Source organism: Chiloscyllium plagiosum, unplaced genomic scaffold, assembly GCF_037043375.1.
Source record: "Chiloscyllium plagiosum isolate Xiang-an unplaced genomic scaffold, Cpla_swu_hap1 HiC_scaffold_36, whole genome shotgun sequence".
Classification (NCBI taxonomy): domain Eukaryota; kingdom Metazoa; phylum Chordata; class Chondrichthyes; order Orectolobiformes; family Hemiscylliidae; genus Chiloscyllium; species Chiloscyllium plagiosum.
In genome coordinates, this window is record NW_028270174.1 from 26826258 (window position 1) to 26963006 (window position 136749).

At 40.5% G+C, this 136749-nt stretch overlaps 1 protein-coding gene across 2 annotated transcripts; it reads right to left on the reverse strand.

The window, feature by feature from the left end:
• Nucleotides 1-57170: 57170 nt before the first annotated feature.
• pcdh10a (protocadherin 10a) lies at nt 57171-115295 on the reverse strand. Of its 2 annotated transcripts, none has more exons than XM_043674089.2 (5): nt 110792-115295; nt 109992-110050; nt 109790-109896; nt 88370-88669; nt 57171-58841 (listed from the first exon to the last, which is right to left on the reverse strand). In XM_043674089.2, exons 1-5 carry the CDS (start codon nt 113261-113263, stop codon nt 58822-58824), a joined length of 2958 nt encoding a protein of 985 aa, XP_043530024.1. In that variant the 5' UTR covers nt 113264-115295; the 3' UTR covers nt 57171-58821. The 2 variants fall into 2 exon arrangements, with proteins under 2 accessions (XP_043530024.1, XP_043530025.1); XM_043674090.2 differs by lacking the exon at nt 57171-58841 and adding an exon at nt 97468-97592 and having other exon boundaries at nt 88532-88669.
• Between the last annotated feature and the right edge of the window lie 21454 nt (nt 115296-136749).

Consider the following 136749-nt stretch of genomic DNA (forward strand, 5'->3'; position numbering starts at 1 on the left):
TAACAAAGAGGATTGATGAGGGCAGAGCGGTAGATGTGAGCTACATGGACGTCAGTAAGGCGTTCGACAAAGTTCCCATTGGGAGACTGGTTAGCAAGGCTAGATCTCACGGAATACATGGAGAACTAGCCATTTGGATACAGAACTGGCTCAAAGGTAGAAGACAGAGGGTGGTGGTCGAGGGTTGTTTTTCAGACTGGAGGCCTGTGACTAGTGGAGTGCCACAAGGATCGGATCTACTTTATGACATTGACATAAATGATTTGGATGTGAGCATAAGAGGTATAGTTAGTAAGTTTGCAGGTGACACCAAAATTGGAGGTGTAGTGGACAGCGAAGAGGGTTTCCTCAGATTACAACAGGATCTTGACCAGATGGGCCAATGGGCTGAGAAGTGGCAGATGGAGTTTAATTCAGAGAAATACGAGGTGCTGCATTTTGAGAAAGCAAATCTTAGCAGGACTTATACACTTAATGGTAAGGTCCTAGGGAGTGTTACTGAACAAAGAGACCTTGGAGTGCTGGTTCACAGCTCCTTGAAAGTGGAGTCGCAGGTGGATAGGATAGTGAAGAAGGCATTTGGTATGCTTTCCTTTATTGGTCAGAGTATTGAGTACAAGAGTTGGGAGGTCATGTTGCGGCTGTACAGGACATTGGTTAGGCCACTGTTGGAATATTGCATGCAATTCTGGTCTCCTTCCCATCGGAAAGATGTTGTGAAACTTGAATGAATTCAGAAAAGATCTACAAGGATGTTGCCAGGGTTGGAGGATTTGAGCTGTAGGGAGAGGCTGAACAGGCTGGGGCTGTTTTCCCTGGAGTGTCAGAGGCTGAGGGATGAACTTATAGAGGTTTACAAAATCATGAGGGGCATGGATAGGATAAATAGGCAAAGTCTTTTCCCTTGGGCGGGGGAGTCCAGAACTAAAGGGCATAGGTTTAGGGTGAGAGGGGAAAGATATAAAAGAGACCTAAGGGGCAACTTTTTCACACAGAGGGTGGTGCGTGTATGGAATGAACTGCCAGAGGAAGTGGTGGAGGCTAGTACAATTGCAACATTTAAGAGGCATTTGGATGGGTATATGAATATGAAGGGTTTAGAGGAATATGGGCCAGGTGCTGACAGGTGGGACTATATTGGGTTGGGATATCTGGTCGACATGGACGTGTTGGACAGAAGGGTCTGCTTCCATGCTGTACATCTCTATGACTCTATGACTTGTGTTTCATGATCATCTATAATCCCAACACATCAAAACTAGCATCTGATATTGTGGTATTTTTATTTAACTAGTTCAATTGAACAATCAATCTTCACTGTTTCTTCTTTAGATATGACATCATCCTGCTTGAATAACAAAACCTGTTTAACCTGACTGGGAGCAACACTCTCTAAATAGGATTGCTTATTTAAAATTTAGATCTAGTTTACCAAATATCCAAAACAATATATTTAAGAACCACACAAACCTGATTCCCAATGAACATTTTATACTAATCTTGTTGACATGTTTCTCAAGTCCAGCAGTAACATCCCATTAGAAATCATCAGCATGCATCATGCAGATGCCTGCTCATTTTTTCTATGATAACAATAACAAAATGTGGATCTGATCTTAATTGACTGCAGCTTACTTTCAACAGAATACAACCAATTCAACCCTGTCCCTCTAGCTCAAATCCTCCAATCCTGGCAACATCCTTGTAGATCTTTTCTGAACTCTTTCAAGTTTCGCAACATCCTTCCAGTAGGAAGGAGACCAGAATTGCAAGCAACATTCCAAAAGTGGTCTAACCAATGTCCTGTACAGCTGCAACATGACCTCCCAACTCCTACACTCAATACTCTGACCAATAAAGGAAAGCATACCAAACACCTTCTTCACTATCCTATCTACCTGTGACTCAACTTTCAATTAACTACGAACTCCCGAGGATCTTACCATTAAGCATATTAGTCCTGCTAAGATTTGCTTTCCCAAAATGCAGCATCGTGCATCCGCAAAGGCATTTTCAGGCTGCTTGACTGTCACCTTGCATGTCAGAAAAAACTCTTTTGAACGATTTAACTCCTCTTGTTTTCTGTCATTCAATTACCCATAATTTTATTGACAACTATCACACTTCACAATCCTGAGTTTCTCTGCTTCTAATTCTATTGCAGTTCTGTTCTGTGCCTTTATTTCATAGTCTAAAGTTTTCTCCCACTTTTATTTTGACCTGGACTATTACTGTAAGATTGCGCTCTTGTAGTGTCAAAGACCACTTAGTTGCATTTTTTTTCCTACTTACTACACTTCCACATCATTCTGTCAGTTTTTAATCAGGCATTGATTCTCACAATTTAGTGAATCAAAACTAATATTTTTAACCACTCTATCCACATACTACAGAAGTATAAGCACAACTAGTGCTGTACAGTTAGTCCAAAATATTAAGCACAAAACTAAATCTTCTTGTGACCAGTATAATTTGTTTGGATTCATCATTATCTTCATGCTTTTGCTCAGAGTACTTTTCATCATGTGTCATTTTGAAAACACTGACTTTTCATTTAGGCAGTTCACCACATAATGAAACTTCAAATCACATCTGAAATTAATAACTGTTCCTTGGGCACTACCGGGATTGAATAACTCATTATTTTTATTCCAGTTTTGTCTTTTGCTGTAATAACCAGGTCTGCTAAAGGTGCCTTTGTCCAGTCACTCTGCCTGTCTATATTCTTTCCATTGCTTTGCAACCTGCATTGCATATCTGAGGTATGCCTCATTTGCTCCATGAAAACTGAAGGAACTTATTGTTTTCCCAGGATTTTATTTAAATACTGCACACATCTAATTCAACAGGGTCTCCATGTCCAGTAACTGAATAGCAATTGAAGTCAATTACCAATCCATCTGAGAAACCTTAACAGAATCCAACAATTTTAAAATTAGTATCAATCCAAGGAGTCCCAAAATTAATTTTGTAAATGTGTAATATGATCTGTTAAAGTTCATAGTATATTCTTCCATGTTTTTCAAAATCTATCAAATTCTAACCATGCCTCATGAATATTTAACAGGTCATCTCTCTTACAAGTTTCATCCAACAACTCAAGTAGAAGATTCAAGACTTCATCAATATTCATGATAGTTAAACCATCTCGTAAAGTATTTCAGATTCTTCTCAGAGAAAGCAACAATGCCTGGTTTGTTCTTTGGTATGAACATAACCTCTGTTCACATATTCACACCATATTGGATTGTAGTTTAATATAATTTTAATTCAATATTCTTTTCATATCATATCATTCACTTCATTGTCAACCTCTGACTGATGTGGAGCAGCCACATAATGCAGAGTTTCCAGCAAAAGGTACTCTTCTGCTGCAAATAATGTGCAGGAGCCTCACAATCTTTCATCTTCGTTGGAATGTTTTCCAGATGAACAAGGTGCATGATGAATGAAGATGCCCTGACATCCATTGCAAAACTATGTTAGCTGCTGCACTATTTTAGAAATAGGGTTCTTTTGGCCATACAGAGATAGTGGTGAGAGCATCATATCATGAGGTACAGTTAATATACAATGCAATAATAGCTTTCCAAGGACCATTGAAGGCTGAAGTCAAAAGTCACACAACACCAGGTTATAGTCCAACAGGTTTATTTAAAATCACAAGTTTTCAGACCACTGCTCTTTCGTGAAGTAAGGGGAGGCACACAGGAACAGAATATACAGGTGGAGAGACAATGGCAAGATAATTCAAGGTAATTAAGGGTGTCAACAAATAAGTACAAACAGTGTAAGTTTGGTGTTGACAGGCTGAATAACAACTCTTTGCAGGTCATCAAGTCATCAAGTGTCACCAGATTAATACAAACAATGTGAATAAAGAGTTGACAGCTAAGTAACAAGTGAACAGTAACAAGTGAAGAGATGACCTATGGATCTCTTAATTAAGGGAGAGAAATAGCTACCAATATTCAAAAGTAAGGTGGAACTAGAGACGGTTCTGACATGCAACAGTGAAAAACCACAATGACCTCCTCAAAAGACAGACTTGAGGCAAGACCAAAAGACTACCTTCATTGTCCAGTATTTCTCTGGACCGGAGAAACTACATTATGTTCTTTGCAGCCTTCAGCATGTTATCGAGGATGATGAACATCTCACCAAGGCCATCCCTACACCTCCACTACTTGCTTTCAAACAGCCGCCTAACCTCAAACAGGCCATTGCTCATAGCAAACCACCCGCCTTCAAGAGAATAGTGAACACAGCACCATACAACCCTGCCATGGCAAACTCTGCAAGACATGTCAGATCATCAACGTGGATACTACCATCACACTTGAGAACACCATCCATCAAGTACACAAATGTACTCATGTGACTTGGCCAATATTGTCTAACTCATATGCTGCGGGAAAGTATGCAGGTTCTTGTTAAGCAGATGTTAATTGATCATACTACTGATGTCCAGTTCCATCACCTTACTGATGATCAAGAGTAGACTGATTGGATGGTAACTGACTTGTGAGATTTGTCCTTTTTGTCTTCAGATATACGTGGGCAATTTTCCACATTGTCACATAGATGTTTGTGTTGCAGTTGTACTTGAATAGCTTGACTATGAATGCAGCAGATTTTGGAGCACAAGCCTTATACAATTGCCAATATTTTGTCAGGGGTCATAGCTTTTGTGGTATCCTGGATCTGTAGTTGTTTTTTGAAATCACGGTGGAGTGAATCTATTTGGCTGAAGACTGGCAGTTGTGATATTGGTGACCTCTGAAAGAGGATCATCCACTCAGCACTTGTACCTGAAGATTTTTGAAAACAGCCAAATTTTGAGAAAATTCAACCCTTAGTTTATGACTGTCACCTTTAGCCAACAAACCTCTGCTGCCAAATACTATTCTAATAAGCCTGGTGGTGAACGATAGAGCTGGAGACAATCTTTACATGCTTTTATAATCATTACTTATAGATATAGGTTACATCTCCTGACACAATGAGCATATTTTCTGACTGCTCCTATTTACAGGGACACATGTGAATAACCAGTTAATGACCACTACTTGCATACAATTAAATGCAATTGATACATTATCAATAATTGAATATCATAATTAATCTGAGAATTGCATTAAAATAATTAGAACACTGCATTTTAATGAGTTAATTATCAATTAGATTTCATTTTATGAATGTGCATATGATACCATGGGCTGAGTGATTGGAAAATAGGTTTAGAATAGTTAGTGAGGTAAAAGCAATGACTGCAGATGCTGGAAACCAGATTCTGGATCAGTGGTGCTGGAAGAGCACAGCAATTCAGGCAGCATCCGAGGACAGGCAAAATCGACGTTTCGGGCAAAAGCCCTCCCCTGATGAAGGGCTTTTGCCCGAAACGTCGATTTTGCCTGTCCTCGGATGCTGCCTGAATTGCTGTGCTCTTCCAGCACCACTGATCCAGAATTAGAATAGTTAGTGATTGTTTTTGACCAGTGCAGATGTGATGCTTCACAGGGTCTTTATCTGTACTGTAGATCTCCTTGACTCTATATCTCTATGATATCCTTGCAGGTTCTAGTTTGAAATTTCTGTCTATATTGAAAGTGTACAAAATACCCATTTCGACTCTCAATCTCAGTTTATGTTCTCTGTGCTTCTAAACAACATAAAAATCAAACATACAGTGTGATACCTGCCAAATAAATGCGATGCCTGTACAATATCAAGTACCTGTGCTAGCCAGCAGAGTAAAACACCCAATGTCATTTTGCTCTTATTTTGGCTAACTTGCACATAAAATAAAAACAGAATTAATCTCAATTAGCAATGATTTAATTCAATCCCTGAAATTAGCCTGCAGTATTACTTTTGATAGTTAATTTTTAAATTTTTGAATCAGTTTTCCAGTCAAAACAAGAACTGCTAATGATTTTCTTCAGCTTTTCTCCCTGAAACTATTACAGTGCAGTTAGTTTTAAATACTTTCATTTCCTTTATTATACTTCAGCTAAAATCTTGAGTCTTGTTTCACAAGAGGACTTACAATAAATGGATTAAGCTGAATGGAAACACAGTATAGGACAAAAAGAATATATTGTCATTAATAATTCTTTGAGAAGGAAAGACATACAGAGTTAGTAGTTATCCTCTATGGATGCCTTCAGAACTGAAAACAGTCTGATTAGATACTATTCACTGTTGTAATCTGGTTCACATAAAGTATGTGCACTTTTAGTCAATTAAAACAAAGATTTGCATTTAATTGAAGTTGTTACATAGATTTCACTCATGCAATAGAGGGAACATATAACAATCATCAAGGTTAACACTCTCCCCCTGTTATATACTGGAAAATGAATTCCTACCACATAGAGAATAAAAAAAAGAACATCAGATTAACAGCGATTCACCTTTCACACCTATTCCTTTTCTCCTTGATGATAATATCTGATATCTTCTTGACACCCATTCTAGATGATGTCTTTTCAAGTAAGTGTATTGTATATAAAATGTGGATATGGGCATTCAATTCATAACTCTATCAATCAATAAGTGTACAATGAGTGTTCTTCAAGCAAGATACAACAAGTTAGGCAGAACACTGCTTTAACCAATCAACTAATCTTAAGATGCAGAAATTCTGCCCCAGAGTCATCAAGCAGGTCTCACTTTCTACAGTATGCAAATAATAAGAGTATCAAGAGCCGTATATCAGATAGATGCCTCTTTCACCCTGTGAATTATTTGGTTTCCTCCAATAGAAGAACCTATTGCTGTACTTGCTTTAAGCACATGAAAAGTAGTAACATAAAATTGAGACAGGGAATCATAGAATTCCTACAGTGTGAAGCAGGCCATTCAGCACACATCATTCCTCCAAAGAGCATCCTACCAACTCTATCCCATTGACCCTGAATTTATCACGCCTAATCTACACAGCCCGCACATCCTTGGACACTATGGGCAATTTAGCATAGCCAATCCATCCAACCTGCACACCTTTGGATTGTGGGACAGAACTTGAGCACCCAAAGCAAGCCCTACAAACACAGGGAGAATAGGCAAACTCCACACAGGCAGTCACCCAAGAGTAGAATTGAACCCAGCATCATGAGGTAGCAGCACTAACCACTGAGCCACCATGCCATCCACCATGAGGTGGGGGCATTCTTCAACACTGTCCTGTAATTTAAGGGAACCACAACTTATGGGAACCAAAACTAACAGGCACAAGGCCATGAAGACAAATGATTTGAAGAGTCCTTGTAGCTGGAAAAGAAAACCAAAAAGGGTAGGTAGATATTTAGTGTTCTGAATCTTTGGAATTGGTTTCCTTACATTGTGGTCTCTCACAAAACCAGGAAGGTTTCAAACATGATAGCTAATTCCATGGCTGCAGCTTGAAATTTACAAACATGTATGAGTTCCTGTCCATTTCTTCCAGCTTAAGGTTCTTCCAAGATGTAGGCTTGCATCAGAAGTGAGATTTAAATACATGAATGCCCAGGTCCACCAATTTTTGAACTTTTGATGCTTGTAAAGGGGAAGTATACTGCAAATTACATATGAAGCCCCAAACAAATATAAGGAAAGAATATTGGGGTACCGAGTTAAGTTTCAGTTTCATTTTATAAAGAACATAATGCCAAGAATGCATACGTTTCATTGTGTTATCAATAGGGTGCATCATACCTAATTAGTTAAATGAGATGTCAATGAAATTAACACCGGATCTGTTAAGCTGCTCACTCCTTCCCTGGGTCAATATTTTTCTTGTTCACCTACTTTGACACTGTATATTTAATGGTAGATGTTTGTCTAGGAAGGAAAGGCAATTAAAACTTTAATATTTAATATCAGTATCCATAGGAAAAGTACAATATATTAGTGATACAAAGCCAATCATTCATGCTTGTACTTGGCAACATCCATGTTGCAGCATAAGCACTTTTTTGTCTGGCTGCATGTGTGCCAAACAGGGAAGGCTTTTCTTGCAGTCTGCTTCAATTGTTCTCAGGTTATTACTTAAATGCTGTAATGTAAGTCTATTAGTGTCCATACTGCAAATGGTGATGTGAATTCTTAAAGTCTCTTGTCGATATACGATATTGCATAAAATCATAAAAGCAAACTAAATTACTGAACATTCTTTATATGCAACTTATAAAACAAAGTTAAATGAAAATGGAGTCTCTTATGTGATTATATACTGTTGAATTCTAATGCCTATGCAATTTCGATTAGTACTGTTATGTAAATTTATATCTACTCTGCCTTCCTGTTAATGAACAGTTTAGCTGAATAGGCCTGCTCAAAGGACTTCTTAGCCAGTTTAAATGAAAAGAACAAAGATTATATTTATAGCTAGGTTTTTGTTCTGTGCGATTAAAATAATTGGTGGAATACACAATGACAAGATTACATCAATTTGTACCATAAATTACTCATAACCTCATTTGAATACTCTAAAAAATAAGCATAAAAAAGGATAATTTTGGAAATTTACAATTTTGTTCATCCTGAATAAAAGAAGAATCAAAACCTCTGAAATGATTGATCAAAAGTTTTCTTATCAAGTCAACTGAAAATAGGTCTTGCCTTTTAAATTGACAGGTTATTTCTGAGAAAGTATTTCAAACAGCATTTAAAAATCTTACACAAGTAAATAGTGCTGCAAAATGTATTCGTAATCTCAAACAAGTGGCAAAAGTAAAACTCAATAGCAACATGCACCACTAACAAAAGATGTCGGGGGTGGCTGAAACATTCTGAGCCTTTGGTGGCAGATTGGGATATGGGAAGGCTGACAAATTGGTGTAGAATGGCATTGGGAAGCATTGCTGACAATCTTATCATTTTACCAGAGAGAGGAGAGCTGGAAATCAGCATCCTGGCAGGAGGCCAGTTAAGCCAGTAAAAGCCACTTCCCACTTGCTATGATACATTGCATATGTCAGGGAGCCTAGCCTTATGAAGAAAACAACTCAGTTACATCTGATATGCCCTCCCAACAGTCTCAAAAGGGACCTTCATTTTCAGATATTCTGTGACCCAGCGAGGGGCCCACTGCAGCAATGGCTTCTCCAAGTGACAGCATCACCAGCATTAATTGAGATCATCCCTGCCATATATTGGTACATTCTTCCCAATTCAAATTGTAATGCCATATCCACCATCTGACTATTCACTGCCATTTAAACAACCCATTCTATTGTATCCTTGATTGGCCTTACTAACACATCAGACATATCTTACAGCGCTTCTACATGAGATAGCAGACACAAACACTCATATACCTGCCAATGTATTCATACAAAATCATCTGTCTTACTCTTCCAGGGCAAGATAGCACAGTGGGAGCTCTCTGGGGAGAAGATGCATGATGGCGTGATATCACTCCCATTAAGGAAACATTGCTGACCATAATCAGGAGCGGAGTGGAAGATGGAAATTGCCCATGGAAGTATGGTATTCTAGCCTTCCTAACAATATTACAACTGTTCCTGACCTTCAGTCACCCAAATTGATGCTCATTGTCAAGCCTCCAATGTTCTTATCACACAAACCCTTTCACAGTGACCACAAGCACTATGTTCTAAGTCTTCTTGTTGTATCAAAGTAGGGTTATCAGCAATAAGAACCACTTCACCTGTGGGTGAAATAGAAGAGGAGGGAGAGACAACATAAATACCAGCAAGAGATAAGTAGGAGGATAATGAAGAGACTCCAACACTGTGCCAGGTACTAGCTTAGAAATATTCACTGTATTTAGAAGAAAGATTCTAATAGTGGGGTGTACAAACCATTAGTAGGCACTACCTATACCAGATGGAACTTTCTTTCATTCATTCACAGGATGAGGCCATCACTTGTGAAGCTAGCATTTATTGTCCATTCCTAATTGATCAGAGAACAGTCAAGAGTAAACCAAAGTTTTGAGTGTACTAGTGTCACATGTAGGCCAGACCAGGTATGGATGGCATTTGCCTTCCCTAAAGGGCAATAGATTCATGGATATCAATAGACTTTTATTGTATTCACAATCTCACCATCTGCTGTAGTGGGATTCAAACACATGTCCCCAGAATATTAGCTGGTTCTCTGCATGAACAGTCCAATGATAATACCATGAGGCCAACACTTCCAACCAACACCATAGATACTCCCTTGCCAGAGGACATAGTTGTATAGTAGTTCTGCTAGTCAGGTGATGACATTCCAGGGCCAAGCTTAAGAAGAAGGCTGATGAATTTGGCAAACACAGTTTTCCTGCAGTGAACAGCCTGCCTGAAAGATTGTGGATCATGGCTAGGGGAATGGACAATTCTGCATATTGCTCAAACAAAAACTTGTTACAGGATTCGCCCTTTCCTGTGTGGAGATGCTGATCACTTCTAGCCAATGACCGATAGAGTAGGCAAACAGGAGGCTGGAGAAACAAAAGCCAGATGGCATCAGGAAGTGAAAAAGTCAACATTTTGGATATAACTCTTCAGTCCTGAAGAAGGGTCACAACTGAAATGTTGACTTCTCCACCTCCTGATGCTAGCTGGCTACTGTGCTCTTCCAGCCTCCTTTGGATTCCAGCAGGTTTTTTTGTCGTTGGTCTATGGAGACCAACATTATGCAACACCTGATCACTAAGGTAAACTTTCCTCTGAAGCTTCCTAACAATAATTTCCATGCGAAAATAAAAAAAAGCCTTCTCTGCTGTTTTGTCCACACATATCTCCAACTCTAAAGACAATAGGAAAACTGAACGAGGCCTAGGAATAAGGTTTATCCAACTAAATGGGGAATGAACATATTTATTGAAGCCAACACTACTTCAGAATAGAGAAGTATCACTTTAAGATAATATATCGAGTCGCAGTCACAGAGATTTATAGCAGAGAAACAGACCCTTTGGTCCAACTCATCCATGATGACCTAATCTAGTCCCATTTGCCAGCACTTGGCCCTTATCCCTCCATATCCTTCCTATTCATGTATCCATCCAGATGCCTTTTAAATGTTGCAGTTGTACCAGCCTTCACCACTTCCTCTGGCAGCTCATTCCATACACACACCATCCTCTGTGTGAAAAAGATGCCCCTTAGGTCCCTTTTATATCTTCTCCCTCTCACCCTAAACCTATGCCCTCTAGTTCTGGACTCCCCCACCACAGGGAAAAGACTTTGTCTATTTATCCTATCCATGTCCCTCATGATTTTATAGACCTCTATGAGGTCGCCCGTGTCTGTCAACTCACCAAAAATCCCATTCCCAAGAAGGAATGCAGTAAGAATGCGTTACATTCAATCACTCTCCCACCCACACACCCACCCACACACCCTCCCACCCACCTTCCCACCCATCCTCCCACCCACCCTCCCACCCATCCTCCCACCCATCCTCCCACCCACCCTCCCACCCTCCCACCCACCCTCCCACCCATCCTCCCACCCATCCTCCCACCCTCCCACCCATCCTCCCACCCATCCTCCCATCCTCCCACCCATCCTCCCACCCATCCTCCCACCCATCCTCCCATCCTCCCACCCTTGCTCCCATCCTCCCACCCACCCTCCCACCCACCCTCCCACCCATCCTCCCACCCATCCTCCCATCCACTGACACATCCTCCCATCCTCCCACCCACCCTCCCATTCTCCCACCCACCCTCCCACCCACCCTCCCACCCATCCTCCCACCCATCCTCCCACCCATCCTCCCATCCACCGACACATCCTCCCATCCTCCCACCCACCCTCCCACCCTCCCATCCACCCACCCACCCTCCCATCCTCCCACCCACCCACCCACCCATCCTCCCACCCATCCTCCCACCCACTCTCCCATCTAAAACGTCTGAGATAAAAAAAAACAACAGGGAATATCACTGCATTTACAATCCCTAAAAGCATGTGATTGTTGGTTCTACCTGCTGAAGAATAAATAAAATTGGAAACTGATACAGTTGTCACTGTCAATCACAAGTAGGTGATTCCTCCCTTGTAGTGAAGTGCAATACATTTCCCAGAAAAATAAATGTCAAACAACATCAATCAGAATGGCTGACGTACAGACCAACCAGCCTGGAGTCATTTCCTGACAACTTTGGCACTTAAAAGCCTAGTCCACCCAAAATGAAAGTAAGATGAAGCCATCCTCAAACAAGTTAATAAGTTATCTACCATTCTGCTTCATTTAATGATTCATGACTTTCACATACAGGGACAATCTTTTCTAGCTGCAAGTTCCACAACATAGACTTTGCTGATAGGTATATGAAGTATTGATGAGGTAAGATCTTGTCCAAGTATGATCTAAGGACTTATTTCTTTTCTCATTGTCAGCTGTAGCCTGTGAGATATTCTACACAGACACCTTGACCAATTTATTCCTCATTTGAGGTGGCTCATTGGTTAGATTTGCTGCCTTACAGCCCCAGGGACCTGGTTCAATTCCCACCTTGGGCGACTGTCTGTTTGGCATTTGCACATTCTCCTCACATCTGTGTGGATTACCTCCGGGTGCTCTGGTTTCCTCCCACAGTCCAAAGTTGTGCAGGCCAGGTGAATTGGCCATGCTAAATTGCCCATAGTGTTAGGTGTATTGGGTAGGGGAATGACTCTGGGTGGATTACTCTTCGGAGGGTTGGTGTGAACTTGTTGGGTCAAATAGCCTGTTTCCATACGGTGGGTATTTTAATCTAAAACACACTTACCAGGTGTTGTTACCGCATGAGACAAGCAAAGGCTTGCAGTTCAAACATATTTTTGTTGAAAAACTCACAAGTAAAAGAAACAACTCTTACACACCAAATTAAATTAATTTTTCAGCTGACTGCCTGAAAAACACATATAATACCCACTCTGATGAATTTGATTGAGCTGCTGGATTAAATTCACTGAGGTCCATTGATGGGTGCATTCAAGGTCTTTTTGATACAAACATCAATCTCACATGGAGTCATCACTGGCCAAGTCTTCACTGAGGGAATGGCCAGCTGGTATCCCTTCTTACTCCCCTTTCTAAGCTGTTCTGGGATGTTATCTGACTTCAGCCAATGGTGCCCAATGGTTACTCCATGGGACCAAGTGGCCAAAACTGGGAAATACATAAACAAAAGGTCTCTTGAATTATAGTTCTGGCTGAATGAATTTCAGGTCATAATGACTCCCATTGTTCAATGTTCACGACATGTCTGACCTGGTCTGGCTTTTGAATTGTGGCAAACATGTCTCTTTGTATTCCATTTACCCTTGCTTTCAGAAATTGTTTAGCTGATTTTATGGTGGACCTAGTTGTTTAAACCATTGATAACTTGACCATGCAGCAATCGAACATAAACAAAATCTCCTTCAGCTTCTGATCCCCAGACTGATCTGTTACATATTATTCACCACAGATGACATAGCTGATCATAATGCTGAGAAATGAAAGAATTTGCCCAGTGCCAAGTGTACTGCATTGGTTCAGTTCTTACTCCATTAATTCTTCCAAATATAATTCTATCTAACTGCTGGAAATGAAAATTGTTGTAATATTTTATGCCCAAATATGTTTTACAACAAAACCCAAAATACTCAAGCTTAAAGCCAACCAGATTCCAGTATGATCATTTTCAATTTTAAGTTTTAATCTTCCCTTGTAGTGATATTGATAGTCTTACCGAAGCACATTTTTGACTCTCATTGTAGTACCGGAAAACAGCATTTTGGCTACCTTTTGTCTACTGAAAATTCAGAAAGCAAGATGACTGAAAGCACTTTCCACTAAGAAATGCATGTTCCTGTTACTCTATGTTAACTCAAAGCTATTACAGTGTAGCAAATTGTCCTGGTGGCTTTTCTCAGCTTGATTAATGCTTTGTAACTATAAAGTTGATAAAGTATTTTTCATTAAGAAAATCCATGACGTGATGTGGGATCGTGTTAAAGTAATGACTGAAATTGATGAGTGGCAAAAATAGGATCCAGAAATACAGTTCTTACAAGAGCCCCTTTATACACAGTTCTTACATGTATTAAAATTCCTTTACTATTATGTTACTTTTTTATCTACAGTACACAAAGGTTTGAGGGGCTTTTGTCCTGAGAGACAGGAGATGGGTTAAAACACATGCTTAGTCCTGGCTGCTACTCTTGATAGGATTAGGAGTGTCTGTCTGGTCTGTGGCATAATTAAGAGGTGTTAGTCCTTTTGTCTTTTAAGTTAGCAAGTGTTAGTAAAAATACGAGGTCTATATGCACTAAATAAGTTAGAAATCATAGCTGCACTGAATGAAAGCATAAAGGATACCAAACAGATATCAAACAGCAGCTGGATTGTGAGACCTGTTTAATATTTGTCAGTGTGAGTTCCACTCATTCATACAATTTCACATAAGCACTGTTTTGACAATTAGTTTCTTAAAGGAATAATGGCCCAGTTAAAAGATATTTAACCAGTACATACTGATTGGGAAAACTGTTTGGTGTTCTGTAATTGCACCTGAATTGGAAGGGGACTAATATACTCGCAAGGAGATTTGCTAGAGCTGCTTAGGAGGATTTAAGCTGGTAAGGGTTCTCCATGGGATTCTAGTTAGCAAGGTTAGATCTCATGGAATACAAGGAGAACTAGCCATTTGGATACAGAACTAGGTCAAAGTTAGAAGATAGAGGGTGCAGGAGGGTTCTTTTTCAGACTGGAGACCTGTGATCAGTGGAGTGTCATAAGGATCAGTGCTGGGTCCACTACTTTTCATCATTTAAATGATTTGGATATGAGCATAAGAGGTATAGTTAGTAAGTTTGCAGATGACACCAAAATTGAAGGTGCAGTGGAAAGTGAAGAAGGTTACCTCGGATTACGATGGGATCTTGATCAGATGGGCCAATGGGCTGAGAGTGGCAGATGGAGTTTAATTTAGATAAATGCAAGGTACTGCATTTTGGGAAAGCAAACCTTAGCAGGACTTATACACTTAATGGTAAAGTCCTTGGGATTGTTGCTGAACAAAGAGATCTTGGAGTGCAGGTTCACAGCTCCTTGAAAGTAGAGTCACAGGTAGATAGGATAGTGAAGAAGGCAGTTGGTATGCTTTCCTTTATTGGTCAGAGTATTGAGTACAGGAGTTGGGACATCATGTTGCGGCTATACAGGACATTGGTTAGGCCACTGTTGGAGTATTGCATGCAGTTCTGGTCTCCTTCCTTTTGGAAGGATGTTGTGAAACTTGAAAGGGTTCAGAAAAGATTGACATGGATATTGCCAGGATTGGAGGATTTGAGCTACAAGGAGAGGCTGAATAGGCTGGGGCTGTTTTCCCTGCAGCGTCAGAGGCTGAGGGGTGACTTGACAGAGGTTTGTAAAATCATCAGCGGCATGGACAGGATAAGGAAACAATGTCTCTTTCCTGGGGTAGGGAGTCCAGAACTAGAGGGCATAGGTTTAGGTGAGAGGAGAAAGATATAAAAGAAACTTAAGGGGCAACTTTTTCACACAGAGGGTGGTACGTGTAAGGAATGAGCTGCCAGAGGAAGTAATGAAGGCTGGTACAATTGCACATTTAAAAGGCATCTGGATGGGTCTATGAATAGAAAGGATTTGGAGAGATATGGGCCGGGTGCTGGCAGGTGGGAGTAGATTGGATTGGGATATCTGGTCAGCATGGACGAGTTGGACCAAAGGATCTATTTCCGTGCTGTACATCTCTATGACTCTCTGACTCTAGCTATTCAGGTCCAGGAGACCGTTCGTAAGGGTTGATTCCATAGTTTCAGGTAGGTCATGGAGACATGATGGCAGGGGTGGTATTGTTCTGAATAAATTAGTAGTCTTTGATCTTCATTCAGAGGTAAATGGGTCTAAACATTGCTGTAGAAAAGGCTGATAAGAATTGAAGATGTGAAAAAGCAGTAATGGTTGAAAGAGTTAAGTTAGTCTATCTTATGACAGTAAAACTATAGAACCATGGTTTTATGAATGAATGTGTGATAGGAAATAACAGTTTAGTAAAGGGTTTTGAATTGATGAACAGGAACCTGGTATTGATGAATGGTGAGCTGGTGAATGAGTTAGTAAAGATAACAAATAACACAATATCTCACACAAGACTTCAGGCCAATCCATGTCCAACAAGCTCTGCAGCAGTTAGTAATATTGAGTAAATTTTGGTCTAGCCGGCAACATCTACGTCCCATCAATGAAAACAAAGAAACTGCTGTAAAAGCTCTGATCACTTTTTTGACAGCTGTGGAAAATTGCACTATAGCAGCAGAGATGATCTAAAACAAGCAATACTCTAGTTAAAACAACCCACAGCATTTTTAAAAAAAATCCATCTCCCAAAGATTTCAAAACCCAGATCTAGAACTTTAAATTTGTTGAAGGCTAACTCGTCTTCTTTGAACCAAAGCTTAAATATCAAGTTTCAGAAAATCTATCTATTAAATTTTGACATAAATTGTTCATTGGCAAACAGACATGTAGAAAGAATGTTGACATATTGTTATGGCACGGGGATAGCAAGTCAAATCAAATCAGCCTTACTATCACTGGATTCATAACATCATGACCCCCAAATTGCTCCTAACTTGACTTTACAATTAATAGATTTTAGATACCAAGTATATAACTTAAATAAAAATTAACTTTTTATCATTAATACTATAAATTTAGAAGGGCAAAGCTAAACAATGTCAATCTAACCAATATCTATGATTTCAACCCAATCTTCTTTGATCCTCTTCCCCCAATCACACACCAACAGACAGACTGGCTGATTGTGGTTAAGGGATAAATTCAGAAAGAAAAGCATAATAATTTATTTTTTCAATTAAAGCGCTTTAAGTGATTGATGATCTGTAGTTGACCTTGGATAATGAGCTGTTCACAGGCATGAATAATTCCAAACTATTTCCTTACCTCTTACAGACTGGGATTCTTTGCCCAGAACATTCAACAATTCTTTAATTGAATAAAAAACAAGAGAGTATAAAACATAGTCCTGAAACTTCCAAAATCACTCTGCATCTGCCAAAAACTATCTTCTTTTTAAAAACTTTTTAAATCAATAATCTCCGTGGTGGGTTGGCTAGCATTGATTCACAAACTCAATACCTAACTAGCTGCCACACCAGAGCATGACAACACTCGCTGTCAAATCATTTACAATGTTCTTTGGATCACCAATTAATTTACACCTTCTTCAAGCTAGTCACCAGTAGCAAACGCCTACATTTGTTTTCTTTTCTTTTAAAACATACAGCTGTTCAAAGTTCAACTCACCCTAATCTCAATGCACAGTTCCACCAAAAAGGGAGAAAAATGAAACAAAAATAGAAAAATAATATCTTCTGTCAGCCTCATATGGCAGACATAATATATAATTGTTTTGATAGCTTAGCTGTATTTTTTGTAATTTAAGCAAAATTTTATATTTCTCCATCTTTTTAAAAATTGTCATATTTTTGTCAACTGATACAAACATAGTTGGACCACGAAGACCATAGTAAGGTGATTTACTCTTCCATTTCATCATATTGCCTAAATCGTTTATTTATGGGACAGATTTCCCAAGGAAATTCATGATGTCACAGCTGATGCTATTATTGTGGTTGCTTAGCTTTTACACCTTGTCTATAATAGTGTGGCTTACCATATAAATATTAATGACTCAAGGGATTATTCCAAATCCATTAATCATTTATCTGCGGTCTAACGACTTCTAATCATTTGAAATTAGGTTTAGCCATTATCTGTGACTACAAAACAGAAAGTGACATCACTTAGCTCCGTTGAGGTTCTTCATGTGATAAAATTCTTCAATTTGCAGCTTAACAGTAGCAATGGAGATTGGAGTTATTGCCAAGTGATGAAACTATTTTGCGCAGCAAATGGAAAACATTGCCAATGGAACTTTGAATACAGTTTTTATCAATGATCGTCCTCACAATGAAGTAAACTATGACCTTCCTCATTGTTTCATACCATGCTATATTATATACATGGCAAGATTTCCACCCCATTTTAGGGATGAGAATGAGGGCGTAAGGAAGTGAAACATTGTGCCTTTAGCCAAACTGTCAACCTGATCCAGCTTCCAAACTATTTTGCAAAAGTTGAGATTAGGCAAGGAAGTTTAGATAACCAACTGAGGTTAAAAAGCCAATTCAACTAATTGAGAGAACTACTTGGAAAGTTTCTATTGTCCTATGGAGGTATGAGGGTTCAGGAATTCAACAAATACCTGCAGGTGACCTTGCAATGGCAGACTATTGGTCCAGCAATCTCGAGATTCTTGGAGGCTCTCATTGCCTGCCAAGCCACTGTTTTAACTGAAGGCTGCCAATGCAGAGGAATTCTCCATGCAAAAGCAGTTGTAGCTTTTTGATGAATTCAAGTTGTTTAGAAGACTGAAATGGCTGACTGTTGTTCTTTTCGAATGTCCTGACCGAACAACTTCACAAGCCAGCCCGCTGCCCTTAACTAAATGGCCAACCTGCTTTTTTGCTACTAATTGGCTAATTCATGGGATTGTTCCCGTACAATGTAGGGTTATGACCCCTTATTTGAGAACGACATCAGAGTGTCTACCCAAAATCCTGGCCTTAGGCTAGAACCATTAGTGTAATACTGTAAAACAGGTGATAATGAAGGAGCAAATTATTTCTCCGTTATTAAAAATCCATGGAAATCATCAGATTTAATCTTGATTCGAATACAAGTGATGTACATACATTGTAGCAAGAGTCACTGCACAGCAATGATGCTACAGGAAGGGTAAGAATGGTGTTCTCTGAGTGCTGAATGAGATTAGGGGCTGGTGGAACTAGTACTGGATTCTTAATCCAGAAACTCAGGTAATATTCTGAGGTCTGGGTTATAATCCCACCATAGTGGATGTGGAATATTAATTCAATAATGAATATGGAATTAAGAGTCTAATGATGACCATGAAGCCACTGTCAATTATTGGAAAAACCCATCAGGTTCACTAATGCCTTTCAAGGACGGAAATCTGCCATCCTTACCTGGTCTGGCTGATGTGTGCCTCCAGACCCACAGCAATGTGGTTGACTCTTAACTGTCCTTTGGGCACTTAGGGATGGGCAATAAATGCTGGCATAGCCAGAGACACCCACCCTGTGAACGAATAAGAAAACATCTTCACTGTTGCTTTACTTAAGATCTGATCTGGAACCTTCTGTGTCTGCATGATTCAGTATCATTGTAGTCTGTGCATTTATTGGCAAGTTACTTTGCACTCCCTGGTTCATGTTCATGTTGCACTGCTCCTGAGTGTCTTAACTGAAGCCATAACTATATCAGAAACCGGTACATAAATAGACCAGGGCCCTCAATCCAGCTTCATATTCCATCTGATGATGAAATATGATACCAGAAGTAGGGCAAGCAGCCTCCTTGAGACTTTTCCATCATACTAGATCATGTCTTTTCAAATCCCCGATTATCATTGTCCCACATAATGAGGTAAGTTCTAGAGCTGACCAGCAAGAAACTCATAATAGATCTGGTACTGTGCATCACAATAGGATTATTAATGATCTCATAAGAAGCCACCACTGGAAAGATGACCATAATATGACTGAATTTTACATCCAGTTTCATGGAGAAACGACAAGGGAAATTACAAGATCTTGAAAACAGAGCTGGCCAAAGTGAATTGGCAAGTTAGGTTAAATGGTTAGATCAAAAGGTATGCAGTGGCAGACAGTTAATGCGATGTTTCAGAATACACACAATAGATATTGTGCAGTGTAAAAAGAATTCCAAAGGATAAAACTCACCATCTGTAAATAACTACAAAGATTACAGAAAGTGTCAAACCTAAATAAAACGCACTTAATTGTGCAAAGACAGGTTACAGGTTAGAACATTAGACAGAATATATTTTCAAAAATAAGGAAGAAAAATATAGTGGATGAGGGAAAGTTTGTCTGAAATTTAAAAGCAGATAGTGAATTGTTGCTGGGAACTCAACTGTTTCCAATTTCGATAAATTTATTTGATGAAGAGATGGAGTATATAGTGGTCAAATATTCCATGACACAATGATGGATCGGAAAGTTAGTTGTGAAGTGGATATAAAGAGGTACAAAAATATATAGATAGGTTCAGTTCACGGGCAAAAATGTGGAAAATGGAGTATAATGTGGGAAAATATGAATTTGTCAATTTTCACAAGATGATTAGAAAAGGAAGCATATTATTTCAATGTTGAGAGATTGCAGAGCCAAGAGACACAAAGGGATTAGATTACTTACAGTGTGGAAACAGGCCCTTCGGCCGAACAAGTCCACACCAATCCCAGACCCATTCCCCTACATTTTACCCAACACTACAGGCAATTTAGCATGGCGAATTCACCTAACCTGCACATTTTTGGATTGTGGGAGGAGACCGGAGCACCCGGAGGAAACCCACGCAGACACGGGGAGAATGTGCAAACTCCGCACAGAGAGTCGCCTGAGGTGGGAAATGAACCCGCGTCTCTGGCGCTATGAGGCAGCAGTGCTAACCATTGTGCCAGCATGCCACCCATTGCACCCCATACTGCGGATCTTTGTGCATTAATCACGAAAGTTTAATATGCAGTTATTGCAAGTAGTTAGGAAAGACAGTAGGATGTAATTATTTATTTACTGCAAAGAGAATTGAATATACAAATAGTGAGGTTATGCTTCAATTGTTGTTGTGGTTCTGTTTGCCGAGCTGGGAATTTGTGTTGCAAACGTTTCGTCCCCTGTCTAGGTGACATCCTCAGTGCTTGGGAGCCTCCTGTGAAGCGCTTCAATTATACAGGGCATTGGTAAGATCACATCTAGACTACTATGTGCAGTATTGGTCACTTTATTTAAGGAAGGATCTAAATTCACTGTAGCAGTTCTGAGATTTATCTTACTAATACCTAGTAGGTAGGTTATCTTATGCAAAAAGGTTGGGCAGGTTAGGTTTTCAATTATTCTAGCATAGAAGATTAAGAGGAAACTTGATTGAAATATATATGATACAGAGAGATATTGACAGGTTAGATGTGGAAAGGGTGTTTTCTCTTACTGAAGAATTAACAACGAGGGGTCATTATTTACCACAAAAAGGCCACCCATTTAAAACAGAGATGGAGTGATTGTTTTGTTTTTAGAGAGTTGAGAGTCTTTGCAATTGTCTTTCTGAAAAGATAGTGGACACAGTGTCCTTGAATATTGTTAAATCAAAGGTGGGTAGATTTTTGGTAAGCAAGGAGGTGAAACCATGTTACTGGTGGTGGGAACATGGAGTTGAAACTACAATCAGATCAGTTTTGATCTTAATACATGATAGATCAGACTTGAGGAGCCAAATGGTTTACTCCTGCTCCTTGTTCATGTGTTCATACATCCATTTGTCATTTACTATCCTATTATCTGATTGTGCCTTTAACTCCATTTATCCTGCCTGCCCCCATAGTCCTTAATCTTGTAGATCAAAAGTCTCAGTAACTCAGTTGTGAATATATTCAGTAGCCCAGCCTCCACTACCCTCCATGGAAGAAATTTTTCATTTCAGTTTTACATGGGAGTCAGTTTTTTTAAACTGTTACTCTAGTTCTAAATACTCCAAGGAGGTGAAAGATTGTCTCAGCATGTAGCCCCTTGAGCCCCCAAGAATTTACAAGTTTCAATAAAATCACCTCCCTTTCTTCTCAACACTCCAGTAAAGTAAATATAGGTCCAACATGTTCAACCTTTCCCATTCAGACAACTCTTTCATCCCACAAATCAGCCTCATGAAAATGCCCGACAATGCTTCCAATGCAAGTATATAAAGGTTTGTATCTGCCTATGAACAGACTCAAGAACAACTTCTTTTCTACTGTTATGCTGTTTCTGAATGGAAAGTTCAAACTTTAAATTTAACATCGATCTCGCTCTCTGTGCACCATCTTTGCAGCCATAACAATGTATTCTTCATTCTGTTCTATTATCCCTATACACTTTGTATTGTAAGATCTGCCTGCACTGTATGCAAAACAAAACTTGTCACTCTACCTGGGTGTATGTGATACAGGTAGACAGCCCTTTATCTGAAATCCCGAAATCCGAAAAGCTCGAACGTCCAAAGGTTTTTTTGTGAAACTTTTTTTCTCTTTAACAAGGTTGTTTGGCGTGCAAACAGCTAACCCAAGTCGACACCCACTTGATGTGTGTCACTCAGATGTGACATGGTGGGGGGGGAGGGCGCGGTGGCCCAGCACTGGCAGGCCTCAATTCTGTTTCAGGGCCTGTTTTACTCAGTGAGTCTGCTCCTCTGGTAAGACTTTTTAAAAAATTCACCAATAACTGTTACTTATTCTGAAATTTGAAAAATTCTGAATTTCAAAAACAAGCTGGTCCTGAGCATTTCAGATAAAGGATTGTGCACCTGTAATAATAAATCAAATTAAATCAACCTTAACCTTGTGGCACAGTGGTGGTGTCCATTTGAGCTGGGAGGACTGGGTTTAAATCACACCTGCTCTGGACAGCTTGATTCAAAAATATATATCCTGTCTTAAGTAAGGGGACCTAAACGGTATACAGTTCCCTTGGTGTGGTCTCACCAACACCTGGTACGTTTGGAGCAAGGCTGCCCTACTCTTATATCCCACCTCCCTTCTTAAAGGCTGGAACTCCACTTATATTCCTAATCATTTGCTGTACCTGCATTTGGATGGCATGATGGCTCAGTGGTTATCATTGCTGCCTCACAGTGCCAGGAACTCAGGTTTGATTCCAGCCTTGGGGGACTGTCTACTTAGAGTTTGCACATTCGCCCAATATCTGTGTGAGTTTCTGCTGGGTGCACTGGTTTCTTCCAACCATCCAAAGATGTACAGGTTAGGTGGATTGGCCATGGCAAATGCAGTGTTAAAGGACTAAGATGAGGAGGCTAGGGCTGGGACTGGATGGGATGCCCTTCAGAGGGTCTGTGTAGACTCAATGGGCCAAGTGGCCTCTTTCCGCACTGTTCAGGGATGTGCAGGTTAAGTGGATTAGCCATGGCAAATGCAGTGTTAAAGGACTAAGATGAGGAGGCTAGGGCTGGGACTGGATGGGATGCCCTTCAGAGGGTCTGTGTAGACTCAATGGGCCAAGTGGCCTCTTTCCGCACTGTTCAGGGATGTGCAGGTTAAGTGGATTAGCCATGGCAAATGCAGTGTTAAAGGACTAAGATGAGGAGGCTAGGGCTGGGACTGGATGGGATGCCCTTCAGAGGGTCTGTGTAGACTCGATGGGGCAAGTGGCCTCTTTCCGCACTGTTCGAATTCTAACTCTTTGTGATTCATGTTTGATGACACACAAATCCCTCTGCAGTCTCTTTCCTTTTAAATAGCAGTCTGTTTTTCAATTCTTCCTTTCAAAGTGAGCAACCTCACATTTTTGCACATTAAACTCTAGCTGCTAAAACTTGGTCAGTCACTTAACATATCTGTATCATTTTGCAGACTCTTTGAATTCTTCTCACAATTTGCTTTTCTATCTATGTCATATTGTCAGCAAATCTGGCTACAATATAATTGGTATAGTTGTGTTATGGAGGCCACTGATTCCTGTGGCATTACTCTATTGCAGTTTGTCACATTGAAAGGAACCCATTCATCACAACTCTCTATTGTCTGTTAGTTAACCATCTTTTATTTATATTATCATATCATCACTCTTTAATTTGTGCAGTAACTAGTGGCACGTCATCAAGTGCCTTTTGGAAATCCAAACACGCTACATCTACTGGCTCTCCCAATTCCCCTTTATCGATCCTCCTTGTTATATTCAGAAAGAACTATAATTTTTAACACAATTTCCCTTTTCTTGTCTCTATCTAACTCTCTATTAATGGATTCCACCTGACACAGGTTTAAGGTGAGAAGGGAAAATTTTGAAAGGGAGCTGAGGAACAACTTTTTCTCATAGTGGGTGGTGTATATCAGAGGAGGTAGTAGAGGCAGGTACAAGAAGCTACCTCTCATTTAATGGATTCCAGCATTTTCTCAATGACCCTTGTTAATATCTTGTCTAGCTGTAACGTGACATCCCAACTCCTGTACTGAATACTCTGACTGATGAAGGCAAGTGTGCCAAGTGCCTTCTTCACCACCCAGCCTACCTGTGATGCTACTTTCAAGGAACTATGTACCTGTGCCCTAGGTTTTACTGTTTGACAACATTGCCCAAGGCCCTGGCATTAGCTGTATATGTCCTACCCTGGTTTGTCTTACCAAAATGAAACACCTCACCTTTGTCTGAACTAAAGTCCGTCTGCTGTTCCTCAGACCACTGGCCCAGTTGATCAAGATCCCACTGTAGTCTTAGGCAACCTTTTTCACTGTTCACTTTACCACAATGTTTCTAAAATATAAATGATGAACAACAATAAACCCAATGCCGATCCTTATGATACACTGTTGATCACAGGCCTCCAATCTGAACAAAAACCCGTTAGCAAAACCCTCTGTCTGTGACTGACAATTCAATTTTGTATCCATTTGGCTTGCTCCCCCTATTTCCCAGGAGATCTTACTTTACCAACCAGTCCACCATGTGGAACCTTCTCAAAGGCCTTTCTAAAGTCCATGTAGACAGCTTTCCTGATATCGGAAGGACGTTACTAAATTAGAAAGGGTGCAAAAAGATTTATAAAGATGGTTAAGAAAAATGGTGTTTTTGAGCTGTAAGGAGAGGCTGGATAGACTGGGACTATTTTCCCTGGACAGTAGGAGGCTGAGGGATGACCTTATCAAGTTTTATAAAATTATGAAAGGCATAGATAAGATGAATAGTAAAGGTCTTTTCCTCAGGGTAGGACAATCCAAAACTCGACGACACAGGTTTAAGGTGAGAAGGGAATAACTTTAGGAGCAACTTTTTCTTATAGTAGGTGGTGCATATATGAAACGAGCTACCAGAGGAGGTAGTAGAGACAATTATAATTTTTAAAATTTGGACAGGTGCCTGGATAGGAAAGGTTTAGAGGGATGTGTGCCAAACACATGCAGATGGGACTAGTTCAGTTTTGGAAATCTCGTCAGCATGAACAAGTTGGGTTGAAGGCACTGTTCCATGCCATATAACTCTATGACTCTATGACAAATACTAAGACAGTTGGCCCATAGTTCTGCCTTTGTCTCTGTCTTTCCTTGATTAGAGGTGTTACCTTGTTGTACTTTCAATACCCTGAACATTTGTTAGCATCCATATCAGTGAAAGGGTGCCCATAGTGTGCATCACATAGGACACACAAGTAGTTTTCCACAAGCCTGCTTTCCTCTGTGGAGCTAACAGGCTGCAAAGGGCCATTTCATGTAGAGCCACACAAACAGATTTCTCTTCCAGTGTTCTCATTTTTACCCTTGATAATATTGACACAATAAAACATGTGAGAATCATGAATGGGGAATCGTGTTAAGACCCCAAGACACTTATGTCTTTGAATGTATTATATGTAGATATGATAACATGTAAAAGAAGGCTCATGTAGAGCATGAGCCAGCTAAGAATGAATAGAAAAGTGCAGACAGTGCAATCTACCATTTTAAGATATCCATTGGATTTGGGCATATATCTGCTGCTAACATATCCTGAGAAGGTTAACCCATGGTCCAATTGGAATGTTTCTGGGATAGAGTTTATTCAGTATTTTACATTAAATGATGAAACAATTACTCCTCTTAGCAAAACTGCATTTTTTACCCAAATGAACAGGAACTATATGCACCCTCTTTCTCCCCGTCGTGCTATTATTTTGTGTGTGAAAGTCTGACAGTATAACATCAGAGGTTTACCTGCATATTACAGCTTGTTCTGGAAGCATGCCTAATTGGCATGGAATAAAACATATACATGAATAGAGTGGAGATTCATTTAAATGCAGCTGAAATACTTCACTTGCTATAAAAGTGTAAACATAGAAAGAATTGTGGGCAAAAGCATTATGCAGACTTAACATGAAATATCACATTTCATCCCTCTGCTATTTTAAAAAGAAATACGTTGACAACTCTTGCCAAATTTACAGGTGAGAAATCTGAGATTTTGAGATCCAAAATTAATAGGAGAACCTAAGAAATAAAAGTAGGAGGAAACTGTACCATTCTTTTTGGCTACAATTGAGGATGTTTTCCACTTCTTTTAATGTTAACAATGAAAGAAGTGGAGATTAAATCTGTTGAGAAAGAGAGAAAAGCTGAATGCAAAATCAAATTGCAGAAGCTGGCGATCTTAAGTAAAAAAGAGGAAGTGCTGATCTGTCAGCAACTGTGGAGAGAGAAACTGAGTTAACTTGTTTCTTTCTGAGAAATGTGGAACATTCCATTTTCCAGACATGTATGGCCCACTCCCACAATTTTTTCTTCAGTGCATTGATGACTGTATCAGTGCTTTTTTACTGCTGTCATGAAGAATAGGAAAATGTCATCCATCTTGCTTATAATTCCCATTCTCCTCTCACCTTCATCTGGTCCATCTCTGATTCTTGCCTTTACTTCCTTAACTTCTCTACTTCTACTCCTGAGAATAGGTTGTTCACTGATAACTATTTTAAAAAATCCATTAGCAGCTACCTTAACTGCACTTCCTTGCACCTTGCTTCTGGTAAGGACAACATTCCAGTCCTCTAACTCTGTTGCGGGGGGTGCTTCTGATATATCTTGCTTTTCCCTCAATTAATATTTATCTTCAACTGTGATTGATAGGACCAAAGCCCTGTTCAACCCATTCCTCCATTGCTGATCTCACCCCTTCCCTCTTTCCCAGGGTTCATCTTGTCCTGTTTCCATCCCATCAGTTTCTGCATTCAAAGGATTATCCTTTATTATTTTTGCTATGTCCAGCAGAATGCTACCACCAAACATGTTTTCTACTCCCCTCCACTCTCAGCGACCGGTCGGGGCCATCTTCAATGCAACACCATGAACGTCCTCTTTTAAATGTCTTCTGTACAATCATTTGCAATCCTTTTACCTTTTGCTCTGAGGTAGCATTACATCAGTTCCACTTGCTCCTGCACTCCCCTTTCTCCACAACACAACAATCCGTCACTTATCCAGCACTATTCAATTCGAAAGAAGTTTTATTGGACTTGAAATATTAACTCTGTTTCTCTCGCCACAGGTGCTGCCAGATCAGCCAGCTTTCTCAAGCATTTTCAATTTTTATTAAAGAAGAAAGGTGAAATTGGACTGATGAATCTATTAAAAAGTGAAATTGGTAATGGTTATTGATCTGAGAGATCATTCCTTTTGTTGGATAAGGCAAATAACAAAGGAATTTTGAGAGGAACAAAGGGAATTTTGTACACAAATACAACAATCAATAAAAAATGCAAATAGCAGTAGCTATTTAAAATTTAAAATGCAAATTAAGTATCCACCATTATTGATAAAAAGGTAGCACATAAATAGGGAAGTTTTGCTATGCTTGTATTAAAGTTTGGTGGTCCCTACTTCAGATCAGTGCATAATTTTTGGTTGAATATGAGAAAGGTGATATGGACTTACTGGTGTGCAGACAGGCCACATTTACGAAAATTATATATGAAAAGCAATGGGTGTACTTATACATTAGGAAAGGATCGACTTGATGGTTCCCTGATGGTGAATAAACTTACAGAGGTATTTTATTTATGAAAGTGCAAAGTGTGCATACAGAGAGAAAGATCCCTCTTGTGTGAAAGATTATGTGCTGTCAGTATAAGATGGTTACTGTGACGGCCTTTAACCTAGAGACAGTACAATAAGGAAAATAATTAATCTATTTTAAATGTCAATTGGAAGCTCAATTATTTGCAAAAATGTCTGAAAGTGACTTTTAAAGTTTTCATTGATTATAAAAGGATGAATTCTGATTCTCTTGTAGAGCAAGAAATACTGGACCATATGACTTGGAAACTCTTTGCCTCGAGGCAACACCAGAAAGGAGTTAAAACAAGATGCAGTGGGTGACACAAGGGAGAGATGCAAACCCAAAGGAGTGTTGAGACAGAAGATGACCAGCTGCAGGGCCAGATATGAGAAAGGTACCATAACAGGTCAATGTTTCATAGTTTCATTTTCTTTAGGAACAAAGAGATCATTTGGTTGTTTGGCAGAAAGGAGAAAAGTAGAATTTCAGAAGTTCTTGGGAAGTGATGTTTGAGAAAGCTAAACAAGATTGTGTCTTAAAATTGGTGTGAATAGCTCAACAGCATGAAAGAGCTGAGATTTTGCACCAGAATATCAGATTGCAAACTACATAAACTGGTTGATTATTTGGAAAGGAGCTCTGAAAATTTATTCCAACAAGATTGATGTGGGCTGAGTGAGAAGGGTGAAGAAATTCAGTTCCATTTCTCCTTGAAATGGTTCTTGGAGCCTGAAATTCTGAAAAAAAAATGTATATGGCAACAGGGTTTCGCTCAAACTTAGAAATTTTTTTATTAAATTTAAAAAGTACCACAAAAGAACCACAGTACAAACCCCTTTATGGTTTGACTGAAACTTACGCTCATCTATGTGGATGGTAATTAATAATTTTAATTGTGGGCTGGCATTGGAGAGGACCATCCTCTTGTTTTGACTGCAGAGACCATGCTACAATGTCATCCCTTTTATTCTTGTAGTGTCCACATCACACTATCACATACTTGGGCCTCAGATATAGATTCTGTAGGAATTTCCATTCCATGGTTGTTTGCAAAGTTTAACCACACCATCTTCATTGTCCTGGCTATGTGTGATAAACATCTGAACTAACAGCAGATATAGACCATTCATCTCTTCAAGTATGCTCCCCCATTCAATTAGATTATAGAGTCGTAGAGATGTACAGCATGGAAACAGACCCTTCGGTCCAACCCGTCCATGCCGACCAGATATCCCAACCCAATCTAGTCCCATCTGCCAGCACCTGGCTCATATCCCTCCAAACCCTTCCTATTCATATACCCATCCAAATGCCTTTTAAATGTTGCAATTATACTAGTCTCCACCACATCCTCTGGCAGCTCATTCCATACACGTACCACTCTCTGCGTGAAAAAGTTGCCCCTTAGGTCTCTTTTATATCTTTCCCCTCTCACCCTAAACCTATGCTCTCTAGTTCTGGACTCCCTTACTCCATGAATAAGACTTTGTCTATTTATTCTACCCATGCCCCTCGTAATTTTGTAAACTTCTATAAGGTCACCCCTCAGCCTCCGATGCTCCAGGGAAAACTGCCCCAGCGTGATTAGCCTCTCCCTATAACTCAAATCCTCCAACCATGGCAACATCCTTGTAAATCTTTTCTGAAACCTTTCAAGTCTCACAACATCTTTCCAATAGGAAGGAGACCAAAATTGCACACAATAATTATGTCTGATCTTTTTGTGTTCTACATTACACAGTCCCATCCATCCTTGATAACTTTGATCCTCTTGCATAAAAGTAACATATCAGCCTCCGCCCTAAAAATATTTAATGACCCTGCTGTCTGGGGTAGAGAGTTCTGAAGTCGCACAAGCCTCTGAGAGAAAATAAGATCCCCTCCTCTCCATCCTAAAAGACATCCTCCATCCTGGACTCACGCACAGCAGTAAATATCCTTTTCATGTCCACCATGCTAAGACTATTCAAGACTTCAATGAAATCATTCTTTGCTCTTCTGCAACCCAGTGAAACCAAAATCACTCTGTCCTATCAATTTAGGAAATCTCCTTTGAACCACTCCAATGCATCGACATTCTTGCTTAAATAAGGAGACCAAACTGTATAAGTATTCAAGATGTGGTCAAACCAAGGCCCTGATCACCTGCTGTTGAGACAATGATGTGATTTAATGTCTGGGTGACAGAGATCAGCTTGAAGGAAGGTCATCAGGCATTTAAACTTCATTGTTCACAACTATTACTCAACCTAACAGCATTCACCTTGAAATAAATTAAATAAGTAAACAATAAACTGTTTGACAATCCAAGCGCAGTGTTTGAAAGTACACTTTGTCTTTTCTGGTGACAAATCAAAAAGGTCAAGACTTAAATGTGTAAATAAATGTAACAACATTAAAAGGTTTCTGAAAAGTTTCACTCCCTCCCTTAGCATTCCATGGCCATTACTTCACTCCTTAAATTTTTTCCTGGTCTTTTGTTTGTGCATTTCGAGCCACAGTCATATGGATTAGCACAAATCCTGCCAATGGGAGGAAATGTGACCATTGTTGCTGCTCACAACTCAATTGTCCAATTGGAATGCAATCTCCTTCAATCCGTAAATTAACTGTATGCACACAGGGCAGAGTTTTCCTGCCAAATCTGGAATTGGAGGTGGGCAGAGAGGTGGTGGCCATTGATATTTAAATATTTGTTAAGGTCCCTGCAATCCTGACTGGAACCACTGAACTTAGTATTGTTTTACCAGTGTGAGAAGCCCTTTGGTCACAGAAGCAGGCATTTTGAAGGAACTTCTGCATGGTTTCCTCCGGGAGCTCCGGTTTTCTCCCATAATCCAAAAATGTGCAGCTTTGGTAAATTACCCATGCTAAACCGTCCATAGTGATCAGGGATGTGTAAGTTAGGTGCATTAGTCAAAGATAAATGTAGAGTAATAGGGTAGGGGAATGGGTCTGGGTGGGTTACTTTTTGGAGGGTCGGAGTGGATTTGTTGGGCCAAAGGGCCTATTTCCGCACTGTTAGGGATTTCTAAAAAAAAAATGAGCAACTTGTAGTTAGGATGAAAGAAAGAGCTCAGGTTTTTTCACTCTTCAGCAGATTCTGTTGCAGGCTAATTGGGCAAGATGGTCTCCTAAAACAAATGACACTCTTCCACAAGTCACAGGGACATGATCTAACTGAAGGTTGTCGAGGAGATCAGCAGTAATGAGATCACCTGGTGATCCTGGTTGCACTGTTGTAAGCTGAAAATGTGTTGCTGGAAAAGCGCAGCAAGTCAGGCAGCATCCAAGGAGCAGGAGAATCGACGTTTCGGGCATGAGCCCTTCCTCAGGAATCACTGTTGTAAGCACTGTTGTAAGCACAGCCATTATTTGTCTTACTGAAGGAAGTACTCCAAATCTCAATTCCTCAAATTGTTTACAAATGGCAACACTTGTGAATGCTCAGTCACTCTTGAATGGGAAATCCCATGCAGTCATTGGTAGTGGGGTACACGCGACGAGAAAAAGAATGAATCCAACTTAGTGAACAAGTGGCAATCTGTCAGTGGTGACTCTTGAACAGTCATGACACAGTAGTAACAGAGAAGTGAGGAACGTGAGGCTACCAGCTGCTCAGGCATTGTGTCTAACTTTGTGAAATGACTAACATTATCTTTCTTTGTTCCTGTCAGAAAGGTGAGCACATAGTTCCAAGGAATATGCACAAACTTGCGACAGAGTCCCACCTCTCAACATCCTCATTACATGAAAGAAAGAGCTCAGGAATTGGTGGGAGAGCATGGTGGCCACTTCCTTGCAAAGAGTGAGACAACAGTAGGGGCACAAGGAGGTGAATAGCCTCAAGATGGATCACAAAGTAATCTTGGTAGAGCCTGAGGTATGGTGCCTCCAAATGCTCTTCTTTGAACACAGCTCAACCTACACACCACCTGCTTTTGGAGGCTCATGTCTGTAAGTACAAAAGCCCTTGTATAATCAGTTTTCTCATACAGGTCAGCCACAAGAACACCTCCAGGCAACATTTTCCATCCTATACACAGGAGGATGAGAGGTTGGAGAGTGCAAATTACATCCATCCACCAAACTGTCCAGCCTATCACAAGGTATGCATTCATGCTTAGATTCAGTTTCATAATTCTGCCAGAACATCACAGGCAGCCTCAAGCAGTAGTGCAGGGAGAAAGTGAGGACTGCAGATCAGAGTCAGAAAATGTGACACTAGAAAAGCCACAGCCAGTCAGGCAGCTTCCGAGGAGCGGGAGAGTTGACGTTTCAGACATAAGCTCTTCATCAGGAACGTGGAGGGGGCCAACCTATCACCATCACCCACCACCTTCATCTACCTATCACCTTCCAAGCTACATTCCAGCCAGCCCCACCCCCTCCCCTCTCATTTATCTCTCAGCACCTTTGCCCCCATCTCCCATATCCCTGATGAAGGGCTTATGTCTGAAAGGTCGACTCTCCTGCTCCTCAGATGATGCCTGACCGGCTGCGCTTTTGCAGTGCCACACTTTTTGACTCAAGCAGTGGTGCAGCCTGTGCAATCTGAGATCACTGATAATTCGAGGAGTAGGGAAGCTGGCAGATGTTCAGCCTCAGGCTGATGATATACCTCTGGAAACATCAATAAGACAGAAGATGCTAGACATGTCTTGTGAACTACACAAGGTCCTGGCTGAGATGCCAGAGCATAAGTGTACTCTGGCTCAGCCAGTTAGGCCACAACTGCTGCTATTTCCCACTTGTCTGTGTGTACAGACTCCACATCCAGAGAATGACAACTCTCCAGGAGAACCACATTCCAACAGTGCTTGCCAAATGGTTTGTGCAGAGCTGATTCATAACCTTTTTGCAACAATGGAAAGGGGAGAGTGGGAGTGACACACTTGTGGCCTCCATCAGTTCCTTTCAATGCTCTGATGTATAAGGAGTTACAAATATGTCAAGTCATTGACTCAAACAGCATGGAAACCAGTCCAGTCATAACATCATCCAAATTAAACTAGTCCTATCTGCCCTTTCCTGATCCATAGACCTCCGTGCCCTTATATATCTTGAAGGCTGAGGTAGATAGATTCTTGCTCATTAGGGGAATTGTGGGTTGCTGGGGTTGCATGAGGGATGGACCGAGTTGGGGATGGCAGATATCCTTCCCTGAAGGACAAGGGTGAACCAGCTGCATTTTTACAACAGTCAATGCTGGTTTCACGTTGACCTCTGGGCTAGCTTTTTGTTCCAGAGTTTTTAATTGATCTCAAATTTCACTGTTGGCCATGATGGGATGTGAACCACAAGAACATAAGAAATAGGAAAAGGAGTAGGTTGTTTGGCCCTTAAGCCTGCTAGCAATGATGAAAGAGGAGTAGCCATCAATGTGACCCCCTCTCAAGATGCTCCCATTGCAGATCGCATCTCTCCAGCTCTCTGCCAGTGACACCAACATAGAGTCATAGAGTCATAGAGATGTACAGCACATAAACAGACTGTTTGGTCCAACTCATATCATAAATTAATCTAGTCCCATTTGCCAGCACTTGGACCATATCCCTTTAAACCCTTCCTACTCATATACACATCCAGATGCCTTTTAAATGTTGTAATTGTACCAGCCTCCACCACTTCCTCTGACATCTCATTCCATACATACACCACCCTTTGTGTGAAAATTGCCCCTTAAGTCCCTTTTAAATCTTTCCCGTCTGAGCCTAAACATATGCCCTCTAGTTCTGGACTCACCCACCCTAATTCACCTGTTTCGGGAGGTGATAGCCTAATGATATTCTCACTAGACTATTTATCTGAAACCCAGGTAATATTCTGGGTACACAGGTTTGAATCCTCCCATGGCAGATGAAGGAATTTGAATTCAATAAAAAGCTGGAATTGTTGACCAATGACTGTGAAACCACTGCTAATTGTTGAAAAAAGCACTTCTCGTTCACCAATGCCTTTCAGAGAAGGAAATCTGCCATCCTCACCCAATCTGACCTACATGTGATTCTAGATCCACAGCAAGATGGTTGACCCTTAACTGCCTTTAATTAGGGAGAGGCAAGAATGCTGGCATAGGCAGTGATGCCTAAATCCTGTGAATGAATAATGAAAAAAAAAACAGCCTGCTCACAGTCCTGTCTGCCGTCTTCTGCTTCCCATTGTACAGCTACTTCCCAGGCAGCTATTGGTTGCTGCTGCCTGACTTCCTCTGACTGCACTTCCCTCTTCTCTGATGTTTCCCCTCACTAAACAGTCTGCCTCTGAGTGCATGATGCCCATGGCAGGTATGCACTCTCTGTCGCAAGGGGCTCTCTTCCACAGGCTTCCACCAATAACCCCACTCCAGTCCCTCTCACTTCCCCCTCAATTCTCCACGTGCCAGTAACTTTGGTGAAACGGCCACAAAGCCCCGTCACCAGAATGCTCCTGCTTTCAACAAAATTGAATGACTGCTCTGTCCTAGCCTTCCTGTCAATGCACACTGTCTCAATAGCTGCTGAATTTAGTACTGAATTGACCTATCAACTCTCTGCTGCCTTCACGTACCTGCCAGGGTTCCATGTATTATTAGTTTAAGCACTCAAATTACTTTAATTTTGGATCTGCATACCCGTTCATCTCATCATGCCAACTGTCCTTTATATAATCTGTAACAGACATGATAGCATCAGGAGTTGAGAGTTTAATGCTGGAAAAGCACAACTGGTCAGGCAGCATCTGAGGAGCATGAGCAGGAGCAGGTGGGGGGGGTGTTAAGGTGTTTGGCTGTGGGCGGTGGGGTTGTTTCATGCATGTCCAAGAGATGTTCTCTGAAGGGTTCCACAAGTAGGCGCCCTGTCTCCCCAGTGTAGTGGAGATCACATCAGCAGCAATGGATACTGTAAATGATGTGTGTGGAAGTGCAGGTAAATCTCTGAAGGATGTGGAAGGTTCCTTTGGGGCCTTTGATGGAGGTAAGGGGGGAGGCTTTGCAATTCTTGCAGTGACAGTGGAAGGTTCTGGGCCAGGAGGGTGGGCTGGTTGGGAGCATGGACCCGACAAGAGAATCGTGGCGGGAATAGTCTTTACAGAACGCGGATAGGGGTGGGAAAGGAAATCTATCTCTGGTGGTGGGGTCTGTTTGTAATGGAGAAAATGGTGGAGAATGATGCGATGTCCCATTCTACATGACTTTAAGCTTCTCCACTCCCCACTTTCTGTCATCTCAAAGGAGCTAAAAAAATCCCAGCCTTTGTCTCTACCACCAGGACGTGTCTATTTACTGATGTCTACAAAAGGGAACTTCTTTCCACTTTGCCTTCTTGTAAAGCCTCGATTTCTTTCTCCCAGTTAATCTGGCACTGAATACCAGAGTTCTAAATATAATTTTTTTTGCTCTTTGTAATAGATTCCAGTCCACTGTTGTCAATTAAACTTTTGGTCAATCTCCAATGCAAAATCCTCCTGGAAGTTTTCTCTTGTGGCCAACAATTGCGGGAATTCCAAAGATGTTGCTGATGCTAAAAACCCAATTTTTGAATAATCCCTTTCTGCTCCCAAAACATTGCATCTGAGCATATCTGATCTCTAGTTCCTGACATTTAAGGTTTCTGAAAAAAACAAAGGCAATTTCAAAAAGTTTCTAAAGTCCATGATTAATGGAAATATGCACAATCAGTCTCATTTTTCATACGAAAAGTGTTTTAGAACCAAGGACATAAGAAATCATAATGGGGGAATATTTATAGAGAAAGGAAGTCAAGTTGTATATTCAAAAAATGATACTGACTGAGGATTTTGACCACAATACAAAAGTGAAATAAAATATTGAAATATCACGAAGATCATAAAGAACATTTAAGTAGGCTTTAAAAAAAAGAACAACAATGGCAATCTAGCTGAGAAATTCTAATATGTTGCCAGGGGAGCTTAAACTAATGGAGAAGCTGAATAGGCTGAGATTATTTTTTCTAGGGAATTGGGGACTGAGGGGTGACCATATAGAGGTTTATAAAATCATGAGGGTCATGAATAGGATAAATAGACAAGGTCTTTTTCCCAGGGTAGGGGAGTCCAATATTAGAGGGCATAGATTTAAAGTGAGAGGGGAAAGGTTTAAAAGGGATCTATGGCACAACCTCTACACACAGAGGGTGGTGCATGTACAGAATGAGCTGCCAGATGAAGTGGTGGAGGCTGGTGCAATCACAACATTTAAAAGGCATCTGGGTGTGTATATGAATAGGAAGGTTTTAGAGAGTTATGGGCCAAATGCTGGCAAATGGGATGAGATTAGTATAGGATAGATTGGTGGCATGGACGAGTTGGACCAAAGGGTCTGTTTTCGTGCTGTACATCTCTATGACTATGATGCTACATGATCAATCAGACTTTTAATTAGATAAATTTGGCACAGAAAGTCTGACAATAAGATTTCAACAGGAAGCCACATGATGAAATCAGTAAATTAGTTATCTCTGATATCCTCAAAGATCAATCCTGAGTCCCATTCTTTTTCTCATCTACATGCAGCATTGATAATATAATTGATACCCAGCTCTACCTAGTTACCAAGTCTATTGACTCCTCTGCCATTGCTAAACTAACAGACTGCCTAACTGACACCCAGCACTGAATGAGCAGAAATTTCCACCAATTCAATTTTGAGAAGACTGAAGCTAATCAAACTCACTCCAAACTCTGCTCCTCAGCTACTAACTCCATCTCCCTCCTTAGTACCATTCTGAAGCAAGCTTTTTGCAACTTTGATATCACATTTGATTCCCAGTAAACTTCCAGCTTCATATTCATGTCATCACTAAGACCACTTCCTCCTCGCTAATGGTACTCAATTTCACCCCAGTCTCAGTCCATCCATTGCTAATATCTGAATTCACTCCTTTGTTACCCCTGGATTCACTCAATCAAATCACTTCTGGCTGGATTCCCACAATCTTCTCTGTGTAAACTTGAGGTTACAATTCTTTTTAAAAATTCACTCATAAGCTGTTGATCACTGAATCCCTACAGTATGGAAACAGGGCATTCAGCCCATTGAGTCCACACTGACCCTCCAAAGAGCAGCCCCATACTCTATCCCTGTAGCCTTGCACTTCCCATTAGCTAATCCACCTGGCCTGCGTATTCCTGGACATTATGGACATTTTAGCATGGACAATCCACTTAAACTACATATATTTGGACTGTAGTAGGAAACCAGAGCATCCAGAGGAAATCCACACAAACATGGGGAGAATGTGCAAACTCCACACAGTCGTTTAAGAGTGGAATTGAACCTAGCTCCCTGACAGTGTGCCACCCATATGAATCCATGATTCATGGGTTGTGGGTATTGCTGACTAAGCATGTTATTACTGTCCATCATTAATTACTGAGGAGAAGGTGATGATGTGTTGCCTTCTTGAACCTCTGAACTCCTTGGGGGAGTAGAGAAATCCACAGTGTGGTTAGGGAAGAAATTCTGTGATTTTGACTCTGCAAATATTGTTCCAAGTCTGGATTTTGTGTGGCTTGGAGGGGAACTCCAATGATGGTATCATCATCATGCATCCTCTACTCTTCTACTTCAAGACGGTAGAGGTTATGCTCTTGTAAGATGCTGTATGCGGAGCCCTGGTGAGTTATTGCAGTGCATTTTGTTGATGGCATGCACTGCTGCCTGTATAGTTCTGGTATTTGCATGAATGTATTCTTGCATTTGAAATCCATCAAGTTTATACACCTTGCTTTTGGATATTCCTGATGCTGCTACTGGCATGCCCTTCTGCACTCTTTATTGAACAAAGTTTGGTCACCCAACTCAATGTGAATAGTAAGTAGGGGTTATAACTCATGAAGTTACTGATTATGGTGGAATACAGTTCTAATGCTGCTAATAGCCCACAGTACCTCGTGGATGGCCACTTTTGAGTTGCTAAATCTGTTCAAAGACTGACCCATTGTGCGCAGTGGTGGCACATAGTACAATTGTGGGTATCCTCAATACAAAGATGGGACAACTTATTGACAAGGACTAGACGGTAGTCACTCCTATCAATACTGTGATACGGAGCTGCTCATGTTGATCTGGAATGGACAAAGTCAGAAGTTACACAACCCCAGGTTACTATCCAACAGGTTTATTTGAAGACACAAGCTGTCAGAGTGCTGCTCCTTTGTCAGCCAATTTATAACTCTACAACTTAAACTCTGTCCTTTCTTAATTTCTGCCTTCCACAAACACAAGAGACAGAAAGGACATGGATATTAAGAGTTGCAAAAGAAAAATTTCAGGCAAACACAGTTTCTGGAGCAAAGGATTTGATGGGTCGCTTTATTTCTCTTCCTTTCAATTTATTTTAATTTCTTTGCTAATGAGATGAGGATGACTGCATCCTGGTGCTATCTGTAATTTGCTGTTTGAATGCTCGCTATTTCACTGTCTTTAAAGGATTTTTATTTCTCCTTCAACAGGAAATTTACAGAAAAAAGTATCAGTAGAGGCACTTAACTTTTGCTGTCGACATTTTGGTATTTTGACACAGGAGAGGAGGAGGAGAGAGAGAGGGAGACTGGGACAGAGCGAGAGAGAGCGAGAGAGAGAGAGAGAAACATGAACAATGTTTTCTGTGCTTTCTCCTTTCAGGCTGAGTGGCACTTTTCCATCTGGCCTAAATGTGACTCCAGATCTACAGCAATGTGGTTGGCTCAAATGCCCTCTGGGCAATTAGGGGTGGGCAATAAATGCTGGGCTAGGCAGCAATGACCATATCTCACAAATGAAAAAAAACCAAACCAGAATGAAATAACTGCACAGAGGCCAGATCCTGTTACCAAGTCACTCTTTATTTACTAGTGTACAGTACACTGGCTGTGACCAGTCAGCTTGGAGCCAGTCCTCAACTGAGGAAATTCTAATCTGGTTATACCCTTTTTCACTCTGATCCTCTGACATGTCCACATAAACCAGTTCACTTATAATTGTAAGCATTGTATGGATATACTTTTTGTAGTATGTTTGTAGTGCACTTTGGATATATCCCATTATTAGAACTGCCTTGGATTGTTGATATCCAAATTTTAAATGAACGTACAGAGGCCATTATCCCCTTCATTCACTACTAGGTCAGCACACTGGCTGTAGCCAGCCAGCTCAGAGTCCGTTCTTAACTGAAGGGATTCTAATCTGCTGCTTATGTTGATCAGCCACAGCTTTCCTGAATGGCCCAGGTTTACAAACCCAATTAAGAACATCAAAGTTATCAAGGTCCATTTGGTCCCAATCACTACGTCGGATCGGTTGGAGCCAATCAGAATATTGTTGTCAACCAGTTTTCCTTTAGTTCAGAATCCACCAGCTCTGTCCTATCTGCTTCTGCTCTCATGGTTCTATTAAAATGCAAAATTGTAGACAACTCAACACGCAATCATAATGCAATGTGCTGTAAACTAGCTTTTTTTAAAAAAAAAGCCGCAACTATCTCCTTATACAGTCTGAATCAAAAACAGAAATTGCTGGAGGAACTCAGTAGTTCTGTTAGATCCGTGGAGAGAAAGCATACTCAACGTTTTATTCCATTCCTGAACAAGGGTCACTGGACCTGAAACATAATCTCTGTTTTGGCAGCACAGCTGCTGCCAGACCTGTTGAGATTCTCTGGCAAATTCTGATTTCCAGCATTCACAGTTTGTTTCTTTTTCCTTATACTGTCTCCTTGGAGTAAAGAAGTATTTTCCTTTTCTTTAGTTCATACACAAAAGGAAATAAGAGGGCATCATCTTCACAATCGACGAATTGTTATAATGACAAAGTTCTCATGAGAACTTTCGACATAACTGCAAGCTACTATTCTCACCAAAAACTTGTGTGAGGTGCAAAAGAAGTAAGCAAATACCAGGAAACGTCATGAAGTTTTAAAATACTCTATATCTGCCTACACTCCTTTAATATAGGCAACAAGTTGTGGATAACAAATTAAGTGATGATTCAATAAAAAATTGTAGGTCGGGCTTGCCCAACTAGCCTCCAGACTGTGGCCTAGAGAGGAGTCTTATCTGGTCCATGTTTCAAATCCTGTTAAGTACACATGGAAGCTCCTCTTCCAAAAGGAGGCCATTATCTCCTGCTTTGTTGCTGATAGGCAACAAATTTGGGACCTGGCCACTGGGAATAGTGCTAAGACTGCAATTGTTTGGCGGAGACTGTAAATGTGAGGATACCTGCCCAATGAGGCTGGGAGTCAGTATGTAGATTGGCAGACCGGTTCTGAATGGGCTGAGAGAGGAGATTCCCAAATTGAACAGTGCATCGTTGGTTGGCAGGTGTGAAGATTCATTCCTTCGCATTTGAGCACAGGCCCTTTGCAGTCAAAGTTATGGAATGGGCCTTAAGCCAGGCAGCATGTGTGTGAGGAAATGAGTGATTGAAGGAAGTTTGTGCAAGGGGACTGAGTAAATAGAGAGTATTGGGGGTCGGGTGGAGAATAGTCAGACAATCTTCTTCAAACCCCACAATCATATGGATTCTTTGAGGCTATCTTGGAGTACTTGGGGATGGCACAGTGCTCAGTGGTTAGCACTACTGCCTCACAATGCCAGGAATTTGGGTTCAATTCCAGCCTTGGCAACTGTCGGTGTGGAGTTTACAAATTCTCCCTGTCTCTGCATGAGTTTCCTCCAAGTGCACTGGTTTCCTCCCATGGTTCAGAGATGTGCAGATTAGGTGAATTGGCCATGCTAAATTGCTCATAGTGTTCAGGGATGTGTAAGCAAAGTATATTAGTCAGGGGAAATGTAGAGTAGTAGGTGCAGGGGAATGGGTCTAGTTGGGAGGGTGGATGTAGACTTGTTGGGCCAAATGACCTGTTTCCACACTGTAGGGATTCTAATTCTAATTCTACTCATCACCAGAGGTCAAAATGGTTGGTTTACAATCTATTGTCAATGGTCAGAAAAACCTATCTGTGTAGGAAGGAAATCTACCATCCTTATCTGGTCTGGTCTACATGCGGCTCCAGACCGACAGCAATATGGTTCACTCTTAACTACTTTCTGTGCATTTAGGAATGGGCAGTAAATGCTGAATTAGCCAGCAAAGCCCTGGTTCCATGAACGAATAAAAAACACTTGACCCCAAATCTGTGTAGCCCTTCCATTTCCATCCCTTCCTTGGTGACCAGGACTCCTGACCTGTTCTGTCCCTTTCTCTCGCTCTCTCTCTCTCTCTCTACCTCTGCTTCTTAAATGAAAAGACAAACAATGTTTCATTAGTTAAAAATCACACAACACCAGGTCATAGTCCAACAGGTTTAATTGGAAGCACACGAGCTTTCGGAGCGACGTTCCTTCATCAGGTTTCATTAGTTAGCTCTGCTGCTTGGTACTTTACAATTGTTATTTTAATTAATTAGTCATTTATTAAAAGTATCAATTGATTTTTTTGGAATCTCTTTCTTTAATTCATGTGTACTGTTGTGCCAACCTCACCTTTTTACAACTTGCTCAGACCATTCCCTCACTTCTGAGTGAGGAATAAACTGAAATATGCCTTCTCCCGCCCATGCAAAAAGCTCTGCTGTAGATGAACACCCTTAACCTAGAATCATAAATCTTATTCTGTAATCACAAATACCACATAGTCATGAACCTCCTGTGGCAAGGGAATAAACACGATCCCAGATTAGTAATTGGAGTTTACTTTTGATCCCTACCACTCTCTAAACAACAGGAGATGCCAGCATGACAACATGACATCACTGCCATCTGCCTTTCACACCTGGTTTCTAAACAACAAAAACTCTATTTGCATAAAACCTATAGAATTACTCTGTGATTCCCATGGGTGATAACAGAAGAGAATCCATCTGGAAAGAAGCACAAATAGAGCTTGCGACCAATTTGCATTCTTGGCAGTACAGCAAGACAGTAATTGTTCTTAACCCTCATCTGAATTAACAGCAGTACAACTTGCTCTTGCCACTTCTTAGGAACGCATGAATTAGGAGCAGGAGTAGATCTTTCAGCCCCATCATGCCTTCTCTATTATCCAATAATATTAGAGCTGATATGACTACCCCTTGTCCCAAATAACATTTCATCCTCATACTTATCAAGATCTTTGCCTTAAAAATGATTCAAAGATCCTGCTTCATCCACCTTTTGAGGAACAGTTCTAAACCATTCTGTGAGCAAATACTCTCCTCAACTCTATCCTAAGTTGGTGACCCCTCATATTAAACAGTAACCGCTGTCATATTAGGCATTTGTTATCAACCACTAGCAATTAATTGGTGGGCTAGTCCACTAGATTCTACTACAAGACAAAACTTCCTTTTCAGAAACACTCCATCAAGATCCCTCAAGATCTTATATGATTCAATCAAGTCAGCTTTTATCCTCCTAAATTCCAGTACTTAAAAGCTGAGCTTCTTCAAACTTTTTTCATGAAATAAGCTGCCCATTTCAATGATTAGTCTAGTAAACCTCTTCTTAACTGCTTCCAAAGCATTTACATATTTTAAAATTAGGAGATAAATACCGTGCACATTATTTAAGATTTAGTTTCAGCAATGCCCTGTGTTACTGGAGCAGAAGAATCGAGAGTGCAGTGCTGGAAAAGCACAGCAGGTCAGGCAACATCCAAGGAGCAAGAGAATCAATGTTTAGGGCAAAAGCCCTTCATCAGGAAGCAATGTCCTATACAGCTGCAACATGACCTCCCAACTCCTGTACTCAATACCCTGACCAATAAAGGAAAGCATGCCACATACCTTCTTCACTATCCTATCTACCTGCGACTCCACTTTCAAGGAGCTATGAATGTGCACTCCAAGGTCTCTTTGTTTAGCAACACTCCCAAGGACCTTACCATTGAGCGTATAAGTTCTGCTAAGATTTGCTTTCGCAAAGTGCAGCACCTCACATTTATCTGAATTAAAGTCCATCTGCCACTTCTCAGCCCATTGGCCCATCTCATCAAGATCCCGTTGTGATCTTGAGATAACCTTCTTTGCTGTCCACTACACCTCCAATTTTGGTTTCATCTGCAAACTTACTAACTGTACCTCTTATGCTCACATCCAAATCACTTACAGAAGTGACGGAAAATAGTGGACCTAGTACCGATCCTTGTGGCACTCCGCTGGTCAAGGCCTTCAGTCTGAAAAATAATCCTCCATTATCTTCTATCTTCTAACTTAGAGCTAATTCTGTATCCATATGGCTAGTTCTTCCTGTATTCTGTGAGATCTAACCTTGCTAACCAGTCTCCCATGGGGAACCTTGTCAAACGCCTTACTGAAGTCCATATAGATTACATCTACCGCTCTGCCCTCATCAGTCAGCTTTGTTACTTCCTCAGAAAAACTCAATATGTTGCATTATTCATTTAATTGCCATACCTGTGTGTTCTGATTGCCATGTTCCAGATTCCAACTGCTGACTTGTGGCCTTTTCTCCTCCCTGACATCAAAGTTGTGGTCTCTCTTCACTTACCATCTCTGAGTTTTGACTTGCTTCTCCTCACTGACCTCTGAGTTGCAGCCTCTTTCCTATTTCCAGACTTGAGTTGTGGCCTCTTCCCATTGTGACCTGCATGTTGGTTGCCTTTCCCAACTCTCTTAGTTACTCTCATGCCAATTCCCATTCCTGGACGAGCGTATCTATTCAAGATTCAGATTCACTCCAAAGCTGAGTGTCTGACGTGGTGTAAGTGTGAGTTCCAACGGTTCAGAACTGCAAGCTTCCTTTTCTTCCAAATGACTTTTAAAGCCATTCCTTTCTCATTAATCCCACCCAAGGACACATTCACACCAAGGGTTCAGCAGACGTAAGCAGCAAGTGGGATCACTGATAAAGCCTCACCAGTTCTGAACCCAGAAACACTTGCATTTCTATAGCATCAGAACAAAAATGTGTGGTACTCTAAAAGCACAGCCAGACAGGCAGCATCCAAGGATCAGGAGACTCGATGTTTCGAGCATGAGCTCTTCATCAAGAATGCTCAGATGCTGCCTCACAGGCTGTGCTTTTCCAGCATCACATTTTTTCACTCTGATCTCCAGCATCTGCAGTCCTCACTTTCTCCATAGCATCAGAACTCCAGCTTGAGAGTTTCATAGAATTCCTACTGTGCGGAAGAAGGCCATTTGGTCTATCAAGTCTGCACAAACCCTCCAAAGAGCATCCGACCCATCACCTCCCCATCCTTATTCCCGGTAATTCTGCATTTCCCATAAATAATCAACCTAACCTACACATTCCTGGGCACTATGGACAATTTAGTATGGCCAACCCATCCGACGTGCTCATCTTTGGACTGTGGAAGAGAACTGGAACACCCGGAGGAAACCCATGGCGACAAGAATTTGCAAACTCGACACAGGCAGTCACCCGAGGGATGGAATGTAACTTGGTTCCCTGGCGCTGTGAGGCAGCAGTGCTAACCACTGAAGCATCATGCCATCCTGAAGCTTTGAAGTGAATCAAAATCTTAAATGGATATGCAAGTGCAAGAAAAGGGAATAAAATGACAGCAGGATGGGGACTTTTGGGAAACCACAACTCAGAAGTCTGGGAATGGAAAAGAAGCTGTAACTTGGGAGTTGGTTAGCTACATTGTGGCTGGTTTTTAAAGTAGAATAATGCCATTAGCACAATGTTCAATTCCTATGTCAACAGCACAATTTCAATTCCTGCACCAATTAAGATTACCACAAAAGACACTCATTTTAACTTTATCCTCTTGTCTGGGGTGTGATGACCATTTTAGTTTAAACCCTCACCAGTCATCTCTCTCTAGTGAGAGAGGAAGGCTAATGAAAAAGGGTAGAACTGTGGTGACTTTATCTTTTATTACCCTGACATATTATTGTGAATTTCATTCCACTCAGTTAGAATGTTATTTGTATTAATACAATGTTAGAAGAATTGAGAGCTTTCATACATACATCCTGCTGAATGGACTCTATGGTATCATATAAAGAAACCTTCAGATAGGTAATACTTCACATAGAAGGCTATGAGATGAATTCACTTCTGTGAAATCAGAGTAGATCTAAGAATGAATAAGATGTCCGTTGAATGGTACAAAGCTCACGTTAACTGTTAGATGAGATAAAGGTGGCTCAGTTGATTGAGGATGTTGGGCAGTACTGAATAGGGTGGCCCAGACATTGTTTTGGGATCGTGGCCATTTCTAATTTGTAGAAATGTATTGCATTCAAAATCTCAAGGCAACTGTATGAAATTTTTCAGCTACTATAAACTTGAAAAGATTGTTGGAAAAGGTTATAAGAGATAGCATTTATAATCATCTGGAAAGGAATAAATTGATTAGGGATAGTCAACACAGTTTTGTAAGGGATAGGTTGTGCCTTACTAACTTTATTGAGTTCTTCGAGAAGGTGACAAAACAAAAAAGGCGGATGAAGGTAAAGTGGTTGAGGTGGTGTATATGGACGTCAGTAAGGCATTTGATAAGGTTCCACACGGTGGACTATTGCACAAAATACAGAGTTTCAGGATTGAAGATGATTTAGCAATTTGGATCAGAAATTGGCTAGCTGAAAGAAGACCAAGGGTGATGGTTGTTGGGAAATGTTGATCCTGGAGCTCAGTTACCAGTGATGTGCTGCAAGGATCTGTTTTGGGGTCACTGCTGTTTGTCATTTTTTATAAATGATCTGGATGTGGGCGTAGAAGGATGGGTTAGTAAATTTGCCAAAAACACTAAGGTGTAGGCAGAGTTGTGGATAATTCAGTATAATGCTGTGGGTTACAGAGGGACATAGATAAGATGCAGATCTGGGTGGAGAAGTGGCAAATGGAGTTTAATGCGGAAAAGTGTGAGGTAGTTCACTGCAGAAGAAATAACAGGAATGCAGAGTACTGGGCTAATACTAAAATTCTTGGCAGTGTAGATGAACAGAGAGATCTCGGAGGCCCAGTGCATAAATCCCTGAAAGTTGCCACCCAGGTTGATAGGGTTGTTAAGAAGGCATATGGTGTGTTGGCATTTATTGGTAGGGGGATTGAGTTTTAGAGCCACAAGGTCATGCTTCAACCATACAAAACACTGGTAAGGCCGCATCTGGAATATTGATTACAGTTCTGGTCACCGCATTATGGGAAGGATGTGGAAGCTTTGGAAAGGATTCAGAAGCGATTTACTAGGATGTTGCCTGGTATGGAAGGAAGGTCTTACAAGGAAAGGCTGAGGGAACTGAGGCTGTTTTCATTGGAGAGAAGAAAGTTGGGAGGTGACTTAATCGAGATATATAAGATAATCAGAGGGTTAGATAGGGTGGACAGTGAAAGCCTTTTTATTGGATGGTGAAGGCTAACACGATGGGTATACCTTTAAATTGAGGGGTGATAGATTTAGGACAGATATCAGGGGTAGTTTCTTTACTCAGAGAGTAGCCAGGGCCTGGAACAGCCTGCCTGTAACAGTAGTAGACTTGCCAACGTCAAGAGCATTTTAATGGGACATAAATATGGATAATAATGGAACGGTGTAGGTTGGATGGGCATCAGATTAATTTCATAGGTCAGCACAATATCAAGGGTTAAAGGGCCTGTACTGTGCCATGACATTTTATGTTCTATGTCAACTTGAATAGGGTAGCACAGAAGATGGGTGAGAATAACAAATCAAAAAATGTCAACTGACATTTAATGCAGATGTTGGTAGAAAAAAGCAGGATGAGATATTGAAATGGATACAATAAGCAAGGATTAAGTTACATAACACAGATGTCTTTTAAATTTGATGTTCAGCACATTCTATCAATGCAGGTCAACACAGATACCAAGTAAAAGCAGTGGAGTACAAGTTAGGCGATGTTACAATAAAACAATATAATGCTCTGGTCAGAACAAACATTGAACTCAAGGCACACACAAAAGAATCACTTAAGTCCTGAAAAAAATGAAAAGGAAACTCCAGATTTTTGGATCATCAGCCAAGATAGGAGAAACTTACACGTTTAAGTCTTGAAAAAGCATACTTGTGAAATGAGTTTACTGTGTGAGATAAGGTCATTAATAATACTTCTATAATTCCTGTGGGAGTCCATAAATCAGAAGAAATACATTTACTAAACAGTCCAAAATTAAAAGATTATGAAACAATATTTCATTTACAAAAAAATGTTTACTTAAGCCCAAATCAGAATTAACATAGAATTAACATTGCAAACTATAGCTTTCACATCGAATATCAGATGCAAAGCATGAAGGTCTCATAAATCACATATGGCAGTCCACTCCAACTGCACAGCTCTGATGGCAGTTATATAATTCTTCCATATTCAGGTACCTCTCAGGCAGAATTCTAATTCCTTACCTTCAAGGAATTAGCTGATTCCCCACAGGCAGCAGCTTCTATATAAACAGGGTTCCACTGATTCAATCTTTCACACAATAGTCGACGTCTTTCCAGAATCTTTGCAAGTCTCAGCTCTATTTATTCTTGGCAACATAGATTTACCAAAACCACAGTCATAATCTTTGCATGAGATAGCCCATACTATCCCCTTTAGTTTTTAAATGTATCAGTTGCAAAGAGAGTTATTATAATTTTAGGATAATAAGAAATACTGGCTGATATGACCTGTTAACAGGGCCACAGGAAGAAAGTAAAATAATGGAGGCATAGACAATTAATGAAAGAGAGAGCTGGATTCATCAAGGATGAGAAAATACACTCAGGATTTGGAGTCATACAAACAGGCCGTTCGGTCAAATCACCCATGCTGACACATCCTCCATGAAAATGTTACCCCTCAGGTCCTTTTTAAATCTTTCCCTTCTCACCTTAAACGTATCTACTCCCACACTAGGAAAAAGACCTTGGCTATTCACCCAAACATGCCCCTCATGATTTCATAAAGCTCTTTTCTTCCACTATTTCTTCCACTGCCAATGTCCAGAATTGGTCATACTGTATGAAGATGATGACAGTAAGATCCACACCACCACAACCAACTGGAACTGAAAAATTTCCAGGAGGAAATACAACATTGTGCATTCATGTGGGAGCTCCTGCCTGTGGAATAGTAGATTAATTCCATGAAGGAAAGGGACTGCAATTCTGCTTGAGGAAGATCCAAGACCTTTGACTAAAATCAAATCATGCAGGTACAACGGACTGCCTAATGCCTCTGCCATATACGTTTTATTGGATCTGCTATTCTCATTGGAATTTACAGTTTGGGCCAATAATGGTCCTGATGATAACTTCTATCTAATTTACGATGATTCTGATTTGTGTCAAAATAAAAGTTGCAGAAGGTGAAACCTTGTTTGTTGTTTTCTTCATTTTGGTGAGGGTGGGGTCATTTGGTTTATGGATTCTCATGGGGATTGTAACATTACTTCTGGTCCTGATGTAATAAACCACAAGAAAGCAGACTCCAAGGCTATCTACAGGTGGAGGTAATATGCCTATTAATACAATTGGTAGCACCTTGGGGAATACAGCCATTTAGGCTGCACTGGCTGACGATCCTCAGGATTGCCAATAATGATGGGGTACCTTGTGAAATATTGTATAGATGCTTTAGAAGAATAATCCAGTACAATGTGATAACAAGGTGTTACACTTTTCTATTTAATGTCAGAAAAATACTACGATGTTAACATAACTTAATTCGTTGAGTATGCTATGCTACAAGATAAGTTTTAAAAAAAACATACAACAGTATGCTTAAGCGACCTAAACAGCAATTTTCAAAATAGCTGAACATCTGCACAATTTCACCTTTCAATTGCAAGCCACCAGAATGCTGTTTTGCTGTCTGGAAATGGTTCTTCTGGAAATCTGCTTAAGTGAGTGCAAATGGTTCATCCCTTGCACCCCTTACAGACACTCACATCATTTGTTTGTTCAAGTGGATGTGGACTTAGCTCTATCACTTTTGTCAAAGAACCCAGTTGATGGGAGGCTTTCAATTATCACGTAATCGCTGTAAACAATGAACTAGAAATAAGAATTCTCAGTTTGCTATGACAATATTTGATAACTGGCTGTCTGGCTTATTTGTGATTAGATTTAATGTGATAAGAAACTGATCTTTTACATTAGCAACAAAAATGTTTTTTCAGTTCAGACACAAAAAGACGTTTTCTTTTCAAATGCTGCCAGACCTGCTGAGGTTTGCCTGCGATTTTCTATTTTAATTATTGCTTTTCCAGAGTCAGAGTCAGAGTCAGACACTGTTGGGTAGGTAAGAGGAGGGAAAGCACTCAGGATTTATCTCTCGTTTTCACTCCAACCATTTCTGAGTATATGCCCTGACCAGCATACAGTCTCTTCAATATAAAACAAGCAGCTACTAACATTAGAAGAAAAGACAGAGATCATCTATCAAGACTTTAAATTGACTCTGCACTGAATCTGGGAAATATCACTGAACATAGCCTGAAATTATCAAATGCATCAACAATAGGATCTGTTTTTGATTGGTTCGTTTGAACATTCTGAAACAATTAAATTTGCTCTCCCTTCTTGTCATCTACTGAAAATGTTTTGCTGGAAAAGCGCAGCAGGTCAGGCAGCATCCAAGGAGCAGGAGAATTGATGTTTCGGGCATGAGCCCTTCTTCAGGAATGAGGAAAGTGTGCCAAGCAGGCTAAGATAAAAGGTAGGGAGGAGGGACTTGGGGGAGGGGCGTTGGAAATGCGATAGGTGGAAGGAGGTTAAGGTGAGGGTGATAGGCCAGAGTGGGGTTGGGGGCAGAGAGGTCAGGAAGAAGATTGCAGGTTCGAAAGGTGGTGCTGAGTTCGAGGGTTGGGACTGAGACAAGGTGGGGGGAGGGGAAATGAGGAAACTGGAGAAATCTGAGTTCATCCCTTGTGGTTGGAGGGTTCCTAGGTGGAAGATGAGGCGCTCTTCCTCCAGCCGTCATGTTGCTATGGTCTGGCGATGGAGGAGTCCAAGGACCTGCATGTCCTTGGTGGAGTGGGAGGGGGAGTTGAAGTGTTGAGCCACGGGGTGGTTGAGTTGGTTGGTCCAGGTGTCCCAGAGGTGTTCTCTGAAACGCTCCGCAAGTAGGCGGCCTGTCTCCCCAATATAGAGGAGGCCACATCGGGTGCATCGGAAACCAATGCATGGTTTCAATGATGATATAAACCGTTGAAAATGTTATGGAATGTTGAAAGGGGTGTACCTGAATTTAAACCAGTGTACAGTAAAATTACTATTCAACAGCTTTTCTGACTCTGTAAACTAATTTTATAACTCTGAAGTGTCATTCCTTCCATTCCATAATTTTTTAAAAATCTGCACATTTGAAATAAAGTAATTTATCTTTATCTAAATAATCCTGCAGATTCTATTTCAATTCCACTGGTAAATCCCAATATTTATCAAGCTGTTTTTAAAATGGCTATAAAATGAAAGATTATCAGTGCTTTTAACTTTCTTCATTGCTCTCGATGGGAATTCATCAATCTAATTAGCAGCTCGGAATTCACAGTTGCTTCTCTATTCCTTCCCTATAGCTGTCACTAAAATGAAATCAGTATTTATAATAGAGGAAAATGTTGCCAGAGAACTCAGTAGATTTGTGCATGGAACTGTCTTCGTGGTAAATGGCATGCTGACTGTAAAATTAAGACCATGAATTTGCGTTTGGTACTGGAGCTGAAAATAACCGAAATCTGGCTCTTCTCAGAAAATGAGAATGGAAAACAGGGCAATGTCCAGGACAACAAGTTGCCAGCATATTTCCTTGCTGTTGGTAAATAACTCTCAAACTGAATGGTTGTTGGCAAAATCTTCTTTTAGACCAAAGTTTATTTCCAGCAATAGTCAAATTAATGTAACAATGGAGCAAAATGTTGCAGGACAGTTTTCAGAATAATAAGACAACAAATAATGATTAACAACTGAAAGGAATGGCTACAATCAATGATTGTAGGTAGATTTAAGAAGTAAGCTCATAACATTCTGACTAAGATAAATGAAGAATCTGGAGAAAGGTGTAAATCGGATTTCTATTTCTCTGGAGACAAGAAAGCAATCCTCAAGTTCTTACGGGAGAAATCTATGAACATTGATGTATGTCGATTTATGAACATGAAATGGGCCTACATTGATATATGCTTTTAAGAGTTACCTCTTAGTCTCAGTAATTAAAGGAAGTAAAAAGAAGTATGAATAAACTAAACCCTTGTATGTTAGGATTTAACATTTTGAAAATGCAAATTGCTTTGTTGCTTGTGGAATCCTATTTTGTACAGCATGCTGAGAGAAATAAAATGCTTATAAATCAAATTTGTGCATATCAGAAATAAAACTAAACCAGTACTAAACTTGCCAGGAGCAAACTGGGACTTAAATGGTTTCAACAATACATGTGGAGAAGAATTATTGTACAGGGAAAAAGATATTTCACTAGAATACATTCACTGCCTGCTGATTCTACTATAACTTCATGGCAATGCTGGAATTTTGCAACTCCCATTCTCTCCCATCATGTGATCCAAATCACCATGACAAGTGTGACACTCTAAGTTGTAGTAGCAATTCCAAAAAGCAAAACAAAACAAAAGTTGTAAATTTTAAATGCAAAAGATGAAAGACTGCACAATTTTACAATTGAAGTTTAAATAATTTCAAAGGCACTTTAACCTCGAGTACATAGATCACTTGTGTTTGGGCACTTAATTCATGCCAATCTGAAGGAGTAGTGTAAAATTGTAAACCAGAATTGGGATTAACATTTCATGAGGTCTAATAACTGAGTGAACACAATCAAATTAGATGACATGAAGTTGTAAGTCACAGTTATGGAATGTAAAGGACAATTTTAATGTAATAGCAGTGTTTCAATCAATGATCAATTATTATGGAAATTCTAGACTACTTTCAAACTGAGCACTGTTTTGAGAAACTCTGTTGAACTTTCACAGAATACATATAACAAAGTTACATAAAAAAGTGTGCATAACCAAACTGCTTCGACCTATCACAATGGCACTTAACTCAATCATTGTTTACTACCAAGCTGGTATGTCCACATTCTCATTGGTTCTTATAAGATCATAAGAAATAGGAACAGGAGTAAGCCATTTGGCCCCTCGAGCTTGCTCTGTCATTTAATAGGATCATGATTGTTCAAATTCCTTACATCCAAGTTCCTGTCCTTTCCCAATAGTCCTCAATTCCTCTACTATCAAGAAGGTATCTATTTCAGCCTTAACTTTACATGAGGAATCTGACACACAGCTCCCTGTACCAAGAAGTTCCAAAGTCTCACAGTCCTCCAAGAGAAGAAATATCCTCTTCATCTCTGTCTTAAATTAGCACCCCTTTATTCTGAGACTATGCCCTCCATTTCAAGAATCTCCGATGATTGGAAACATCCTCTCCTCTGCCAAGCTCCTTAAGAATCATTCTTTGTTTCAACGATTCCATGAGGTCACCTTTCATTGCACACTGAGAATCAAATGTCCTTCTGAAAGTGACATAATTTAGATAATACCTAATGAATTCCTAGATTTCAATGTTCACAGGAAGGCAGGTGAATAAGAGTGGGGAATTCAATGTAAAAAATGGAACAGCAAGAAAGAATTAAAAATAGAGAAAGAATTTTAAAAAGTAAAAAGGCTCATGAAGAAAAATTAAGAAAACTTTTTTAAAAAATGCTACAGTTATAAAATCTCGTAGAACCATTCAAAATATGAAAAAATGAGATCTTACACTTATAATTGTACATTTTCTGGGAGATATTGATGACAGTTATTTACAATTATCAAATAAAAGCAAAACACTGCAGATGCTGGAAGTCTTAAACACACACAGGGAATGCTAGAGAAACTCAACAGGTCTGGCAGCTTCTATGAAACAAGGACAAAGAACTGGAGGAGATTCTGAAGAAATCATACCAGATACAAAGCTTTAACTGTTTTTCTCTCTCCACAGATGTTGCCAGACCTGCTGAAGTTCCCCAGGATTCTCTATGTTTGATTAAGAATTGTCATATTATTAAAATGGTGCCCTATTAATTCACCCAAAGGATGTGGGCATCATTGGCTGGCCAGCATTTGTTGCCTCTCTCTAGTTGCCTTTGAGAAAGTACTTGTGAGCTGTCTTCTTGAACCTGTAGTCCATATGTCCTAGGTAGACCCACAAAGCTGTTAGGGAGGGAATTCCAGGTTCTTGCCCTAGCAACAGTGAAGGAACAACAATATATTTCCAAGTTGGAATGTTGAGTGGACTGGAGGGGAACTTGCAGATGGTGGTATTCCCAAGTATCTGCTACCCTTGTCCTTCTGGATAGAAGTGGTTGTGGCTTTGGGAGGTCATAAAATCTTCAATGAATTTCTGCAGTGCATCCTGTAGATAATGTACACTGATGCTACTGAGCACCAGTAGTGAAGTGACTGTGGATATGCTGTCAATTAAACTTTGTCCTGGATGGTGTCAAGTTTCAAGCATTGTTGGAGTTGCACTCAAACAGGCAAGTTGAGAGTTTTCCATAACACTCCTGACTTGTGCCTTGCAGATGGTGGACAAGTGAGTTATTCGCTGCAATATTCCTAGCCTCTAACTTGCTCTTATAGTTATTGATTTTATATGGTGAGTCCAGTTGAATTTCTCTTCATGGTAACCCCCAGGATGTTGATAATTAGGTATTCAGTGATGGTAACATGTTACAAGAAGCAGGGGCTAGATTGTATTTTATTGGAGGTGCTCATTGCCTTGCATTTGTCTGCCACAAACATTACTTGTCATTTTTTCTGCCAAAGCTTGGATATTATTCAAGTATGTTTGGATTTGAACATGGACATCTTCAGTGTCTGAGAAACTACATTGTGCAAACATTGGTGCGTAATCTCACTTCTGACCTTATGGTGGCGAGAATTCATTCATGAAGCAGCTGCAAAAGAGACACTTAGGACACTTCCCTGAGAACCTCCTGCTGAGACATTTCGGATCTGTGATGAACTGACCTCCAAAAACCATGTTCTTATATACCAGATATAACTCCAATCAGTGGGGTGTTTTCCCCATTCCCATTGAATCCAATTTTGCTAGAGTTCCTTGAAGCCACACTCGATCAATTGCAAGGTGTCAAGGACTGTGACTCCCACCTCACTAATGGAATTCAGCTGTATCCTCCATGTTTGAACCAAGGCCTTTAATGAGGTAAGGAACCGAGTAGCCTTGGGGGGGATTGGAACTGGGCATCAGTGAACAGGTTATTGTTGAGTACATGCTCCTAGATAGCACGGTTGAAGACAACTTCCATCACTTTATTAATAAGCTTAATAATCAAGAATAGACTAATGGGATAATAATTTTTGGATTGGATTTGTCCTGATTTTTGTGTACAGAATGTACCTGGCCAGTTTTCCACATCGTTGGGTAAATGCCCATGTTGAAGCTGTACTAAAACAGCTTTGTTTACCATAATAAGAACTAGAGTTAGTTTTCTATATATCTTTAATAAACTTGTTCAAATATGACACACCTCCAGATCAGCTGGGACTTCTTTTTTATTCATTCGTGGGATATAAGTAATCTGGCTAGACCAGTATTTATTGCCCAACCCAAATTGCCCGGAAAGCAGTTTAGAGTCAATCTCATTGCTGTGGGTATGAATTCACATGTGGGCCAGTCCAGTAAGGATGGTAGATGCTCTTCGCTCAGGGACATTAGTGAACCATGTAAATATTTACAACAATCAACAGTGGTTAGATGGTCACCATTCGACTAGCTTTTTATTGAATTCAAATTTCACCATCTGCCACAGTAGGATTCAAACTGATGTTCCCAGATCATGAGTCTGAAGTGGATTACTAGCCGAGTGACATTAGCACAATGCCACCATCTCCCCAAGCCCAGGTCTTGTGGTCCCACTATGCTACAAGACTCCCAATAGATTTAACTTTTCGTTGTGAGTATAATGAGTAATTCATGTATGATTTTAGCAATCTCATGAAAATCACAGGCCGCTTAAGAACAAGATACAAATTTCGCAAAGGTAACAGTGAAGTCGTGAGGGCCTTGTGGTGCAGTGGTAGTGTTTCCATCTCTGGGTCAGAAGACCACAAGTCCCACCTTCCCCAGACATGTGACCTTAACATGCCTGAGCAGATTGATTAAAAACATCAACAACAAAGCAGTACAATTGACCAGTGACTTGCAATTCACAAGAAAATTCTTGCTCCAGGTTATTGGCCTCTTTGCACTTAATTATAGGTTTAGATGCAATTCTCTTTTAAGGAGAATCCAACAGAAATATTACTGGAGCTATGCAGTGGTATGGGTGAGAATGGAAACTCGTAAGATTATTTCCAATCAGTAAAAAAGATTGTAAAACCCTGGTTTGTGCCAGATGCAATCTGTGCTTGAAGTTTTGCACCAGTTTGATCAATTAGCATTCAATTCTCTGTAAAAATCTCTGCAATCTAATTGACATTTTAGGCTTTTTGTTTAATTGCCAAATATTAATCTCTTAAATAGAAGATTTGATTCACTTAAGTTTGATCATCAAATGTCAAAGACTGTAGCTGAAAGAAAAATTTTAGAAGAATCAATAATTATTTTCTTCACCATGAAAGTTTCTAGCAGTAACGTTAGAGTAAAAAACTCAAAACATGTAATGGCTTTAAACTAAAATGATCAAAGGTGAGAGAAAACCTGAAAGAATTTAGGAAGATAAACTTTATTCTTTCAGAATTTCAATGATGGTAATCCCAGCTGGAATTTTCAAAGGGTTGGCAACAGGTATGGCAGAGCTTTGAAGTTCAGTCACAGAGATCCAGTCAGATCCTAATGCCTCTGAAACAGCCTAGACATTTCAATGGGCTGTTGTGTGTGGGCAGAAGTGGGTATTGCAGATGCTGGAGATTAGAATCAAAATTAGAGTGGTGCTGGAAAAGCACAGCAGGTCAGGCAGCATCCAAGAAGCAGGAAAATTAATGCTTTGGGCAAAGGCCCTTCATCAGGAATGTTGTGTGTGGGAGCAGGCAGTGGGGAAGACACTCGCTTCTACTTAATAGCCCCTTAATTTGCTGTCATCAACAGAATGATTTGAGAAGAAGTTTCCAAGTGAGCCCAATTTATTCTATCCACATGAATGCACAGTTGCTGAGTTCACCAAATAGATCATATTACTTATGACACAAACTTTTAAATGTAATCTGTGTGACCATTATGAACACTATACCTACCTGTCTCAACATTGGTCACAAACAATTGTGTTCCACTTCTGGGGAACTTTGTAATCTTCTTTGCAAAGCAGCACAATCCGAACATAGCTGTTATCTGCCTTTGTCGCTAATGCCTGGCAGGCAGCTCCCATCTACTGGAGGTACTTGGTGCCTCTAACTGAATGCTGACATAGTCTTCTGCCCAATTAGTCTACTTGCATTTGAAAATCAATTTGCAAACATGCCTCGGTTCAGTTGCATATCTGGACCCGAAACTTATGTGGGTGTTAAGTTTCTGATTCCACATTAGAAACTGTGCTCCTCAATATTAAAATCCTTAGCAATTGTTCTAAATACTTCAACTTCTTGCAATACTTTATGCAGCACATCTTCATTATGTAATGCTAGTCATATAGCACAAATAATTTGTAACCCAGTCATTCCGGCATCATGCAAACTTAAACATAGTTATCCCAAAATCATCTAGTCTTGAATACAGCAGCATCATCCAGAGTACAACTTCATCTAATCTTTAGCCATTAATCGTACACATTGTACAATCTTCACATAACCATTAAAACATCTTCATGTAGTCACTCCAAAATTATATATTCTTAATAGCTAGATCAATATTATATAATCCTTAACATAGTCCCACCAATAATTACAGAAACATAAGATATGATTACATAGACTGTATGTTGTATTCCTGACAAAGGAATGTAACCCACCCCCCCCCATATATTCTTCTTTTTTTATTAGATTACATTACATTACAGTGTGGAAACAGGCCCTTCGGCGCAACAAGTCCACGCCATCCCGCCAAAGCGCAACCCACCTATACCCCTACATTTACCCCTTACCTAACACTACAGGCAATTTAGCATGGCCAATTCACCTTACCTGCACATCTTTGGATTGTGGGAGGAAACCAGAGCACCCGGAGGAAACCCACACAGACACGGGGAGAACGTGCAAACTCCACACAGTCAGTCACCTGAGGCGCTGTGAGGCAGCAGTGCTAACCACTGTGCCACCGTGCCGCCCACTATCTTCTCTTGCATCCTTTTCAGAATCATTTTTTCTAATGATGTTGTATTCCTTTTGATGCCCTAAAGGTAAGAGAGTAAACACCTACAATCTGAAACTGATTCGTTCTTTACCAGAAGCTACAAACCAATGACAAATCTTTAGTCCTCACTTTTATGGTAATGATTTCAGTTCTTCGAATACCAGTTTGTTGAAACAATGAACTTCAGCCGATGAAGGAAACAATATATCTCTATGGTTGGCAACACAAAGTTGCAAAGACATTAATAGTCATTTCAACAGCAAACTATACTTAACGCAAAGACTGCAGCATTAGACTAACATTATTACAGAGACATAAAAGGTGTTCACAGAACTTTTAATGAATAGCACTTTAAATCCATGATTGTAAACAATTGCATCATTATTCTGTACTGCTTGTTGAATTAACCCAAATGACTGCTGTGTAGCATTATATTTATTTCATGTTTCAAAGTTTTGCTGACTATTTTAAGCACGTATAAACTACTACAGTGTGGATAGAATAATGTATTACAGTTTTTATTGACAATAAACTGTTTCAACAATGTGAGAAAAATACAACATCCATTTGTTCATAATATCTTATCTTTAAAAAAGTCAAGTTTCCCCAAATTTTCAGCTTAATCTGATGTTTCTTTTAATCTAAAAAAGTTAAATTTGGTAGCTTAAAATAAGGGTCGGTTTAAATAGTTTATCTGACCAAAAACCAAAAGAAAAAGTGATCCTGTATATTATAAAAGAGTGGACTAACAGAAGAATCTCCATTCAAAGATGTGAAATGCTCTTGGGGTTCAAATGGTGTGATTAACCTTGGGAACATAGTTCTATAGTTTGCTGAATACCTAAGAGATCATATCAATATGTTATGGCTCTTAAATATACTCCTACTTCTCACTCATTGTATTTCAGACATACCAGGAAGTTCTAAAAACTTATATCATATTTACAGGAAGTGGGTTTGCTGGGGGTAACTTTATTCCTAAAAGGATTCTTCTCCTTGAGTGAAAGTGAAAAAAGACATCACAAGAGAAAGATCCATAGATTATACGCATGAAATAAAGGAAAGTGATCTTTTCTGCTGTCTACCAATGGAATTGTTGGTTCCTTGTGGAACCTAGAACAATTACTCATGAGAAAGTACCCAAAAAAGTAGTTCAAAATGATTTGTCGTCTAGCAAAGAGAAAAATCTTTTGTGTTTAAATTTACTTTTAACTTTAAGTGTTATCATGGATCAGCTTTCTAAATTTCTCTTTTGGTGTGGCTTTAATCAGTTGTGGAAATGAAGGATGGGATTATTGATAAATAGAATTATTGATATTGAGAGTTGCTAAATTGTCCCCTTACCGAATACCATCACTTCATAAAAAAAGCAGTACACCTTTTTATTTAGAATTTCTGAAAGAGTACAGTAAACACATTTGCAAATAACACTGTGTATAAACTACAGAACGTTGTTGAACTGAGGAGCTCTGATAATTGTGGATCATCACTAAAAAGACCTAGGAGTGTGTGTGAAGGACACAGTCACAGTCTTGAAAACTTGTCGCTATTTGGGAACACTCGTCACAAAAAAAAATAGAAAAAACAGTCACATCTAAAACAGTGATATTGCATTTGTAATGCACATCTGATTGGTTTCTGTACAGTTGGCTTCTTTTGGTGCCGATCTGTGGCGGTCAGTAATTAAAGAAAGAGTTAGGAGCTCAGTAAAAGTTTTTGAGTGCTGTAAACAGGCACACACTGGTCATGAAAGTGACCAGACCAGTCACATCCAAAGAGTCTCCAAATCGCATCATTCTCAGACCTGCTGAGAGCATTTGATTCCACTATTAGCACGATTGTCTCCAATAACATAGGAATCGACTACATTATGCACAACTCAATGGCCAGGATGACGGACTGGAAAGCTGTTTCTTTTTCTTTTAAGTCGTTGGCTTGTGCAAAATCATGCTGCAACAACAGAAGGGACTAGCAAATTCTCTTCCGTGCTGTGGAGAGAAACAGACAGATAGCAACAGGTTAGTGATACAGCTGATAAATATCAACATTTCATTTCTGTCACTGCCAAAGTGTATATCACCCTTAATGATTTAATGTCTTACTGTTTCCCCTCAGTCACTGCAGCATTTCTAATCTGTGCTTTCGCCTTCTCAGAGTCTCTTCATTTCAAACTTGCCTAAGCTTCAGCTAAGGTAACATTAGCAGTCAATGCCCTTTCCTGCACAAATGTCCATATAACCATCACTGCTTTTCTTGTCAAGCTGCATGTGCCTGACTGAATCAACTTCAACGTGCTTATCTTCAAATTTCACAACAATCTCCTTCACCCTGTCAACCGTATTTCATCCCGTCATGACCAATGACAGCTGTGGAGTGCCTGTCGCCACAGCACCATTCGAGGCACGTTTTTTGGAATTTCACTGGCTCCACAACATTAAAAGCCTCCAAAGAAAACTGTTTCTAAAGTTTACCACACTCCAAATGTATCCTGATAGCAGCCTAAAGATGTTTACTTTCACATGAGGAGCTCTGTTTAAATTATCATATAAATTATTTGTGTTGTTTTCAAAGAACATAGGATTGAATGAAAAATGAGAAAAGACATATTAACTCTGTTCTTCTCTCTCCATTGATGCTGCCTGACTTACTGAGTTTCTCCAATCTTCTTTGTGTTTATTAATTATTATTATCATTGTTTTCATCATTCCTCTACACTACCTAGCATTTTCTCAATTGAAGAGGACCTGTTCCATGGCCTTTTCTCAGATCTCCCTTGAGCTCAAAAGCAGTGTGAGTTAAGATGTCCTGCAAGTGTCCTTCACTGAAAGAAGGTGTTTCTTAAAAACTCTGGCCTCGATTAGGGAATTCAAATCTTGGCAGAAATGAAATTTTGGAAATTATGCTGTGACATACAAATATATAACAAGTGGCACTGTGTTAGTAGATTGCTTTGTTATCCTTTATCAGTCTACCAATTCCAGTAAAATACAAAGAAAATACATTACAGAGAGACATATCATTAGCTCATAACAATCAGAGCAAAAATAAATTCTGTGATATGCTTGGTGAATCCGAAAAAAGAATTTACTATACAACACAAACACCAGCTTAATTTAAGTGCATTTTAACAAGTCCTTATTTTTCTTTTAGTATCAAGTTACAAGGTACTTTTTACTAATATGGATAATTTCAAAACTAATTTAATTTTCCATGTTGAAATTAGATTGAATTGATCTGAATAGCATTCTTCTATTTCTATCAATTCCATTAGAGCTTGTTCTTTTAAATCAACATAAATATTTTAAGCTTGTTAGGATTTAATTTTGTTCAATATTGGGGCAAGAAAATATTCTTTAAAGTATGTAACTAAGTGTCATATATCATGGTATTCTGATCTCATTACGTTCAGATTTCTTTAGAGTAGCAGGGCTATTATAAACTACAAAAATGCCAGCATATATATTGAAGGGAGAATTTGAAGCATGCTGAATATTTGAATACACTACATTGAATACACTGAGACATAAATGTGAAAATTTACACAAACATTTGCAGTTTGTGCCAGGCTTTCTGACTGAACAGAATTCCAATGCATCAAAATGCTCTTGTTCACTCGCATAAAATGTCAAAATGTCAAACAATTTTCATTCATTCCATTGTATCTAATAATTTCCCATACACTTCTACAATATAGATTTCATTTTTCTCACCAATTTTTCTTTTCTAGTCTTTATCATTTTTCCCTGAAGGGCAAGGAGAGTTACAAGTATCACCAAGATGCAGTAAGTAATGTAAAATAGAGCACACTGGAAGTTAGGGATTGTTTGTGATTTTAATTGTGTAAGATTGGTGGCGATGTGTTACTAGCCCATTTTATCTTTCTCCCAATTAGTATTTCCAGTGGTATGGAAGTGCCAGTGTTGGACTGGGGTGGACAAGGTCAGGAGTCACACAACATCAGGTTATAGACAACTGGTTTATTTGAAATTATAAACTTTCAGAGCGTTACTCCTTTGTCAGGTGAAGGAACAGGACTCCGAAAGCTTATGATTTCAAATAAACCTATTCAACTATAACCTGGGCGTCATGTGACTTTTGATATTTCCATTGACATCAGTGGGAAGAAAAATTAGGAGATGGAAAATGAACTATCATCTTGCCAACACTGGTGTGACAATGTCGCACAGAACTAAAACTGGCCTAGTTTTCTAAAGGAATGTGCATCATTTTCATTTCAATTTAAGAATGGAAAATTCAAGAGGTTTCTTTACAAGTGTGCACTCTAACCAGCCTGAATGTTTGATATTTCCCAGAGGCAGGTTAAGGAAATTTTTCTTTCTTAAGTCCTCTCTGCAGAACATCCTTCAATGCTATGCCTAAGCGATCACTATGAATGTTTAGAACTCAGTGGTGACTGTCAAAGGTCACTCAACCATGAAGGATTTCCTTTGCTAAGTGGGATCCTTCCCTTAAGGCGATTTGACAGTAGCAATCAGATAATGATTGTAAGTGAGACCACCAATTTATCTTCCTAACCTGGGTTTCTAGAATAGACTGTAGTATTGCTCGGCTGAGATGAGCTACTTCAATATAGAATCAAGATCAAACATTAACTGTTACAGTACTTCTATTAAATATTACCAGACTATTGCCAGTACTAATTTTAACCTGGAGTTCTCAAAATATTTCACAGGTATAGTTACTTTTGTGTAAAGTATAACTTTTGTTAATATTTACTGCTTTGCTCTCAAATGATTTTTTTTAGAGTGACTGATTAATTAGGCTTTCTGTTTGGATTTGCTGATTAATTATATTCATTGGCAATTTAGTGAAACCCTAGTTCAAGTAATATAACTTCTTGACAAAATATATTTCTGTGCTTATTCTGTTCAATTATAAATGCTAGCTGGTAAATGAATTGTTAAATTATTTGGATACAATTTATTGGTTACAATTTAAGGCAACTGTTCGCCCTCTCTGAATTATGATGTGAGCAAACCTAATGGGGACCTATTAATTTAGAAAGCAAAATTATAAAAATGGGTGCATTAGAGATTTGGCTTTATTTATGATATAATCAGGACCGTAAGTGCCTGAACCATAAGCTCTTAATTGTAGATGATGAAATTTGGATTCAATGTAAAAATCTGGAATTAAAAGCTCATCTGAGAGAAATCATATAACCATGGTTGACAGATAAAAACATTCTTCACCAATGTCCTTTAGGGCAGAAAATGTGTGATCCTTACTTGGTCTAGCTACATGTGAGGAGAAAGTGAGGACTGCAGATGCCGGAGATCAGCGTCGAAGAGTGTGGTGCTGGAAAAGCACAGTCAGTCAAGCAGCATCCAAGGAACAGGAGAGTCGACATTTCAAGCATAAGCCCTTCATCAGGAACCCTTCAGTTTGGGGGCAGGCCATTCAGCCCATCAAGTCCACAGCGAACCCTCGAAGAGCACCCCACTCTGACCCACAAATATCCCTGCATTTCCCCTGGCCAATCCAACTAACCTGCACATCTTTGGATTGTGGGAGAAAGCGGAAACACCCAGAGATAACCCACACAGACACAAGGAGAATGTGCAAACTCCATGCAGACAGTCACTCGAGGATGGCAATCAATCCCAGGTCCCTGGCGCTGTGAAGCAGCAGGGCTAACCACTGAGCCATCATGCTTCCTAAGTTGTGAGATTTATAACTTGGAGTAACTGCATGCTAAATCAGGGAAAGGCAGATTATGGAGTTATATATCAATTCTCTCTAGATAAAGGTCCAAATCACATTTAGCAGTTGCAGGACATACCAGCATGAAAATAACTATTTTATGTACAGAACATTAGGGTATCTAAACAAAAACAATAATTCCAAAGGGATTCTTCCTTAATGGAATGTGTTTTTGAAACCTCTCGGTGTTTGATAAAAAGGTATAATTTCTATCCTGATATGATTATGTGCAAGTGAAGCTATGAAATCTTTCAACATGGTTACTTAATTGCACTGTGTTTTGGTACACAAGTGGAAAAAGATTGCCTGATTTTTTTTAAACACAGAGGAAGCATTTTTCAAATGTGAATGATAGAGCAAACAAAGTTTGAAATCAATCATGCTGAGTGCAATCAATCTATTTTTATTGCAGAGTGCACCGTCTTAATTCAGTTTGGCAGGGTGAGAGAGAAACAGGAAATAGATGCCAGACACTGGAGAAGAGAATGGGAAGAGCACATAATGAAGAAGAGAGCATAGCTGATAAAAATAAACAAGGAAAGAGAAATATTGTAACACTGAGAACAAGATTGGGAACAAAGGATTCTAAATATCATGCAACATCCAGACAAGAATATAACCACCAGTTCAGAAAGGTACATTTCAGTGAATGCATTTAGAATTATAGAAAACACACAACAGAGTACATAATTCACTCCATCTCTCCCAATGCTACATACACAAGGTTTCTCTAATGCTGTTTTGAAGAAAGGGTCACTCTACCCAAAATGTTAACTATACTTTCTTGTCACAGAAACTGCCAGACCTGCTGAGGTCTTCTGGCAATTTTTGATTTTGTTTCTGATTTCCAGCATCTGCAGTTCCTTTCTTTTTGTTTCTCGATTACTACTTTTTCCCATTATTTCTGTATTCCTTTTACAAGTTTCCTTTCATTTTCAACTAATTCTCCTTTTAGGAATGTGTTCAGAGTGACATACATAAATGAATTTAATTTCATTCTTCCAGAATGCTAACACTACACTCTCCTCAACATTTAGTTGGTATCATCCTAACAACCCTCTAGTGTAAGGAAATACTTCCTGACATCTGTCCTAAACCTGTCCTCACAACCTTGAATTAATGTCCTCTTGTCCTGTTATCACAGTTTATCGAAAGATATTGTTTCATGTTTACAGTCTCTACTCCATTAGGTGTCTTAAATAGCTCTACAAGGTAACTCTGGATGTCTCTTTTTCAAAATTACCTTGGTTATTCTAAATATTTCTCACAGCTTTGTTAGACCAGATTTTGAATATTAAATGCTGTTCAGCTCACCATATCACAAAAAAAGGATAATGAGGTACTGAAAAAAGGGCAAAGAGAAGACTTAAATGTTAATATCAAAAATGCATGGGCATACATATCAGGAAAGAATCAATATACTGGGTTTCTACTCTCCTGATAAAAGAATAAGGGGTGACTTAGATTATGATTGAGTGTACATAAAGAGCATGCTGCCTCTTTTGGAGAAAGTGATTACTGGAGGTGACCAATATAAGACAATTATCAGGGAATTCAAAAGCAACTTCATTCTTAAAACATTGAGGACATAGAAGTCACAACCGTAAGGAGTGATTGAAGTACATTATATAGATGCATTTAATAGGAAGCTGGTGAAGCATCTGAGTAAGAAGGAAATAGATTGATGGCTACAATGAAAGATTGAAGTGTGAAAAGATGGGAGGAGGCCTGAGTGGAATAACCACCTGCTTTAACTAGTTGAGCTAAATAGTCTGTTTCAGTGTTATATATCCTATGGGAAGTTATCCATCTAATACCAAAAGATTTGCTTTTTCCTTCTGCACAATATCCTTCGCGTCTCACTGGTTATCTTACATTGCACCAACAAGAACTGTAATATTTCACTGCAGATGCAGCCTTGACAGTGGAATATAGCCCCTACAAGAATCTTCTTGATTTGGTAATACAGTCCTTTATTCTGCTTTCTTTGCTTATTGCTACATCAGTTTGGACTTGGTGAGAAACAAATTAAATATTGCAGCAAGATTGATTTTATTTCTTTGCAGGCAAGCTTTCCTCAACTGGTGAACTGCATAATTCTCCTAATACATAGCATTTGACTCTATAGAACATCATTTGCCACTGATCAGCCAGATGCACACCTGAGATAATTTTAAATGTCAGCACATTGTGTGGGGTGTCCTGCTCGCTGGCAACGCATGCTTGGAAATCAGTCACACATTGCACATAATTTCCCAAAAAATAACAACTGCAAACCTACTGATTTGAAAATTGTAGGCTTTACATAGTGAGCTCATGTTTTTTCAATATATGCTATGAGGGGCAATTCCGACTTGTAGAACTTTTTAAAAATCTTTTAAAGATCTTAACTGTCCACTCTGAGTGCCCGATTTCTTTTCATTTGATGTTATCTTCAAATTTTACTGTCTTGAATAGTCAGTGCTTACATAGATTGTTTCTGTATTACAGAAATGGAAGCAATCCCAACACAGATCCCATGGTATCCACTTCAATACTGATCTCCTACAACTCTGCTTTCTCTGCCTCGACCAGTTACTGATCTGTATCTATATCTTGTTCCAGATAATTGTTTATCCAGTCTCTCATGTAGTATTTCATCACAAAAGCCATTAGGAAACAGAAGTGCAGTTTGTCATATGTATTTCATCATCATTGTTGGATATGTTGGCCTCCTGAAAGTTTCTGGAAGATTGGTTAGGAACACAACTCCCTTGGGAGCCATATTGGCTAGTATTTATTAGGCAATTTTCATACAAGCACACTTACATTTGTTCCTAATTATTGATTTCATTTGTGTTTTTATACTGATTATAGATTGCAGGCTAATGGATGCTCAGTTGCTAAGCATGAATGTTGTCATCTTCTTAAAATGTTGGAATAGAATTGTCTGCTTTCAGTCTGTTAACCTTGCCCTTACATTCCACTTGCTCAGTATTACCTTCAACACGAATCTGAAATATAGTCCATTCATCCAAGAGAGTATATTGTGCTTTCAACTCAATGCAGGTCCCTTAACATTTGTCAATAGTGTTAAATGCACAATATCAGTTCAGACAATTCTTACAGACAGTTCCTGATTTTCATTATCATCATCTAAAGTAAAAATTATTCCCTTTCAGTCTCTTTGGGATTTTTGCTTCAGATCAAGTCCTAAAGCATGACATACAATGTGTGCTTAATATATCCAGAGACAAGATATTTCTTTCTTTCCTATTTGTTTTTGTATGTGTACAACACTGGCAAAGCCAGGATGGGTTGTTCATCCCAAATTGTATGCTTATCATATTATAATCATTCTCATAAACAGTTTCATTAGGTTTTAACTTACTTGTTAATTTTCCTCTGGTTGCTACAGGAATTGAAAGAATGGTTCCAGGTCTCTTTTGCCCTTTCAGTAACTTATAATTCTGCTTCTCATATCATTACGCATGTACTTGGTGCAACCATCAACAATTTTTTGTAATTCTTTCTATTCTTTCCTTAATCGCTCTTTTAATTATGTAGATCATATGCTTTAGTTTGTATTTTTAATTATGTCTCCACTGTATTCAAACATTTTAACATTTTAAATGCAAACCTGAACGAAAAGAGTGGAGATGCAACCAATGTTTACAGATCATGGCTAGAATCCAGCTTATATTCATAATGCAAAGTGTTTTAAGGATTGTTATCAATGTACATCTTAAGATTGCATTGGCCAGAAGATGCAGTTAGTTTGGACTTCAAGCTAATAAACTAGGCCTTCAAAATCTCGTGAACAATGGCTACAAGCCAAAAATAATTCAAGTGGATTTTTTAAAAAGTGATATAATGGTTCTCTAGGTTAGGCTTTTAAACAGGTGAGCTCAGGGCAAATGAGTTTGCTGCATTGAATATTTGTTTTACGTGGAATTACTTTAACATTATGCAACATAAAAAGATTGGTCAGCACAAGTTTGCCTTGCTGCTTTTCTCCTTCCCACTGCCTTGGGAAAACAGCTAACAGAGTCAAAGACCCCTTCCGCCCAAGTTTTACTCTCTTCCATCCTCTTCCATCGGGCAGCAGATACAAACATTTGAAAACACGTACTTGCAGATTTAAGAACAACATTTTCCCTGCTGTTATCAGACTTATGAACGGACTTCTCATATATTAGAGCTATCTTTCTCTATACCCTCTCTGTAGTTGTAACACCATATTCTGCATTCTGTTCTATTACTCTGATGTTGTTATGTAAAGTATGACTTGTCTAGATAGCATGGAAAACAATACTTTTCACCCAGTACATGTAACAATAATAAATCAAATCAAAAAATCCCACCTGTTTGCTCTGTTCCCATATTCCTTTATCCTTTTTACTTCCAAATTCACTAACCTGATCTTGATAGGTCTCTGTTTTAGTCATTAATTTTGGTTATACATTTTACATACTCACAGCACTCTGTGTAAAAGATTTCTCCTACTCTCGGTCCTAACCCCTTATGTTTTATCTTGTGCTGGTGTCACCTCATTCTCATTCCCCCATCACTGTAAAGAATCTGTTTCCATACACTCTGTCCCAATACAAAGTAGTAGCAGTTAATGATAACTGGAAGAAGGTCTTACTGGAGATTAGAATTTTTTGGACTTCCACGGACATATATCCTTCCATTAATACAATTAATTAATAACAAGGAGAATAGTATGCAGTTTTAACTTTATGGGAAATTAATGGTAACAACATCCATTTAGATAGCACCTTTAAAGTTGTAAAATGCTCCAAAGAATTGCACAAGAGTTATGAGTTATGGATGAGCATATGAATAGGACGGGTTTAGAGAGATATGGGCCAAGTGTTGGTAAATGAGACTAGATTAGGTTAAATATCTGATCGGCATGGACAAGTTGGACCAAAGGGTCTGTTTACGTGCTGTACATCTCTATGACTCTATGACTAAGAGTTATCACAAGCAGCATCTCACACAGCATTCAAAGGAATTCAACAGATCAGCTCAGAAATAACAGATATGTTTTAATTACAACGATAATGAAGACAGCCGCATCCAAACAATGTGATGTTATTGTTGATCAGTATTAATTCAGTCATAGAGTCATAGAGTCATAGAGATGTACAGCATGGAAACACACCCTTCGGTCCAACCTGTCCATGCCGACCAGATATCCCAACCCAATCTAGTCCCACCTCCCAGCACCTGGCCCATATCCCTCCAAACCCTTCCTATTCATATACTCATCCAAATGCCTCTTAAATGTTGCAATTGTACCAGCCTCCACCACATCCTCTGGCAGCTCATTCCATACACGTACCACCCTCTGCGTGAAAAAGTTGCCCCTTACCTCTCTTTTATATCTTTCCCCTCTCACCCTAAACCTATACCCTCTAGTCCTGGACTCCCCAACCCCAGGGAAAAGACTTTGTCTATTTATCCTATCCACGCCCCTCATAATTTTGTAAACCTCTATAAGGTCACCCCTCAGCCTTCAAGACGTATATGCCAAATTCCATATAAGTCCTTGCTAAGAGTACACTATGTTGAATGAGTTAATAGCTCTGAAAGGGTTAATGTTGGAGATGGCACTAAGCTCCATCTAATCTGATCATAAGGATTTGCATGGGCAAAGGAAGAACGGTTTATGTTCTCAAAGAGGACAGACTTGCTATCCTAGGTCTCCTCACAGTCTGAGTAACCATGTCACAGTTCCAATGCCACCTGGATTTGATTGCTATCATGTAATATATTACAACGTGTTAAAGGCAATAGCCTCTTCTTGTTAAGCATCATTCCTGGTTTCCCATTGCCACAGTGTAACAGTGACTTCTTAGAGCTGAAAATGTGTTGCTGGAAAAGCGTAGCAGGTCAGGCAGCATCCAATCAGCAGAAGAGTCGACGTTTTGGGCATGAGCCCTTCTTCAGGAATTAAGTGATAATACAGCAAAATACTCCAAACAAAACCTGGTCGAGCAGATACGATACACTGTATGTTGTTTTGGATGTATCATCAAGGAAATAATGATACCTTGAAAAGTTCAATAAACAACAAGGCAGATTGTTAAATTTGTTTCGGACAGAGAAAAGAACATTGAGGGAATAATGTAATTCAGTCTAAATTTATACAAAATAAAAATTGTGTAGACGTGAGCAAGTTATATGCAGTAAATTGTGGTCACACCAGAAAACATGTGCTCAATATTAGCAAACTTCAAATGAAATGAGATTTAAGATTAGTTTTCAGCATCAACACCAGACATTTGGAATAAATACCTGGAAAAAACAGTTATGGCTGCATTTAATAACTCTTCAAAAGAGTAAGACAGACATCTGGCTAACAAATTGAATTGGAAATTATCAGCATATGTATAGGCATAGATGATTCACAATGTTGTAGAACATAATGGTCCCTTTGTTATTAATGACCCATTTGAAAAGGAAGAGGTCAGAATTGAATAGTACAAATTGTAAGAATGGATTTATATATTAAATTTGATTTGATTTACCATCTAGAGCTAAGAGAAATTACAAGTTTTGGTTGCCATCCCCAGGGGAATACGGACAGTATTTTCAACTCTTGGTCCCAGCCAAAACAGCTTGACCTTTGGTGGGTTGGGAATTCTTTGAGAGCTGCAACAAATTTGGCCATGACTGGTTAGCTGAGCCACATTATTAATATACTGCATCAGGTTACCTCAGCAATTAGCAAGGGTGGGTGGATATGATAGTACATCTGCAAAGTTGCCTGTGACCTCCAATTCCCTCATTCTTACTTGGAGATCCAACTGTTGGAGGTGATCACTTCTAAGGCGGTGAGGAAGTGGCCATCTTTCTAATTAAACAGGAATGCATGGAAGAGGCCAAGGAGGTCAGCAACAGGAGGGTCTGTCATGACGTCAATTCCTGCAAAGTATCCAAGGCCTCAGGAAGGTGGGAAAAATGAGTGGCATAACATTTTCAAATGCCAAACCCGCCCTGAAGATATTGCCAGTATTGTCTTACATAACATTCTGCAATAAAACACACTTGCAGCTGCATTTTTGTGTCCATGCAACTCATAATCATCAAGACAACCAACACTCAATGTTATCCTATTGCCCTCTCACACCCATGCTGCACAGTCACCTTCCACAACTATTCCTCCTCACCACACAAGCCATTTCTACCCTGCATAGCTGCCTTTTTTGTCTCCTTGCTGGAGTAGAACGCACACAATTTTGTTAAGAGATAAAGATCTGAAGAGGCTGTGTGGGTGGAGAATGGTGATGGTTTGATTTTTTCGAGTGATAGCTATCTTGACAGCCACTGACAATGTATAACCACATGGTCACTGGGAACTTGCCTTGTTCTAGAAGTCAGCAGTGACCTGCCATGGCAGCACAAGATTTCTGAAGTCCTGGCATTCTAATATGTCAATAGAACTGATCATTTGCATGTGGACACTTCATTTGTAGTTTTCACTCCTCAGAGCCACAGCTCAGCAACCATCCGCCAGCCCCATTCACCTCTCCATTCTCCCCACAAACTCTGTGGCTGAGAATGCAACCAGTGTTGCTGCTGGAATTGCTTAGGCTGCTGAAGGTACTGTTAATGTTGTTAGTTATTGAGTATAAGATTTGGAAAGTCATATTGCGGTTGTACAGGACATCGGTTAGGCCCCTTTTTGAATACTGCATTCAATTCTGACCTGCATGCTATAGGAAAGATGTTGTGAAATTTGAAAGGGTTCAGAAAAGATTTACCATGATGTTGCCAGGGTTGGTGGGTTTGAACAATAGGGAGAGGCTGAATAGGCTGGAGCTATTATCACTGGAGTTTCAGAGGCTGAAGGGTAACCTTATAGAGGTCTTAAAAATCAAGAGGGGCATGGATAGGATAAATACACAATGTCATTTCCCTGCGGTGGGGAGTCCAAAACTAGATGGCATTGGTTTAAGGTGAGAGGGGAAAGATTTAAAAGCGAGCTGGGGGCAACATTTTCACACAGAGAGTGATGCAAGTAAGGAATGAGTTGCTAGAGGAAGTAGTGGAGGATGGTACAATTACAACATTTAAAAGGTGTCCAGATGGGTATATGAATAGGAAAAGCTTAGAGAGATATGGGCCAAATGCTGGCAAATTTGATTAGATTAGGATATCTGGTCGGCATGAATGAGTTGGATCGAAGGGTCTGTTTCTGTGCTGGACAGCTCTATGAATCTATGACTCTGTGTCGGATTTGCATAGCGATAAAGATTGTTCCCAACCATGGTGAAGGCAGCTAAGAAGAACAGCTGAAGATGAGCATAGTCCCAGGCAGATGAGCTGACTTCCAGGAATTTAGCAACAACTTGTCAAGCAGCATAAGTACAATCTGATAAGAAATGCTGTGACAACTATTCACACACCTTCCCATGGCTAGGACTCTTTGTTTTCATTGCTAGAAAACTTCCAAGACCGTAATGACCTCCTCAGGAGACAGACACTTGCTGCAACCAACAGGGTACCCTTCGTTATTCAGTACTTCCCAGGAGCTGAAAAACTACGCCATGTTCTTCGTGACCTGCAACACGTCATCAATGAGGATAAGCACCTCATCAAGACCTTCCCCACACCTCCACTGCTTGCCTTTAAATAACCGCCAAACCTCAAACAGATCGTTGTTTGTAGCAAGCTGCCCGGCTCTCGGGACAACTCCATATAACCCTGTCACAGTAGGCGCTGCAAGACATGTCAAAGTGTGGACATAGATATCACCATTACACGTGGGAACACCTCCCACCTTGTACATGGCAGGTACTCATGTGACTCAGACAACGTTGTCTATCTTATATGTTGCAGGTAAGGATGCCCGGAGGCATGGTACATTGGGGAAACCAAGCAAAGGCTACGACAACGGATGAATGGGCACCGCACAACAATCAACAGACAGGAGTATTCCCTTCCAGTTGGGGAACACTTCAGTGGTCCAGGACATTCGACCTTGGACCTTCGGGTGACCATCCTCCAAGGCGGACTTCAGGACAGGCAGCAGCAAAAAGTGGCCAAGCAGAGGCTGATAGCTAAGTTCAGTACCCATAGGGAGGGCCTCAACCGGGACCTTGGGTTCATGTCACATTACAGAGGAACACCATTGCACCATATACACACACAGACACTCCGACACACACACGCACTCTTACACACACACAAACACACAACGGCACTCCTTTACACACATACACATGGACACACATATACACAGACACGCACACAGACACTCACACACACCCTTACAGACATACACACTCCCACATTCACACATGCACCCCCTCACAGACTTAAGACAATCTGCACTCACTACACACACACACATACACTGTCTCACACTCACAATCCCCAACCCAGACCGTCACACACACAGACAAAGGCCCACATGCACACATATATTTTGTGGGGTGAATTTGTACTTGCAGGGTTACATTGTACTTTGCTCAAAAACTGCATGCATTCATGTAGAACTCTGAGCTCAAAAACTGCATGAATTCATGTAAAACTCCGTTATCTCACTTTTTAGATTAGAATCAATCTAAACATCATGGCATAGACAGAGAACACAGGGGGCCAATACCTTCAACATATTGTCTAGCTATCACCATTGTTAACAGCTAACCTGAGAATGCAACTTTTTTAAGAAAGGTTTTGTGATTTAAACATGAAAGAAGCGAAACTATCATGGTACTCAAACAGATGAAAGACTTAACAGACAATCAATTTTTCAATGTATAATTTCAGTTACATCACACTGTCAATTTTTGCTATAAATTCTGTGGTAGGATTGAGCCCTTCACTACCACCTGATGAAGGAGTGATGCTCCGAAAGCTAGTGTACTTCCAATTAAACCTGTTGGACTATAACCTGGTGTTGTGTGATTTTTAACTTTGTACACCCCAGTCCAATACTGGCATCTCCAAATTCAAGACCATCGGTTTTCTTGAAGAAGTAATCCCCACTATTCATTTGGTGTCTTGCTGACCTTCGCAAGTTGCTGACAATTCGAGTAAGTGATGTATTGTTTGTTTAATACCAGAAAGATCACTTAAAACTGCAGCTAATAAATATTTGTAAGTTCTAATACCTTTCCAAAGGAGGTTCCCACTTACCTGGAAATACCCCCAGGTACATTCCAGAAGGAGGTGGAATGAAATCTGATCCAATGTAACAATTGTAGGGGTTTACCATCTTGCATATGCGCAAACTCACCCTACCTGCTCATAAAAATTCCCAAAGAAGTACACTGCTTAAATTTCATTGATCTTCGGAGCGAACAGGATTAAGCATTGAATGCTTATTCCACACTTTTCTTACACATTGTGGAGGTACTTTGATTATGGATGAGATTGTGAAGTGGTGATATTGATTCAATTGTCTGTTATATGTAGTTCCCAATTTTTGTTTCCACTGGAAGTCGGAATTTTCCCTTTCTGTCCACACCAGCACTGATTACAATCCAAAGGAATACAGGGTCACAATGTTTAAGGAGCAGTTTGGAAACAGAATTCATTACTCATTTAACTGTTATTTCACCTCTGATGGCAGACTTTAAAAATTACCTTTCAGTTGATTTACCTTTTCTTTGAAGGAGGTTAACTTCAAATTAGTTGCCAACCTGGGTAATCGTGAGGAAAAAGATCAGTCTGAGACTGGTACAGTTGGGAGAAGGAGCAAGTCAAACAATCAGGGCAGACAGGAACAAAGCAGTGAACAAGGTAGGACTGAAAACTGCATTTATTTCAATGCAAGAGGCTTATCAGAGCAGGAAGATAAGCTCAGGACATGATTAGGAACATGAGGCTGGGATATCATAGCAATTACAGAGATGTGGCTCAGGAATGGACAGGACTGGCAGCTTAATTTTCCAGGTAACAAATGCTGCAGGAATGACAGAAAGGGGGGTAAGACAGGAGGGGGAATGGCATTTTTGGCAAGGAATAACACTACGGCTGTACTTAGGGAGGATATTTCTGGGAAAACATCCAGGGAAGTTATTTGGTTGAAACTGAGAAATACACAAGGGATGATCACCTTATTGGAATTGTACCATTGACCTCCCAACTCAGTGGAAAGTTGAGAAACAAATTTGTAAGGAGACCTCAGTTACCTGTGAAAATAATAAGGTGGTTATGGTAGGGGATTTCAACTTTCCAACCATAGACTGGGATTGCCATACTGTTAAGGGTTTAAATGGAGAGGGGTTTGTTAGGTGTGTATAAGAAAAGTTTCTGATTCAATGTGTGGATGTACCTACTAGAGAAGGTCCAAAACTTAACCTACTTTTAGATTAGATTACATTACAATGTGGATACAGGCCCTTCGGCCCAACAAGTCCACACCAACCCGCTGAAGCGCAACCCACCCATACCCCTACATTTCCCCCTTACCTAACACTACGTGCAATTTAGCATGGCCAATTCACCTTACCTGCACATCTTTGGACTGTGGGAGGAAACCGGAGCACCCAGAGGAAACCCACGCAGACACGGGGAGAACGTGCAAATTCCACACAGTCAGTCGCCTGAGGTGGGAAATGAACCCACGTCTCTGGCTATGAGGCAGCAGTGCTAACCACTGTGCCAGCATGCCGCCCACTACTCTTGGGAAATAAGGCAGGGCGGGTGACTGAGGTGTCAGTGGGGGAGCACTTTGGGCCAGTAACCATAATTTAATTAGATTTAAAATAGTGATGGAAAAGGATAGACTGGATCTACAAGTTAATGTTCTAATTGCAGGAAGGCCAATTTTGACGGTATTAGGCAAGAACTTTCAAATGTTGATTGGGGCGGATGTTCACAGGTAAAGGGATGGCTGGAAAAAGGGAAACCTTCAGAAATTAGATAACAAGAGTTCAAAGACAGTATATTCCTGTTAGGGTGAAACACAAGGCTAGCAGGTGTAGGGGATACTAAATGAAATTGGGGCTTTGGTCAAGAAAAAGAAAGAAGCATACATCAGGTATAGACAGCAGAGATCGAATGAATCCTTCGGCGAGTATAAAGACAGTAGTAGTATAGTTAAGAGGGAAATCAGGAGGGCAAAAAGGGGACATGAGATAGCTTTGGCAAATAAGGCTAATGAGAATCCAATGGGATTTTATAAATACGTTAAGGACAAAAGAATAACGAGGGAGAGAATAGGGCCCCTCAAAGATCAGCAAGGTAGCCTATATGTGGAACCACAGGTGATGGGGGAGATACTGTACGAGTATGTTGCATCACTGTTTACTGTGAAGAAGGGCATAGAAGATAAAGGATTTGGGGAAATAGATGACAGCATCTTGAAAAATGTCCGCATTACAGAGGAGGAGGTGCTGGACATCTTAAAACACAAAGATGGATAAATCACCTTGACCTTATCAGGTGTACTCTAGAACTCTGTGTGAAGCTAGGGAAGTGATTGCTGGGTCCCTTGCTGAGATATTTGCATCATCGATAGTCACAGGTGAGGTGCCGGAAGACCTGAGGTTGGGTAATGTGGTGCTACTATTTAAGAAACGTGGTAAGGAAAAACCAGTGAACTATATCTGGTCAGACTGACATCAGTGATGGGCAGGTTGTTGGAGGAAATTGTGAGGGACATGATTTACATGCATTTGGAAAGGCAAGAACTGATTAGGGATAGTCAGTATGACTTTGTGCGTGGGAAATCATGTCTCACTAACTTGATTGAGCTTTTTGAAGAAGTAACAAAGAAGATTGATGACGGCAGAGTGGTGAACGTGATCTATAGGGACTTGAGTAAGGCGTTCGACAAGGTTCCTCATGCTAGACTGGTTATCCAGGTTCGATCAAATAGAATACAGGGAGAACTAGCCAGATGGTTACAGAACTGTCTCGAAGATAGAAGACAGGGGGTGGTGGCGGAGTGCTGCCTTTCATAAAGGAGGCCTATGAGCAGTGGTTTGCCACAAGGATTAGTGCTGGGTCCACTTTTTTTCATCATTTGTATAAATGATTTGGATGTGAATATCAGAGTTATAGTTAGTAAGTTTGCAGAGGTGTGGTGGACAGCGAAGAAGGTTACCTCAGAGTACAACTGGATCTTGATCATATGGGCCAATGGACTGAGGAGTGGCAGACGGAGTTTAATTTAGATAAATGTGAAATGGTGCATTTTGGAAAGGCAATCAGGGCAGCACTTATGCACTAAATGGTAAGGTCTGGGGAGTATTGCTGAACATAGAGAACTTGGAGTGCAGGTTCATAGTTCCTTCAAAGTGAAGTCACATCTTGATAAGATAGTGAAGAAGGCATTTGGTATGCTTTGCTTTGCTGGTCAGAGCATTGGGTATCAAAGTTGCAAGGTCATATTGCAGCTGTACAGGAGATTGGTTAGGCAACTTTTGGAATATTGTGTGCAATTCTGGTCTCCCTCCTATCAGAACGATGTTGTGAAATATGAAAGGGCTCAGAAAATATCTACAAGGATGTTGCCAGGTTTGATGGGGTTTGAGCTACAGGGAGAAGCTGAATAGTCTGTCTTCCCTGGGGAGGTTGGAGGCTGAGGGGTAACTTTATAGAAGTCTATAACATCATGAGGGGCATGGATAGGGTAAATAGACAAAATCTTTACCATGGTTTGGGAGAGTCCAGAACTAGAGGGCATTGGTTTTGGGTGAGAGGGGAAAATTTGAAAGGGACCGAAGGGGCAACTTATTTGCGCAGAGGGTGGTCTGTGTATGGAATGAGTTGCCAGATGAAGTGGAGAAGGCTGGTACAATTACAACATTTGAAAGGTACCTGGATGTTTGTATGAATAGGAAGGGATAAGAGGGATGTGGGCCTAGTGCTGGAAAATGGGACTAGATTACTTTAGGTTATCTTATTGTCATGGACGAGTTGGACCAAAGGGTCTGTTTTTGTGCTGTACATCTCATTGACTCTATGACTGTAAGTCTCAACTTAGTCCCTAGGAGGATTATACTCAGTGCACAAAGATATCTAAGATTGAACTAGCCCTTGCTCAGAAACGAAAGGCATGGAATTTGAAAGTTTTACATTATTGCACTTTGTTGTGTTTATTGGCATTAAGCAAAACAATCTTGACTTAAGCTATGTTATTTCTGTCACTGGAGTTCTTCATGCTGGCATTTGGTTGCCAAAGTGAACAGTTATATTATTTACCAATATTAAAGCCTTACTCCACTGACCTGAAGGAAAGAAGAAGAGGGGGAAGGGAGAGAGGAAAGTTAGAGGAATCATAATTATTTAGGAACAAAAAGGGATCCTGATGAAAATATATTCACTTTTACCGATAGCCACTTTAAGAATGGAAGCTGTGGTTGGAAAACACTCTTTTATTTCCTTATTTCCACACCTCTAATAAGCATTTGCTGAATTACTGAACAACAAATTTGCAACTGACTGGGCTATGTCCAATTTCTCCAAGCAAAATCATTTCTGGAAACAGACATGAAAACACTCAACAGAACTGAAACACAAGAAAACCAATTTAGACAGGAACCAATAAGTCATATGGTGTGAGAGGTCAGTGCTGACTGGTTTGACTATGATCGACATGGACATGCACAAGCAGTGTTAACTGTCTTAAATAAGTGAGTAAATTCAAACCAGGTAAGGCAACTCTAAATGTTTGGGCTAATGAAATGGACATGGAACACAACCCTCCATGATTCTTTTCTTCATATGTAAAGGTGCAATATCTGGACAATTTTGAATTTCTGCCTAAAAATAAGAGGATATTTATTTTGTGTGAATAAATATGCTTTGAGTAAGTTCAAATGAATCACTCTGCAAGTGTGGCTCATAATCTTGAATTGGTTTCTGGTGTAACTGTTCGTGCAGTCTGGATTAGTGAGAAAATGTTATCCAATAGCAGAATAACAACTAATGTTCAACATTATGGTTGAAATTTCCCACTCCCTTGATCAGTGTAGGCAATGGTGAGAAATGTAAGAAAACACAGTTAAAGCAAAAACATCAGAATCATGACATTGAGAAAAGACTTCCTATCTTTTCCTGTAAGATTTAAAGTGTGAGTTCAGAATCTTCCTAGACAGCATGACTACTCTAATTCATGCAATTGCACTTCATTATTAGCCTAACTCATCTAATTTCTATGCAGCTTCGAATTCTCTATTCGTTCCATGATAAACTAGGCAGCACCAAATCTTGACATTAAAGTCAGAGCAATGATCTGCCATCAGCAACTTGATTCTGTTTACATCACAACATCCCTGCATGCTCCATAGACACTATTCTCACACACACACACCTCATGCAATATATCTTATGGCTCTTAGCTTCAGTTCTAAGTGCTCACTTGGAGACTGCCAGCCTCTGTGGTTTGCATTACCTTTTAATGCATAAGAAGAGGTGGCAACTTGTCACTGAGCACTGAATGGTCAAAGGGGTGGACATTCATTTGGCACCATGTTATGATAATGTCACACCAACAGCAGCTAATACAGAAAATGTGCTGTGTGCGCTTCAACCAAATGTCATGTGTAAAAGTCAAAGTGGTCCAGTGCTCAGTGAGGTCAAGGGGAACTGGTTATCAAGGGACTCATCCCATTTCAATTCAGAACCTTTCCATAGCCAGTCAGGTATTTGGGCCTGCCAGAGTCTGGGAATTTGTGTCCATGGATTGGTACACAAAGTGTTAACAGGACAAAAACAAGCAGACTAGGGATTCAAGGTAGATTAGTCAGGGTGCTGTGGAGACCTCAACTTTGCAGGTGAGCCAGTTTTCCTGCAACGGGACAAACAGAGGGACTGAGCATGATGACAGTGGATGGAAGAGTAATTAATGTTGGTCAGGAGAGATGATAACGTATTCTAGTTCCCAACAGTTGAGTAGGAACACAGAGATCAAGACGGTCATTTGTTTGGGAGGATGAGTTGGATGTAAGTGTTTTTGTTTTCACAACACATACACTAACTAGAGTTGTCGTCCATGGGCTTCTGTGAGAGGCATGTTCTGTGACAAATTTAAAGTGAATGGTGATCCTGTGAGGATGAGGTAGTAGAGAAAAGATGATAGAAGTTATATTTACAGAGTGCAGGAGATCATTCATCCTCTTCTTTCACTACTGTGTATTGCATTTCACTCAAAACATTGCACTAACCAGGTCCACCATCTCATTACAGACTGGCTCAGTCTAGATTAGATTATTTACAGCGTGGAAACAGGCCCTTCGGCCCAACAAGTCCACACCGACCCGCCACCCACCCAGACCCATTCCCCTGCATTTATCCCTTACCTAACACTACAGGCAATTTAGCATGGCCAATTCATCTAACCTGCGCATTTTTGGACTGTGGGAGGAAACTGGAGCACCCGGAGGAAATCCACACAGTCAGTTGCCTGAGGCGGGAATTGAACACGGGTCTCTGGCGCTGTGAGGCAGCAGTGCTAACCACTGTGCCACCATGCCATCCTTTAGTGGTGTAGCCTCCTTTGCCAGTCACCAGGATATCATAGAATCATTGAATCTCTACAATGTGGAAGCAAGCAATTTGGCCCATCAAGTTCACACCAATCCTCTGAGGGTCAGATCTTCCAGACACCTCCCCCGCCCCATCCCTGTAATCCTGCATTTCACATGTTAATTCACCAAGTCTGCACATCCCTAGACACTATGGGCAATTTAGCATGGCAAATCCACCTACCCTGCACCCAAAAGAACCCATACAGACACGGGGAGAATACGCAAACTCCCCACAGTCACCCAAGGCTAGAATCAAACCCAGGTCCATGGAGATGTGGGGCAGCAGTGGTAACTAGTGAGCCACAATACTACCCAACTAAGGAGCAGTGCCTTCCTTTCTAATATTGTCCACCAGCACATCCAAATCCAGCAAACTGAGAGATAACTTGCCTTTCTCAGCTATTTTCTTGGGGATAACAGTTTGGGATCACAGTATGAAGGGAAGCTACCGGTTTGCAGCATCTGGGGTACAGTGAAGTTGTGTTTAGCTATGGTGCATTATTGGTGCAAAGCATTGGGTACTTCTGCCATGCCTCCCATATGATTCCTGATGAAGGGCTTTTGCCCAAAACATTGATTTTCCTGCTCTTCGGATGCTTCCTGACCTGCTGTGCTTTTCCAGCACCATTCCAATCTTGACTCTGATCACCAGCATCTGCAGTCCTCACTTTCGCCTGTCATATGATTCCACTAAACAGCTGCTAAAGAGGCTGGTTGCATAACTAACAAGGTGAAGAGTGAATGATTGTCTGAGCAAAATTGTCGCTGATTATGTCAGACTGGGTGCTATGTCATCTGAGAAAACTCTGCCAAAAACAAGGACAATTCAGCCATAACTTTATGTTTTATAGGCATGCATAGTCAGCATGCAATGTATTACAGATAGTTAAATGTTCTTTGATGCAGTCTGTCAGTTGTTCAGATGTTTGACCTACATTCCTGGCATCAGAATGGCACTGAAACCACATTATTCATTTGTGCACCTTAAAATTAGAGCTGGTCATTTAGCAGTGAAGTCAGAAAGATGTTTTCACAGCACGTGTGATGCAAAAATGGAATACTTACCATGAAATGGCTGTGGAGGCTAAGATTCATGCATTTTTTTTTATTAGACAAGGCTATCAAAGGACAAAAGGAGCTGAGTGTTTGATCAACCTTGTCTAAGTGATGGGCAGAACAGAGTTAAGAGGCTGATTGGCTGACATCTGTTTCTGTCTTCCTACACTCCTACTGAGAAATGCCTTACAAACTCAAGGAAGGGCCGAAGGCCTAATCACCTTTGGCTCTAAAATTTGCCCAATCTACATCAGATTAATCTGGAAGGTGGAAGTGTCTGAAAGATTTGAGCTGCAGGGAAAGCTAGTTTTCTCATGCTGCTACAGCATAGTAAATGTACAAATGATGTTCTCCATTAACAGTTTGTTGCTGTCAAGTCAAAACATGATAGGGCCTATCACACAAATGAATTTCAGTGCCAGTGTGATGCTAGGCATGTAGATCATATATCCCAAAGATGGCCAGTTTGTATCTGATGGCATGTCCTACTGGCAGCTTGCAACCAGGCAACATACTAACTATATCTAATCAGGCAGAATTCTAAACATATTATTCAACATTAGGTATGATCCTACTATTGGATGACATTTTTTTCAATTAATCCTGACTGCATTCACAATTTTGCTGTCAGCTAATTTAAGGTTGTCAGTTGAGTTCACATTATTGTGGTACACTTGTGCATATTATAATCTACATATATTGGGATACAGGGACCTGCACTTTGCAGACAGAAAAAACATGTACACACACTGCACCTGTTCCAAGTGATAGCTATTCCATGGTTCATTCCTCAGAGCAATGCCATGACAAATTAGAATCAATCAGCCTGTTTTAAATTTAAACAAAACTGGCAGTTAACTGTTAGTTATCTTCTAGCTGATGCATTCTCCATGACAACACCTCTACCAATCTGATAACCAGAATATTCTTCTCATACAGTATTGAAAATGTTATTCTCTTGTTTCTTGCAAATTGACCTGATGAGTGTAAGATTAAAAGCTTTGATAAAATCTGTCTTTTTTGGCAATATCGAATGTTGCTTAAAACAATGAGTAAAGTTTGGTTTGAATTGATTGGGAAAGCTATATTTTATTTGCTGTGTTTCTCAAATAAATATTTCTCAGGCTTAAGCACAATGTTAATATATGACAGCAGCCCACATATATATTCCATATATTTTTAAAGGTAAAAACATTGATAAGGATTAGATTAGATTACTTTACAGTGTGGAAACAGGCCCTTCGGCCCAACAAGTCCACACCGACCCGCCGAAGCGCAACCCACCCATAGCCCTACATTTACCCCTTACCTAACACTACGGACAATTTAACATGGCCAATTCACCTGACCCTGCACATCTTTGGACTGTGGGAGGAAACCGGAGCACCCGGAGGAAACCCACGCAGACACGGGGAGAATGTGCAAACTCCACACAGTCAGTCGCCTGAGGCGGGAATTGAACACGGGTCTCTGGCGCTGTGAGGCAGCAGTGCTAACCACTGTGCCACCATGCCATCCTTTAGTGGTGTAGCCTCCTTTGCCAGTCACCAGGATATCATAGAATCATTGAATCTCTACAATGTGGAAGCAAGCAATTTGGCCATCAAGTTCACACCAATCCTCTGAGGGTCAGATCTTCCAGACACCTCCCCCGCCCCATCCCTGTAATCCTGCATTTCACATGTTAATTCACCAAGTCTGCACATCCCTAGACACTATGGGCAATTTAGCATGGCAAATCCACCTACCCTGCACCCAAAAGAACCCATACAGACACGGGGAGAATACGCAAACTCCCCACCGTGCCGCCCCAAGGAGTTGGGATAAGTCTTCTGATCAATTGAATTTAATGGCTTCGGTGCAGTTGGTGCTCAAGAACAAAGAACGCATTTTATTTTCATATTGACAGATGTAAAATACTCTATCACTACTTCACCATGGCAATTAATCTATTCAAACACTGGTTTCAAACCTGCACAATCCTGGTGTTTTTACAAGTATCCCATTTGCTTGGAAATTTTAATTCTGCAATCAGCTTAACATCTTCATCTGCTCCATTTTATTCAGACTTAATTACCCACATTGCAGATCCAGATGCCTGTAATCGAAGAACACTTGGCACTTTACAGAGGATATAATTCTTAACACATTCATCGATTTAGTTTTCTCCTCACTGAAGATAACAGACTATTTGTCAGCCACTGTTCAGCTTTTTTTCTCCAATATCTGCCTACAATTGTTCAATCTCCTCTTGTTTACTGGTGGCAAATTAATGACTCTGTGAAGGGTGGTGTCATCTGCAAAATGTTTGTCGCATTTGATATCATTTCCCCAGGTAATTGATCAGAATTAAGAATGGAAAAAGATCCTGTGGTAGTCATGCGCAAATGCTCTATTATCAGTGAGGAAGTTGCACACCCAGTTTAATAGTGACCGAATAAGTCAACTTTCCTTTCCCATAAGTGAAATTAACAATACAATATTACTGTCTACATTCCTGGATATGTGCATGTCATCAACTATAATATGTAGTCAATATGTCTTCAGCTATTGCTAATATCTAAGTTTTAACATCAATGTTTATTATATGTATCCATTTTCATTTTACCACCCTTCTGTTTTTTTTGTTCTTCCATATTTGTACATTAGATGTGGTACTGAAAGTGCAATGTTAAATTCAGTTTGAACTCTGTGAAAGATACCTATTCCGAGAAAAGGACTACTTTCCATTTCACTTGAATAGTTTCAATACGCTTCAGGGCAGGGATGGCACAATCAGAAGCAATGCAGGATAGGCTTTACCTGCCTTAATAGTGTCTCTCAACTTTAATCTCAGAGAGATGCCAGCGTTTCTTTTTTTTTAGTTACCCACAACAAACATCCTGTAGGAGGCTTCTATGAACGTGGCTGCTAAATTGGTTCCAGGTTCGGGGTTGTTTTGTGCATGGACATAATACCCAAATGAAACAGAAACAAAGAGGCAGAAAACATAAGAAACGTTCATCTTATCACTCTCATTTCAGTTGCAAACCAAATAGAGTCATTGAGTCATAGAGATGTACAGCATGAAAACAGACCCTTCAGTTCAATTCACATAACCTGAATTAATTGAGTCCCATTTGCCAGCATTTAGCCGATATTCCTCTATACCCTTCCTGTTCATATACTCATCCACATGCCTTTTAAATGTTGTAATTGTATCAATCTCCACCATTTTCTCTCATTCCATACATGCACCACCCTCTATGTGAAAACATTGTCCCTTAGATCCCTTTTTAAATATTCCCCCTCTCCCTTATACCTATGTCCTCTAATTTTGGATGCCAGGAAGAAAAGACCATTGACTACTGTATTGCGCAATCATCTCTCCAATGTAGGCAAATTTTAATTAATACACGTTTCAACAATAAGCACTTTCAATGAAACTGGTTCTTTGTTCAATATACATAGAAGATTAATTCTAGACTGTGATGCTCACACCTTAAATCACCCTAAATAAGGTTCACCTAAGCCTAACTCAATATCGTCAATATATGTCGATCTATACTGAATCCTAGTGAAGCAATTACTTGATTTGAAAACTTGCAGTCTTGTTTTCAAGTATGTTCATGGCCTCACCCCTCCTTATCTTTGTAATCTTCTCCTACCCCAAACAAAACAGCACAAGTCTGTGCTGATCATCATGCCCTAACAAAACTGAAGATACAAACCATCTCCCCTCATTCAGTCCGTATCCCTTTATTCCCTCCCTTGTCTTGTAATCATCTAGATGCCTCATAAATGTTGCCTATGTGCCTGTTTCCTCCAACTCTTCTAGCATTGTGTTCCAGGTTCCTGTGTGAAAACCTTCCCTCACACATCTCCCTTAAATATTCCCCCTCTCACCTTGAACCTGCACCCTCTTGTAATTGAAACTTCAACCCTGGGAAAAAAGCCTCTGACTATCCACTCTATCTATGCTTGTCATAATTTTGTAGACCTCTATCAGGTGCCCTCTCAGCTGCCATCTTTCCAGTGAAAACAATCCTGGTCATTTTAAGCTTTCTGCATAGCCAATGCTCTCAAGACCAGGAAACATCCTGGTGAACCTTCTCTGCACTCTCGCCAAAGCTTCCACATCCTTCTGGTAGTGTATTAAACTGCACACAATACTCCATAACAAGGGTTTTATGTAGCTGCAACATGATTTTCCAACTCTTGTACTCTATGCCCTGATCAATGAAGGGAAGCATGTCATATGCCTCCTTAATCACCTTGGCCACCTGTGTTGCCACTTTTAGGGAACTGTGCCCACCCAGTTCTGTCCATATGTTAATGTTCTGAAGGATTCTTCCATTTACAATATAATTCACAACTTAATTTGACTCTCCAAAATGCATCATCTCACATTTGTCTGGATTAAACTCCAACTGCCATTTCTGTGTCCAAGTCGCCAACCTATCTATATCCTGTTGTATCCTTTCACAATCTATGACACTATCAGCAACTCTGCCAATCTTCATGTCATCTGCAAGTTTACTAATCAGACCACCCACATTTTCCTCCAGATCATTTAGATATACTACAAACAACAGAAGAGCTAAGATTGATCCCTGTGGAACACTACTAGTTACCAGTCTCCATTCTGAAAAACACCCTCCACCGCTACACTCTGTCTGCTATGACCTAGCCAATTTTGTAGGCACCTAGCCAGTCCACCCCGAATTCCATGTGATTTTCATCTTTGTACCAATCTGCCATGTGGGACTTTATCAAATGCCTTACTAAAACCTATATAAACTGCATCCACAGCCCTTCCCTCATCAATTATCTTTATCACATCTTCAAAAAATTCAATCAAGTTGGTGAGACATGACTTTCCCTGTACAAAACTATGCTGTCTGTTACTAACTAGTCAATTTTCTTACAAATGTGCATAAATCTTGTTCCTTAGTATCTTCTCCAAGAGTTTCCCTACCACCGACGTCAAGCTCATGGGCCTATAATTCATTGTATTATCCCTGCTTTCTTTCTTAAACAAGGGAACAACATTGACTAATCTCCAGTCCTCTGGGACCTCACCTGTGGCCAAAGAGGATGTAAAGATATCTGCTAATGCCCCAGCTATTTCTTTCCATGCCTCTCACAGCAATCTGGGATAGATCCATCTGACCCTGGGGACTTGTGAGATACCTGTGTTCCTCGAGTTTATCACCATCCCTGGATATTTATTACTTCATCACTGATGGTGACACATTGAACTACCTCGACCCTCAGCTCCGGCACTCCCTCGCCTCACACCTCTACCTTTCTTGCCTAATTTAGGACAGTTCTTAAAATCTAACTTTTTAACTAAGCATTTGGTCATCTGACCTAACATTTCTTTATACAGCTCAATGTCATATTTTATTTGATAACACTGTGTATACTGCCTTAGAATGATTTACTAGATTAAAAATGCCATATAAATACAATTTGTACTTGTAAAAGTTTTTGTATTTTTTCATTTTAGGGCAATCATTTATATTTTTGGACCATGACAATGGTATTTTTTTCTCCCCTATATAACAGATAAATACCAGCCTCTTTAGTATGGAGGCTTAGATAAGGACAAAAACAGTTGCACCTCTGAACCTAGTTACCGTGAGGTGCTGGTGATAAATGGATTTAACAAATGACTAGCAACTGTATTACCGAATTTAAAAAGACCTATACGATTGAAACAAGAATCAGCATTGAGGTACAGTTGGTGTTAGACTCAAAATTATTTTAAAATGGAATTGTTAAATATATATTGTGGAAATGCTTTGCAATATGTACAATTTCAAGACACTTCAACACAACAGTCATTTTAATGCAATTAACTCCGTAGAAGAAAACATTTGCAAAATCAGAGATCTCACAGGTCTAAGAGGAATACCAAAGTGAAGGCTCATTAGTGAAGAAGGAGCTGAATGCATAGGGAAGTGCAAACATATATATGATGCACCAATGGAGACAGGGCAGAAGTAAACTGGAGATTTTCAAAATTAAAATCACATGTCGCCCTTCAACATTTTTAACACTTCATACACACATTTAAAATGCACATTATATGCTAATTAGGAAGATAGAAGAGCAAATACACTTTTTTTAAAACAGCAAATGGCAAGCATGTAAATTGTCTATAAGCAGTACTATTACTGAGAAAAACTATGGCATGCCCTGTTTTGTTTGCTGACCAAATAATACAAATTGACAATCTAATTCCATCAAAATAGAGCAATACAATTATGAAGGATAATGTGCAACATTAAAAGGCATTAATAGGTTGGGCTCTCCTGCAACAGAAAATATGCAATATAACTGAAGCTAAACTTGGCATAAACATAGATCTGAAAACTAGAAAAACTAACATTTATGTAATGCCATTCATACCCACAGGAAATTTCAAAGTGCTTTACAGTCAACTAAGTACTTTCAAAGAGTTATTGGTGCAATGTATGATTGCCAATTTGTACACAAGGCCCCACAAATACCAATATGACAATGACTTTTTTTGAGCTGTACATTGAGTGCTAAATATTGAACAAGATGCAGGGATGATTTCCTTGTTGGTTTTCAATATAAAGCTACGAAAAGTGTTACCACTGTTTCTGTTTAAAATCGCATCAGAAAGGCAGCACCTCAGACAGTGCAGTATTCCAACAGCACTGGATCTGAGTGCCATTATTACCTTTGCAATTAAGTCTTAGAGTGGAATTTGAAGTCATAACATTTTGATTCAGAAGACTATCAACTAAGCACAGCTGACAAGAGCACCAAATCATCTCCATGTGAAAAGTTCATACAACTTTAACTTCACTTCAACTTCACTTGGTAGTTGCAAGCATTATAAAGTGAATTTTCATCTTTTAACGGGAAAACTGTTCCCTATTGGTCCATCGACCTGTCTTGCAGTTCTATCTTTTTCAATTCAGATTATTTCTCCTTCCCATTTTTCCTGCTGGTATTGATTTCTTGATTAGAATGGTTGTGTGGATACCTTGTGATAACTTGCCTAAGTTTTCATTATTCCTGTCTGGCCCCTCAGAGGTGATATGGTGATTTGATCATGGAATGTACCAACTCAGGGTAGTCCAAACTACATAAGCATTTCTCTGCCAGAAATTGTTCGAAAATGATTTGCTGTGAAAGCCCTGATTTATTTCTCTTAAGGGTGCGATACCTCATTGTACCTCATTGACTACTCGACAGAGATCATCTCTATCCGGACAGACCAGAAACTAAATCTGGGACATTAGTTGTTCATACAATTCAGTTACATAGTGCCTTTATAAACAGAGAGATCCCCAAATCCAAATTTCAATTTCTCACATTGACAAAAATCGAAGAGGACCCTCAGCTCTGAGTTAAACTTAACTATTTCAACGTAATTTCGACAACAATCAACAGATTACTCAAGTGTGCACTTACAATGTACTGTCTGAAACTGATTACAGAAGTGTGACACTAGCAGCATAACTTAATACTGCCAATTTCACAGCAGTGGAACAAGTTCTATGTGAGACTGTAAAACAACAATAACAAACAACCTATTCATGGAAAGCTTGTAAAATTTATGATAAATACAAATAACTTGAATATTTCCACTTTAAAGTGGAATTGTTCATTCTTAAAAGCCATTAAATACAGATGAACACAAGCTACATGAAACAGGTGAGAAAATATCTTATGTCCTTGCATTGATCTCTTCCTGACCAGCATAAACAAAGACAAAACATGAAAAAAATTCAGTAACGTCGCAATACAACTCCAAAGCAGTGACTTAGCCTGATTCTAAGACATAGCTATGACAACTTCTCTGGAGAAGAGAGTCACAGTTTATTTAGATTTGACAACACAGAGGACAATTCCAATGTTACATCAAATCTGATTTGAGAAGTGCCCAAAGAACCTTTGTATCTCTTGTGTATGCTTTAAATATATCCAAAGTTGAGTCAAGTGCATGGAAACGTCTATTTCAACTTTCAATACATTTAACAATTTGGCATCAACTCAACTATTGAAATCCAGGTGGATTCAAGTATCTGGTTCAGTTTCATAATTAACCCCATATTACACTTCACTAAAACAAGTCAGCCTGTTGAAAATAATAGAATTTTCACAGCCAGGTTACTCTCCAGATGTATTGTATATAAAATTATTAATCTGACTTCAATTTCACAAAAGGAAATGATTTCATTCAAAGCACAAGAAAAGTTCATAATCAAAAATATTTTGATTTGATAAATACTCACTTAAATATGGCGGCTTGTAAGGCGCACGTGTGTTGGGCAGAAGTGCATCATATTCTTTCTTTTCTAAATTAGATGGATGTGACTTTTCTTTTCCAAATGTAGAGAAGGATTTCTCTCCTGTCTGCTCTGGAGCTTCATAGACCTCGGTGTCAGGCACAGAGTCCATGCCAGGAACATGCAGATTGCTGCGGTAATCAGGTCCTTGACGGCCATCCGTGGGTACAAATGTGGGCATCCAACAACGATCTGAGTGTCCCAGTGCTTTACACTCTTCTGTGCAATTGGAAAAGAGGTCAGCTCCTACAAATGTAAGTCAAAACAAACAGTATTAGGGACATTAACCTTCTACTGAGGACTGCAGGATGCCACTTCAATATTTGGAAAGAAAGTTCTAAGAGGTCGTTGGTTATGTATCAATATTTCACTGGAGTCTCCAATATATTTGCTCCCACCCACGAAACTCCTTCAGTACAAATTTTCACAATTTTACTTTAATTCTGTTCTGTACACTGAGATAAACACCAAACAGCAATTGACCACAGAGTGATTTATCCTCCAGCTTTCACCCCATGAAATAATGAACAAAGATCTTCCAAACACAGCGCTACTCTGAGACAGGAAGTGCCAAGGACACATTAAAATTCAAATGAGCCTTCTCTCTGGACAATAGCACTTATAGATTTACCTACTGTGAATTTAAACATACACTTTTTAAATGAAATGTTAATGCAGACAAATAGAAAGATCAAGTTTGTGTCCTACTCACTTGTCATGCTGATGAAAGAATGCTTTTGCACTCCTTTTCATATTATATATAAAGAATGACAACTATCATATCCAGAGTGACTATGCTGCAGGCACTACTTACAATACAGACAATGATATAGTTCTAATTACAGATAAGGATTGCACATTAACATAGTTTGATGAAGGGCTTTTTCCCAAAACGTTGACTCTCCTGCTCCACAGATGCTGCCTGATCTGCTTGCTTTTCCAGCACCACACTCTCAGAACTATGTCATGCACCAGTAAAAATGCCTCATTAAGTTATCTATTACAAGATATGGTGTGCAACAGATTCTAAAGTCACTTTGGACACTGATTTACTGCATTGTGTTCTGCATGGTCAGAATGTTAGATATGCTGCTTGCCAGGATAGTTAATGTCAGTTGTAAGAACAATTCCACTTTAAATGATAGGCAGACTATCTTCTATTTAGGTAGCTAAATTCTTTTTTTCAGAAGAGTGCAAAAGTAATCCTGTGATCTTAGGTAAGCTGCATCTTAAAGCTTTGCACCCTCTCTGAAATGAATATATTAATTTTAGCAATTTTCAAGCAGGTTATTACATGATAGGGCTGGGATTTATTCTTTGCTGAGACCAAAACTGACATAGCAGATTGGTTCCTGTTGTGCACCATGCCTAATTTCCAATTCTATTGCAGTATGAAATAGCCAGTCACTCCCCTAATGCCAGATTTGATCCAATGCCGAAGTTAGATTTCATCTTCTGTAGCCTCAACCTTTGCAATGTTTTCTGCGTTACTCAACGATACTCAATAAAGCAGCAGATTAATTCATAATTCAGGGCGACTGAACTTATTGCTAAATTTACACTAATTTTCCTTGAAATGTAATGCTTGTTTGACTGTATAACAATGCCAGCAATAATGAGATTGTGAATTGAACAATTATCTTGCACTGTAAATTCCCACCCAAGATGAAATTTTTTCAGATTGTCCAAATTTGTTTCATGGATACATTATTTCAAATATTCAACTGGCAAAGAGTTGATACTAAGCAGAATTGAACTTTTTTTAATGTTGTGGATATGAAGGGTATTATGTAATTGTGGAACAAAAATAAAAGGATATTTGGAATGCAAAGTGACTGTGTTTAAGTTCCTTTCTTTTAATTCCTCCAGTACACTGAAATTTTTGGTAGTAACCATGCAGGAAATTTTATTCAGATGAACAACTAGGTAATAATGGCATGAAGACGATTGTCACAATTTAAGTTTGCTGCCTGTAGAAAATCAAGGGTTACAGAAGAAATTTGTGACAATAATTTTGAAAAACCCTGCAACGATAGCTCTACATTTTTCAAAAATGCTGAGTTTTCTGCCTGAGATCTTTAACACTATTCATTTTTGTTTCCTCCAGTTGAACACACGGGCATTTTTTTAATCAAACAAAAATTATGCTGAAGCACTCTTTCAATTAATACAAATGAAATTTGATCTCTTTGCATGGGGAATATCCAATCCAAGTAGTCATAATCTATCAGATTGGAATGAAAATTGGGGCAATGATCATTTTTAAGTCGAAATGCCACAATACTCAACCAGATAATAACTGATTACATGACTTGAAGTCAAATTTTGATGATCGTACAAAACCTTCACTTATATTCCATCATAAATTCAGGAAAATATCCCCCGCTGTCTCACAGATGTGTGAAGAAGAAAACATAAATATCAAAATTACTTACAGTTTCTGAGTTCTATAGTGGCTCAGTTGGTAAAAAGATCAAGAAGCTGTGCTTAGAAACTAAAAATATGCCTGCTCCAATTGCCAGATGAGTTCACCTGAACCAGTATAGCAGTACTACAACTGACCTCAGCATCATGCTCTACAAAGCTGAACAAATAACTACATCTTCCATTTCCATTATGATTCAACCACCCAGCTACTTGAAAAATGTGTCTATGTTATGCGTATGTGTTTGCTGAGACTAGGTGAAGTCAGGACTGAGCTTAATTGATTGTCAAATAGGCTACAAATAATGTCTAATTCATAACTGAAAAACAATTACTTGAGTGAGCTACCAGAAGATAGTACAAATTAAACCGGGGATATTTTCAGTATCTAATAAGAAATATCACCATAAGTATGGTCTCCCTTCATTTTTTTTTTGCTTTTCACATGAGGATCATAATTCTTATTGGAATATCATCTCCCAGGTATTGGAAGTTCTCTTGGAACTGACCTAACTAGACAATCCCCTAGATCAATTCCTCCTCACCTTTGCTGACATTGTTGTTCATGACAAAATCTGTCTCAACGGATGCCAGCAGCTCCTCTTTACCTCACAGAAGTGCTCAACCTCCATGAGAAATTAATATTTTATTCAACAATCACCCTCGGTCCGGAAGGAACGCTGTCTCGTTTTCACTGAAACAGTTGTAAATGGTAGAAATGATAAATAAATTATTACTCTACTCTATCCATCCTGTCCTCTCCAAATGTTCACATATATATATTTTCATGATATTTCAACTCTTCATCACCCAGGACTACTAACCTAAATTGTATCACCTACACAACTAGTTCAGCTCAAAACAGCTGACTCATGCTGTCAAATGCTATAAACAAGTTAAATTATGAAGATTAATACATTTTACATTAAGGTCTGAAGCTCCAATAGTAAACCAATGTATGGCTTAGTACCATATTGGATGTATGTACACAGCCATCAACTTGTAAAATTCTAGGCAATTAAGTACTTTGAAATATCTCCGCTCTGACCATGGGTGAGAGCAACTAATGCAAAAGAACAATGCATTAAACTTGGATCAGTCTGGATCTATATGAATGAATGATACATCAAATTATGCTCTTACACATAAACTACCAAAAAAGTTCCAACTCCAAGAGTTTTGACTTTAGACAAGAAGTACTCCTATGAGAGACAGTAACCTTCGATATCCATTTCAATTTTCTTCAAATTTTTCAGTATTTATTTCTTTTAAATAAACCTTTCAGAACACAGCACAGTAAACTTTAAAAGTAACACCAAACTTTATTAATTTAACAGGTTTGACTTGACAGACAGGAAAGATAATAAAGTGCAAGATTACCCTCAAACTTCAGGATGGACCGTTGTTAAACATCCATGAGGTATGTCGAACAATTTTGTTGCAAAGGAGGAATATATTTATGGATGGTTTGAAAAGATACATTCTTATCCCTTTGTATTGAACACAATTTTCCTTGCTTACTTTAAATATGTATTTTCCCCCTCCTACCTTATCATTAGGTTAATCTAGGCCATGTAACATGCCCCAGGCATGAGGGAATATAAGATTCTCCCAAAGCCTACTTGGACAGAAGATATATAATGACAATTAGCAGTGGCTCATTACCTTAAAGCAGCACCTTCTCAGACACCTAAATTTATTTGACAAATTTGTTTTGATTTGACAAATTCTTAATTTCATCATTGCTATTTTCTTTACACAAAGTCCTTGGTTTAAATTAACACTTCAAGTTACATAAGTGTACTATTGCAATTCATAAGTGCAGCAGAAATACTCTTAAAACATCAGGCAGACAGAAGGGGTCTTTACAGAGTATATCCACATGTCAGTACAGAAGTGAACATAATTGCTGAATATTAGGTGAACATCTCTAACAAAGTTTGTATGAAATGTTCTTTCGTTTCGGACTGTGTGAAGAACTAAGTGATTAGTTTGCAAACATATCAACTACATTCAAATAATTGGTAGCTAGTGGACATGGTCTACATTGAGATTACTGTTTTGATTCTTTTCACTGAAATGTCTTCCTTCCAAGATCCAAAGAAAAGTCTTCGACAAAAGTATTCAGCAGGAGAATAGAAAGCAAATCAAGAATAAATGTTTGGAATGCTTTAATGCCATGCCGTCAGGATCAAATGTCATGTTCTTTACTTAAAAGTATGCATGCCAACAATTACCTTTATCCTTAATCTTTAACCATGTAATCCTACAATTACTTCCTTCTGTGGAGGCCTAGCGTCTATAGGGTATTTTGTACTAACTCAACACTTACCATATCCTTTCTATAATGAACACTAAAAACATCTAACCCTAATTAATTTTTCTCTCCGCAATTTACTATTAATACCAGTTAATTTCACTTGTACACAGTAAAGAAAGATTAAGTGTAGTTTCCCAGATGGAGCACGATTAGATGCTAGTGATATAGGACATCATTCAGTACCCAATTCAGTTATTCTCTTACTACACATTCCCATAAATATATAATCTATTATTAATGAAAACTGACTGTGAAAATTAGCCATGTTTTAATCATACACTTTCACTGTCTTCACAGGATAAGAAATGGAATGATAAGAATGATTTCAGACCAGGAGGTTATTCCCATCAGGAAAGGCTGAACAGCTTCAGGATCTTCTCTGTACAAAAAAAAAAGGTCTGATAGACATCTTTGATACTAATTGTTAAGGGGTCAGAAACTTAAGATATTCACAAGTCAATCCAAGGAGGAATTCACGAGAAACTACTTTATTCAGAGGTGATTAGAATCTGAATCACCACAAGTTCAGATGAATAGCACAGAAACATTTTACCCAAAGTTAAATATTGCTTGTATATTACCACAAGCTCTCTGATGTACCTGCTATAACTCACCATATCTCAGTGTAGATTGCCTATTACATAGCCTTCCCTGTTGTACCTAATATATAAATTTCCATTCCCTACTGTAATGGCCCCTCCCATGTATGCCTGTTACATCAATGCCTTTTCCCTAGTGTAACTGGAATATCTCTCCCCTCCTCTGATGAACCTGCTATATTTCCTTCCTCTGCTAGTGTACCTCATATATCGGGCCTATGTTTCCGAATCTGTCCGGTGTATATATTCCCCCTTGTCCTCCCAGAGTACATTATTCATCATATCCTTCCCTTGTGTACAGAGTATACTGTATCACAGAGGGATTACAGGAAGAGTGTGCAAATGTCATTTGTTCAAAGCTGGGCATGAAAATAAACCCAGCAACTGCAGATCAATCACCTTAACCTCAGTGATGGGAAAGCTTTCAGAACTGATCATGCAGGACAAAATGAAGTTCGTTGAGCAAATGCAAGTGAATTGAGAAAAGACAGCATGGATTTATTAAGAGCAAATAATTGTTAACTAATTTGCTTGAGTTTTTGTTGAGCTATCAGGGAGGACTGATGAGGTTAATCCTATTGAGGTGTCATGAATGGACTAAAAAAAGGCATTTAATAAATTGCCACACAACAGACTTATAAGCAAATGAATAAAAGGGGTGGTGGCAACATGGGTACCAAACTTGGTTGAGTAACAGGAAATGAACAGTAGTGATGAATGTGTGTTATTCAAATTGCAGGGGGGTTTATTGCAGAGTTTCCCATGGATTTGTATGAGACACCAGCTTTTTTTGATAAATATTACTGACCTAGACATTGATGTCAGGGCACAACTTGAAAATGTGGAGATGATACAAAACTTTGAAGTATTGTGAAACATGATAATACTGGCGGAGAATTCCAAAAGACAGAATGGTGGAACGGGTGGATAAGTAGCAGAGACAATATAAAACTAAAGAGTACATTCTTAAGGGGCACATAAACAGAGGGACCTGAGTGTACTTATACATAGATCATTGACAGTACAGGTGTAGAAGTGGTTATTAAAGCCTACAACATTCTCAGCTTTCCCCAATAAGAACACAAAGAATGAAAGAAAGGACATCATGTCAAAGCTATAAAGAATGCTAGTTGGAGTATATCCTTCACTTTTGGTCACCACTTCTCAGAAACACAGGAAGGCATAATGATGGTGCAGAAAAGATCACAGGAATGGCTAAAGAGATTAGAAACTTCAGTTACGTAGGAAGTTTGTAGAGGTTAAGATAGCTCTCCTTGGAGAAAAGGTGGATGAGCAGAGACGTACCAGAGGTATTTCAAATGGTAAGGGTTCTGGGCAGAGTAGAAAGGAGGTAACTGTACCCACTGGGGAAGGATTGACAAACAGAGGCACAAATTCAAGTTATTGGGCAAAAAGAAGCAATGGCGACACAAGAGAAATGTTTTACATGGCTAGATGTAATGCACTACTTTTAAGTGTAGTGCATACAGGGTCAATTGGGATTTTTAAAAGGGAACTGGGTCATTATTTGAAAAGTAAAATGAGTCAGACTATGAAGCAAAGGCAGGGATGTTACAATAGGTGAATTGGTCCTTCAAAAGTCCAGCTCAGACTTGACTTGCTGATTAGTCTCCTGTGCTGTTAGGGAAGAAAGAAAATAATTTGGTCTATGGGGTTAAATTAAGGAGGATAGGAATATGTTTGTAAGGAGCATAATCACTGACAGAGATCTTCTGGGTTGTAAGTACTTTGTAAAACATCATAAAAAGATTATATATCCAACTTCTATTGTAAATACAAACATAAAAATTTTATGTAGGAAAGGAACTGTGCACTGGTAAGATCATTCATATTTTATAGATTCAAGTGAATGTTTCTCATCTCTTTCAAATTCTTTACATTGGAAGTCTTTAATCAAGCATTTTCATTTATCACAAATTCAATCCAAGAGAATTGCATATGCTAACCTTCCAAATAAATGGACCTTCTTCTCAAGTTACAACTGTCTATATTTAAAAATAGATAGCTTTCACCATTTGATACATTATTGCAGAAATTACATAAATTCACCATCAAAAACTAACTCAATGTAAATGACAGAAAATATGATCCTTACATTCCATGAAGGATCTACACTGTAACGTAATATTTTCACTTTGTCGATGATGATTTTCTTAGCTAAATATGAATGGCAAAGTACGCATTGGTTATCATTTTCATTTTGTGTTAAGTATTGCAGATTTGAGCATTAGGCTATATTCTAGAAATGTATTGAAGAGGGATTTCAGTACATTCATTGTTTGATGATCATAGTTTTACCTCCTAATGGATGTCTGCAATATCCTTTAAAAATATTATATAATACTGTAGTTAACAGCTTCTAATTACAGAGATTGTATGGCACTAATATTTTACTTTAATACTCCAAAGAAATTGTCCAAGTTTGAATGCTACTAAAATAGGAGTTGATTCATTCCTGTGACATGTTTTCAATGTAGTTAACACTGTTCAATATTCATGCTGTAACTAATTGCAATTTCTATTTTACTTTATCAAAGGTTTTTTCCACATTGATAAATCAAGGTTTGTTTTTGTTGTCATTGAAGTTTTCAAATAATAAATCTTGCTGAATCTTGGAACACTTACTCAAAAACGTTTAGCAAAATGGCATATCTCACGAGATGTACAATCTAAATATTATCAGCACTTTAGCGTACTGTTAATGTGCAACAGTGGAACTTTTAGTTCACATCTAACTGTATTGACCTTGATTTCAGAGTTTTCAATTCCCAAGTACCAACTTGGCTTAATTGGATGAAGACTAAACGACCAAAAAAAAAGTCCCTGTTTGCCAACTTGCTAAATTTGCTGCTTGATACAAAACTGAGCCACAGTTTCAACTGGCACAGTTGGCCTCAGGAAGCTGAACTAAAATAAATAGCCAGTTTGCCTGTATCTTCCAAATACTCTAACATTATTGTGAGCTATGTTTGGAACTTAGTTGAGGTTATGATCAAGCTCAACAGCAGTGTTTCTCCCATGCTTCAATAGTTTCTGGTACTTCCAGTTGAAACTCACAAGCACAGATATCATATGACAACTGTGGTCCATACAACACAACAGTATAGGTCAATCAATGGACAATAATGAGATAGTTAAGAGGTAATACCATAAAGATAAAAAAAAGAAGTAAGATGCAATTGTTGGCAACTTAATTCACCACCTCAATATTAATAATGTTTGATGTTGTTATGTTTACAAAGCAAAATCGTAAGGTGACAATGTTCTTTTAAAGCTTCATTTTAGGTGCTGGCAATAGGATTGCCACAACAGAACATATTCTGCAATCTCAGGTTAATAGGTCCTTTTGAAATTTTCTTCCCATTTAAATTTTGACCTTAAGAGGGCTTCACTCTAAAGGGTAAGCAATCTTTCATTTTAATTAGGGTGATTTGTCCTTTAAAAACACCAAGGACAAGTGAGCAGCTCAGGAAGTTTGATGCTTCATTCCCAGCCAGAAATACACATATTCCAGTCCCAGGGCTCCCTACCACTCAAACTCAGATGCCTCAGTTGGTTGAACTTCATCAGTTCCCGACCAGACCCCTAGAAGAAGTGCTATATGGAAGCAAGAAGTTCCATTCCCGGGGAGGGAGTATGGAGGAAGGGAAAAGAGAGAGAAGTGTCATTGTCCAACGCACCCTGCTCAAATCGCACCTCCTGCCAGCCGCTCACAGAGCTGCATTGACGGCAGTCGTAGAGAAGTCTGAATCCTGGACCGTCCTGCTCTCCCCCAGCTGGAGGAGGATGCACCTCGGTGAACGGCCTGCAAGGGGAGAAGACAGGAAAAAATGGAAAGAACATTTTAAATAACTGGGGGCACCTTATTAGTGGGAACACTTTACAAGTCAAAATCACAGTGGAATTCACTAATCAATGTCCATTAAGGTCAAATTTTAATGTGCATGACAATGGAACACTGACATACAAAAGAAAATGTCAGTTGTGAAGTTCACTGTCAAAGCACTTTCAAAACGACAGTTGAAAAGATTATAAATGAAACTGATTATTTTTTCCAATGACTTTTGCACAATTCTAATTTGTTTTTACATTTAGATTTAAAAGGTCCCTGCTGATGGCATTGTTGGTGGAACCTTACAAGAGGAATTGCCGTATCTTTTGGAAGGATGAGCAGTTCTACTGTAAATATGTATTGATATGCTGATTACACTAAGAGAGGTATAAGAATCGAGAGACCCAAGGCCCAATTAAGAAATTTCCTGCATTGTTGGAAATACCATTCTCACTCACTTCATGTTATTAAGTAGGAACTCTCCATTTATAAAATGATTAAAAAAGAAGTACAACAGCAAAACAAAAATCCACTTCGAGTCATAGAGAAGTACAGCATGGAAACAGACCCTTAGGTCCAACTCTTCCATATGAACCAAATATCCTAATCTAGTCCCATTTGCCAGCATTTGGCCCATAGCCCTCTAAATCCTTCCTGTGCATATACCCATCCAGATGCCTTTTAAATATTGTAATTCTACCAGCCTCACAACTTCCTCTGGCATCTCATTCCATACACGCACCACTCTCTGTATGAAAAAGTTGCCCCTTAGGTCCCTTTTAAATCTTACCCCCTCACCCTAAATCTATGCCCTCTAGCTCTGGACTCACCCACCCTAGGGAAAAGACCTTACCTATTTACCCCATCAATGCCCCTCATGATTTTATAAACCCCTATAAGATTACCCCTCTGCCTCTGACACTCCAGGGAAAACAGCTCCAGCATATTCAGCCTTTCCCTATAGCTCAAACTCTCCAACCATCCCATGAGCTTTCTTAACTACTTTATCTACCTTGCACACCAAGGTCCCTATGATCTTCGGTGCTTCCCGGGGTCCTACTGTTTACCATAAAACATAGAACAGGACAGCATAGTAACATGACACTTAGATGATTGACAGGCCTTGGGGAGTCAGGAGGTGAGTTATTCACAGCAGTTTTCCTTGCCTCTGACTTACTCATGTAGACACTGTATTTATACGACTAGTCCAGTTCTGTTTCGAGTCAATGGTAACCGAAATGAATGTTGACTTTCACAATGGACTGTTATAGAATGTCAAGAGGCAATGATTAAATTCTCTCTTGTTGGGGATGGTCATATTCTGGTATATGTTTTTAAATTCACTTTTGGAACATGGGCATCACTGTCTCGGCCAGCAATTATTGCCTACACCTAATTGTCCCTTGAGAACTGTCTTCATGAATTGTGGCAGTCCATATGTTGCAGGTTGACCCGCAGTTCCGTTAAGGAGGCAATTCCAGGATTTCAGTAATACTGAAGGAATGGTGAAATGTTTCCAAATCATATTTCCAATTGGCATGAACATCATTTGCTACTTGGATTTTTTTTTTTACAATATTTGGACATGGGCTGCTAGAGCACTGACACTTCAGTTTCTTTTTTTTTCATGAGCCTTTGGTTCCAGTCCTCCTAGTCTGGATTTGTTCTTGCCCACTTGATGTCAGTTCTCTGTCAGTTGATTACTCTCACTCTGGATTGACTAATATTGTTTTCCATGGTTTCAGTAATCTTATAATGGTGTGATCGCTGTAGTTTAAATGATCCCCTACTGTCATTGATCTACTTGGCCCATCTGATGCTTAATTTGAATAATTTGTTAATCCCAAAAACTTTTCTTTGAATGATTTCAGAGGTTTCCTGACCTCATGAACATAAACTAATTCAAAAGGACTAAACCCAGTTGACTCGCTCAGTGGCAAACAGCAGAAGCTTAGTTCCTTCTGACAACTGTGAGGGTATGAAAGACATTATTGCTTTGCAGGTTTGATGGAACCTTTCTAAAGCACCTTGGGTCTGCTGGTGTTATTCAGATGAATATAACTGTAATGTACACACAGTACTCATAACTTTCTGAACAGTTTCAGACATGTAATTGGAACCTTTATATGACTGTATCTCCAGCAAGAATTTATATTGAATGAAGACTGGATTAGTTTCTCATTTTGAATATACTGTTCTATGTTTTACATTAATGGCAGAAATTAAAGTCTGATGGAAATTCAGCTTGCTAAATGCCCTGTAGCATTTTAACCACTAGTGGAAGATGAAATGAGTATAACAATGAAGATATTTGAGGTTGAAAGATGTGAAGGCAGTAAGTATGTCCTCAAAAGCAATCTTCCCGTTCCTTATCAGCACTTGTTATTTAGAGATATTTGCACCCCCCCCCCCTCAAAAAATTAAATTGAACAGGGAGTCTCCATTTTCTGAAATGAAATTTCCTAAGAAGATTCATTTACCTAAAAATGTTTTGCCTTAAATCAAAAATGCTCTCATCTCGGATGTTCATAAAACTGATCCACTTTATCGTCAAATTGCGAGTTAGTACAAGCATAGGAAATGAACAGATGTATGTAATATAATTTCATACTAGCTTAAATAGCTCTGTCACCAACCTACCAGTGCTCATGCTACTGAAGTGCCTACAGCCATGTAATTAAACCTCGCTCTCTATTTACAACCTGCCTCTTCTCTCCTCTGGGACCTCCACTGAGGAGATTTATCAAGCACAATAAAAAATAAACTCTGTGCCGACAGAAACAGGTAAAACACTTACTCCTCTTACAAGCTTGTTTCAGATATCACACGCCTGTCACCAAAAAACTGTGATGACACTGAGAAAAAGCATTGACATCGAAATTAAGACATGAAAACTAAACCTCGCCACCATATGGCTGATGAGCACAAGGTGAAAAAGACAAGAGATGACAGCAGGCATTTCTGCACAAATATAAGAGCTTTTGTTGTTAGTCTGTGCCCTCTCAAAGATAAATTTAACACTTTTGATGTGACTTATATGTTGTTTATCAAGGAGAGACGTAAGGGTCACATATCTGTGTGACAGAAGGGAAATTGGCTTTGTAAATAGCTGTTGTATATGCTTCAAGGAAGGGGTTGAAAGTGTAACCATATAGCTTTCATAAAATATAATCATGGAATGGTAAGGGTTTTACACAAAACTCATCATCCAGCGTTTCTTTTGTGTGGAGTCGATCATGCCAAACCCACAACAACCCATTTAAGAAGATATCTCTAAGCATTTAAAAAATTACTGATACATTAATAATGATTCAACTCTAGGAGGCTTTTGGAGAATAATTCTGCTTTTGGAGAAGTAGTTACCTAAAATGACCCAATTAGAAGTATTTTGCATGTCATTTTAGCAATGCCATAACTTTGCCTAATTTGGATTTGCCTTAAGGGGCAGCTGTCCTCTTAAAAATCACGCACGTGTGCAGAGGAAAAGCATTCCCTACAATCCTGTATTTAGCCACACTGCACATCCTCCTGTGTTTATACTTCAGTAGAAGTGGGCAGTATGTCAATGACTTCCTTGTTTGTTTATGGCAAAAAAATGTGCTGTACTGTGCATGTGGCAATCTAATGTTACGAATCCATATCTGATGCCTAATTGTTCAATAGGAGAGTAGTAGACATATTCTATAAATAGTATTTCTTTTTTGTTTCTCACAGTGTAAGGTAGATCCTACCTGATCCAAGAAATGAAGCTTAAAATAACAGCATGCAGTGGATTCATGAATGGCTGAACTGTAACATTTAAGCAAAACACATTCAAAACTCAACTAAATCCAGGGCTTGAAGGAAAATGTGTATCATCACTATTGCTATTGCAGTGGATTTTGTCCATTGCATCCTCCTTTCTATAACTAAAACTTATAACTTCTACTACCTCATTCGCATGGATATAATTTATTCACCTGACAAATTGGGCAGCATCCAAGGACCAGGAGAGTCGATGTTTCGGGCATGAGCCCTTCTTCTTCCTGAAGAAGGGCTCATGCCCGAAACATTGATTCTCCTGCTCCTTGTATGCTGCCTGACCTGCTGCGCTTTTTCAGCTCGGATCTCCAGCATCTGCAGTCCTCACTTTCTCCTGACATATCACCATGATTTTAAATTACTGTTTGACAAAATTTGACTAAAAAGCAAGCAAAATTATGATTGTCAAAAACACGCCCATTTTCTTATCTTGCATTGTGTGTTCACATCTTTAATAAGAAAAGATTTTTGTATGCAATCTGTATACCAATCAAATTCAAAGCGAGATTCAGTCTGGCATCATTAGCTCAGCAAGATGGATTGGGCGATTAGAACATTTATTTAGCTACATGGAATGGACTGGTATGATATTATCAATTTAGCAATAATGAATGAGATTGTGGTACAATTTGTCTTAGCAAGCAGGCAGGGCTCACTGTACACTGCCACTAGAACAGCTTGCTTGTTTCAAAGCATATTTGTTCACTAAGCTTGCCATATGTAACCAAGTGCCTCCACTTCAGAAAAGAAAAATTAAGGCAGGGGAACAAGGAAACAATGATCAAAGAGAGTTAAAACAGAAACAAAGCAAAGAGGACAAAAGAGGTTAAAATGGCAGTCGCAGTGTTGGCAGGGAAATAATTCTACAAAACCTGGTTTAATTATTACTGAACTCCCCTGGCTATTAAAACTATTGAGAGCTGCTTTTATTTAAGGAACATGTATTCAAGTAAACCAGTAGCTAGAGTGTTTTAATGAGAAATAAATAGGCATATAAATCTACACTCCAGCAACAAAACATGGACTTTTAAAATCAATTGAAATCACAATGGTTTCATATATTAAAATTAAGAAAACATTTCGATGTATGAAATACCATATTCTTAACAAAGTTAACCAACACTTTCCAATTATCTTCACATCACACATTCATAATGACTATTGATAATAACAGGGATCAAACAAATTATGAAACTAGAAGTTTATGATGTGGCAAATAATGCTGAGTAGAATTTTATGTACCAGTCTCACTGCACTGATTTCTTATTGAATATTTTACACAAGATCAACTTCTTGAAAACTATTAGAAAACAACTTGCTCACAACTGTTTGCTGGTCTGGCTATCACCTCCTGCAATTACATCAAAAACCTCTGTCCTGCCTGAATGTATTACAGTTTAATTCCAAATCATATGAAAGGCAACAGCTCTCTGTGACAGGTGATTCCCCCTAGAATAAAGCTATTATATAGTTCTGAAAAAAATCTTAAATAAACTCATAAAATCAGTCAACATGCACTGCAGATGGGGCACACAACGGGATTAGATGGTTTATGGAAAAATAAATCACAAGTGATTAGAGTTTACTCCTCCTTTGGGTTCTTGAGGCAAATACTTGACATCACTGCTTTTCACTTCAGGCATTCTGTCCACTCAAAGTCATTTGCTTCAGTCAACTCATCAAAACATCAAACCTGAGTGGTAGGGCAAAAGCTGACCACTATTATTACTATTGTCAGCTATTACAAATAGAATGGGAACACGACCGTTTTAAGTATTCTCAATCTGAGGAACGGTGTGGTTAATTGATTTAATTTGTATGGAGAAACACTCCATGCTTCTGTTTGACACGGAGGCAGATGCTATTGACATGCGCTTGTTATTGCATGTTCTATTGGCAACGCTTGTCTATGCAAACATGAAAGTGCTTTCTTACATGCAGTTGGCAGTCCAGTGGGTTTTGCACTGACAACGAAAGACTCGATTGACACGAGCTTTGTTGGTAACCAAACTCTTGCCAGGAACAGTGGAGCTGCAACCCATGTTTAAAAAAAGACAATAAACCTGAAGTTGCATCAGGTACAATTAAGAAGGTAGCACCTCTCCTTCAGCTTTTTCATGTCACCTGCCCCTTCAATCTGATTGGAGGGGATGTCCGACAAGTGTTTCAACAGTTAGGCCCGGAACAAGAAAACGGGTGCCACCATGAGATACACAAACAAAGCGACAGCAAAACACTCAAACCAAATGTGTATTGTACCACTGTAACCAGTTTAGGAGATAAACAGTTTATTTAGTCAACATGGCGTGCTACTATTGGAGCAGCTCCATGAGGGAGGGGATGCTTGGGTAGCCGCACAGTGCAGTAGTCAGTATGAAAGCTGGTGTTAGCAATGCAACTCTGATCCTTAGGGTGCTCACAGCGTCACGACTCTTTTCATCTGATCGGCGCCGCGCCAGGCAGCGAACTTGAGGAGCTACAAGTGGGAGTGGACAGTTCAACAAGGCGGCGAGGGAGGGAGGCGATGCTCGTTTATCATGCACTCATCTCTCTTCAAAATTGTTTTTATGTATAATCAGGTTAAATTAAAGAAGCTCCTGCAATGCAAATACAAGGTTTCCGTCTTAGTCCCACACCGGTAATTGCTATGCAGAAGTCTGAAAGTAAATGACTGATCAGTGAGCTGTTGCAGACTGCGGACGTGAACTGGGAACGGGATCGCCAGCATCATGTCTTTTTAACCTAAAAAAAGAAGCCAACTATAAAGAGCACGTGTAGAGTCTTCGCGGCTGCGATTGGGGGATCTCTTGCCGTTAGATTCTGACTTTGCAACTGTTATTCAAATAGTATATTGCATTTTAACAGCGGTCTGATACTGAAAATGCAATCACACGAGTAGGAGGTCATGTCCTAAAATTCTTTCAAGTTGCCTAATGTTAATGCTGCAAAAGCCTACTGCTACTGGATCGCCGCGGTGTAGCTCTATTTCCTCCGAAGATCGCTCCTTTAGTATGGCTGACAAACGCCCACTGTTTGCTAAAATCAACAAACACTTCTTTTGTTCTGAAACCCAATCGCAGCGGGGCGAAGGTCTTTGGGGACTGCCCTGATCAACCAAGACAGAAGTCGATAGGACTTGTGGGGATGCCTCTGAGCTGTACAGCTTTGAACGGGCAGCACGTTCGGCTGTCGGTTCCGTGGTTTGTTTCTTCGATCTCCTTCTTGCTCCCTGCTGTAAAGTGGGCTTTGTGTATTTTCAAGTTGCGATAAACATACGCATTTAATAAACATCCCTGACTATTTCCCTAAATTATCAGGAAATTCCACCTTAGGGGTTTAATGTTCTCGACATCAAAACAATTCTTGCTTTTCATACCTAATGAAGCGAAACTTGTAAACTGACAAATCTTCCCTCCTTTATTTTTCAGGCCGCAGCTGATGTAAGTCACTTTCTGTTTATCCCTCGAGACTAACCTCCTGTTGTTTTGCAATATTTAAGTTTGCAATCCTCATGTCTTTCCTTCCAAATCTAGGCAGATTTTATTCTTGTTGGGTTAACCCTTACTTGATTCAAATGCTTTTGAACGTCTTTCATGTTGAACTTTTGAATCGGATTAAAACTAAACACATTCGAGACAACCAAGAACACGGAGCAAAGAAGGGACAAGTCCGGAACTTCCTCAACTTTTCCCAACTATCCCAAATCATAGAGTATCTGTGGCTTGTCTCTTCCATTATGCTTCCTACAACATATGATGTCCCCCTATATTTCAAGGAGTTAATATCACAACTAAGACAACACTGGGGGAAGGAAAACATTGTAAGTGGCATTCGAAATACAAGTATCAAATATACCTTCTACTTTAACATCCTTAAAAGCATTCAGTGGCTTGTCAATGCATGAGATACACAGAAAATATAATTATGAGTCACTTGATGCTTTCCATAGTATGCTGGTATTATATTCCAACTACATTGAAACAATGCCGCCTTTTACACTGCCTATTCATGAATTTCAAGAAAGGGAAAAACATGGGGGATGTTCAATATTAGCATCTTCACGCATATTGATAACAAAATGCTAGTAATACATTTTCTAAGGTTTCACCTGGGATAATAATGGGTTCTGCTATATTTCATGCTGTTTACCTTTGAACTTACTTCTACTTCCACCCAGTCACCCTTTCAGTCTGTAAGACCTTGAGATATAGGAGCAGAAGTAGATCATTCAGTCCTTCACGTTTGCTCAATTCAATGAGATCATGGCTGATCTGATCATCTTCAACTTCACTTTCCTGCCTTTTTCCTAATAAACATTGATTCCTTTACTGATTAGAAAGCTGTCTGAACAGCCTTGAACATACTTGACTGGGAACCCTCCAACCGCAGGGGATGAACTTGGACTTCACCAGTTTCTTCATCCCCCCTCCCCCCACCTTGTCTCAGCTGGATCCTTCCAGCCCGGCACCGCCTTCCTGACCTGCAGTCTTCTTCTTGACCTCTCCGCCTCCACCCTACTCCGACCTATCACCCTCACCTTGACCTCTTTCCACCTATCACATTTCCAACTCCCCTCCTCCAAGTCCCTCCTCCCTACCTTTTATCTTCTCCTGCTGAACACTCTCTGCTCATTCCTGAAGAAGGGCCTGTGCCCGAAACGTCGAATCTCCTGTTCCCTGGATGCTGCCTGACCTGCTGTGCTGTTCCAGCAATAAAGTTTCAACTTTGATCTCCAGCATCTGCAGACCTCACTTTCTCCTCCATACTTGACAACCCAGCCTCAAGAGCCCTCTGGGGTAAAGAATTCCACAGATATACTACCCTCTAACAGAATAAATTTCTCTTCATCTATGTTTTAAATATAAACCCCATTTATTCTGAGTTATTACCCACTGATGCTAGACCCTCCCACAAAGGGAAACAAATTATCTCCATCGGCCCTGCTAAGTCCTTTCAGAATCATGTATGTTTTAATAAGGTTGCCTCTCATTCTTTGAAATTCCAATGATACAGGCTCAACCTACTCATCTTCTCCTCATATAACAGTCTCTCTGTATCATGTACACAGTCATATCCTCTGATGCTGAGATATCTCACACTGCATATGATCTTTCTGAAAAAAACTCCTGGTTACCTGTGGTATCAGGCTAGTGAACTTTCACTGAACTGCCTCCCATGCTGGTAAATCTTTCTTCAGATAAGAATTCCTAGACTGTTCACAATATTCCAGCTGTGGTCTGACTACTGCCTTGTATAGTTTAAGCAACACTTCCCCACTTTCATACTCTACTCCATTTAAAATAAAGGCCGACATTCAATTGCCTTTCCTAATAGCTGCTGAACTTTGATGCAAACTTTCCCAAAAGATCAAACACAATCTGAGCTCTTGGGTGGGTAAAAGATATGCATTCAGGATTTCCAAACTGTAACTTTCCATCAGTACAAAAGAGGCAGGTGCTTTCTCCACTATTTTACCTTTCTCCCCACCAATATTCTTTAAATCTATGGATGAATGGTGTAAAATAATCAAGTGTGAATTTCCTGGATTCCTGAACTGTCATTTAAGTACTTCCTTTCTTAAAGAGGAGATAGTCTATCAACTTTAAGTTGTGAAGACACATCAGATAATTGATGGTCAAGGGTTTGCTTTGGATTATCTAGCTGCTCCTTCTTTCCATAAAGAGATTATTTTGGAAATTCACAATTTTCCATTTTGTCACATATTAATTGGACCATATTCTTATATGGCAATTTTTCCACACAATATAAGACAGTCCAACATCAGAGGCTATAACTTTGTGCATGTTTCTTTCATATATGAGCTATTCCTGAGGATTTCTATTGTAGAACATGTAAGTAGTACAGATTTAAATGGAGATCCATACTTATTGAGAGCTAAGCGGAGAACACCAAAATTCATTTGACTTATTCTTCCATTATAGTTTACTTTACAGGCTTGTTTGGTTTCCAGCATTCCCACAAACTGCTTTTGGGAATGGTATTTCTACCTGTTTAGTGTGTGCAATGGTCACCTGGTTTGCGGTATAGACTATCATAAGCAGTGTGGGTTCAATTCCCACACAGGCTGAGATTGCAATGAAAAAACCTCCTTCCATTATCTCCCCTTGCCTGAGGCATGGTGACCCTCAGATTAAACCACCACCAGGCATCTCTCTCTAGTGAGCTAGAAGCCCTTTGGTCTGCAAAGACTTTGGTGTCTTTGCCTTTATGCAACTAGAACCCATATGGCACACTTTTTTTTTCATTTATCTGCCCCTCCCATCCCTTCCTCTGTCCAGAAGTCTGGCAAAGCTGTCAACTGGGAAGCCCCAATTCCCTGGAATTGTCTCTTTAAACCATTCTGGCCTCTCTAACCTCCCCCCCAACCTTCTTAAGAACACAAACCACATCACTATTCTTCCCATCATTTTGTCCCATCTTTCATTGTCAAGCTTTGACATAATTCTAATCTGTCTTAATTCCATCTTTGTTCATGTGTATATTTCAAATTCTAACAGTTGTTGTCCCTCAGTTAAGGGCTAGCACCAACTCCAACAGAAACAAACATACCTAAAATGATCGAGGTGGCTGTTGTCACCTTCTGTGTTTCTATGAGCTGATCTCAGATTACAGTTCTAAGAATAAGAGTAATTAAGGGACATGGATTGTTATAGATCTTTGTTGAAGTATTTATTTTAATCCAGACAAACACACTAGCACCCAACTGGAGGGAGTGCATTATTTCAAACACATTCCATTAAATTAGTTGGAGCTTTTGTGCCAAAGTAACAGACTATCTTAATGTTCAGGGGAACATATTGGGCAATGGCTGACAGAGAAAAAAGATACCAAGCTGTTGCAGTCAAACTAGTTACCTAGTACTGCATATACTCGGACAATGAAATTTTCTGGTCCATTTATATTGGTTGCCTGCTTGGTGTTGTAAGTGTGCTCAAGTTGTTTAACATTACATAGTATATAAAGTGTTTATACAGACACACAGATAAGCCATTTCAAAACGCAGCATTAAAATGATTACCAGCTTTACATTGCACGACCCTAAACTTCTCCCGTTAAGATAATACAGTTCTCTCCCTTAAACCGGTTGAAACCAACGTTGATCTGATTTCCAGAATTACTTGATAATCAACGGTTTCACTGGCAGTGTTTTAAGATTGCTCAGTCAATGGTAAACACAGACTTGTGGTTCATTGAACAAGTGAACAGCTATTGTACTTTTCCTTATCTGTTGTTGGTTTGACCTCTATTTCAGACAGGCCAAAAAAAAAAGCCATCCTATGTATTTGAGTGTTTTTTTGTCATCCGGACTAATAATTTTCCATTTCGGGAAGGTAATGCAAAAAGGCTCTGCAGAGCCAGATAAGTTTTGCATTACTGCCATCTTCTGTGTTATGGGTGTATTTAATATCCCGACATTTTGAGAGAGAGCAGCATGCTAACCACATGCTAACCACAAATGAAACGACCCTCTCAGATTCAGTCGCCGGGTGTGGGGAATGTGCAATGGGTTTAAGAATTTTATGAAGCTCTGGGGAATTAGTTAATCCTCCCCACCATCCCCTCCCCCAGTGAGAGCTGACTGGGGACATCTGGCACAGGCCCATTGCTTTGTGTCCTTCTCAACTCCCTGACCCTGCCACTGTCGCTTCTTTCCAAATTCCATCACGTTCAACAACAAGTCAGGAATGATGGAGACGAATGCCAGTCCTGGAGGACTCGTTTCAGATTGCACATTCATTAAAGGCGGAAAAAAAATAAAGAGGCCATTGAGCGGCCGTTAGCATCAAACGTGTTTTCCATAATAAGCAGTAGTAGTCGGGTTGGATAAAAGCAACCAAGGAAACCAAAGGGGAAAGGGGAAATTAGACTGAGAATAGTTTCTTCTCGGACAGCTTGTGCTCAGTATATATATCACAAAGGAACTGGATTCGGCGCGGCGCGATGAGCAGTAAATAACACGCCACTTCCTCCATCTCGCTCAACAGAACATCACACAATGATTTTAAAGTCCGTGACTCAACCGTAATACGCATGGAATACACACCAGGGGTGAAATTTGAGCTGCTGAGTTAACTACACGTTGTTCTTAATTCAATATTCACACATCAGCATGCTGTGCTGGAATGTCCATTCCTTCACACACACGAGCACTTGGGTGGACTACTGAGAATTCCAACACAGACAGGACAGCGCGAATTCAATCATGCAGCCCCCTACTCCGAGCCTGGAGGGGGTTGCTTGTTCTATTCTCTGTTACACCGCGCAAAAAATGCATGTGTCTCTTCCCCCACCCACCTCCACTGCAGAGTCCGGGGGAGCACTTTCGAGACGCCACTAAGCACACTCACCAGAGTTCTGAGCTCGGTTCGTAGCATCGTGATCACTGTCCCCTTGTTCGCTGTCCCCGTGGCCACTGTCCTTCGAACTCACTATATCCGCCTCCTGGAAAGCCGAACTGGAAGAGAAACAAGAACCGCCAGTGTTAGTACCCGAATTCAAACGGGGCAACAGTGAAAACTGCATGACGTTCCGGATCGAGTAGGTGCTCACCTGTTAACTCGACGGGGCCTGTCCACTAGAAAGCTGAGTTCCGTCCGCTGGTGTTTAATCTGTAAAGCAGGAATCACCAAATCAATAATCGTTACTTATTAAGTTGACAACCTGAACCGACATTAACACGAGGAAAGAATCCGGCCGAGTTGTGCTCAAAGCTATAACCACGATGAGGAAATTTAGTTACTAATATGACACTCGGACCTGTTAATGACTGGACAAATACTTCGGAGCTGCATTTGGCACGGCCTCAAGACTGGATAACATTTTACAACGGACGAGGGTAAGGGTTTTTATTTTGCAGGTCAAATGTTGGAACACCCTTTAGGACTGATTTTACTGGGGAATGTTGATAGTAAGTTCTCCTGGTCCTGGGAATCACCGTTGGAGAATGTGACCTGTGTGCAGTGTGTGGGAGCCACTGTCAGAGCTGAAGTGGCTAATGAGCAACAACTTCAGGACAGTCGGTGTCTGTGGACCCTCTCTGGTCCATGGGACGGAGCGTCAGACCGTTTTCCGTTCAGGCGAGAAGAGCAGAAGACTTTCGTTTCCCCCTTCAAACAGGGCGAGAAGTCACTGGATGTTGGCTCCAAATCACGGGAATCAACTGGTGTGACTTTAATCGCCTTTGACAACATTTCAGGTGAAGACAGCCCCACAGGGAGGTGCAAACGGAGGATTTCAGCAACGAGGTGGACTTGTAAAGGAGAGGATGTGGAAGGAGTTACGGTTGCAAGGTGAGGGGAGACGAGCAGAATGGGAGAAAGTTGGATTTGAGACCGGGTGTAACCACCTACCTCGTTGGATAATATACTCCCATTGGAAATGATGTCAGGCTGCTGGTCCGTGTAGCCAGCGATGATAGCGCCACAGGAGTTGTGCTCAGCGTCCGTGCTCCTGGACGGGCTGCAGGGCTTCAGGAACATGAGGTCCGTCTTGGCCGACTCCGGGGTCAGGCAGACCTGGTAGCAGTAGTTCTGGCTGTGGTGGCCGAAGCCACCTTCCTCCACCGAGACCTGGGCGGCGTTGGCGTTGCTGGTCTGCACTAGCATGATGTCTGACTTGCTGAGCTTCTTCTTACGGTTCCTGGCCTGGCGGCAGCATGCACAGCCCTCTCCGGCCAGGCAGCTGGACAGGTTCAGCTTCTTGTCCTTCTGACAGCGGACGGCCAACATGATCATGGCCAGCAGGAAGACGAAGGAGACCGAGCCCAGCGCGATGATCAGGATGAGGGTCAGGTCCAGCGCGTTGTCCTTGGGGCTGCCGGCTCGGTTGCCCCTCTCCCCGGGCCGCTCGACCGCGCTGTCCACCGCCAACACCAAGACGCTGGCGGTGGCGGAGAGCGGCGGCTGCCCGTGGTCCCTCACCTCGATCAGGAGCTCGTACGGGGCGGCGCTGGCGGCGGGGAAGCGCCGGGCGGTCTTCAGCTCGCCGCTCCGCCAGTCCATGCGGAAGAGGCCGAGCTCGTTGCCGCGGGCGATGTAGAAGGTCAGCCGGGCGTTCTCGCCGTCGTCCGCGTCCACCGCCACCAGGCGGACCACCAGGTAACCGGGCTCGGCGGAGCGGGGCACCAGCTCCCGGGAGCTGCCGTTGCGGGCCACCGGGGAGACGATGGACGGCGCGTTGTCGTTCTGGTCCACGATGAGGATGTTGACGGTGGCGTTGGAGCCCAGCGCCGGGCTGCCCGAGTCCAGGGCTTGCACGGTGAAGCGGAACTCCTTGAGCTGCTCATAGTCGAAGGAGCGCAGCGCGTACAGGTAGCCGTTCTCCGAGTTGATGGAGACGTAGGTGAACACCGACATGCCCTGGATGTCACACTCCAGGATGGAGTAGGAGATGTAGGCGTTCTGGCCCAGGTCCGGGTCAGCGGCGCTCACCGCGTAGATGTACGCCCCGGGCACGTTATTCTCGCTCACATACACGTCGTAGGAAGCCTCGGAGAACCGCGGCGCGTTGTCGTTCTCGTCGCCCACCTGCACCCTGATGGACTTGCTGGAGGCCAGCGGGGGCGAGCCGCGGTCCCGCGCCAGCACCGTGATGGTGTACGAGTCGCCGTGCTCCCGGTCCAGCGGCCCGTCCGTCACCACCGTGTAGTAGTTCTTGAAGGAGGACTTGAGCTGGAAGGGCACCTGGCCCAGGATCTCGCAGTGCAGCTGCCCGTTGTCCCCCGAGTCCCGGTCGGTGACGCTGAGCAGAGCCACCACGGTGCCCGGAGCCGCCGCCTCGCTCACCGCCTCGGACACGGTGCTGAAGCTGATCTCCGGTGCGTTGTCGTTCACGTCGGTGACCCGCACCAGCACCTTGCAGTGAGCCGGTACCGCGTTGGGGCCCAGGTCCTTGGCTTGCACGTACAGCTGGTGCAAACTGCTCTCCTCGTAATCCACGTCCCCCTTCACCTCCAACCAGCCGGTCCGGGGATCCAGGCTGAACAGCTCCTTGACCCGGGCCGAGACGTGGCTGCTGAACGAGTAGACCACCTCGCCGTTCTTCCCCTCGTCCCGATCGGTGGCGTTGAGCTGCAGCAGCAGCGTGCCGGGAGGCGAGTTCTCCTCCAGGCTGACGGTGTACACCGGCTGGCCGAACACCGGCACGTTATCGTTGGAGTCCAGCACCCTGACGGTGAGCAGGGCGGTCCCGGTCCGCTGGGGCAAGCCGCCGTCTACTGCGGTCAGCACATACCGGTGCAGCGCCTGCTGCTCCCGGTCCAGCGGCTTCTCCAGCACCAGCTCGGCGAACTTGTTCCCGTCCCCTTGGGTCTGCACGTCCAGCTCGAAGTAGCCGTTCGGGGTGATCTGGTAGGTCCGCAGCGAGTTGCTGCCCACGTCCGGGTCGAAGGCGCTCTCCAGCGGCAGGCGGGTGCCGGCCGACGCGCTCTCGGAGATCTCCACCGTCAGGTCGGCCTCCGGGAAGGCGGGGGCGTTGTCGTTGATGTCCACGATCTCGATCTCGACGCGGAAGAGCTCCAGCGGGTTCTCCAGGAAGACCTCGAGGTGCAGCAGGCAGCTCGGGCTCTGCTTGCACAGCTCCTCCCGGTCGATCTTCTCGTTGACGAACAGGACGCCGTTCTCCAGGTTCACCTCCAGGTGAGGGGACCGGGAGCTGGCCACCGTCTGGAAGCGGCGCGCCGCCAACTTGGTCACGTCCAGACCCAAGTCCTCGGCGATGTTGCCCACGAAGGTGCCATGCTCCTGCTCCTCGGGCACCGAGTAGCGGATCTGAGAGGCGACCGAGTCCCACCAGATGCAAACCAGGAGACACCACACTAACATGTCCACAGCCCGCCCTGCGCCTCTTCAACTTCTTTGATTCTTGGATCTTCTTTCGGCGATTAAATATATAGCTGATTTTTTATTTAAATCCCTCTAGTGATTGACCTGGCGCGCTGTCCAGCTTTGGTTTCTCTCTCTCTCATTTTGTTCTTGCCGCTCGCAAAAAAGCCAAGAAGGCGCATCGCATCGGAAAGCTAAACTTCTGTCTCCTCTTCCTGAGCTGCTCCTCTCGATCTCACTCTATTCAGCAGTGGCCTGGATGAAGAGATTCCCGAGGGCGGGTTGGCTTCTTATCAAATCCTTTGACATAGCGGCCGGTCATCTCTTCGGCGTAAACACGGCGATCGAGTCCAGAGTTTCTCATCAAACACTTTGTGAAGTTCCCCTCGCCAATCTGAATCTCACTGGGTTTTTTTTCTCCCCTGCCCTCCCCCCCCTTCCCTTTCTCCCTTGTTTCTCTCCTTCCCTCACAACCCTGTTTCAGTTCTCTAGCTGCCCGTGTGTCCTCCCCACCCCCCCGCCCCGGGTTGCAGTGGTTCAATTCCTGCTCTTTCTCTCCTCTCTCTCTCTCCTGACAGATTGCAGCTCCCCGGCCTCAGCGCTCTCTGCTTTTGCATAGCGCCCTCTGGGCACCAGCCAATGGCTGCCGGAGACGCTCAGCGGCTGGCTGCGATTGGCTGGCGATGGGCCGTGCGTCAGGTGCCTGCCGCCCAATGGGTGGTGAGATGGGCGGGGTCACCCCATTCCCTCCTCCTCCGTCTCCTCTCCACCTCCTCCTTCCCCCACCCCCCCCACCCCACAAACGCCACCACTGTCGGGCAAAGGAGGTGCCAGTCTATCGGTTTGCCCAGAGTTGCAGTGGGCTGCACTCATACAGGTGCCCATACCAGTCAGATCAGATCAAAGCGCAAGGACAGTGCTTGCTGCTCCGAGTCTAACCCCCGTCTCTGCGCTAACTGCACTTTTTTTTCTGCACTGACCATTGTGGGGGCGATTTTTTTCTGCAGCTGTACGGGGGTGGGGGGAGCCACTCAAAATCCTGCAAGTATTCAGGATTAATCAATACACCATTGAAGCAAACTGGAACAGTGACACGTTCCACACTTTCACCGGAGATGTGGCGCCGGGATTTTTGTTTGCATGTGTAACATATATCCCATGAAGAATCCCTCCCCAGGTCACGATTTAACACACACAGTATCAAAACATCGCCGTGCCCCATCAGAAAGAGCCCCATCGCTTTAATTGCAACATTTTTGCGTAACGCCAGACATGTATCCAAACGCAATCTAAAGATTTTTCCCCCTTTTATTGCTCCAACGCACCCCGACTGACATCTTGCGGAGTGCCGCTGAGTTCCTCGGGGTTTCCGGCCGGGTGAGACGTACCTATCAATGAATGAGGAATGGGGCTTCGTTAACGGGGCTACAGTCGGTGTTAACACCGGTGAATCTCTGGGTGCCGCTTACAATTGTAAGATTTTATTTCTCATTGTGATTGCGATGGAAGGGGGTGGATGAGATTCATCTTCACAGTTTTGTGCGGCGCGTCGACTGGCTAATGAGCTGGAATGTTATGACTGAGGGAGCAGAGGGTTTAATATTGACACCAACATTCCCCGCAATGAGATATTTCGCTGCGAGAGAGACGAAGGGAGGATATTCCGAAAGCACTCGGCACTCCACTTGGCACCGGATTTGCGCTCCGGGAGAATGAATGTTTTTGTTTGCTTTTGTTAAAACACATCTCGCTGAAACAGCTCCAGCGTCAACTGCAGAGCCGGAATGCCCGGAGTTGAGCTGGGCGCTGGGGTTTCAGTGTGCAATACTCAAAGCTCACCCGGGCGACAGCAGAGGAGACTTTGGCGTGTCCGGAACGATGCCGGGCTCTGCCCAAGAGCAGGTCGCCTTGAGGATCTATTCAATCGCCGCAGTTTCTTATTGAGCGAGGGCCAGGGTAACATTTTTTTTAAAATTTGCACGCCACGGTTCATATGACAAATGGAAATTCATAAATAAAATCAAATGATGATGCTGTCTGTGTGATTTGCCTTGATTTTTTTTTCTTTCGTGACATGGACATTCCCCTTATTTCTGCTGCGGGTAGAGACCGATTTTTTTGTAGATATTTAATCCGGCGTCTAGTAACGCCTTGGAGAGGTTGGGGTGGTTTCGGGGGGTTGGGGAGGGGTGGGGGGTGTGGGGGTGGGGGGTGAGGGGAAAGAGATGAGGGCTCCATGGACTCAGAGAACCTCAATTCATTTCAGTCTCCCATATGAGATGCAAAGAGCTCGGACAGTTTATAAAAGAATGGTTTGATCAATAAAAAGTAGATTATGGTCTATCAGAATATTAATGTACACGTCTAATCGATACGTGCCTCCTGGCTCCTTTTACAGGCGCAGTCGGAAATAGAGTCTGAATTTCTTGATCAGAGAATTAATCTTCCTTTATTTGCGTCTGTGTATATACATAAAGCAACTACAATGGCTCTGTAGCTGACATTCTTTTTGAATGAATATTTACTAATTGACCTTTATTCTCCGACTACATCAAAACCCCTCCCATAATGAGTTCTTGTCAACTATCTTTTATAGAATTAGTTGAAATCGTTCATTGGAGAAGATAGTGCTGGAATCAGCATGTCCTCACTGGGGCAGAGACAGACACACGGTGGAATGTCTGACTGTGCCGCGATCTGCTGGGTATTCATGCCTCCTATCTGCCAGTTCAGTAATAGCACGTACTCTTTTTGTGTGTGTGCATGTGTGAACTGCGGGACACTGGAAAGACACATAGATGTATCCCGTGCATAATTTGGATTGACTTTTCAAGATGATTTTAATAGCGAGCCAAAACTGCCCAAAACAGAAATGTTCATTCTCGCACTGACGCCCGCGATTCAGACTCCATTTGTGACCAGAATCGACGAAATTTTGCTACTGATTACAGATCCTGGTGGTGCCAAGCTTGAAGCTTCCCTCCTTTGTGCATTCGCTGCATTCTACAACTGGCGTGTTCAGAATCAAAATAATGCACAAGAGGAAGAGTGTTGTCAGGACCAGTGTTCATATTCAGACGGCTCTTTTCAGCATCTTCCAGCTGAGGTTGGCAAGTGTAGTGGTGGGCATTGCCACTAGAACATTGCAAAAGCATCACGGCAAGAATTGTAAGGATTCCCCTTCGTTAGCTGAGCAGAAATGATGGCCGATTGACGATTATTAACGGTCCCCTAGTTCTGATGTGACCTGTTCTCACTATTCGTTAATTTCACGCGTAGTCCATCTACAGAGAGGCATGCATTTGAAGAAATTCTGTCATATCTTGCAGCCAGAATTTCCAGGTCTTGTTAATGTGTTGCCAAATTACAAATTTTGGTTCACAGCGTGCATGAAAAGTCTGATCCCGCCGATTGGCATCAGGTAGGAGGTAGAAGTGCAGTTGATTTTTGTGAGAAAGTGTGCAAGTGCCAAGGTGGCACAATTTTCTTGGATCCTGATATCAAAAACATGACTGCAAATCCCGACTAATAGTTCATTTATCATCTGTTAGAAGTTAAATTTGTTTGTCTTAGAATAAATTCCAGTATTCTTTTTCATTTAAATCTACAAGAATTCCTGAAACACAACATGAATCATTCGAAAAACAGTACACTGCCATCAAGAAGGTAGCTCTAGTTCAGCACAGGTGAAAAAAGATGCACACTTCCTTTTTGTTTCCGCAATTTACAAAGACTAAATTGGAGAACTAAAACATTAACAATTTTGCTCCCAATTCTAAATAGACATTAGTCAATTGCACCGACTTGATCATAGGGTATGATTATTGTTAAGTTGCCAAATCCAAACATACAGTAGGACTGTTGTGGGAGACCAGAAAAAGTAACTTAATATGGGATATTCTATAACACAATCCATCTTTGGTCTACAAAATATTTGGATCCTTATTATAAAAGGTTGTACGTGGGGTATTTGGCAAAATCTTATGCAACAGGGTGTTTGTCAAAGAATCAATCTTAATTTTAGCATAGATATCTTTCAGTACTTGGAAGGGCAGGATATAAAAGCAATTTGAAGGGACAGAGTGAATATACTTTGGGAAAAAGAATTTGGGAGGAGGGACTAAAGGCAGCAATCAGCGTGCTGTGATTTAGAGGGTGGGAAGCACAAAAATACACTGGCAAATGAATAAAAGGGAATAAACCAAAGAAGCTGTGCCTTTGAAAACAATGACACAATGAAGAGGGTAAAATAAGTTTAATTGTGAAAATGTTGTTGCCCATGTGAAAAGTCCTATGATTTGTAAAATAATAAAAAGGCCACAGAACAGGCACAGCATCAAACCATCAAGGATAAATAACCAGTGATAAATTACCACATGATAGAAATGTATACAATTTTGAGTTTCATAGTAATCATTTAAAAGTACACTTTATGATCAACATGTGAAAAACATCAACTCTCAAGAACTCCACTGTGAATTACTAAAATAGAGGAACAAATAGTTACTTTCAGCACTGACAGTGACTGTCTGAAATTTGAATTGAAACAGTATAAAGTCACCAAAGAAAATGAAGCATTATGACACAATGGAATGGTTTCAAGGCAATAATCTAATTGAGGTTTGAAGCAATGGTGCTAGACTGCTTGGGCTTCATGCGAGCTGTTTGATTAGTTTACTGCATTGTGACCATTTCCCAATATGCATTATTCAACATAATCTAGCATGTGGTAGACAGATCTATGAACTATTATGAGAAAGTGCAAACAAATACTAGCACATACTGATGTTGCCAGTAATTCCTAGATCATATATCATGCAGGGGAAAAAGGTCCACATCAGTAAAAGTGAAGAATTAATGCTGTAGCTACCATACTCAATTCTATGGCTACTTACATATTGTTGTGTGCTTAGAATCACTTTGCACCAGCAAGAGAAAAATAGCAGTACTCATTTTGCTTTGAGCCACAACATTCCATTGGAATACTATATGGCAATCTTCCATAAAGTTAGAGGTAAGAAGCAATTCTCCATTAGAGAAAAACAGTTGGCTGAGAGCATGTTTAGGTGATGGTGCAGGCCTCCATAAACCACCATAGTCAGTTTAGGGACTGAACTCATGCTGTTGGCTTTAAGATGAACCACTCTCTCATTAGCTAGCTAACTGAGCTAATCAATTAAATCTAATATTTTAATTAAGAGCTTGAGAAAACATCCAAGCACAGATTAATTTTTGTTTTCATATGGGAATTATCATATACTTGTCATATTTTGATGAAAAATAAACCTATTAACTCATGAATGTCTGTTACGTTGCATTCTATAAATCTCCAAGTCCCTTGTACAAGTAGTTTTCCTTTCCAGTTAAAAGCCCTGATGCCAATAGTAAGGAAGATTTTTAAATTGCATATTTATCGAATTATCAAGTGTCAGATGATTTATCTTCTCTTTCAAAGATGTTTAACTTTACAAAGTCCACATTTAGCCACAATTTCCAAACTATTTCAGTAGTTGAAACTCTTTCAGTAGTTCTGACACATAGTCTCCTGTCAGTAAAGAAACTAGCCATTACTTTTCTAGACATTAGTCATTTTCTAAGCTCAACCCACATTGCATTGATCTTGGGATTCACTTCTTTCATGTTTCTTCCACACTCTGTGCAATGTGTGAAATATGTTGTTCTCTTGGTATCTTTTCAGCCTACGACACTTTAAACTCATGCTTGGCCTCACATAACTACCTCTTGATTTGTTTAACTTCCTCTCTTATTCCATTTTAATCTTGGCAGTTGCACTGCACAAATCTTGGTTTATCATTTTCTACCACAATAATAAATGACCGATTGAGCTATCAAGATGATCTGATGTACTATTTGCCAATGCTTAAGCTTGATACATATAGTACACAATTGAGTTGGTCTTGAAACTCATCATTACTTTTCTGGTACTTTATTATGTATATCAGTCATCACTCCATTAACATCTTTAAAAAATATAGAGACATTCTAGCATTTTTACATTGTATATTGTTTTACAAATAAATATACATTTATAGGTGTTGTAAAAGATTGCTTTATTTTCCCACAAACTTCAGTCTAAAGTAATGAAACTCTGCAACAAAGTAAATATGAGGAAAAATAAATTATTAAGAACTATACATTGCTCATTTACACCAAATATTAAATTACAGTGAGTGAATTAAATGAAAAATTGTAAGCTCAAGGATTCCCATGATTGATATAATTTATTTAAATTAATCTCCTTGTATGATTTATGATGTCACCTAAATTAGGGTATGCTATTCAATTCCATTCCAAAATTATATAGTACATGGTTGATCTATTTTGACATTTGGTATTACTGTAAATAATGTATTCTATAACAATCTAGCATTACAGTACTGTTTTCAGATCAATGCCAAGAGGCCTCAGATGCTCAATGAAGCAAAAGTGATATTTTATCTTCTGCTTTGATTGGAATTGCACTTTTTTTTAGCATTTATGTGCAATATGTTTAATGTTATTGGGAAAGGAATACTTTAGCTGTCTTTGCATAAAGAAAAAACTAGCATCCGGAAGAACCAGATCTCCTTTGTCAATTACCTGGCTGCACCTCGATGGATGTGTACAGCTAGTAAATGATTTGAGCAACAGCTCATCACGTTTCACAGCTGTTAGTCTGCTGTTGGTATTTGCAGTTCAATTGCAGCCAAAAAACTTGAATCTCAGGTGATTTATTTTATATTACTTAAATGTTGTTTTCTGCAATGAGTTTGCAAATTATTTGTCATTTTTAGTAGATGGCTTTAAGAAAACTCCATGTCATAAAATGTTTGTCAGAAGCTCATCTTGAAGGGAAACTTCTTGTGCCAGTTAAGAATGCCACCAAATTAAAATATAAGAAAAGTGATTTCATATTTGAACATCAATGTCAAACCATTTTTAACATGACAATTAGCTGTCTAGATGAAAATCTCAGTGTATAACTATATGCTTAAGGTGTTCTATTCTTGAGATAAATCCATGATAGTTCTATTAAGTGTTTCTAAGATCTATTCTCTTCAGAGTCCCTTTGATGAGAGATGGTGGATTTGTACTAATTGCATTGAACTTTCTAATGCTCTGAATACATGGATTCAAATTCCACTACTGCAGCTGATGGAGTTCAAATTCAGCAAATAAATCTGGAACATAATGTTCTAGAGGTGAGGACAAGCACCTGGCTCACTTGTGCCCTCTTTAGGAAGGTAAATCTGCCATTCCTGCTTGCTCGGCCAAACCCAGAGTGATGCGCTTGATGCTTACCTCCATCTCAGTTTCAGGGCATTAGGGATGGGGAAGAAATGCTCTCAACCCTGAAGGATTAAAACAAAACATAACGTCTTGTCCCAATACTGCTTCCAATGTGCCTTTTATAAGCTCCTGGTGCAACATAGCAAGAGCAATGTCTAGTCATGAAAGCAGTCATTGAACTGTTACTGTTTACAGATTTTTACAGTTGAATGATTAAGTTAAAACACATACTGACCATGGATTATATTAATGGCTTGGAATTTACAGTTAAACAATCACAAATTAGTGGGATTTTGAAACTCTGAGGGAACTACACCTCATTTCCACCTGTCTTAATATGAAAGAAAGAGAAATGTTCTCTTCACACAAAGACACACACGTATGTCCTTAAGATTTTGGAACTCAAATTTACACAATATTTTGAAATAAACTTGGCAAATGCATGCACCATTGTAGAAAAATAAACTAGCATTACTGTTACCATGATGTTAGTTTACTTTCATGCAGAGCTTTGATCACAATAGACTAAATTCAATGAATTTAATTTTCTTTATAAAGCTCATCTCCAAAAATGACTGTGCAACTGCTATCAACTACTGTGAAAATCCAGTCGCTTCATTAATGTCCTTCAGGGATGGTAATCTGTTATCGTTATCTGGTCTGGTCTGCAAGTGACTCGAATTTCCTAGTAATATGGTTGGCTCTAAACTGGCTTCTGAAATGATCTAAGATGTCTCTCAGTTGAGGAATGGAGGGATGAGCAACAAAAACTGGCAATAAATACTGGTGAAGCCCATACCCACAATCCTTTAAATAATCCCCAGGCCTTCAAAAGGAGATTATAAAACAAATTTGATGCACAGTCAAGCAAGAAGATGTTAAGCCAAGTGAGCAACAGTTGGCTTTTAAAGGCGACTAACAGTGAAAAGGGGGAATACCAGCCCCAGTCAGCTGGACAGGGAAGACATAGCGAGTAAGAAAGTATGGAGCAGTGTAAGAAAGTAGATTGGGGGAGTGCAGAGTTCTCGGAGGACTGTAGACCTGATGAAAATTTCACAGATATGGAAAGTGATGCCATGAGAAAATTCGAGGGAGGAAAAGGATGGCATTTTAAAAGCAAGATGCCGCCTATGCTGGCAATCTGAAATTTTTAAAAATGCTGGATATACTTAGCAGGTTGAGCAGCATCTGTGAAGACAACAGTCAAGAAATATTAGTTCCTTTTCTGCCTTTGCAGATGTCACCCAGTCATGCTGAGTACTTCTGGCATTTTCTGCCTGCACTATTTGGATCCATACCCTATCACCCAGAGGGTGGTACGTGTATGGAGTGAGCTGCCAGAGGAATTGATGGAGGCTGGTACAATTGCAACATTTAAGAAGTATTTGGATAGGTGTATGAAAAGGAAGGGTTTGGAGGGATATGGGCCGGGTGCTGGTAGGTGGGACTAGATTGGGTTGGGATATCTGGTCGGGTTGGACGGATTGGACCGATGCTGTACATCTCTATGACTCTATAAAACGGAATGATCAACAGCGGACATAATCACATTTGTTTGAAATGTGTTAAATTTGAAGCCCCGATTCTTGAGTGTGTGGACAGCCAGATCTATGAGCAGGATCGAATGGAAAAAAGAACCGGGCCGAACTTCAAATTGCTCAGACCTTAAAAAAAAATGCACTGTGATAAATATTTCAAAGAGTAATCGTGTAACTATCTGTAAAGTGTGGCGTGCAGCAGAATACCTTCCATTGGAATTTCTCGCAAATCTCTAGGTATTTAAAAATGTGGTAAACAGCAAAACTGAGATGATTTATTACCGTCGCTGTCCTGTGCATGATAGGAAAGCGGCTGATATCATTTTTACAAGGTGGCGTCCAAGAAATCAATCAAGCTGTGTTAAGCAACATCTCCCACAGGATGCCACACGTCCTCCAATTAAGTCCGTGGGAAGTGCACAGTTATTGGACACACGCTATTGCGGCACAGATTTTGGTGTTGCTTTTGCAAACAGCTTGTCTCAGTTTCAAGCCGTCACAGTTTAACTGAGGGGGGGGAGAGGGGTTTAGAACAATCCGACACTTTCCAAAGTTAATCGATGCCACGGGTCTGCCCTATGGGGCACAGAAAAGGGCTCTAATACACTGTCATTGCTGTTTCAATGCCAGCTTTGCAGAATTGAAACTGCTCCACGTTTGGCTCCTATCTGACTCCGAAGCGCCACCATGAGTCTCCCCGCGGAGAAATGTCTTCCGTTTGACTCAAATTCAGCGCCCGATAGGCTGGGCATTCTGCATTCTATACAGTAGGCAGAGCTAGGATTTTTGCTTTTTGCGTCAATATTCGGAAGGATACCTTAGCGGTATTATTGACAAGTGACAGGAGGAGAAGCCTACAGAGGTCTGTCCGCCTGGTTGCAGTGAATTTCCGTGGAGATTCGTCGCTTCTCCGCCGTTATTTCAAAAGGCCTAGCCCATGGCAAAACTCTTATTACCTCTTTCCGTAAAGTTTAAATTCCTAACTTCTGTCAAAACCGCGCACTATATTCGCCAACCCTAACCCAAAAGCTAACGGCAAGGCGGTTGTTATTTCCATATTTTGCCTGAATCCTGAGCCGAATCACCAGTCAGACTTATTTTAGCTTTTACCTTATCCTAAACGGCAATGCCAGCATCAACTCAGCGAGAGGGCACCCCTCTCCCGCCAATGCTAATCCTTATACAGTATTAGCTGCGTTCAGAATAACAACACTGTTGAAGGCTCTGAGGAAGTTCTCAGTTCTGAGGAAGGGTCACCAGATCCGAAACCTTAACTCTGAATTCTCTCCACAGATGCTGCCAGACCCGCTGATCTTTTCCAGCAATTTCATTTTTTTTATTTCCGCAGTTCTTTCAGTTTTTAACATTTTTTTTTCCACCTGAGCCGTGACGAGGGGAGAGGGGCTGATGGAGAGCTGCGCCACGATTCGGCAATGAATTGGAATCATACCGAGGTGGTTATTGAACCTTCTTGACGCCGGGCCACCGATGGATGGCAGTGCCTGCTTGGAAGCAAGTCCGAATTACAGGCGCTTGTGCCAAACATTACAACATCTTACATTTACAAAGCACTGTTGATTAAATATGTAGTGCATTGTGCTTCACTCCACAAGTGCGGGGCAAATGATGTTCGCTTCAAAATCCTTTTTCATTCAGGGCTAATGGCCAACCTTTATTGTACATCCGTAATTGCTCTCGAGGAAGTCTTAGAACCATAGAGACATAAAGATGTACAGCTGAGAAACAAACTTTTCGGTCCAACCGGTCCATGCGAACCAGCTATCTTAAATTAATCTAGTCCCACTTACTTGCACTTGGCCCATATCCCTCTAAACTATTCCTATTCATATATCCATCCAGATGACTGCTGGAGTCCCAAGTGGTGTGAAGACATCTGCAATTCTGTTATGGAGGAAGTTCTAAGATTTTGACCCAATAACAGTGTAGGAACAGTTTCAATTCTAGACCTTCTGTGACAAGGAAGGGGATCTTGGAGGTCATGGTGCTTTCATGAATCTGCTGCTCTTGTCCTTCTCAGTGGTAGAGATAGCAGATTTGGAAGGAGTCTTGGTGAGATGTTGCAATGCATCTTGTAGACGGTACATTGCTGCCATTTTGCATCAAGCGAATGTTGAACTTTATAGTTGGTGTGCCATTCAAACTGTTTGCATTGTGCCAGATAGTTTGCATTTCTTGAGTGATGGTAAATCTGCACTGACCCCAGCAAATGGAGAATATTGCACCACATTCCTGACTTGTGCCTTGTAGATAGTGGACAGGATGTAAGAAGTTAGGAAGCGAGATAATTGCCACAGAATTCCTGGCTATGCCTTTATTTTTTTTAAAAAAGGCAAGGTATTTATATGTTTGTCTATTCCAATTTCTGGTCAATGGTAATCCTCAGAATGTTGGGTGCCACATTTGGTAAGATGTTGTCCAGGGCAGTCACCCGAAGTTAAGATTTCGAGTTCAGATTTTAGAGCAACTTTTGGACCAGGCTTGTATAAAGGCCAAGAGCTGATTGTGGGACTTGTGGAACACAAATTGGGCATCAATGAGCACATTTTTGTTGAGTACATCCAACTTGATAGCAATAGTCAAGCTGGTTTGATCCTGCTCTTTATGGGCAGGGCATACCTTGCAATTTCCCATATTGGTAGGTAAATGTCAGTGTTATCAATGTTTTGGAACAATACACTGTGAAGGGCAGGATTTACATCTATTTCGAAAGACAAATTCTTACTAGGATCGCCAACACATCTTTGTGCATGGGAAATCATGTCTCACTAACTTGATTAAGCTTTTTTAAAAAAATGACAAAAGATTGATGAAGGCAGAATGGTGGATATTGTTTATATGGACTTCAGCAAACTGTTAGACAAATCTTGCATGGTAGACTCGATGGCAAGGTTAGATCACATGGAATTGGGAGAGAAAGAGAGAGATAGGCATTTGGATACAAAATTAACTTGAAGGTAGGAGACAGAGGGTCATGTTGGAAGCTTGCTTCCCAGTGACCAGCAATGTATAGCGACAATCAGCTTTGGATCCATTGTTTTTTGTCATTTATTATAAATGATTTAGGTGTGAACATAGAAGGTATGGTTAGTAAGTTTGCAGATGACACCAGTGGATAGCCAAGAATGTTATCTCAGAGTACAATGGGATCTTGATCAGATGGGCCAATGGGCTGAGGAGTGGCAGATGCATTTTGTTAAGGCAAGTCAGGACAGGACTAATATACTTATGGTGAGGCCCTGGGGAATGTTGCTGAATAAAGAGACCTTGGGGTATAGATCCATAGATCCTTGAAACTGGAGTTGCAGGTAGACAGGTTAGTGAAGAAGGCATTTGGTTTTTTTTTGGTATATATTTGGTTTATTCACCAGGACACTGAATGTAGTAGTTGGGAGGTCATGTTGTTGCTGTAGACGGTATTGGTTAGGCCACTTTCAGAATACTACATTCAATTCTGGTCTCCCTGCTATACAAAAGATGTCATAAAACTTGAAACAGTTAAGAAAAGATTTTCAAGGATGTTGCCAGGGTTGGAGGATGCAAGCTATATGGAGAGGCTGAACAGACTGGGCCCATTTTCCCTGAGGCATGGGAGACTAAGGGTGACCAAATAAAGGTTTATAAAATCACGAGGAGCATGGATAGAGTGAATAGCCAAGTTATTTTTCCCAGGGTAGGAGTGTTCAAAACTAGAGGGCATGGGTTTATAGTGAGAAGGGAACAGTTGAAAAGGGACCTAAGGGACAATGTTTTCATACGGAGGGTGATGCATGCATGGAATGAGCTGCCAGGGGAGGTGGCAGAGGCTGGTACAATTACAACATTATAAGATATCTAGATAGGAATAAGAATAGGAAGAATTTAGAGGGATTTGTGCCAAATGCTGGCAAATGAAACTAGATTAATTTAGGATATCTGTTTGGCATGGACTAGTTGGATTGAAGCATCTGTTTCTGTGCTGTACATCTCTATGACTCTATATGCAATTAGTTCTGGAGCATAACTGTTAATCAGGATTGCTGGAACGTCATCTGGGCCCATAGTCTTTGCTATATCTAACAGCTTCAACCATTTATTGATCTCACATGGAGTGAATTAAATTGGCAGTGAGATGTATGCCAGGCTATGAGTTTATAGATTTTGGTGACTGCCGCTCCGCTGTTGCTAATAACCTATGGCACCTCATGGATACTAAGTTTTCAGTTGCAAAATTTGTTTGAAATCAACCCCATTCAATACATCGCTGTTCCTGGAATAGATAGAAGGTATCCTCAACGTGAAGGCAGCACTTCGTCACCACAAGGAATGGATTTGGCTGTTATTATCATGGATAACTTCACCTATTGAGTTCGTAGACTAATGGGAATAAGTTCAAGTACATGTTTCCCCTTTACCTCCCTCAGAAACTGCTGCAGCCCCAATTTAGCAGCTACTTAATTTAGGATTCGGCCAGCACAGTTGGCTGTGGTGCTACAGAGAGAGTCTTGGCAATGAGCATTGAAGTATCCCGCCCAGAATACATTCTCTATCATTGTCACCATTAGTGCTTCGTCCAATTGGTGTTTAGCATGGAAGAGTACATCCGGTGATAGTGGAGAGGACAGGCAGGAGTGCAGTAGGAGATAACCAGCAGGATGTTTCTTTGCCATGAGACGTTATAGGGTCTACAGTCACTGTTGAGACCTCACGCCATCCTCTCGCTCCCGCCTCGACTGTAGTCAAAATCTGAGTTGCTGAAATAGATTTTGAGGATGGAGTGAGGTGCAGAAATGAGAAGATCAGAAAGCGTATTTTTAGGAATGAGCTGTAGTCAACTGGACGTTCCATGATATATGCTACAGTAAAGGGGACAGAGGTGATTGCACAGATAGATGGGATAAGATGGGAAAATAGAGTTCCTATAGAAATTTCAAGAGACAATGTGAGACAAGGCCATGGAGATACAATTGGGGGAAGACAGACAATTTGCACATTCACGGAGAAACCTGTGAAAACCAATGAGGATATGCATCAAATGACAGGCGGAGCATTCACGGGGGCATTAGGCATGTCATCAAGCGTTCCCATGAAAAGGTTAGAGCATTCTGGTAATCCAAGTCCAACCCCATTTTCTGATTAAAAAAAAACAGTTCCAGCCTCCTTACATTCAGAATAACAAACTGTTATTACTGCTGACGCTTCTCCGACTGATGCTGCAGAATAATGTACTGAGATTCAGTTGAAACCGCAACATTGGAAAATGGGAATTCTGACAGAATAGGACTATAGTAACAGCTTCTAAATGCATTGAATAGCCCAGCACAATAATCTCGGCCATGGAAAGACGTCTGCGCTGTTGGCAAATAAGAGGAATCTCAGGAGGTGATCTTACAACTACCAATGGCTGTAAAAGTTGATCTGGTCATCACTATTTTCATTGTAATGGTAGGACACTGATCTCATTGTTTCAATTCTTGCGAGACCAAGATAGCATGGGAGTTAAGTGCTTGGTCTCGTCTTCTGGATTCAGACGCGGGTCCTCTGAAATGGTGTTTCACACTTGCAACCATTGCCAAATTCCCTCTGGGCCGCAGCAGAATGACGACAACCGAATAATAACTAACAAATGTTCCAGTCATTATTCACAAGTGCCGTTTAAATTAATTTTCAAAGGAGCGTTTAAGGTCAAACCCCAGCTAACAGATTCGCTCACCGTCTATTAGCATTGACGATAGAGTAGCCAGCTTTTATATGCTAGACAGTGAGGCGTTTCACCTGTCTCCCTGCCACAAAACGCTCCCATTCTTTGTCTGAGAGCTATGTCATTCTATAATGCGTCGATTAAAGATCAACAATACCTTCATTTATGTAGCGCCTTTAATGCAGCAAAACGTGCCAAGGTGTTTATCCCAACATAATCAGACAAAACTAAAGTGATAGACGGTCATCCTAAAAATCGTAGATTTATGTTTAAACATTGTTTTCTTCGTTCATTCACGTTTTACTTTTTAATATTGGCGACCTCCTCAGCAAAGCAGACCTTCACTAAAATACTTACTCCACTTGAGACAGACAGGGGTTTAGCAGTGAATGCCAACACTGATTTGAATGATGTGCGGCTGGCGTGATGACTTGAAATTTTACTTGCTGGTAGAATTGATGAGAGGTTTGGCGAATTTCTTTCCTGAAGTTCCCACTCGACTGCAGCAGGACGTAAACTGCACAAAGGAAAGTCCATGTCAGAGAGATCCATTAATCTTTATGAGCAACATTCTTCAAAGTCTGAATGTCACTGTTTTGCTGCTGACCACAAAGCCTAAGTCTGGATCACATGCATATTTGTGAAAGCTTACTGTGCAAAATACGGTTTTGTGCTGTGTTTGCAAAATTATGACTGTGAATACGCTACAGTAATATTTAATTAGCTATAAAGCAACTTGGGACATCACAAGGTCGTGAAGGTGCTATGCAAACGGAAATTCTTTCTCTATAATTTCATTATTGGCGAGAGCATGGACATTGCTCTGTAAATGATGATTGTTCTCATGTGCTCCAAGAGTGCAGGGAGACTGGTGAATTATGGGACAACACAATCCCACTCCATTGGGTTTTTAACCATACAATTGGGTTTTACATAGCCAGTAGTTAGACGACGAATTCCATGAAAAGCCATTTTAGTTTTGAGCTTCCTAGTAGTGAGTCCAATTGGAGCTCCTTCACAATTGATAAGGCAGTTGGTCAAGTAACGTTTACATTCTTCCGTTCACATTGTTCTCTGGGCTTCCTCTGGCCTACCTTTACTGTCCTTCAATTTTGCCTCTTCCGTACCCCCGATTTCCACCATGTCACCATTGGCAGCTGTGCTTTCTGTTAGGGACCAGGCCAGACCACCTCAAGACATTTCAAGAAGGTAGCCCAGTCCCTAACTATTCTGGTTGTTTTAAGCAGATATAAGGTGAATATTCCATCAGCTAGTCAAACCACTTGGTTTTAAACAAAACAGAATTTATTTACACAGGAGTGAAAGAAAACTGAATTTAGAATAACATAACTATTTGAAAACCCAACCGACACGAAAACGCAGCTTAACTAAGAGCTGTTCTGATTTCCTGCAATATCTTATAAACACATCCCTTGGTAAAAAAAAAGGTAAATTCAAACACAGGTTCTTACAGGAGTCAGATGTCAGAGATAGAGAAAGAGAGAGGATCAGAATGGAGCTGTTTCTTTGGGTCCTCAGCTAAAACTAACCCAAAACTAGAAAAAAAAACCCTGAACTGGGAGACCTGGCCACTCCCCTGTCATTGTACAAGTTTTTAAAAATATACTGAAAGCCTTTTCTGATCTTAGTCTGCATCTGTTAGCCATTTGTAAAGTACCCAGTTCAGACATTTCTGTACCTCTCCCTTAACACCCTTCTCCAAAACAAACCAAGGACAGATAAGGAGCAGCAGCATCACACTTCAGATGGGGAGGTGTTGAATTCTGGAGTTTCGAGGTAGTAGACCCCGAGTAACCATCTGCCTATCTCTCTTCCTTAACATCAGCCACTTTGACTAAGCGTTTGGTTAATTGATATCTATCTGCCGAAATTGTAAATCTTATTTGTTATATCTCACATCAAACACGTGGGTAAGTTTTGAAATTGAGTAAAATTAGAAGTAAGGAGAACCTGTGCACTATTTTACTCTGAACTAAAAGCCCTGCGTTAAAGTCTAACTTCAGTACTTGATGACCACGGTAGATATATTCATAATGGGGTCAAAATTATTTGATTATCTGCTGCAAGATCCTTTCAAAAAGCCAACTGGAGGTGCGAAAAGCAGAAGTGTCTCTTGGTCAGTCATGCTTGACTTGGAGTGGCGCCGCTGAAGATATAGCAGCTGGTGATCTGTTCCAGGAAAGAACACGCCGGCATAACCCACCCAAGAACGTGCTTTGACTGCCTCGCACATCATTTGGGAGCTGAATGTCTCTCAATCTCAAGGGTGACGCCCAAGTTGTGGCTCTGCAACACAATATTTCATCTTTAATGAGACACTCCACAGCCTTCTAAGTTCAACATTGTCTTCACCAATTTCAAATCATGTACACTGCTTCTCTCGGAAACCTGTTGCTGCTACTGATTTTAATTATTGCATTTATTAATTGGCACCATTATCGCTTTGTCCTTTCATCACTGATGCCTTTCAAAGACCTCTCCTTTATTCTTTCTTCCCTCTTCACTATCTTTGTGAAGTTTTGATGAATGACAATTAATCTGAATGGTTAACTCAGTTTCTTCCTCCACAGACTTGCTGAGCATTTCCAACCTGTTAGGTTTGATTTCAGATTTCCAACGTCCAGAGTATTTTTGTTACACTCTTTGAGATACGCTGCTGGGCTCGGCGCACTCCCTGCTGAATTCATTGCAGACCAGAGACGGGACTTTAAAGTTGATGCCTTTGTCTCACACGACGCAGTTTGGCTGCTCGGTCAAACTTTTGATTAACTTAGCACATTGCTGTTAAGCGAACAGTAAAACGGATGATTAGCGTGCGCCGCGCTGCCAGAGTAGCGCGTTGAGTAATTGGAAAGTTAGGCGGGAGAGCAGTTTATGCTTTGATCGGAATTTTTCTGAATGGGAATGAAATGCAATTTCTTTGTAACAACCACAGTTTGTGCGAGTTCACCTGTGACCCTTCCAAGCCACACTTGCTCTTCATTGAATCTGCTTCAGACTTCCTTTGGTTTTGACTGAGTAAAAGTGCTCTTAGTCATTCCGACTTTCAGAAAGAACTGACGTAGATAAACTCAATATTAACTAAAAGTTCACATTTTGTTTACTCCGCCTCACTAGAGTTCCAACTATTATCCGCATATCAGTGAAAACATCCAAAATGTTTTTGATTTAACCATATATTAGCGAGTTTGGGAAGATTTGTAGCTCAGGTTGAGGTTCTGGATGTAGTTTTGCTGGTTGAGCTGGAAGGTTCATTTTCCGACGTTTTGTCTCCATACTAGGTAATATCATCAGTGAGCCTCTGGATGACGCACTCCTGGTATGGCTCACTTTTTATTCATGTGTTTAACCAAAGTTTAAAAAGCAGGCCAGACCACCAGTGCTTCATCTAGAGACTCACTAATGATGTTACCTAGTATGGTGATGAAACATCTGAAACCAAAACTTCCAGCTCAGTGAGCAAGACTACATCCTTAACTACATATGACCAGCTTTAGTCTGTGATTGAACATACGACATTTTTCTCCATTGTGACTTTACAGTCAAACAATGAGACTATAGAAATGGATGATTTCATACATCTTATGACATCTTATAGGTCATAAGATGTATGGGGCAGAATTAGGGCATTTGGCCCATCAAATAGGGCATGAATAGGGTAAATAGATAAAGTCTTTTTCATGAGGTGGGGAGTCCAGAGTGCATAGATTTAGGGTGAGAGAAAAAGCATTTAAACGGACCTAAGGTCAACTTTTTCACACAGAGGGTGGTGCATGTATGGAATGAGCTGCCAGAGGAAGTGGTGGAAGCTGGTACAATTGCAACATTTCAAAGGCATCTGGGTGGGTACATGAATAGGAAGGGTTTAGAGGGATATGGGCCAAGTGCTGGCAAATGGGATGACTAGATTAGGCTAGGATATCCAGTCAGCATGGATGAGTTGGATCCAAGGGTCTGTTTGTGCTTTACAGTTCTATGACCCTAAGTCTGTTCTGCCATTCGATCATGGCTGATGTATTTCTTGATCCCACTCTCTTGTCTTCTCCCAATAACCCCTAATCCTCCTAGTAATCACAAACATAAATATAGCTCTGCCTTAAAGACACCCAATGACTTGGCCTCCACAGCCTTCTGTGACAATGAGTTCCTCAGGCTGAAGAAATTTCTCCTCATCTCATTATAAAGGGACACATCTTCACTCTCAAGCTCTGCTCTCTGTTCTAGTTCCTTCGACAAGGTGCTGCAGAGGAGGCTCCTGAGTAAGATAAGGGTGCATGGTTTTTACAAGCAAGGTACAAGCATGGATAAAAGATTGGCTGTCTGGCAGAAAGCAGAGAGTAGAGATAAAAAGGTGTCAAGATGTAGCCAGTGACTAGTGGTGTTCTGCAAAAATCAGTGTTGGGACCACAATCTTTCATTTTATGTATTAGTGATCTAGATGAAGGAATTGTGATGAATTCTGCTGAAGGGCTTTTGCCCAAAATGTCGATTCTCCTGCTCCTCGGATGCTGCCTGACCTGCCGTGCTTTTCCAGCACCACACTCTCAACTAGGAAGAGGCATAGACTGTTTTCTAAATAGGGAGAAAATTCAGAAATCTGAAGTGCAAAAGTATTTAGGAATCATAGTCCAGGTTTCTCTTCAGGTACACTTGCAGGTTGAGTTGATAGTTAGGAAGGTAAATACAATGTTGACATTTATTTGAAAGTCATAGAGTCATAAAGATGTACAGCACAAAAACAGACCCTTCAGTCCAACCCGTCCATGCTGATCAGATATCCCAACCCAACCTAGTCCCATCTGCCAGCACTCGGCCAATACCCCCCCAAGCCCTTCCTATTCATATACCCATCCAAATGCCTTTTAAATGTTGCAATTGTACCAGCCTCCACCACTTCCTCTGGCACTCATTCCATACACGTACCATCCTCTGTGTGAAAAAGTTGCCTTTCAGGTGTCTTTTATATCTTTCCCCTCTCACCCTAAACCTATGCCCTATTGGTCTGGACTCACCGACCGCAGGGAAAAGACTTTGTCTATTTACTCTATCCATGCCCCTCATAATTTTGTAAACCTCTATAAGGTCACCAAGGCTTTATAAGGCTCTGGTCAGACCACATTTAGAGTATTGTGAGCAATTTTGAGCCCTATACCTCAGGAAGGGTATACTGGCTCTGGAGCGCATCCACAGGAAGTCCATCGGAATGATCCCAGGAATGAAAGGACTAAGGTATGAAGAACATGTGAGGACTTTGGGTATATACTCAATGGAATTTAGAAGGATTCAGGGGGATCTAATTGAAACTTACAGAATACTGAATTTCCTTGGACAAGTGGACATTGGGAAGAAGTTTCCATTAGCATGAGAAGCTAGGACCTGAGGGCACAGCTTTAGAGCAAGGGAACACCATTTAGAACAGAGATGAGGTGACACTTCTTCAGCCAGACAGTGGAGAATCTATGGAATACATTGCCAATGAAAGTTGTGGAGACTAGGCCATAGAATATATTTAAGACAGCTATTGATAGATCCTTGATTGTGAAGGGGATCAAAGGTGAGAAAGTGGGACAGTGCGGTTGAAAAATGTATCAGCCATAATTGTATGGTGGAGCAGACTGGATAGGCTGAATGATCTAATTTCTGCTCCTATGTCTTATGGTCTTATATATTCTCTAATAGTTTTCTCCATGTCCCTTCTACTCAGGCATCTCAGTATTTTGTAAGTTTCAATGTTATCCTCCCTCATCCTTTTAAATTCCATTGAGTACTGACCCAGACTCCTCAACTGTTCCTCAATATGATCCCAGGATCATTCTTGCAAACCTTCCCCAGGCCCCCTCCAAGGCCAGTGCATCCTACCTTAGATACAGGGCCCAAAGTTGCTCACCATATTGAAAAATATTTATTGATTTTTCTTTAACTTTTATTTATTTACCCTGTTTTAAACAATGTAAAAAAGTCAAGTAATTGGTGGATGAACTGTCTATGTCATGAGGACTAAAATGTGTGGGCTACATTTTAAAGAGGCAGCCTTTGGTCTGTTCAATACTTTGCAGTAAACAAGGCCCGCTGCAGACTAGAACTGATTTTGAAGTGGGTACTGCTCAAAATATATTAGTACCTGGTACTTAGAGCAAAACAGTGTGTGTACAATTATAAATATTTAAATCGAGTGAACAATTGGATGCACTTCGCATTGAATTTGCTCTGAGAATTTTGGCCAGTTTTCGAGTGCCATTCAAGAATCAACAGAAAGTGACTTCTTTCACTGTGTTTTTGAAGGGTTGGAGAAGTGCTGCAACTGGTTGGGTCCAACTTGAATAGCTGCATTTTCCTCTGCAATTGTCTAAATAGGCTTAGCTGAAATATGCTTCCATGTCTGAAAAGAAAACAGCATTGTGACTCCAGAACCGCGAAGCTTGCGATAGAAACCTTTAAATCCGGCTCAGTGACCTTCTATTGACTGTCTGCAAGTTTAAGTGGGCATACATTGGACGTAGGAGACAGCCTGGGTAGTATCAGAGTAGAAACCCAGGTTGATCTGTCACCACTTAGAAACTCACCATGCATTGCACATTGTGATAAAAAATTCAGCTCTCGATGAGGCAGGTGGACTACAGTTGGCATATTTGGGATAGGATTTACGAGGTTATATCCAATTACTCAAGATCTCACGAGCCAGCCATCAGAGAGCAAAAAGAAATCTATTAATTGCGTTTGATTTATATTGACTGTGCTGTGGTTACAAAGCAAGTGTTTCACAAGGGAAGTGTTGTTCAAATGAAAACTGCAATGGAGGGCAATTCAAAGAAAAAGGCGATTGGCTATACAATGCTCGTGTTTACATTTAATCCGTACAGCAGCTCTGTGAAATCTTTCACCCGACCCCCTAAACCCCAGCCTTTGCCACCTCCACCTCCGCCCACCTTCCCCCCGCCCCCCCCCCCCCCACCCGCCACAACAACCATCACCACCAAATGTTAAAAATCACACAACACCAGGTTATAGTCCAACAGGTTTAATTGAAAGCACTAGCTTTCGGAGCGCTGAAACCTGATGAAGGAGCGGCGCTCCGAAAGCTAATGCTTCCAATTAAACTTGTTGGACTATAACCTGGTGTTGTGCGATTTTTAACTTTGTACACCCCAGTCCAACACCGGCATCTCTGAATCATAACCACCATCAATAGTTGCTAAAAGATACACAGACGGGTTGCCTCCGGCCACCTCTCAGAATGAGGAAGTGTGTGCAGGATTCAAATCACTTTATATGCTCGAGTCTCCCATTTGACCTGAAGCGAGAGAGGGCTTCCAGCAGAACAATGCTGCACTGGGAAGAAAATAATCACAAAGGCTGGACTGACTATGCGCTCCACATGTATCAGTGCGAGAGGAAAGACATAAACTATCTATGAAAATTGTTTGGGAATGTCTTTATTGATCTTCTTGAGCTAAAATTTTATCGTTATTTTAAGCACGATTAACCAGGTGAATTTCAAGGCAGGAATTGTAGTGGAAAATATGATTTATTTTTTTCCCTACTGCCTCATGAGTTTGAAATGAGGGAAAGAATAAACAATATCCCGCATGTGATGTGTGTCACCTACACTTTAATGGATGAGCAGCTGTATAATTGATCGGGACTTGGAGAGATTTAACCACAGTGTTTAATTTCAGTTTTTTTAAAAAGAACTGATCCATTTGCTTTTCCAATGGTGTTTTGATTCTTCCGTTTGGCCAAGAGATCTGAAAGCCCAATGCGAGAGGATGTATCGGAAAACACCGAACAAGCGGACGGCAGGTAAAGTTGAGCTCATTTAGTTCAGATCAATGAAGATACACAATACTATAATTCTTTGGGAGGTGGCGTAAAATCCATAGTAAATCACTCTCCAGAATGAGCGAATTATCATCGTCTAACACAAGGGAATATGGCCTTGAACGCCAGCCTGCTGGAGACACCAATACGTTTTAAATAAAAGTAATCCCTTATTGCTTTGTTTAATCACGATTACTCTCCTAATAACTACGGCAAATATAGATCAAAAGTTGTTGGAATTATTTTCTCTTTTAAATAATGGATCATTTCTGCTCCTGTGGCTTCCGCTGATGAAATAAACATTTCGACATATTGAGTGATGTTTTCTAGCTTACCAGCATTCTCTTCTTGTTTCCCTGAGCGAATGCCTCCTGCTACTCATTCAAGAAATGAACGCCATCAATTTTCCATTACTTGTCCTCTTGAAACTTTTTTTCATAACATTAAACGAACCTTTATTCACTTTAATCACGCTTTGCTTACAACATGCATACCAAATCAGAAGGGCAACTGCAGTGTGTGCAGGGTCACTTGTGTTGAAAGATAATTATATTGCCAGTCTTTTGTCAGTACGAAAACAAATTTCATGTGTATATCAATGTAACAACAACCTGTGTATTAATATGAGTTCTGAAATACCTGCTCCAGTAGGCATCACTTCATTAGTTGAAGTCCAGCCAGGGCAATGTGTGCTGGTATATTTAAAATAAACTGTTCGGGTGTTATCGTATCTTCCAGGAACTTTATCACCTGTTATTCCAATGTTACATAAGAGAACTTCAATTTCTGCCTATACTCTACTAGTTTTATTTTGACTGTATGCAGCAAGCTTTGACTGCAAATTGTGTCATGTACTGAGTTCCTTTGATTCTCAGTCGAGTCTGAGATGCAGGATAACCAATGTTTGTATTGTAAGCATCTATTTACACAAACTGGCCATGCAAAAAGTAGATGCATAGTTCAACTTTTTGTGATTAAAGAATGGTGTGGAGCCAAAAGTAAACATAGTGTCTCTGTCTCATAGCAGTTTCCATATTGTACTAGTTTTAAGCCAGTCAGTGCAGTATAACTGCATCATTAAACTGGACATTTTCATGGAGCTCATTAACACTGTGAATAAC

Coding starts and splice junctions, on each gene's coding strand:
- pcdh10a (XM_043674089.2), bottom strand. CDS start 113,263: ATGTTAGTGTGGTGTCTCCTGGTTTGCATCTGGTGGGACTCGGTCGCC. Junction 109,897..109,991: donor AGGCCCCGTCGAGTTAACAG/GTGAGCACCTAC, acceptor TTTCTCTTCCAG/TTCGGCTTTCCAGGAGGCGG. Junction 88,670..109,789: donor GAACCGAGCTCAGAACTCTG/GTGAGTGTGCTT, acceptor TTACATTTGTAG/GAGCTGACCTCTTTTCCAAT.